Source organism: Helianthus annuus, chromosome 2, assembly GCF_002127325.2.
Source record: "Helianthus annuus cultivar XRQ/B chromosome 2, HanXRQr2.0-SUNRISE, whole genome shotgun sequence".
Lineage (NCBI taxonomy): Eukaryota > Viridiplantae > Streptophyta > Magnoliopsida > Asterales > Asteraceae > Helianthus > Helianthus annuus.
In genome coordinates, this window is record NC_035434.2 from 1,929,780 (window position 1) to 2,073,958 (window position 144,179).

The window sequence follows — 144,179 nt, forward strand, 5'->3', positions numbered from 1 at the left end:
GCCGTGCCCGGTCCCCACGGGGCCGTCTCCAGACTGTGAGTAACATAAATTTTTGCTTTTAACACCATGATACACATTCAATCGACCTAAAAATTTATTTTTGGGATACATTGAGGACAATGTGTAATTTAAGTGTGGGGGGATGCTAAAACCTTGAATTTTGCATGTCCTAATAACAAGCCTTACACAAAACTCTATTGGAACCACTAATCACCCCAAAATTTTTCTAAAATTTTCATTTTTTTTTACTTGTCTAAAGTTTAAGTTGGGAATTTTAAGATTAATAAGGTCATATTTTTATAAGTTTACAACCGATAGCGTCGTGATAAAAAGAACCAACATAAGAAAATTATGAAACGGCATGACAAGCTTAGTTAAAATTCGATTTTATAAACTTGATCACATAAAAAACCCATTCCCACAAAAGTGAGTTTTGTGCCATTATTGAGCATACAAATATACATCTATACGCTAAATGCTCATTTTTCGTTTCTTGTGTGAATAGCCGCTTGATACTTACGACTCTAGAACTTGCCACGACAATTCATTCCCGATCCTTACAAACTTAAACCCAAGTAAGTAAATGATGGAGGCATTAGGACTAACCCTTTTTCTTTCAACACCATTATTTTTGTTTTCTTTTCACCTACCCTAAAAACTCCCCCTAGTTAGCCCATTTGAGCCTAAACCTTTTCATTTCCTAACCCAAAACCCTTTTCACCCACCAATTTCATTTTTACCTTTTATTTTAGTAAACAAGCTCGGTTTTCGTGTGACTAAAAAAAATATTTTTACAATGAAGTTGGAAATAAACAAACAAAGCCCCTCAAACAAAGGCTTGTTTGAATAAATACTTCATTAAAAATAAAAAGTCACAAAAACAAAATGTTTTACGAAAACCGACGCTTTTTACGCTTTTCACCCTTTTCTACTAACCACTAACCCAACTACCCACCTTTAGCCCAAGCCTAACCCTTCACCCAAAAAGTCCTCTTGATATTTACAAAGGTCTAAAGTTAAAAAGGAGGAGGATTGATTGCTTGGCAAGCATATGGTAGGAATAAGTTCCATGCCGCTCTCGAGTGATTCACTAAAAATACACCTTCGGCTGAGTGTTGAGTGATTTCCCCCGTGAGGTATGTGAACTTGTATATAAATAAAATTTTAAGAAAAGCATGTTATGCCTTAATAAATAATTTACCTTATGAAAAGTTTTTAATAAATCATGACGAATAGGATTGTAAATAAATAAAAATAAAACCCAATAAAGATCTTGGATTCCCGACACTCTATGACAAGCCAAAACCTTCTTTTCTACCCATTCCATTTGGGAGTGTAAGCCACATATTAAAGAGTTTTGCTTGAGGACAAACAAAAATTCAAGTGTGGGGATATTTGATGTGTGCAAAATGCAACATATAAATTACATCAAATAAGGCATAAAACTAACCCTTTTTAAGTACTAATGTTGGAAAAAGAGTGTTTTTGTCTTCCTTTTTATTTTCAGGATTAAATGAGCTCAATTGACAAAAGAAGTAAAAAGACAGCTAAATCTAACATAAATACAAGAAAAGGAACAAAGGTGGATTGCCCGACCCCTCAACACCATCCTGCCAAGCAAAATAGAGAAGGCAGAGCACAGGGTCGTGCCCAAGAAGCAGCAGAAAAGACAAACCTGTAGAAGCTTCTATTGCCCACCACGGGGTCGTGCCCAGTGAACACGGGGGCATGGTGAAAGTACTGCAGGCGCATTAATTGTAATTGAGAATTACAATTAATGAAGAAAGAGATTGTCAGACGGGCACGTGGCCGTGTCCAGCGGACACGGGGCCATGCCCAGGCTCCTGTTCAGCCTATAAATAGGAGTGCTTGGCTTCATTACAACTCATCCCTTGGCACACCACCTCTCTCACACTTCATCCACCACCCACCACCATCACAACACCATCATCCACCACCATCATCCATTGTCCATCATAGAGTGTGTGAGTCGTCTCGGGATCCAAGATTGATCGTAAGAGTTCTTGACAATCAAGGCCATGTTTGCCTAAGTCTCTTACATCACTTGGTGAAGACAAGTGTTTAGTATAATACTTTTTATTTTTAATATTTTGCACTTTTTATTTGGTTCTGTATTAATGACTTTAATAACTAGTTGCTTATGTTGAAGGTGACTTTTCCTTATCGTTTGTCCATGGTGTCCTGGCATTATTTTACTGTCTATATAAAATAAAAGATTTTCACCATTCATATCTCCACGATCTATATGGAGGTATGTTGGCTACCTGGTCGGGGGTTAAGAGAACAGTTTGGTAAGGGTCTTGCCCTTGTTCAACGTTTAGAGGTCCTGCAAGGGACCTGGGTCAAATTTAGTAGGATCTCCTTCAATACCCAAAGGTATTGGATGGCGGGGATCCAAACTCTTTGACCCTCTCATAAGTTAACCACTATTAACACTATAACCCGGCTATTTAGGACTGTATCCCTGCTGACTCAGACTACTTAGTCGAGGGTACCGTCACCTCCAAAAGAGGGGCCTACCATAATTTGCATTAATAACTTAATTCATTATCTTTCAATAATACGACCCTTTAGGATTGTATCCTTGCTGACTCAAACTACTGGGTTGAGGGTAACGTCGCCTTCAAAAGAGGGGCCTACTACAATAACTAAGATAATCTCTTAAAAAAGTGCAAAAGTGCGAAAATAATCAAAGGTTATACTAATACACGAGTCGGATCCAAGTGATTCATCTTGTCTATCTGTTTTTTATTTTTATTTTATTTTTTAGCATTTAGTTAGTTTTATTTTCTTAGTTTAAAAATCTTTTTCTAACATTTTGATTTGATTAGACGTTGAGGATAAACCGGTACTAAAAGCTCTTGTGTCCTTGGACGACCTCGGTATCTTACCAACACTATATTACGTCCACGATGGGTGCACTAGCCCATATGTGTGTTTAGTGTTAGTAAATATTGTGTTTTATAAATTTAAAACTTGGCTAAAGTGTAAAAATGGCTTAAAATATATATCAAAAATATATACACACTCGCACACATCAACACAATTATGAGGAAAGACCTTGAAAACTCGAGTTGTCACATCATCCCCAACTTGAAAGAAATTTCGTCCCGAAATTTAGCACGTAGTCACTGAGGAAGCTAGTTAGGTTGCGTGTTTTCCTGGTTTCCTAGGGTGTTACAACGCTCACCTTGCAAAGTTCGAACGAACTTTGTGTTGACCAAAACGTGGTCAAAGCAGAAAGTCAAAGTCGGTTTGACTTTCATGCTGAAAAAGCATAAATGAGCATGAAAGAAACTTACAAAAGGTCCAAGTAATGAAGATTTGATCTAAAATACTCAGGTATAAAGCTAAGGCTTCAACTTAGAGCAATATTCAGATCAAATGTGAGGAATGAAGTGAAGAACAAATGGGCATTTATAGGAAGTTAGGATGAATGAGATCATTCCATGTGTTTAAAAGAATCAATCTTGGCCCTACATTTTTGCACATGGTTTAGAATACCAGGGGAATTCAAATACCAGTCCATAGAGTTCAAATACAAGGATTAAAACTGGTTGCAACAGCTGGAATGGAAGCTTCTGATTTCTGTGGAGCTGGTACAAGCTTACGGATCGTAAGTTAAGGTCCATACGGTCCGTAAGGACCCTGCAGATCAGCCAGTTTAACAGTTTGGCAGTTTTAGTCCCTCAGCTAGTTTCTTCGCGTTTTGGCACTTCTAACACTCGTCAAGCCCATTTTCAAGCTCTATAATGAAGCTAATGCATAGAGAACATAAAATGTGCTTGAAAATATCTTGGATGTTGGTTCGTTTGGCCGTACGGTTGCGTTATTCGGTTAATTACGACGAAAATCGTAACAAACGCGTGTACGCTCCAAATTGTAAAACGAATGAAGTTTCTGCATTCCAATCACTAAAATAAAAGATTTTAATGATTAACAAAAATTTTGGGTGTCTGGATATGTTCAGAACGTAAGATATGCGCGAAAATGCAAACTTATGCATTTTTGACGCTTTTAGTCCCTATTTGATCAAAAAGTTTATTTTCGCATACCGAACCCTTCAAAGCCAATTTCTAAGCTATGTAAAGGATATTTAGGGTATGTTTAACTTATGATCAAGTTCAAGAATGTTCGTTATAATACGAATCCGCATAGTTTCGTAGCATGACGCAAATAGTCTCTACTATTGAATAAACTTGTTTTCGACACACCAAACCATCCAAAACATATTTCTAAGTTATCTAAAGGTTATTTAAGGTATGTTAAGCCTATGTCACTATTCTGGAGTGTTTGTCGCGTTAAACTGATTATGTTTACGCACCAGTTTACGTATAATCTTCCAGAAAGCGATTTAAAGCTTGAAACCGAACTCAAATCCAATCGTAAAATTATCAAACACAAATACACATATATTAACACCAAAACACATTTTTTATTGATAATTGATATTTTTTTACATTTTACATCGTTTACAGAGCACAGTTGTCAAATCAATAGCTTTATCATAGAATTATTTATCATTATGTTGGAATAGAAAATTAAGATGCACCATTACCAGTTTTTCTACGTAATCGTCTACTCTCATGAATATCAATTTGAGAAATAACATTTTGTAGGTCTTATAAAAAAGTGAATACCCACAAATCCACAATATCTTTGAACACGAAGGCACAAACTCGTTTCCTTGCCGAATTAATCAAAATTGATAATTGAATTTTTATATTTTAACTTAAAAAAAGAATTAATATTGTGTATTAAAAAACCAATTTTGATTAAAAATCACACTTTCGCGTCCCAACAAAATTAATCCAAATTTCTTAAAACTCACACTTTTGTCTTTTGATCTTTGTATAGTGCGTTCTCCCTTTTCTTGGTCCCACAGTAGATTATTACAACCGCAATAGTCTTGTCGGTGCATACATCTGTCGACTTCGTCTTGTATCAAGTCTTGCATTACACATGGCACGAAGATCGAGAAATCAAGACATGAAGCTAATTCCGCATAAAAGGTCTAATTCGGTATGAAGATGTAATGTGTAATTCCGTACGGAATTAACCTAATTCCGTTTGAAGTGTAATATCGCATGTATTGTAATTTCGTGTGAAGCTTGTTTCATGCGGAATTAGGTCAACTATAAATAGGTTTGTTTTCGTGTCAGTTTGATACGAAATTAGTTGAGTGTTTTCCGATGGCGAAGCTCTGTCGAAGTGTCTACAGACCTGTAATCGTATCAGATTCAATAGAAAGACAGTTTAAAGTGAAGAACAAGCTGAATCTACCTCATTATGTCTGTTTCCGCCTTTCATTTTGAGTATAACACCTCTGATTGACTCATCTCGGGTCTGACAACGATCCTACATGTGGTATCAGAGCACAGGAGGAGGAGTTCTAGCAATTTCAGCTTGATTTCATCTCATTCTTTTACTTCTACACCTTCTTTTATCATTTGAACAAGTTTGAACGGTTAAAATGATCTGAATTCCACATATAACATGCAAAACAGTGTTTTAACAAAGCCTTGAGAGAATTGGATCATAATTCAATATAAAATTTACAAAATCTGTAATTTCGCATGAAATTCTGTTCGAAAATGATGACATCATCCTAATCTCGTTTGGAAGGGTACTTTAATTCCACACGGAATTAATCAATTTGGATAATTTCGTTTGAAAAGATTACTAATTCTGCACGGAATTAGTAATTTCGCTCCAAAGGTCTTAATTCCGTTTGAACTGACATCTAATTTCGCACGAAATTAGGTATTTTCGTTTGAAGAGTATAATTTCGCTTGAACCTTTAATTCCGTTTGAAAGTTGTGTGCAGGTAATTTCGCTTGAACGCAATAATTTCGTTTAAAAGTGCTGATTTTGGAAAAAGTGTTACCAAATCACGGAAGAAGAATTTTATAATGCATTTGCTTCATCCCCAACTACTCCGGCTGCTATTGCTCAAAGCATGAACATGGAAAACGAAACCGGAACTTTGCAAAAACCCCCAAAGCTTATGGGAATCGAAGAGTATTATGGATGGAAAGATCGATTTGAAAACTGGGTGCAAGCTAATCATTTGAGATCTTGGGAATGCATTGAGAAGAAGTATGTTCGACCTCGTACAGATTTGGGTGTTACAAAAGCAATTTCTGAACTGAATGACAAAGTGAGAGATATGTATAAAGCATAAAAGATGATGATCAGTCTTCTACAGCAAGCTGTGAAGGAAGACATTTTTATCTTGCTTCAACATGATAACACTGCACGTTCAATCTGGGATGCATTGAAGGTTAAATTCGAGGGTAGTGAAAAAATGATCAAGAGCAAGAAAGCACTACTAAAGAAAGAATTCGATTTGTTTTCAAGCTTGACAGGAGAAACATCAAAGAAGTTGATTGAAAGATATTGCCACTTAGTGCGATCTATGTTTTTGTTGGGAATTAAGAAAAGCCAAGATGAGTGGGTACACAAATTGGCTGATGCTTTACCTCAGAAAGAGTGGGGTACATTTTTGATGATCTTGAAAAATACCGGGGAATATGATGGATTGACTATTTCACAGTTCATTGAAAAGATTGAGAGTCAAGATCTTGAACAGCAAAATATTGCAAGGATGAACAATCCTAGTAATCAACAAGATGTGAAAATGTATTATAAAGGCGGTGTTCAAGAGATTGAAATGAGTCCGAAAATTCAAACTGCTTTTAGTGCTGGGAACTCATCTGGAAATGTTGATCAAAGTTCAAATAGCAGCAGTGGAATCTCTTCATATCCAAGTGTGAATCCAAAGAGTTCAACATCAAGCTTTCACTTTCAAAGCTCAAAAAGTGGAAATGGTTGTGTGATACAGTGCAACATTGCATTGAATCTCCCAAATGGTCAGAGTCTGTCTAAAGAAGTTGCAAGAGATCACATGACATTACTTGCTATAGTTTTGGAAACATATGAAGGATTGGTTTCTAGAATGATCGGAAATCCTATGTTGACGAAACAGGATTACGATCAGATAGATGCTGAAGAGATGGAGCTCATGGACATCAAATGGTGCTTAGCTAGTGTCTTGAGAAGAGCAGAAAAATTTAAAATGGTTATAGGAAGAAATGATTTCTTGGATGCACATGTTTCTACTTTGGGTTTTGATAAATCTAAAGTCACTTGTTTTCGATGCAGGGAGAAAGGTCATTTCAAGAGAGAATGCAAAAATTAGGAAGCTAGTGGAGCAAAGAATCCTTTTGGAAAAGATAATTACTATCGAAAAGCCATATATCAACAGGTTGCTCATCAACCTCATCAACAAAAGGAACCACAAACTGCTCATGCTAAAATGATCGAAGATGCAAACAAGAAAGCTTATTATGGTATCATTGATCAAGATGATGAAAAGGTGGCAGAAGGCTTCAGCTGGGACAAATATATTCCACCTGATTCAAAAGTTGTTGCTCTCATTGAAAAAGCCATTCAAGAACCTGATTTATATACAGAATGGATGAAAGTGTTTGCTAGTGATGATAAAAGTCAAGAAGGAGAGTCTGTTTCATCAGATGAAAGTTCAGAAAGAACAACAGTTTTTGATCAAACACCATCTGATTCTAGTTCTTCAGATGATAATACAGATAAGACAATAGAGTTTGATCAATCACCAATAAAATCTAATGATTTCAGTGATTATGAGGAAGAAATGCAAATTGATGTTGCAAAAACTCATTTATCTCTTGAAAGTTTTCAATTTTATTTTGCAGATCGTGTGGAAAAGTTAAAGGAGGGACGAGCAGCAAAAGAACGAAAGAAGATGAAATGTGAGAATGTTGCTCAAAAGGAAGAGATTGTTCAAAAGAATGAAGTTACAATTGCTGAGAAGAATGATGAAGCTGAGAAGGTGATTGAGGATGAGAAAGTTTTTGAAGTCGAAAAAATAGTCGAAAAGATTGTTGAGGTAATCAAGCCGTGTAAAAAATGCTTGGAATTTGTTGGTGCATCCGTCTGTCAACTTCATCTTGTATCGAGTCTTGTATAGAATTAGTTAGATCAGGGTACGGAAAGTGAGAATTAGGGGTAATTCCGCTTGAACATTAGGTCAGTTTCAAGTGAAATCACAAAGTTCTGATTCCGCTCGAGTTTAATTGTATGATTTCGCTTGAAACAATGAACTCCTATAACCAAATCATTGTGCACCAAGTGATTCATTTTTCTAAGATGTATATGACCCATCTTGTGGTGCCACAATCTCGATTCTTTTTCAGTTGCTCTAGACATAAAACAATGAGCCTGACCCGTGGTTGTAGTAGTTACGCTCATGTCGAACACGTACAGATCATTGACGCTTGGTGCCCTCATGATAATCCATTCTTCAGGAACAACAAATCCTGGCTTCAAGATCAAACATTCTTTGTCAGTGAAGTGAGTTGTATACATCCTGTCACAAATCTGCGAGATACTCAGCAGGTTATTTTCCAGCTCAGCAATGTAATTAACTCTTTCAAACGTCACAATCCCATTGGATAACGTTCCTTCACCAATAATCCTACCACCTTGATTTCCTGCGAAACCTACAAATCCTCCATTGAAATTTCTCACGTCGTACAGCAACGCTGTCTTCCCTGTCATATGCCGAGAAGCTCCACTGTCCATAATCCATCTTGAAATGGATCTTGGAAGCTCCTGTACAAACCACAAAATGACTTAAGTAAAATAAAATTCTCAATAATAACTTAACCATTTTCAAAAACATTTCAATAAAGATGCCGATTCATGTTTCGCGATTACAAACTAGGAAGCTCCGGCAAGTCAGGTTTTCAAATGAAGAAAATATCCACCCAAGCCTGACCAGCCTTGGGTGTTACCGTGTTGCCTTCAACTTTCCCATTTTGTTTCTTAAAATTTTTAGTCTGAAGTGGTGGAAAATTTGCATCATCCACAATTGGAACTGAATTCATCTTCTTTTTCGCTTGTGGAGTTGAAGTTTGTTTTTCTATTTTAGGCTTCCACATTTGTTGAGGTGGTGCAACCTGTTTGTAAAATTTGTCATTTTTAGTTACCACATTCTTTACGGGTTCAGTTTTGACTTTAGTGATTTGATTTTTCAAAACCTTTTTCTCAACAAACATTGGAGCTTTTCCCTTCACATCATTTTTCTTCTTTTGAGACTCAACAACTTCAGTCTTAGGCTTCAAATTGGTACACTTTCATGCAATATATCCAACTTGATTACATTTGAAGCATGTTCAAGTGTCAACCATCCGACTTGTGCCTTCACACTAAGGTTGTGAGGCTTTCTTCTCAAAGAACTCTTCATTTGATTTCGAAAAAATCTTTGATTCTTCATCAGAAAGCGAACTCGAACTTGTAAAAAACACTTTCCTCTCAACAAACCTTCTGTTTTGAACATTCTTTTTCTGATAAGTCTTACCACCCTGATAACCACCCGACCATTTGTTTTGATTGTTGTTACAAAAACGTGGTGGAACAACAGGCTTCTTGTAGTAAGCTTTATCTTTTTCAAAATTCATTTGCCTTTTTGTTTGATTTAAACTGTTCATTTCTGACAACTAAACTTCAATCAATTTCAAAACATTTGTCAATTTGTTCACATTAACATTCTCCAAAGGAAACTCAGAATCCGAAAATAACTTATCCGATCCAGACATCTTGTACATGACAACAGTAGGTCCTTAATATAAGTTGTTCTTGGGCCTTGGTTTCGGAATGTAATTGTCCAAGAAACATTCATCTTCCTCAGTAGTGTCACTTTCAGATATTAGAACATTCTCAACCACACTTTTAACCACGTCAGTGTGGAGATTATCCTCATCGGAAGATGAAGTGAACGTGACATCCATTGTGTCCGGAAGTTTTACTTCATTTTCATCATTATCATTAACCAACCCTGATTTTTTATTAGAAAAATTGTTGAGCACTGGTGGTGGAACTTGATGATACCCCACCCCTGTTCCATCAGAGAATACATCTTCACCTGCTTTGTTTTTCCCGATCGGTTTGGGAATAATATGTTGCAAAACAAACCCTGCAGAGTTGTAACTAGTCAATTTCAGATTGATGCGCTCATTTTCAATCTTAGCTTCTTCAAACTGAAGCTTCAACTTAGCAATCTCATCCAGTTGCTTGTTGATTTGTTCTTCTTTGTGTCTAAGAATCACACTTAAATGCTCATTTTCTTTTCTTGTTTTACTGTTTCGTTCATCAGAATCTTGAATTGTTTGTTTTAACTTGTTAAACTTCTCTGAGAGTTGACGATTTTCATGAATTAATTTCTCATATTCTTTCCTAATTCTTTCTACTTCAATTTTATCATTGTCAATTTTCTCAGTCAACTTTTTAACTTGATCATTTGAAAATTTGAGCATTCGGTCACGATCAAGAATCTGATCTTCAACCTTTCTGACTCTTTTTGTCAGATCATTCACCTTCGTATCATTGAGGTAAGCTTGTGTACTACAAACTTTGCAGTTTTTCATGCAATGTTTGTAGTCACTGTCACCTTTGACTTTCTTACCTGAATCACTCGACGACGCATTTGAACTAACCTGGCTTTTTTACTCAGATACAGACTTAGAGTCTACCTCAAGTGCCGTAGCAGCCAGCACCTTGTCAGCCATTTTTCCCAAATTTTCAGCTGTCATATTCTGTGTAGTATCAATGACCCCTTCATCTATCTTCTTTGACTTCTTATCTGGCTCTTTTTCTTTCTCTTTCTCTTTTTCTTCACCACCTCCCCACCATTCTCTTTGTTCAGCCTCTTCTTGTTCAGCAAATTCTTCAACTAAAGCTTCAAGACTAAGAGTCTTTGCATCTATAGCAATGTTTCCTTCTGGATCAAGGTAACACTCTCTATTCGCATCCCATCTTTTTGCTTTTCTAGCTTCACTAAATACATGAGATAATCTCAACATTTTCCATTCAGATTTTAGTTTTCTATCATGTGCTTTTTCTTCTGGGGTTCTGGTGTCTTTGTAAGGTTTAACTTCTGTTTTTGCTGCAAACGCATAACCAGTCAAATCCTTCATCGTCATGAATGACGGCAAGAGCTCTAGATTTTTCTTTGTCTTCAATCTGCTTCATCCTGGGGGGTTCAATCTTGTTCTGATGATAAATTGCTTTCTTGTAATAATCGTCTTGAAACAGATTTGCAGTATCATCAGTGTAAGCATTTCTGCACTTGCGCTTAAAGTGACCTTTCTGTTTACATTTGAAACATGTCACGTTTGATTTGTCAAAGCCTAACTTGGTAGAAGGTCCACCAATAGAATGTCTTCCTGTAATATCCATGAAACGCTGTGCTCTTGTCATTGCACTGGCCATACACCACCTTATGTCGATCAATTCCATCTCCTCAGGATCTATTTGATCGTAGTCTTCCTTTGTTAGGTTGGTGTTACCTATCTTGCCTGCCACAAGGCTTTCATATGATTCAAGAACTGAAGCTAGGAAAACCATCTGCTGCTTTGGCAGATTCTTCGTTGAAATTTTGACTATTCTTCAAATCTACAGCGATGTTGCATTGAAATAAGTTCTTTGATGGAAATTGGCTTGAATTTGTTGAAGAAGATCCACTGTGAAAACCATTATGAGGTGTTCATGATTCACAGTATTTGAGCTTTCTGCAGAAAACGTTGTTCTTGGAGATCCTGTCTTTGGTAGATATCCTTTGTAATACAGCTCCACGTTTTGCTGATGAACTGAATTGTTGACTTTAGATTTCTTTATCTCCAGCTCATGGCTTTCTAGTCTTTCAATCAGCAAATCCACAGTCAACACTTCTGGCGGCATGATTGTGTTTTTCAACGTTAAGGCAAAGTATTGCCAATCTTGATCAGTCGGCAATGAATCAAACAACTTATCGACCAACTCCTCTTGAGTATAAGTGATTCCATGCCTAGCCAGCTCCATCTTCAAGTGCCCAAATCTCTCGATCATTTTACAAACAGATTCATTCTTCATATAACCAAATAAATTAAACTCTTTACGCAACAATTTCTTTTTGTTTTTCACAATCTCAGCACTACCAACGCACTTAACTCTCAACTTTTCCCAAAGATCTTTTGAATTCTCATATTCGATCAATGAAATTATATCATCTCTGACTGACTGATGAATCAATGCTATGCATTTCTGTTCAGCAACGTATCTTTCAACATCATCTGTATCTGTCAAACTTTCACCAACACATTCTTTCAAACTGAAACCATTCTTTAAACTTTTCCAGCTCTGATATGTGAATGCTTTAAGCCACTCCTCAAATCTCGTAGCCCACCGAATATAATCTTCGATCGCCATCAACTTTGGTGGTTTGTTATATGTACCATATGAACTTTCTACGCTCATTGCATCGAAAAGAGTCTTCTTTGCATTCGATGTCGATGTAGTATCATTCGTACTCTTCGATGTATCATCTCCCAAACCTCCAGTATAAGCAAACACGTCACAAAATGGATTCATGAACTTATCATCCATTTCCAAGTACCTGAAAAAATCAGTAAACACTTAGAAAATTTTGAAATTTTGAAAAACAGCAACTTCAAGCGAAATCAATTTGAAGCGGAATAAGCTTTTAAAGCGAAATCTCTTATTTCGCTTGGAATTTCAAGCGAAATCTAAACCTCAAGCAAAATCACACAAGTTTTCAAGCGAAATCTGATTCAAGCAGAATCAGACAGTTAGTTTTAAGCGAAATATGAATGTTTCAAACGTAATCTGTTATTTCGCTTGAACTGGCCTCTGATTTTCAAGCGGAATATGTTGTTTCGAGCGGAATACCTTGGTTACTCATTCAAGCGGAATATGGTTTTTGGGCCATTTTTACTAGTTTTAATTCGAACTTTGATCTGATTCTTTGTAGGGTTTGTTAAAACTATGTTTTACGTGATATATGTGAAGATCAGGCCATTTCAACCGTTAAAACTTGTTCAAATCAGAAAAGAAGGTGTGGAAGTAAGAGAATCCGGTGAAATCAAGCTGAATTGGTATGAACTCCTCGTCCTGAGCTCCGATACCACTTGTAGGACCAGTTTCGGTGACCCTAAATAGTCAAGTTGAGTAGTTCATCATCATTTACAAAGGCAGAATCAATGCAAACAATATCAAACAGCTTGTTTCCTTTCAATCCTTTACTTTACTTATTAATCCTGAGCTTTTACACATTCGAATGACAAACGGACATCACCTCGGCTTAGAAACACTCACCATTTTCCGCTCCAAATGAACACACCACTCACATATATATAGGCAAGCTGATTCCGCTTGAAACTGTCTCAAGCGAAATACCTGATTCCGCTCCAAACTGTCCAAGCGGAAACACCAAGTATGTGTTCAAGCGGAATATCTAATTAACTGATTTCGCTTGGAAATAACCTATTGTCATTTCAAGCGGAATCACCCACTCAATACATTTTCTTGATTTATGTGCACTGTTCTTTCCTATCTAGACATAAGACTCGATTAAGACGTAGTTAACAGACACTAGATGCATCAACACCATACTTAACAAGGCTTACTTTGATTCTCATTCGTCGAAACTCATAATTAAGTGTGCACCCATAATTACTCATTTCGTCACATGGTCCACATAGCTCCTCTTGTTAAGCAAGGGTAAACAAATAATAAGGTCGAACTATCGTCTAGATAAACATCGTCACAACATAATATCTGACAAATCGAATCGGATTTCATACTAGCAATGATAACACTACTTATTTTTCATATAACAAATTTAGTAGTCGGTATTTTATTCTAGTACGCATACTTATATATGTTTCATACTTAACCAAACAGGTAGAACGCAACATATATAAATCATACATTATCATCATAATGTAAGCATATAAAAAAATGTTTTCAAATCATGTGCTAGGTACGCTAAGTTAATGTGCTAAGTACGTTAAACCAACATACGAAGCAAATTATATTTATAATCATGTACTATACACATTAGATAAACAAATCATGCATGTAATGTTATGATCATAAAATAGTATTAACTTGTTCATAGTATCCGTGTCGATCGTGTTACCAAGTTTGTACGAATGCACAAGAGTGCAATCATATTATGCTACATTACAAGATTTAGTTCCTTAAGAACGGAATCCTCAAAACCAGCATGTAATTGTAATCACACATAGTGTAATCACATTAGAGTTTGAAATTTGGAAAATGAATAACAAGGTAAAAGATAAACTTCTTGAAATTTACATTGTTTTCAAATTTAACATAAAATATTGAAGTTCAAATGATTATAAGGGCTTGATCATTAGCTTGAGCCTCATTGACGTTGAAGACTCTTCCATTAGCGTTGGCATGCTCGGGGCAGTTTCGCTTGAAATGATTTAGATCACCATAATTGAAACATGCTCTAGGGCGAGTCTGAGTAGGGGTTGCTCGACTCTGGATGCGGCAGGTTGCAGCTAGATGTCCAAATAGACCACAGATTGTACACTGGCGACAAGGAGAATTTGTTGCATGATGATAGTCGCAATGGTTGCACCGAGGTTGCTTTCCATGATAAAATCCTTTAAAGGGTACCGAATTTAGTGGAACAGGTGCAGGAATTTGCAAAACCCTTTGAAGTCTTGCGCTTCCTAGAATTTTTAGAAGATTCGGCCTTTGTTCTTTTCGAATTCTCATTAGTAGTTTTGGCGTTTCATTTCTTGTACTTATAAAATTTAGCGTTAACTTTGATTTAGTCAAATCTTGTTTATAAGTCTCCTTTTTGTATTTAGGTAATACAGTGTTGTGGATTTTGTTTTGAAATAAGAGTTGTTTGAAAATAGATTTTTATTACATTTTGGATGAGAGAATACAAAGCAAGTTAATGGTTTGTATTATAAATTCTTTACCTGTTAAAAATTTATTGCTTTTAAGATAAAATGTTTTTAAATTAAAATTTTAAAATAAAGAAACTTTGTGTTTAAAATTTTGAAAATTCTCATCCAAGTGGTAAAAATTTGAAATTTTGAAAGACAAGGGTAGTGTTTTGAAAATGAAATAGGCACTTATAGTGTCGTGAAATGAAATGAGATTCATTTCAACTGTGTCGAATCAAACATATCACCGAAGGTAATATAATGAAATAGTACTGGGAAAGGAAAGTTGCTTCGATTTTCGTGAAGAGCAAACATATTACCAAGGGTAATATGAATGAGTAGTGTTACAAAGGTCTTATAGAAATCGATCTATAGGGTCAAGATGGATAGGTTTTTATGAAGCTTCACGAATACATGCTTTAACCTATAAGTGGACACTCACCCTAAGAGTTCCCAGGTAAGAGTGACTGGTCCGAATATGCGAATTAATACGAACACTCTAGCCTTAAACAGAAAGATCGGGTACAGGCATCCACCCTTCCAGATTGCATGTATTCACAATATTAAAACCCAAGATTTCGATGAAAAACGTTTGAGGAAAAAATTTAAGAAATCTTTTGATACAAATCATTTGAGATAAACATGTTGTGAAATATTTTGACAAAAACATTTAAGAAAACATTTTGAAAAATATTTCAATGAAAATGTTTTGAGAAAACATTTTGAAAAAAAAAACCCTAAGGCATGAAGCCTAAGGTTCAGGATAAATCATCTATGGTTAGATGGTTCGTAAATCATAGAGTAGTTATGGCACGAATAAGAATGAGGATTAGGAAAGAAGTCCTAAGTCTACTCATGTTTGGGTCTTAGGAAGGTTATAGACTAGGTTTAAGGCATGCTAATAACCTAATTCCCTATAACCAGTGCTCTGATACCAATCTGTAACACCCCAATCGCGTAATATAACAACATGCGGCGGAAATATCGGGGAGTCACGTTACAAATTGCTCACAACTACTGGTACTCAATTGTTTCAATATCATTAACATCGTTTTACAACAAAGAATACATGTAAATGTTCTTTTGTTTTAGAAGTCTAAGGCCGAATGCAGTCCTATGCGTTGCATGCTTGAAACAGTCGAAAAACCTGAAACATATGCGAGAAACAGTTAGCATAAAAATGCCGGCGAATACATACGTTTTATTAGCCAAGTAAATGGCAAAACATTTGGAATTGCAATACTTTAACAGCTACGAGAGCTGTTAAACGAAAATAAATCTTGAAGCCAAAAAATGGCAAAAATTTAGCATTTTCAATACATAATCTTAATTATGATTATTACATTGTAATCTTGTTTAAACCATCGTAAAAACTTGTTAATATGTTATTAGAAATCCAATCGAGGATTAATAATAACGGTTTTGAAATAATTCAAAACATCTGGAAGTATTATATAAATCAAATTACTGAGAATCTAACATAAAGAGACATGGAAGATTCTACAAAAATTTGGATAATTGAACAGTGAAACAACCACAGATAAAATCCTAAAGTGATTCAGATAACGCTACAAGAATGATAAAATAAGAACACTTATATATAGGAAGTACCAGCGGCGTATCCACCATGTTCTTATTTTATTACACCCGTTTCGTTATCTAAATCACAACTACCACATAAACACATAATCGTCAACTTGTTCCACCTCGTGAACACGCATTAAAGTACACAGTGAATCCAAACAAAGACTCCAATATCAGTACTCTAAACATCCCATATACGTGTAACTATGAATATAGGTAGATACTACAGGGATTAGGTTCTTGTCACATTGCCTAGTCAAACACACATTAAAGTACACAATGAATTCCAACAAGGACTTCAATATTAGTACTCTAAATATCCTACAAGAATCAACCTATAAAAATAGATAGATGCTATAAGGATTCTGGGTTCTGTCACATTGAATCAAAAAAATCCTAAATCCTATTGGTGATTCGGGATAACGCCACGAAGGGTAATACAATAAGCACACTTTGTAGTAAGCTTGTGTACTACAAACTTTGCAGTTTTTCATGCAATGTTTGTAGTCACTGTCACCTTTGACTTTCTTACCTGAATCACTCGACGACGCATTTGAACTGACCTGGCATTTTGACTCAGATACAGACTTAGAGTCTACCTTAAGTGCCGTAGCAGCCAGCACCTTGTCAGCCATTTTTCCCAAATTTTCAGCTGTCATCTTCTGTGTAGCATCAATGACCCCTTCATCTATCTTCTTTGACTTCTTATCTGGCTCTTTTTCTTTCTCTTTCTCTTTTTCTTCACCACCTCCCCACCATTCTCTTTGTTGAGCCTCTTCTTGTTCAGCAAATTCTTCAACTAAAGCTTCAAGACTAAGAGTCTTTGCATCTATAGCAATGTTTCCTTCTGGATCAAGGTAACACTCTCTATTCGCATCCCATCTTTTTGCTTTTCTAGCTTCACTGAATACATGAGATAATCTCAACATTTTCCATTCAGATTTTAGTTTTCTATCATGTGCTTTTTCTTCTGGGGTTCTGGTGTCTTTGTAAGGTTTAACTTCTGTTTTTGCTGCAAACGCATAACCAGTCAAATCCTTCATCGTCATGAATGACGGCAAGAGCTCTAGATTTTTCTTTGTCTTCAATCTGCTTCATCCTGGGGGGTTCAATCTTGTTCTGATGATAAATTGCTTTCTTGTAATAATCGTCTTGAAACAGATTTGTAGTATCATCAGTGTAAGCAATTCTGCACTTGCTCTTAAAGTGACCTTTCTGTTTACATTTGAAACATGTCACGTTTGATTTGTCAAAGCCTAACTTGGTAGAAGGTCCACCAATAGAATGTCTTTCTGTAATCTCCATGAAACGTTGTGCTCTTGTCATTGCACTGGCCATACACCACCTTATGTCGATCAATTCCATCTCCTCAGGATCTATTTGATCGTAGTCTTCCTTTGTTAGGTTGGTGTTACCTATCTTGCCTGCCACAAGGCTTTCATATGATTCAAGAACTGAAGCTAGGAAAACCATCTGCTGCTTTGGCAGATTCTTCGTTGAAATTTTGACTATTCTTCAAATCTACAGCGATGTTGCATTGAAATAAGTTCTTTGATGCAAATTGGCTTGAATTTGTTGAAGAAGATCCACTGTGAAAACCATTATGAGGTGTTTCATGATTCAAAGTATTTGAGCTTTCTGCAGAAAATGTTGTTCTTGGAGATCCTATCTTTGGTAGATATCCTCTGTAATACAGCTCCACGTTTTGCTGATGAACTGAATTGTTGACTTTAGATTTCTTTATCTCCAGCTCATGGCTTTCTAGTCTTTCAATCAGCAAATCCACAGTCAACACTTCTGGCGGCATGATTGTGTTCTTCAACGTTAAGGCAAAGTATTGCCAATCTTGATCATTCGGCAAGGAATCAAACAACTTATCGACCAACTCCTCTTGAGTATAAGTGATTCCATGCCTAGCCAGCTCCATCTTCAAGTGCCCAAATCTCTCGATCATTTTACAAACAGATTCATTCTTCATATAACCAAATAAATTAAACTCTTTACGCAACAATTTATTTTTGTTTTTCACAATCTCGGCACTACCTACGCACTTAACTCTCAACTTTTCCCAAAGATCTTTTGAATTCTCATATTCGATCAATGAAATTATATCATCTCTGACTGACTGATGAATCAATGCTATGCATTTCTGTTCTGCAACGTATCTTTCAACATCATCTGTATCTGTCAATCTTTCACCAACACATTCTTTCAAACTCAAACCATTCTTTAAACTTTTCCAGCTCTGATATGCGAATGCTTTAAGCCACTCCTCAAATCTCGTAGCCCACCAAATATAATCTTCGATCGCCATCAACTTTGGTGGTTTGTTATATGTACCATATGCACTTTCTACGCTCATTGCATTGAAAAGAGTCTTCTTTGCATTCAATGTCGATGTAGTATCATTCGTACTCTTCGATGTATCATCTCTCAAACCTCCAGTATAAGCAAACATGTCACAAAATGGATTCATGAACATATCATCCATTTCCAAGTACCTGAAAAAATCAGTAAACACTTAGAAAATTTCAAAATTTTGAAAAACAACAACTTCAAGCGAAATCAGTTTGAAGCGGAATAAGCTTTTAAAGCGAAATCTCTTATTTCGCTTGGAATTTTAAGCGAAATCTAAACCTCAAGCAAAATCACACAAGTTTTCAAGCGAAATCTGATTTAAGCGGAATCAGACAGTTAGTTTCAAGCGAAATATGAATGTTTCAAACGTAATCTGTTATTTCGCTTGAACTGGCCTCTGATTTTCAAGCGGAATATGTTGTTTCGAGCGGAATACCTTGGTTACTCATTCAAGCGGAATATGGTTTTTGGGCCATTTTTACTAGTTTTAATTCGAACTTTGATCTGATTCTTTGTAGGGTTTGTTAAAACTATGTTTTACGTGATATATGTGAAGATCAGGCCATTTCAACCGTTAAAACTTGTTCAAATCAGAAAAGAAGGTGTGGACGTAAGAGAATCCGGTGAAATCAAGCTGAATTGGTATGAACTCCTCGTCCTGAGCTCCAATACCACTTGTAGGACCAGTTTCGGTGACCCTAAATAGTCAAGTTGAGTAGTTCATCATCATTTACAAAGGCGGAATTAATGCAAACAATATCAAACAGCTTGTTTCCTTTCAATCCTTTACTTTACTTATTAATCCTGAGCTTTTACACATTCGAATGACAAACGGACAGTACCTCGGCTCAGAAACACTTAACATATTCCGCTCCAAATGAACACACCACTCACATATATATAGGCAAGCTGATTCCGCTTGAAACTGTCTCAAGCGAAATACCTGATTCCGCTCCAAACTGTCCAAGCGGAAACACCAAGTATGTGTTCAAGCGGAATATCTAATTAACTGATTTCGCTTGGAAATAACCTATTGTCATTTCAAGCGGAATCACCCACTCAATATATTTTCTTGATTTCTGTGCACTGTTCTTTCCTATCTAGACATAAGACTCGATTAAGACGTAGTTAACAGACACTAGATGCATCAACACCATACTTAACAAGGCTTACTATGATTCTCATTCTTCGAAACTCATAATTAAGTGTGCACCCATAATTACTCATTTCGTCACATGGTCCACATAGCTCCTCTTGTTAAGCAAGGGTAAACAAATAATAAGGTCGAACTATCGTCTAGATAAACATCGTCACAACATAATATCTGACAAATCGAATCGGATTTCATACTAGCAATGATAACACTACTTATTTTTCATATAACAAATTTAGTAGTCGGTATTTTATTCTAGTACGCATACTTATATATGTTTCATACTTAACCAAACAGGTAGAACGCAACATATATAAATCATACATTATCATCATAATGTAAGCATATAAAAAAATGTTTTCAAATCATGTGCTAGGTACGCTAAGTTAATGTGCTAAGTACGTTAAACCAACATACGAAGCAAATTATATTTATAATCATGTACTATACACATTAGATAAACAAATCATGCATGTAATGTTATGATCATAAAATAGTATTAACTTGTTCATAGTATCCGTGTCGATCGTGTTACCAAGTTTGTACGAATGCACAAGAGTGCAATCATATTATGCTACATTACAAGATTTAGTTCCTTAAGAACGGAATCCTCAAAACCAGCATGTAATTGTAATCACACATAGTGTAATCACATTAGAGTTTGAAATTTGGAAAATGAATAACAAGGATAAAGATAAACTTCTTGAAATTTACATTGTTTTCGAAATTTAACATAAAATATTGAAGTTCAAATGATTATAAGGGCTTGATCATTAGCTTGAGCCTCATTGACGTTGAAGACTCTTCCATTAGCGTTGGCAAGCTCGGGGCAGTTTCGCTTGAAATGATTTAGATCACCATAATTGAAACATGCTCTAGGGCGAGTCTGAGTAGGGGTTGCTCGACTCTGGATGCGGCAGGTTGCAGCTAGATGTCCAAATAGACCACAGATTGTACACTGGCGACAAGGAGAATTTGTTGCATGATGATAGTCGCAATGGTTGCACCGAGGTTGCTTTCCATGATAAAATCCTTTAAAGGGTACCGAATTTAGTGGAACCGGTGCAGGAATTTGCAAAACCCTTTGAAGTCTTGCGCTTCCTAGAATTTTTAGAAGATTCGGCCTTTGTTCTTTTCGAATTCTCATTAGTAGTTTTGGCGTTTCATTTCTTGTACTTAGAAAATTTAGCGTTAACTTTGATTTAGTCAAATCTTGTTTATAAGTCTCCTTTTTGTATTTAGGTAATACAGTGTTGTGGATTTTGTTTTGAAATAAGAGTTGTTTGAAAATAGATTTTTATTACATTTTGGATGAGAGAATACAAAGCAAGTTAATGGTTTGTATTATAAATTCTTTACCTGTTAAAAAATTATTGCTTTTAAGATAAAATGTTTTTACATTAAAATTTTAAAATAAAGAAACTTTGTGTTTAAAATTTTGAAAATTCTCATCCAAGTGGTAAAAATTTGAAATTTTGAAAGACAAGGGTAGTGTTTTGAAAATGAATTAGGCACTTATAGTGTCGTGAAATGAAATGAGATTCATTTCAACTGTGTCGAATCAAACATATCACCGAAGGTAATATGATGAAATAGTACTGGGAAAGGAAAGTTGTTTTGATTTTCGTGAAGAGGAAACATATTACCAAGGGTAATATGAATGAGTAGTGTTACAAAGGTCGTTTAGAAATCGATCTGTAGGGTCAAGATGGATAGGTTTTTATGAAGCTTCACGAATACATGCTTTAACCTATAAGTGGACACTCACCCTAAGAGTTCCCAGGTAAGAGTGACTGGTCCGAATCTGCGAATTAATACGAACACTCTAGCCTTAAACAGAAAGATCGGGTACAGGCATCCACCCTTCCAGATTGCATGTATTCACAATATTAAAACCCAAGATTTCGATGAAAAACGTTTGAGGAAAAAATTTAAGAAATCTTTTGATACAAATCATTTGAGATAAACATGTTGTGAAATATTTTGACAAAAACATTTAAGAAAACATTTTGAAAAATATTTCAATGAAAATGTTTTGAGAAAACATTTTGAAAAAAAAAACCCTAAGGCATGAAGCCTTAGGTTCAGGATAAATCATCTATGGTTGGATGGTTCATAAATCATAGAGTAGTTATGGCACGAATAAGAATGAGGATAGGAAAGAAGTCCTAAGTCTACTCATGTTTGGGTCCTAGGAAGGTTATAGACTAGGTTTAAGGCATGCTAATAACCTAATTCCCTATAACCAGTGCTCTGATACCAATCTGTAATACCCCAATCGCGTAATATAACAACATGCGGCGAAAATATCGGGGAGTCACGTTACAAATTGCCTAGTCAAACACGCATTGCCTAGTCAAACACGCGTTAAAGTACACAATGAATTCCAACAAGGACTTCAATATTAGTACTCTAAATATCCTACAAGAATCAACCTATAAAAATAGATAGATGCTATAAGGATTCTGGGTTCTGTCACATTTAATCAAAAAAATCCTAAATCCTAATGGTGATTCGGGATAACGCCACGAAGGGTAATACAATAAGCACACGTATATATAGGAAGTACCGGCTGCGTATCCACCATGTGCTTATTGTATTATCTAGTTTCGTTATCTAAATCCACAACCATCTACACAAAACCAACCATTGAGATGTAAAGTACTTCTTAAAAACCTTACTATGAAGTTAGGAAGATCTAAGATTGTACCTCAAATATCCTATAAGAATCTGACTATGAAGATAGCTAGATCATTTCAGGATTCAGATAAACATCGCATTTTCATAATTGGAATAATACACATAAAAGCACTTAGTGAACACATATATGCCATACATTTTGAAAACAAATCGATTACACATATGAATCACCCCAAAACATTTGAAAATGGAAAAAGAGGGGAACTATGTACTCTCCTGGGATTGCGTATAGTTCCGGTTCAAAGGGTATAACAAAGCTCAAAGGACCAAGAGTTCAAGTGTTGAACCGGTTCCTACTGTAACGGATACTATGTTAGTGAATCGACACCTAAATTGGAAGATCGGGTAGAATGAGGTCTTGTAAACCGAATGAGTATTGGAACTTATGTGATATGGTTTAACAAAGCCTACATTCTAAGTCAGAACCTATCCTAAGTGCTTACGACCCATTAAGGTAGCTTACGCCACTTTAACGCGTCGTTCGCGTGAATGCGCGTTCGAGACGCCTAACTAGTCCTATGAAGAGTATTATATGCCTTAACGTATCTAATTATGTTATATAATCAGTTTAGATGTCAAAACATGTGTTACATATGCTTAAAATGAAATTATGTGCAAAAAGTGTATTTTGGTCATTTTCCTAAGGAATATAAACTACCTATCATATAACTAACTAAACGAAGTGACCATAAGGTATAACCTCGGAAGGTTATTCCCTATACAACTATGGTCACAATACATGTTTGGTCGGATCCTAAAGATCAACAAAACGGGTCGGGTTCGAAAGTCTAAGCGGTTGTCAAGACCGCTTGACTTACTACTCCATACGAGCATTAGACTAAAAGTTTTGTTAGAACATGTTTAACTAAGTTAGAAAACAGGTTTTGATATCAAAACAAACGGTTTTGATACCCAAGAATAGTTTTGTTGCAAAATACGTACAAACGCGTATTTTGACCGAAACTATGACTCGTCACTACACCTAAACAACGTGGTAATCAGTAGGTATAGTCACAAGGGACTATAACCATCGTGATTACGCTCACGTTGCGAAGTTCAAACAAACTTCGTGTTGACCATAGACTGGTCAAAGCAGAGAGTCAAACACTGTTTAACTTTCACGCTTGAAAAACGATAAAATCATGAAAGAAACTTACAAAGGGTCTAAGCTAGGAAGATTTGATTCAAGTTGCTCAGGTATGAGTTGTGGAAACCCCAACTTAGAGCAGAAATGAATCAAGTATGAGGATGCAAGTGAAATCAAAGTGGGTATTTATAGGAATTCAAGAACCGTTAAGATCGTTTCTCGTAATTTGTGCTTCGATCTAGACCTTACAAGTGTGGCCCATGGTTTATGATACAATGGGCATATCAAAACCAGTCCATAGCATTCAAAACAAGGGATCAAAACCATCAAATTCAGCTGAAATGGCCAAATTCAATGTTTCTGTCTGACAGTCTCTCGTGGGCCGCATAGACCCAGACAAATTCTTACGCGGGCCGCCTAAGAAAGTATGGCAGATTGTCAGTTTTAGTCCCTGTAAGCCCAAAACTTGGTTTTTGATGCATTTTTTACATGTTTAAGCCCTGTTAACCCCATTTCAAGGCTCTAAAATGAAGTTAAAGTATAGGGAACTTAAAATATGCTCAAAAACATCTCGGATGTTGGCTCGTTTGGTCGTACGATCGCGTTGTTGGGTTAACTACGACTGAAGTTGTAACGGACGCGAAATCGATCCAAATTACGCAACGAGTGATATTTTTGCATTCCAGTCGCTAAAATAAGATATTTTAACGATCACAAAATTTTTGGATGTCCGGATATTGTGACAACCCTCACCAAATCAGGTATCCGTACGACTTAATTAATATTTAATTACTGCTTAATTACTGTGCTTGCTTGCCATTATGGATAAACTACTATTTGAATACTGATACATGCACATACTTGCATCATACTTTATTTGCTGTCACTCCATTATTTACATACAGAACTCTAGTGACAACCTTGATCCACACACTCAACAAATCCCTTTCCCCTTTAAACAAGCTCGGCCGAACCCCTTGCCACCACTATCAATTTTTGATTTTCTTGTTCAAGTGTTCTAATCCCACCACAAGGTGCACCAAGGTGAATCACGGAGTGTGGAGCTTGCGGAATCACAAGGACCTCACCACAACGCTATTAACCACCCATTTTTCGTCTAGTTTCTTCCCTAGCCTCGAGCTAGTAGTAAGTGACTCAAAATGCCTTTTTGATCTATTCTAAAGTGGTTAATAAAAGATTTAACGGGCAAAAATCATAAACACTAGAGATCAAGTTTAAAGTCTACAAAAAAAAAATAAACAAAGTGGTTAATAAGTAAATAATAGTGTAAAACTTATAAATCTAGTTTTAATATGATTATTTATTCTTGTTGATTGCTAGTATGGGAATGGATCGTCATCAAACCACGCTAGATTATGTTCACATAAACATGAACTAGCCGTATGTTTAGTTGTAAAGTTTCTAGATGACGAACCCTTTCCAACATAAACATGAACTTGTGTAAAAATAAATTTTCTTATGAAATGGAGTTCTAAACTACTAGATCTACGGATCAACAAGTGGTATTTTCAAAGGACCAAGTGTCAAAAGAAATCACATTTTTAAAGCCGGATCTTTCCTAAACAAAGGTGATTTTTGTAAACACACAAGTGTGTAGACACTTGTGTGACAAAGAGTTTTATCAAAGAATTGTTTTTGTAATATTTGACAAAAGATGTACAAATGCATTTTCTGAAAGAACAAGATTCATGAGAAATCGAGTTTATTTATAGAAAGATCTACTAAATATAATGAAGGTTACTACATATTTTACACAAGCCACAAGTTCATGTGTTTTACGATTTATATCTATGTTGACTAGTTTGTGTTGATGGAATATTGTTTGTTGTTGATTAAGAAAATTGTTGTTTGAATTTATAAAAGAAAATGATACGCTTGAAAGCCTGGCCACCTCCAGTTACAGGGGAAACTCTGGCGAAATTTTTTCCAAAAATCTAACACTTGGAAATATTTTTATCACAAGTGTTGAATATTTTTTTAACTTATGTTTCCCAAATAAATTTCGCCATGATTTTATTACAAAATTTCAAAGTGTCGGAGGTGGGATTTTCACAAAATAAAACTTACTGAAATATATATATTTAGAATATATATTTTCATAACAACACTTGTGTAAATTTTTGTGATTATTTTGTGAACTACGTAAATATTATTTTTAGGGTAAAAATAGTATTACCAAATATTAACGATTCCAAAACAATACGAACGCCTTCACAATAAATATTAAGTTACAACGGTATTATTAATACCACCCGATCTTTAAACATAACTTACGCATTTTCGGAAAAATACTAGTGAACACGTATTTTGACAAAGGTATTATTTTGGGAAAATTATATGTAATAAAATATATTATTTTTGGGAAAAATATTATTATTTTGGAGAAAGAATTAGAATATATTATAAGTGAGACTTAATAATATATTTTGAAGTTATACGAACGCACATGTATTAAAACCCCCATCCTTGGGAAGGAAATATAATTACTACTTAGATACGAAGTGTAATTACGAAATAGTTGCCTAACTATTTCCCAAAGACATTAAACCTTAAACTAAGGCACGGCTGTCCGTCTAATAGAAGTTAGTACGTGTAGGTCATCGCACAACAGATTTTCTGGGAGATACCTTTTTAGAGACGCACTTCGGTGAGTTCATGTCCCCCTTTTCTCTTAACTGTTTTCAGTTTTCTAAACTGCGGGGGTGAAGTACATGTTACTATGATTACGAGTACTTTTTACATGGTATGATTAGCGTAAGGAGGGTTACTACTTAGATCATGTGAGTGGGTAGGCGCAACTTGAGGCCATTAATCCTCATTGTAGGACCAAGGGACAGTAGCGGTAGATCTATCTGGGTGTAGCGAGCCCAACCCCTGAGCCCGCCTAATGGACCAGGTGGTGACTTTGTACCCAACGCAAAATCTGCTAGGTTTGAGTCTTCCTACTGCACATCACACATATCAATGGCCTTGCAAACCATTGGTGATCTCTTTTTCCTTATTTGCTACATACCAGGATTTCATACTTATAAAGGTTTTACATACTCACTTACACATGAACTCGCTCAACAATTTTTGTTGATTTTTTCAACTTACATGTATTTCAGGGAACTAAAGATCTGGCACGGTATGCTACGCTACGTTAGAGTATGGGATCATCCACGTTTAGGGATTGCGACTTTTACCTGGACGAGTCGCAAGTCTTAAACGGCGTTTATTTTAAGTTTATGGTTGTGTCTTTCAAACAACGTTTCTATGTTATTAGGTTGTAATTTCCGCTGCATGTGTCAACGCTTCAAGACAATGTTGTGTTACTTTTGTTTTAAAACCTAAATCAAGGGATAGTCTGCATGGTTTTACTTTCATATAGCTTTGTTATAATTAAGCTATGGTATTAAGAAGTCACACCAAACTAACCACGCTTCCGCAAAGCCAGGGTGTGACAGCTTGGTATAAGAGCTCTGATCATAGCGAACTAGGATTCCTTCTCGAGTCTAGACTATGATCACTAGGGCTCTCACGAAAACATTTTTACACTGCATACGACTTATGTCCAGAACCAAAACGTTTTTACAAACAAATGTTGAGCACATTTTATTCAATAGTTATAGGCTCAGTCTGGGAGGCTGAGGCTTGGTCTGGGAGGCCGAGGCTCGGTCTGGAAGGCCGAGGTAGTTGTCTAGTGGGACTAGGAAGAGCAGTCTGGGAGGCTGGGAGGCTAGTGGGACTAGGAAGAGCAGTCTGGGAGGCTGGGAGGCTAGTGGGACTAGGAAGATCAGTCTGAGAGGCTGGGAGGCTAGTGGGACTAGGAGAACTATTTGATTGCTTATTGTTGACTAATATGTTTATATGATTATATGATTAATTGTTATACGTATGTGTGTTTGTGTTACAAACGTCATGCTTTCATCATGTACTAGAAAGATGGACACTACGAATTCCATGGCCATAGTATTAGACGACATAGTTTCATCGGAGCACGAGGTGTACATTTCCGATACTACCGACACAAACGATGATGACTTTCAGCCCTTTTGTGCTGCCTGATGTCGTAGCAGAGCCTACTGATGGCCATCTTGTTGGGAATTTTCCACTCGCGGTGATCCCTGCTCCTGTGCCCCTTGCCGCTTACCCCGTTGTTGATATGCCCCCTGACGTGGTCTCTGACGATGATAACGATCTATTAGAGGAGGACCCATTTGAGGGCGAGGCCCTATTGCTGCTGGTGATAGCCTGCTGCTTGCTGACGCTCCTGCAAGAAGAGGCTCATGCCCATTCACCTGTCCCAGACCCATTTGAGTGTGTGGCGTCTGTAGGATCAGTTTTGACCTCTCGAGTGAGTCAATCAGAGCTAGTGCTTACTGAAAATGTGGCGGAAACACATTTTCAGCATGATACAAAGAAAAACGTAATAGAAAGGAGTAGAAACAGAAGATTCACACTTAAAATACTTTTTCTTCACTTTATAACGCTTGTCGTACGGACAACAGTTCGACGTTGAGTTCCCGAAGACGTTACAAATGAAGAACACATTGGGGGTATATATAGGCAACCTGGTCCGCTCTTGTGACATGTCCACAAAAGCGGTCCAGACAACTAAGCTGGTTCGCTTTTGTGGACACATGCCAGAAAAGCGGGCCTACAACATTAAAGTCATAAAATTACACTTTTACCCCCTGTACTAATACAAAATGACCTATCTGGACCCTATACATTAAACTAGTATTACAAAGACGCAGGCTTTAGACATTGTGCATCAACAAACTCCCCCTTGGATAAAGCCGCAGTCTTTGTCTTGAATGTAGGTCTTCAGATAGCTTTGAATTTCTCTTCCTTTGGTTTTGGCTTTCTGCTCAGAGCAACCCTGATCTTCTCATTCTCTTTCTTCCTTGCTTTCTCTTCCTTTTCTTGTTGCTTCATAAACTTTCCTCTATTTTCTTCCATCGTTTGATTCTCACGTTCACGTTCACGCTTTGATTTCTTCCTCATCTTCTCTTCTAAAGACCACCACGAGGATTTCCACTTGTTTTCAGAGTTGATTCCTTTCTAAATACACAGTGATACAACACGTTGGAACTGAAGAGTTTGCTCTTTATCTGCTGGAGAGTAGCGAATCTTGTGAATGAATAGACATTCAATGTCTTTCGCTGAACAATTAACTAACCACATCGGGTCGTAAACATGAATATCCCTCAGCTCTCCACCAGCTCTGTATGTGATTATTGCTTCAGTCGTTCTGCAACTGTAAACCCAATCAATAAAGCCTTTAGAAAAATCCTGTTCCATTTCTGGCATCGGAATTGTCTTCATTGTACGTGGAGGTTTCACATTTAGAATAACTTCTACAGCCCCAGTTTCAGGATCAATTCTCTGAACACGCTTTGGACGATGAGGCTTCCACTTTCGAAATGACTTCAATTGTTCATACTTGATGTAGCCCCACATCGCGGTATCATTCTGTCTCACCTTGTACTCCAAGACTGTCACACCCCCAAAATCCACATGCGGAACACCACCGCTTGGAGGCGTGACCGACTAGGATCCAGCCACCAATTATACTGAGCATTGATTAATAGTAGAAATATTTGCTATCCAAAATAGTTAGCAACATCGTAGTTTAAGTTCGATAATTGTTTTAAACAAAACAGCGGAAGCATAAGCCAAATAGTTTTAAGACAGTTCATAGTTCAAGATAATTAAAACCCAACACACGGGTTTTGACGACCACTACACATTCCCAAGCTGCGAGCTCCTGAGTCACTGGTTACCTGCAAAGCATGCAGTAAAGTGTCAACAATAATGTTGAGCGAGTTCACTAGTTGTCCGGTTTTAGTTTTCCAAAAACTTAAGTTGTTTAGATAAAGCATTTATAATCACGTTGTGGGGAGCTACCCCATCTGTAAGCTCACTAAACTGTAGATACCGAAACTGTTGACGGAAAGTTGTTGTGCCCCGAGTCAATGTCTATCGTCATTGACCAAGATGCAAGGTCTACTAGTTCACGCCCGATCTCCCCCGGTCACGGTGTGAGGTTGTCAAACCTAATAGCGCTATCAACTAATAACCCGTTCGCTCCCGGCGATTAATCGGTACTGTAAGCAGGGACTTAAGGTGATAGAGTTTCGTTTAGCATGGCTAGTTGTGATTTATAAATAATATCCAAACGTATCTCCCCCGGAGATAGTAATTACCCATTCTGTTTTCCCCCGGAATTAATGGTTCAAAAGTATTTTTCCCAAAGTTGGCAGTTGGTCTGTGTCCCTCCACAGGACGCATGCTTTTAGTGTGTGAACTCACCTTGGGTTGCTCGGCAGATTAGGTTACTTTGTCAAACACGCTGGTCACCACGTCCTAGCATGGTCACCAGTAGGTCAGGTTTGGTGTACAAGCAATCACGTATAATCTACACATAACTAACACGTAGCATGCATACAAACAGACATGGGGTTATTGGGCCGGCCCTAATATTTACACAATCAAACAGCAACACATAGTCCAGTCAACAGGTAGCCAATATTAAACACATTATGGCCCAATAACCAAAGTGGACAGCCCAGTCGAAACTAGGTGGTCTCGACTCGAGAACATGCGGTCTCGAGTCGCAACCAGGAGGTCTCGGCTTGTACTGGCTGGTTTCGAGTGGTGCAGGCTTGACTCGCAACCTCAGAGGTTCCGAGTCTGGTCTCGAGTTGTCACGAGGAGGTCTCGAGTCGCAACCGTTGCGGTCTCGAGTTGTCACGCTGTGGTCTCGAGTCGCAACCGTTGTGGTCTCGAGTCGCAATGCTGTCCTTGTCTTGTTCACGTGCAGATACTGATTATAACAGTCAAATAATGTAATGCACAGACCCATATCAGGAAACAACCAATAGGATTTAACTAACAACTTACCCAAACTATCTATTAATCAATTATGGATCAAATCATAAGGGTTTTCACATATTCAACTATCATTCAACATGTTCATAACAAGTTCATCATTTTAGGGTTTTCACTTTAACATGATCATACATTTTTATGAACCAAAATCACATATTTTAACAAGAGCATCATGCAAGAACAAAGAAACATACATTTTGTAACTTTAAACATGACTTGATTGGTTTAAACATCCTTAAAATATCATTTTTTATTTATTTTGATCATTTTGCAAGACATCAACATGGAAAGGTTCATACACCCACAACCATTCACAATTCATACAAATCATGCAAAAGATTTATAACTATTATTCTTTTAGTTCATCAAACACATATGATCTTCACATATTACATTACTAACCGGTTGTGAAGAAGGCGCCGAAACAAAGGAAAGGAACCGAGAAAATGAAGTGTCCGAGTGATGATGATCTTGACCGTGTTTCTTGTGAGATCCGAGCTTGAACCGAGAGTTGGAAGAGAATGGGGTGTTGTTTGGGGTTTCTAGTGAGAGAGAAAGGTGTGTGTGTGTTGGTAACTAATGAATGAAGAATGAGGGGAAGTTGGGATTTATATATAAGGGATCTCGAGTTGGGCTTGGGGGTTTCGGCCCAAACGGTTTCGGCTCAAGAGGCCCACTCGAGACCGAGTGGCCCACTCGAGACCGAGTGGCCCACTCGAGACCGAGTGGTCTCGAGTCAGGGTCTCGACTCACTAGCATATACGCATAAACTTATATATATATAATACATACATCCAACACAAATCATGCAAAAAGTCACGTTTCCATTTAGTAATAAATATAAACACAATGATATTACAAGATGTTTGTTCGGAAAAACCTAGAGTGTCACATTATCCCCAAGTTTTAAGAACTTTCGTCCCGAAAGTTAAGGCAGCAACTGTCAAGCTAGAGTGTTTCAACGGGGTGTCACATCATCCCCCCGTTAGTTTGGAATTTCGTCCCGAAATTCGGTTGTAGCTTCAGTGCTGGGGGTTTCGTTTGGGAACAACTGGGGATACTTGCACTTCATCTGGTCTTCCCGCTCCCAGGTAAACTCTGGGCCACGTCGTGAGTTCCAACGAACTCGCACGAGAGGTATTTGGCTACGTTTGAGGGTTTTGATCTCTCGATCCGTGATCTCAATCGGTTCCTCAGTAAAGTGTAGCTGTTCATCAATAGTGAGTTCCTTGAAGGGAATTACGAGCGTTTCATCTGACAGACACTTCTTCAGATTAGACACGTGAAAAACATTGTGCACTGCACTCAGCTCTGCAGGCAGGTTCAATCTATAAGCAACCTTACCGATTCTCTCGGTAATTTCGAATGGTCCGATATAACGCGGATTAAGCTTGCCCCGTTTACCAAAGCGTACCACACCCTTCCAGGGTGAGACTTTGAGTAGAACCCGGTCACCGACCTGGAATTCTAGTGGTTTCCTACGCTGATTTGCGTAGTCTTTCTAACGGTCACGAGCTGCCGCCATGCGTTGTCTGATCTGGGCAATCTTTTCCGTTGTATCTACTACCATCTCTGGGCGCGTGATTTGACTATCACCGACTTCCGCCCAGCAAAGAGGCGACCGGCATTTACGATCGTACAATGCCTCAAAAGGTGCTGCCTGAATGCTAGTGTGGTAGCTGTTATTATAGGAGAATTCCACTAGCGGTAGGTGTTTCTCCCAATTCTTGCCAAAATCGATCACACATGCCCTGAGCATGTCTTCTAGGGTTTGGATGGTGCGTTCAGACTATCCATCCGTTTGTGCGTGATAAGCGGTGCTCATATCTAGACGTGAGCCAAAGGATTTGTGCATAGCTCGCCACAAATCCGAAGTAAAACGAGCATCTCGATCGGAAATAATTGAGGTTGGCACTCCGTTCCTCGAAACTACTTCCTTTAAGTATACGTCTGCCAAGGTAGAAAACTTGTCCGTTTCCTTAATAGCCAGGAAGTGTGCGGATTTGGTCAATCGATCCACTACTACCCAAATAGTATCATTTCCTCGTTGAGACCTAGGTAGCCCTGTAACAAAATCCATGGAAATTTGCTCCCATTTCCATTTCGGGATTTCTGGTTGTTGGAGTAGGCCTGCTGGCTTCTAGTATTCTGTCTTAACCCTTGCGCAAGTTAAACATTTGCTGACGTACGTTGCTATGTGGGCCTTCATGCCAGGCCACCAGTATGTAGTCCTCAAATCGTGGTACATCTTATCCGAGCCAGGATGTTCTGAGTAACGGGACTTGTGGGCTTCGTCCATCACGAGTTCACGTAATTCTCCATAGAGTGGGACCCAAATGCGCCCTGCCACATAGTAAGCCCCATCTTCTTTTTGTTCTAATCGCTGCGTCGATCCTCGTAGGGACTCAGCCCTGATGTTTTCCGGTTTCAGTGCTTCAGCCTGAGCATTTCGAATCTGAGTGGGGAGGTTAGACTGGATGGTAAGTTGTAGCGCTCGCACGCGCTTGGGCGTAGTGTCTTTTCGGCTGAGGGCGTCTGCCACGACATTGGCCTTGCCCGGATGATACTTGATGGCGCATTCATAATCATTCAGAAGTTCGACCCATCGACGTTGTCGCATGTTTAATTCCTTTTGCTTGAAGATATGCTCGAGACTCCTGTGATCGGTGTAAATGGTGCACTTGGTACCGTACAGGTAATGTCTCCATATCTTAAGCGCAAAGATCACTGCTCCTAGCTCCAAGTCGTGCGTACTGTAGTTCCTTTTGTGCGTCTTAAGTTGTCGAGAAGCGTAGGCAATAACTTTCTCGCGTTGCATTAACACGCAACCGAGCCCATGAATGGATGCATCGCAGTAAACCACAAAATCGTCGGTACCCTCCGGTAACGATAGGATAGGAGCACTACAGAGGTTATCCTTTAGCTTCTGAAATGCGTTTTCCTGAGCTTCACTCCATTTATAAACCATACCCTTCTGAGTAAGAGCCGTGAGAGGCTGAGCGATCTTCGAGAATCCCATGATAAATCTTCGATAGTATCCCGCTAATCCCAAGAATTGGCGGACTTCGGTCGGAGTCTTAGGGGTAGGCCAATTCTTTATAGAGTCGATCTTTGCAGGGTCGACGTGAATTCCATCCTTATTGACCACGTGCCCAAGGAAATGGACTTCTCGAAGCCAGAAGTCGCATTTCGAGAACTTGGCGTATAGTTGCTCATTGTGAAGGAGTTCAAGGATAAGGCGTAGGTGTCGTTCATGCTCTTCTTGACTTTTCGAGTAGATCAGGATGTCGTCGATAAACACAATCACGAATTTGTCGAGGTAAGGCTTGCACACTCGGTTCATGAGATCCATGAAGACCGCAGGCGCGTTAGTCATTCCAAAGGGCATGACAAGGAATTCATAATGACCATATCGAGTTCTGAATGCAGTTTTGGAGATGTCTTCATTACAGACTCTTAGCTGATGATAGCCCGATCGTAAATCGATCTTAGAATAGTAGCTCGATCCTTGCAACTGATCGAATAAGTCGTCGATTCGCGGGAGAGGGTAGCGGTTCTTGATGGTCACTTTGTTCAGCTCACGATAGTCGATGCACATTCGGAACGTGCCATCCTTCTTCTTAACAAAGAGTACCGGTGCTCCCCAGGGTGATGAGCTAGGGTGGATAAACCATTTATCCAATAGTTCCTGTAGTTGTGTAGAGAGTTCTTTCAATTCTGCGGGGGCTAGTCGATAAGGCGCACGAGCTATGGGCGCTGCTCCGGGAGCTAGCTCGATTTGGAATTCGACCTGACGGTGGGGAGGGAGTCCGGGTAGTTCTTCAGGAAATACCTCGGGGTAGTCACGCACTACTGGATAATCTTCAATCCTCTTTTCCTTTTCCTGCGTGTTGGTGACAAGTGCTAAGATAGCGGTGTGCCCCTTTCGTAAACATTTCTGGGCCTTCAAGAATGAGATAACGCCTGAGATTTCTCCGCCTTTGCCACCTTGTACAATGAGGGGTTTGCCTGAACGGCGGGGAATACGAACTGCTTTCTGTTGACAGAGGATTTCCGCGCGATGTTTGGATAACCAATCCATACCGATGACGACGTCGAAGCTTCCAAGAGTAACAGGGAAGAGATCGATACTAAACGCCTGACCAGACAATACTAGTTTGCAGCCTTTGATAACATGTGAGGCCTCGATGTTTCTACCATTAGCTAGTTCGACGATATGATGAGAACTTAGTAACGAACGCGGGCGCTTAAGCTTCTTACTAATACGTAGGGACACATAACTAGCATCGGCTCCAGAATCAAATAATACAGAAACATAACGATCATCGAGTAGGAACTTACCCGCCACGACATTGGGGTCATTCCTCGCTTCTCCAGCTCCAATCACAAAAGCCCTTCCCCTTGCACCATTCCCAGCATTGTTGTTCTGATCGTTGTTTCCAGCTCCCTGATTGTTGTTGCGGTTCTGGTTCAGTTCAGGGCAATTCTTCTTAAAGTGCCCCTCAGCTCCGCACTGGAAACAACCCTTGACGTTCCCATGATGTTGTTGTTGCTGGTTCTGTCCCACGGGACGTGGACTCCTACAGTCCTTGGCCTCATGCCCCATCTTGTTACATCGCTGGCACTGACTTTTCCCACAAGGCCCACTGTGATGTCGATTGCACTTGTTACACTTGGGGTGGTTACCGCGATAGCCACCCTGTTGTTGAGTGCCCTTGTTATTTTCGGTTTTCCTTTGCTGTGCTGAGGCCTGAGTGGGGTTAGCATCCTTGCTTTGATTTCCTTCCCACTTACGCTTGTTGTCACTAGAAGTTCCGACAGTAGCACTGATCCTTTTGGGCAACCTGCCCTCTTCTACGGCCTGATCAGTGAGTTTGTGAGCAAGACGAACGATCGGCTGAATGGTAGTGAGGTTGGCTGCAGTCACATGGCTTTGAATTTCTGGAGCCAAACCCTTGATGTACAATTCGATTCTTCGATACATAGGTCGAGACATGTTTGGGCAAAGAGCAGCATAGTCATTGGACAGCTTGGTGTAGGTCTCAATCTCTGACCCAACCATCTTAAGTGCAAAGTACTCGTTCTCAAGTTTGTGGATGTCATCACGGTAACAGTACTCCTCCTTAATCATATCCTTGAAATCCTCCCACGCAATAGCATTAGCAGTTTCTAATCCAAACATCTGAATTTGCGCCTTCCACCAGGAAAGCGTGTTTCCTTCAAGCGTAGCAGTAGCAAACTTCACCCAATTCGCAGGGGGACACTCGCAGACAGCAAAGACAGCTTCAACTTTCTCAATCCAGTGCAGAAGACCTATGGCACCCTCAGTGCCATTGAAAGGGAGAGGCTTGCAATCCATGAAAGTTTTGAAGGTACACACGGGTGGTTGCGCAGGTGCATGCTGACCTGTTTGTGAGAAACGAAGCGTGTAGATTTAGGGATAAAAGGCGATGCGGCGGTAGGGTCTAAACATCCTAGGATAACGAGTTTACCTCCAGGGTGAGCTGCAAAAGCTGCAGCCACCGTGTTAAGCAGGTTAGTGAATTGAGCCTGAGTCATGTAAATGTTTCCTCTTCCACGTCCACTCATTGTCTTCATAATCAGAAAACATAGTATGAGTGTAATGTCGTAATGTAGCTAGAATGAGATAGAAGAGAGATGTGTATCTATCTAATTAGGCACACTAGTACGTATAGCAAAACAGGAACATAAGGTACGCAAACAAGTAAACACTAGTCCGAGCTATGAGGTCTAATGTGTTGAGCCTTGCACTTGGAGTGTAGTGTCGTCGCGAGTCACAGGTTATAGTCTGGTTTTTCTCAAAAAGATTTTTCCCCTCTTTTTTTTTTTTTTTTTTTAAAAAAAAAAAAACCAAGTTCACTATAACCAATGGCTCTGATACCAATCTGTCACACCCCCAAAATCCACATGCGGAACACCACCGCTTGGAGGCGTGACCGACCAGGATCCAGCCACCAATTATACTGAGCATTGATTAATAGTAGAAACATTTGCTATCCAAAATAGTTAGCAACATCGTAGTTTAAGTTCGATAATTGGTTTAAACAAAACAGCGGAAGCATAAGCCAAATAGTTTTAAGACAGTTCATAGTTCAAGATAATTAAAACCCAACACATGGGTTTTGACGACCACTACACATTCCCAAGCTGCGAGCTCCTGAGTCACTGGTTACCTGCAAAGCATGCAGTAAGGTGTCAACAATAAAGTTGAGCGAGTTCACTAGTTGTCCGGTTTTAGTTTTCCAAAAACTTAAGTTGTTTAGATAAAGCATTTATAATCACGTTGTGGGGAGCTACCCCATCTGTAAGCTCACTAAGCTGTAGATAGCGAAACTGTTGACGGAAAGTTGTTGTGCCCCGAGTCAATGTCTATCGTCATTGACCAAGATGCAAGGTCTACTAGTTCACGCCCGATCTCCCCCGGTCACGGTGTGAGGTTGTCAAACCTAATAGCGCTATCAACTAATAACTCGTTCGCCCCCGGCGATTAATCGGTACTGTAAGCAGGGACTTAAGGTGATAGAGTTTCGTTTATCATGGCTAGTTGTGATTTATAAATAATATCCAAACGTATCTCCCCCGGAGATAGTAATTACCCATTCTGTTTTCCCCCGGAATTAATGGTTCAAAAGTATTTTTCCCAAAGTTGGCAGTTGGTCTGTGTCCCTCCACGGGACGCATGCTTTTAGTGTGTGAACTCACCTTGGGTTGCTCGGCAGATTAGGTTACTTTGTCAAACACGCTGGTCACCACGTCCTAGCATGGTCACTAGTAGGTCAGGTTTGGTGTACAAGCAATCACCTATAATCTACACATAACTAACACGTAGCATGCATACAAACAGACATGGGGTTATTGGGCCGGCCCTAATATTTACACAATCAAACAGCAACACATAGTCCAGTCAACAGGTAGCCCATATTAAACACATTATGGCCCAATAACCAAAGTGGACAGCCCAGTCGAAACTAGGTGGTCTCGACTCGAGAACATGCGGTCTCGAGTCGCAACCAGGAGGTCTCGGCTTGTACTGGCTGGTTTCGAGTGGTGCAGGCTTGACTCGCAACCTCAGAGGTTCCGAGTCAGGTCTCGAGTTGTCACGAGGAGGTCTCGAGTCGCAACCGTTGCGGTCTCGAGTTGTCACGCTGTGGTCTCGAGTCGCAACCGTTGTGGTCTCGAGTCGCAATGCTGTCCTTGTCTTGTTCACGTGCAGATACTGATTATAACAGTCAAATAATGTAATGCACAGACCCATATCAGGAAACAACCAATAGGATTTAACTAACAACTTACCCAAACTATATATTAATCAATTATGGATCAAATCATAAGGGTTTTCACATATTCAACTATCATTCAACATGTTCATAACAAGTTCATCATTTTAGGGTTTTCACTTTAACATGATCATACATTTTTATGAACCAAAATCACATATTTTAACAAGATCATCATGCAAGAACAAAGAAACATACATTTTGTAACTTTAAACATGACTTGATTGGTTTAAACATCCTTAAAATATCATTCTTTTATTTATTTTGATCATTTTGCAAGACATCAACATGGAAAGGTTCATACACCCACAACCATTCACAATTCATACAAATCATGCAAAAGATTTCTAACTATTATTCTTTTATTTCATCAAACACATATGATCTTCACATATTACATTACTAACCGGTTGTGAAGAAGGCGCCGAAACAAAGGAAAGGAACCGAGAAAATGAAGTGTCCGAGTGATGATGATCTTGACCGTGTTGCTTGTGAGATCCGAGCTTGAACCGAGAGTTGGAAGAGAATGGGGTGTTGTTTGGGGTTTCTAGTGAGAGAGAAAGGTGTGTGTGTGTTGGTAACTAATGAATGAAGAATGAGGGGAAGTTGGGATTTATATATAAGGGATCTCGAGTTGGGCTTGGGGGTTTCGGCCCAAACGGTTTCGGCTCAAGAGGCCCACTCGAGACCGAGTGGCCCACTCGAGACTGAGTGGTCTCGAGTCAGGGTCTCGACTCACTAGCATATACGCATAAACTTATATATATAATACATACATCCAACACATATCATGCAAAAAGTCACGTTTCCATTTAGTAATAAATATAAACACAATGATATTACAAGATGTTTGTTCGGAAAAACCTAGAGTGTCACAAAGACCCTCACTTTTGCTAATTCATCAACGTCCCACCACGGTAATGACATTATATCATATAAACGTGCAAAATACTGGACACCATATTCTCTTCTAATAGCATAAGCGTTGACCTGTGGAAGAAAACCCCAACTAATAATATCGCCAAGCGAAACATTTCTATCACGTTGGAAGAACTTCAGCAGCCTCTTGAATTTTCTTTCATGAGAATCTTTAAACCATTTAGAACGATCCATTTCTTCAGCTTTCGATTGATCTTCTTTATCAGCATTAGATTGGCCTTTCTGCTCAGCTTCTTTCCTCAAACATTCAAACACATTATCATTCACTGCTTCAGTAACTTTCTGACGTAATTCATCTCTATTTTCAGCAGCAAAGAACTCCATTAATGTTGGAAGTTTAGAAGTATCTTCAGAAACCTCTTCATTATCCGAACACTCTTCAACCTCAACTCTATCGTATATATCAGCATCTTCAACATAATCATACTTATAATCTTGCTGTTTATTGATATCAAACGATTCCAAATCTACTTCAAGATCAATTTGAATCTCGGGATTTACATCTTGTAACATCTCCCTATACACATCTAACCGTAAGAACAAAGGTTCATGATGTTCTACAATCTGAGTCTTACCCGACTCCCCCTTTCTCTCAGCTTCACTACTTTCTTCATTGACTGTGTCGTTTAGCAGATCTTCAACGACTTTTTCATTTGAAGCTTCAATTACTCTAACACATGAACCTCCTGCAGCGTCATCATCATCATCACCTTTAGAACTGTGACTGCTCGCAGAATAAACAAACTCATCCTCATCATCATCTTCATCATCCTCTTCATCTTCGCCACCAATTAACTTAGGCGTTGGAGTTTCTTCTTTAAATACGCCAGGAACTGAAGATATAGGCTCAGGATTCTCTCTTACCATCGAAGGTACAATAGACATTACAGAACTTCCTTCCACCCCTTTACCCTTATCTTTCATCTACCTTTCTAATTCTGCTTTACGTTCAGCACGAAGGTCTTCTAACTTCAACTCTTCATATTTCTGTTCCACTGATGTCTCTAACATACTTTCCACAACTTCATTCAGCATGTAGAACTTATGTTCATGTAGTGCTTTAGCAGCCATAAGTTCTTTATTCTTCAACTTATAATACTCATTTTCACTTTCTCGACGATTCTTCTCTTCTTCTAATTCAGACACTCGAACCTTCAGAACGTCGATTTTCGTCTAGTGTCAACACTTTGTTTTCACCTTCCAACCTCTGCATCCTACCAGCAAGAGTCTTTTCTCTATCAGCAATCTTTTTGCATTCAACCGCCAACCTTTTATTTTCTGCTATCACATCATCAATTCTCTTTTCCAATTTCAATACTTGAGAATTGTTTGCAAAGTCGAAATCAACGTCTAGCAGATTATCTTGCGGTATCGGAAGACCTCTACTTGAAGAACCAGGTTGTGCTTGGGTGAGTGGAGGTGTGCCAAAGAGATCTTGCGAAGAATAATATGGTTGATGTGGAGGTGGTGTTGATTGAAACAGAGGAGATGGTTGTCGTTGTGGAGTAGGTTGTCTGGGTGGTGTTGAGTGTGATGGAGGAGTAGGTTGTCTTGGTGATTGTTGTGGTGTTGGTTGTCTGGGAGGAGATTGATGTATTGGAGATTGTGGAGGTGTTGGTTGACGTGGAGGTGTGGAGTGTGTTTGCCTGATCTTCTGAGGGCGCTTCGACACTTTGATCTTTGGTGTAGTTCTCTTTCGACTAGCAGCTTTCTTTTTACCCTTCGGAGAAGATTGTGACACTGAAACATGCTCCGGAGAGGGTTCATAAGGTGCATCTTCTTTCTCTTCCCTCTTCCTCTTTCTAATCAACCTCTCTTGTTCTACTTCTTCTCTCATTCGTCTTTCACGTTCTTTTGCATCAATTACTTCATAATCAGACGAACTAGAAGAACTAGTAGTGTCTTTATCAACGTCGTCACCTTCAACATCATCTAACTCCTTCTCTTTTTCTTTTTGAACATCAGAAGTACCCGTTTCCACAACATTATCAACAAAATACGCTTCTGTTGTAAAAAAATCTGTCTCAATTACAATATTTTCAGCACCAGTTGTCTCTTATTCATTTTCAACATTTATCTCAGGAATTTCTTCATCAGATTCATCAATTAACATTGTTTGCTTTTTCTTCTTTTGTATCTTCTTCGGTTTTGACGAAGAACCTTCACCTTCAGCTACAGGAGTTGCAAATCTACGTCTACGTCCCGACTCCTTTACATACCACTCGTTCTTGGTTGGTTTGAAACTCTGAAGTATTTTCAACTCTACAGCATACAACGCCTCTTTCATTTCCTCTTGATTTCTCCAATTCTGATGATTTTCCGGATCAGGATCCACATAGTTCGCATCTCTAAGCAATCCAAAGTTTTCAATTACTAGATCAGGCTCTGGATGATTAGGATGATACTTGACCAGATTCTTCAAAGTGTTGTTAGACATGTGAGCTTGAACAAGAAGATCACCTTTAATGTTTCTATCAATTCCAGGGTATGCACGATCAATCATCATTTGTACAAAACGCGGATATCTCCAGGTTCTAACCTCCGACGTGAGATTCTCTACCATATAATGAAAAACTATGTGCGAAAAGTTGTATTTCTTATTCAACACCAACGCTGTTAACATGTTCATTTGATAATCTCTCATCTGATCGAAACTGCCCTTTGTATGGCTCAATGAAATCAGAATACAATGGATCAAGAACTTGAAAGATTTTTGAAATTTCGACTTCAAATAGTTTCCGGTGTTCAAAGTATTTCTGTATCCCAAACGTAGCATACAACCCTTCACCATACGTTCCAGAAATCTTGTGGGGTAATTGGCCTCATCAGGAAAGTTCATCACTTCGCGAACTAACGCTTCAGTCACCAGAATAGTCTCCAACTTTCCATCCACTTCCACCACTGATTTTATCACCTTGCTTTCCTCATCATACTTTGCGTTTATCCAAAATCGACTAATATGTGATCTATACAACGGTCTTTGATCAATCATTGCTTTCTTCACCGGAATACGGTTCATATAATCCAAAATGCTGCTGAATTCTGACAATAAAGGACACTTCTCCACAACAACAACAATAAAGGAAACTATTGTGTACTGGATCAAATAACACGTTTGGCGATGCCTGCACAACAACAACAGAAATCAAGACTTAGAAAAATTTCACATGTTTATCACTGACTAAAAAGCGAACCTGCATAGTACATTAAAAGCGAACCAAACACTTCACAACCCTATAGGCGAACCACTGTAGTGACTAAAAAGCGAACCTACTTGGAAAATGCACAAAAAGCGAACCATCCCTAGCCACATAAGCGAATCAACATAATACTGCCTTAAAAGCGGTCCTGATATTGTACATATGAGCGGTCCTGATATTGTACATATGAGCGGTCCTGAAAGATGTCATAAGAGCGGACCTAAAATGGTTCTTATAAGCAGTCCTACATATGTCAGATAAGCGATCCTGAACTTCATGACCGTAAAAGCGGTCCTCATATCAAAACATGTAAAAACAGTTTAAAACCTAAAATTGATTACAGAAACGCAATCTACACAGAATTCCGAGACTAAGGGTGTCTTTGATTCCAACAGAACATGTCTAATTCACCCTAGATCTGAACTTGAAGCCACTCATTGCCGACTACACTCATCAATCGCTCAAATTTCAGCAATTAAAGCATAACACTATACTCGGAATCATTAGACGACACAACTACACTAATCTATTCAACCAAATATGATAGTTAAAAGTATAAAACATGATTCGTTCATTTAAACATACTAACAGACATGATTTTAACACAAAAGAACTAAAATTGAGAGAGGACTTACCTTGCCCATGATGTAATCAGTAGAAACTATCAAGAATCAAAGAAAAACAAGCTCGATCAGCAAGAAATCACGAAGAACACAGAGGATCGCTCGAAATCGCCTCAGAGAGAATGACGGATAAGCGGTCTGGAAATGACAGAAAAAGCGGACCCCTGTTCTATTTATATGAGGTCTGGACCGCTTATTCGACATGTCCTCATGAGCGGACCACAACGTTATATTGACAGAAGAGCGAACCGATGGTGACAAAAGAGCGAACGTGTTTCTTATTTTTCAAAAATTCATTTTTTAATCATTTTTCCAATTTATTCGATTTCTCATGCTGACACCCAGTTGACCAAGTCCAAGTTAATGACCTTGGACAGCTGTTTGACCTACCAAGTCCAAGTTAATGGCCCTGGTTGATCAGTTTTATGAAGTACTCTGTCGTTTTGTTTTAAAACCAGTTCAAATTAATGAACTTTTCAACGTTTCAAACATTTGCACATTTTATCTTTCAAACATCATACTATATCTTTGTTTGCAATCACAGCTTACCCAACCCTCACAAAACACTAACATGATCTTCACACGGGCTTTGAACTTCCAATCCCCAGTATCAGTTGTCGAAACTAAAATGAGAAAAGAAAATCTTTTTGGGTTTAAAGCTGTACAAACTGAAATATATACACACAATATTTTTTTTTTCGAGCGTGTTAGGGGATCATATCAGCTGCCGACAGAACACAAGCACCGTTAAGCTTATTTCATTTTAAACATTTAAGCAATTCGCGTTAATTGTCGGTATATTGATCCACTTTAAATTCTCGCAAAACTTTCAAACTGTTCGGGATACGTGATTAATGTTTTAGAGACTTAAACGTTAACGTGTGTTCCCACCTCAGTATATACTCTCGTATCCGGATCCCAGTATTCAGTCTTACAGGTGAATATACCACGGCTGATATCTGTTGGGGGTAAATGCGAAACCGTGAGAGCTCAGGTCAGAACTTCCGTTCAGCAGAGAGATGACGGCTCGACTTTTCGGTGGGTCCCCTTTAGAGGATCTTTTGCATTTCAACAGCAGCGACTATCAATTTTATTGTTTCATCAGCATGCTGAGGGTGAAGCTTATGTTTCAAAGCTTTTTGCGTAAAGTATTATCCGGGGACTAGGTCAGTATTTCCATACAGCAGAAGTCCCGGGATAATACCCCAGATATCACCGAGCATAAAGACCTAGTATCTCAGAATACGGGACCTTTCAAACAGGATTTCAGGGGTTACCTATATATCATGGAGGTGTTCCCCACGAAAACGCAAGTTAAATTTAGTTTATATCCCAAACTGATCTACTAATTCTGTAAGAACCTACCGGCACATCTTTAGCGAGACTACTTAATTGCATTTAATACTTTACATATCTCTAGCGTACTGTGCCTGTCTAGCTGATGTACTATCATTTCCCCTATATTACACAGCTCTTTTTGCATTTTTTAATGTTTTTGGATTTTTAAGGTTTTATCATGTTTTTGTATTTTTCTGCGAATATCTCCCCCTAAAACTAAAACATATTTTTGTGTTTTTGTTTTTAACGAAAAGCAGGAAAAAAAATACAACTATACAAACAAAAGTTGACAACACGATACGGTTCAAGTCAGATCGCCGCCCAATTCGGCTTCACACTCGATAACCCTCCCAGATTGCAGATTTTTCATCCCATTTAACCTTAAAAGATAATAAAATCTCTTTTTATCAAACGGTTTGGTGTAAAAATCAGATTTCTGATCATCAGTGCCCAAATGTTCAATCCGTATTAATTTCTTTTCGTGACAATCTCGAATAAAATGGTGACGGATTTCAATGTGTTTTGTTTTCGAATGATGAACCGGGTTTTTAGTAACATTTATGGCCGCTTCATTGTCCACAAATATCGGAGTATCCAAGAATTGCAGACCGAAGTCGCGCATCTGCTGTTGGATCCAGAGGATCTGCGAGCAATAGCTAGAGGCTGAGACGTACTCAGCCTCACACGTAGAGAGCGTGACTGTAGTTTGCTTCTTGCACTGCCAGGTAACGAGCCGAGTTTCGAAGAACTGGCACCCAGCAGTGGTGGACTTTGCGTTCTGCTTACAGCTACCAAAATCTGAATCAGCGAAACCGGATAAGGTAAAATCACCAGAACGAGGGTACCACAAGCCGATGCTTGGGCAACCCTTCAAATACCGTAAAATGCATTTGACGATCGTCAGGTGTGATTGCTTCGGATTCGACTGATATCGTGCACACAGACATGTCGGGTACATGATGTCGGGACGGGAAGCTGTGAGATACATTAAAGACCCAATAATCGATCGGTATAACGTTTCATCCATTTTCACTCCCTGTTCATCCGGACAAATACCATGGTTCTGTGCGAGGGGGGTTGATGCAGGACTGCAATCTGCCATATCAAACTTATCGAGCACGTCTTTTACATATTTTGACTGGTGAATGAAGATTTCGTCGGGCATTTGTTCTACCTGCAGCCCGACGAAGAACTTCATCTCCCCCATTGAACTCATTTCGAATTTCTTCTTCATTACTCTCTCAAACTCTTTACACAAATCGTCGTTGGTGGAACCAAAAATGATGTCATCAACGTAGATCTGCACGATCAGCAAGTGGCCTGCTTCTTCTTTTGTGAACAAGGTGCTGTCTACTGTTCCTCTTGTGAACCCGTTGTCCAGCAAGTAGGTCGAGAGAGTCTCGTACCAGGCTCTCGGGGCCTGGTGTAGACCGTATAATGCTTTATCCAGTAAGTACACCTTGTCTTTGTTTAGTGGATCTGCAAACCTTGGTGGTTGCCCCACGTAAACTTCTTCTCGAATCTTCCCATACAGGAACGCAGATTTAACATCGAGTTGATAGACTTTGAAATCTTTCCAGGATGCAAAGGCAAGAAAGATATGAATAGCATCAAGCCTTGCAACCGGCGTGTAAACCTCTTCATAGTCTATACCCTCCTGTTGGCTGAAGCCTTGAACCACTAAACGTGCTTTGTTCCTCACCACGACTCCTCTATCGTCACGTTTACATTTAAACACCCATTTTGTCTTTATCAACTTCTGATTCTTCGGCAGATCGACCAGTCTCCAGATGCCCAGTTTCTCAAATTGTTGCAGCTCTTCCTGCATGCATTAACCCAGTTGTCTTCGGTCAACGCTTCTTTGTAAGTCCTGGGCTCTATCTGCGAAATAAAACATGTGAGTGAGACTTCTTTCTGCATATCAGCAATATCTGAATAAAAACATGTAAAAGCTTGGTCTATCTGATGTCTGGTCTTGACACCACTCTGTAGATCGCCGATAATTTGTTCTGAAGGATGGTAGGACAGTGTCCGTGGCATCACAGTATCAGGCAGTACAACTTCCGATTCCAGATTTGAAATGTCGAGATCAACGATTTGATCAACAGCCTCCTCTGATGTCTCATTTGGTTCCTCGTCAACGGTAGGAGCGGGTTCCTCCTCTGAGTCGTCAGAAAAGTCAAATGACCGAGCTGGTTCCTCTGGCGGTATATGAACTGTTCCACTTGGTCCAGCTTCATCATCGTGAGTGCCCATGGTGGGCGTAGGAACATCTAGCGGTCTAGATTCCGGCTCCTGCAATTGACTTTGCTGATACAAGTACATGAGAGCAAGTTCCTCCTCACTCGGCTCGGACGGCAGATGAAACAATTCCCAGAGTTTGTCGTAGTCAAATAGGAATCTTTGTCCGGGAAGTTGTTGCGACGGCGTGTGCTTCTGACAATCCACATGATGGACCTGAATCACTTTCCCCAGACACGGTACAAATACCCTTTTTAATGGGCTGGCGTAACCTACGAAAAATCCTTCATTCGCTTTCGCTCCGAATTTACCATCAGCATCTATGAAAGTACACGGAGAGTCAAAAGGTTCCAAGAACTCAAGATTTGGCTTATAGCGATGCATCAGCTCAAAACAAGTCTTTTTATATTTCTTCACTGTCAGAACTCTATTCAGTGTATAGCTAGCTGCTTACACTGCTTCACTCCAGAAGAAAATCGGAAGCTTTGAATCGGCCAACATAGTACGTGCGGTCTCGATCAGGGTTCTATTCTTTCGTTCAGCCACACCTTTTTGTTGTGGTGTGTACGGTGCACTGAATTCATGTAGTATCCCCTTCTCGTTACAGAACTCGTACATTTTGTTATTCTTGAACTCCGTTCCGTTATCACTCCGAATTCTTCTGATCGGCAGCTTGTACACCGTTTCCATCTTTTTGAATAAAACCATCAAAGCATCGAATGTTTCGTCCTTCTTCTCCAAACAAACAACCCATGAAAACCTTGTATAATCATCCGTTACCACCAAACAGTAAGAATCTCCACTGATGCTTTTGATGTTGACCGGCCCGAAGAGATCCATATGCAATCTCTTAAGAGGTAACCGGATGGTGTTGAGCATCTTTAGCGGATGAGACTTCCATACCTGTTTACCTTTCTTACAAGCAACACAATCGTCAGGTAAATGAAAATTCTTAACATTCACACCTTCTACCAAATCGTTGTGCACAAGAAAATTCATTTTACGAACGTGTATATGACCCATTTTTCTGTGCCACATAATTGACACTTTCTCAGTTGCTTTAGATTTTGTCACAAAACATTGTTTTTGAGGAGTTGTTGGTGTTGTAGTGCTCATGTCTAAAATGTAAAGATCATTAACCCTAGGAGCACGCAACAGCACTAACTCATCAGGGACTTTAAACCCTGGCTTTAAAACCAAACATTCTGTTTTTGTAAAATGTACGCTAAAATCTTTGTCGCAAATTTGTGAAATACTTAACAAATTGTTCGTCAACTCAACAATATAATTCACTTTGTCAAAAGAAATGATGCCGTTTGTGAGCTTTCCCTGACCAACAATCCTGCCACCTTGGTTACCAGCAAATCCAACGTAGCTTCCATTAATTGATTTGACATCATATAATAGAGCTAAGGATCCCGTCATATGTCTCGACGCTCCGCTGTCCATTATCCACCTGGATAGCACAGACTTGGGCAACTCCTGCAATCAGCACACAAACACATCAGTTAAACAATGATGCCCACGACTTTTTAACTTCCGACACAGACCCAAAAACTACATTGCATTTCTCACTTGTTTTTGGAAAGTTAAATGTGACATTTGACTCAATTTCCTTTTTATCTTGTTTCACTTTGTTATGGAGTTTGGGAAATTCCCTGATCAATTTCAGATTCAAACACAGCAACATCATCTTTCACTAACTGTGACTTATTTTTCAACACACTTTCCATCCTTTTGATCTCATCAGATGGTTTAGATTTTGCGACCCATGATTGATTGTCAAAAGTTTTTGCTTTAGGATAAAATTTCGAAGTCTTGGGAGACTTAGAAGACTCGCCAATCTCGAAAGTCGATTTTGGCTTATCTTCCGACTTCAACTTTTCACCCCGTTTAAGAATTCGGATCGGCGAAACCAACACTTGTTTATCTTTTGCAACGACCGGTGATTTTGGTCGAGGTTTTTGAATGATTTGTTTTGAACCATTTTTGTTTTCAACCTTCAGTTACCATTTGTTTATTACCAGCTTCTACCACAACCTGTTTTTCAATCACTTTCTTACACTGCTTCGCCATGTGGCCAACTTCATTGCAGCGATAACACACACGCTTATCATATTCTACAAAAGTGGTTGTGACAGTTTCCACTTTTAGCTTTTGCGCTGCATTGAAGTCGTCCACGGCCTTTTGACTAAAGATATAATCTTTTTCAATTTCAGTGCTAGGACCAGCGACAAACACATCATCCATCCTATCTTTTGGCTTGACCACCTTCTTAGTCATTTTCTTCTCAAAACCAAGACCTTTATTCTTTAACTGATTTTTCTTGTTTTGGTTTTTACCCACCCCCTCTACCTTTTCTGGACTAGTAGGACGTGACGAACCAACTGACTTATTCAGTTTTGAAAAGAAATCATTTTTCTTTAACTCATTTACGCTCAGCTCAATCAGCTTAAACACTTTCTGAACATTCTCAAATTTAACATTCTGAAGCGGAAACTCGGTGTTGGAGTAAAGTTTGTCAGATCCAACCATAGTGTAAGCCACCATAATTGAATCATCATCCGCACTTTTATCCATTTTTGTCAAATAACGATCTAAAAAGTTTCCGTCCTCCTCAGAATCACTACCGGCCTCCACTGATTTTGCCTTCTCAGATTTCTCACTATCATCGTCCAACACCTGATCAATAACGTTTTTTATTACCTGGGATTCGTTGTCAGTGTCAGACGCAGTGAAAGTGATATCAATGTTATCAGGTAAATCATTCTCAAGTGTTTTTAGTTTGATGTTTAATGCAGCTTCCACCCCATCTGGATATTTCTGTGTATAAGGATTCCACATTGGGGGTGGAACACTGTTGTAGACAGGTGAAGCATGTGGCTGTTGTGGCACTATTTGTTCTAACACATATGATGATGCCACATAACTCATCAATTTCTGATCAATTCTATCATTTTCAATTTTAGTCAACTCAAGCTCTTTTCTCAAAGAAGCGATTGTATCTAAATGAAAATTAACTTCTCTCTGTTTATCAAATAAAGTTGATTGTGCCAGCTTGGTTGCTTTATCGTTTTCAAAACTCTCTTTTTGGATCATTTTTATTGACCTAGACAATGTGTCGTAAGCCTCTTTTACTTGCTCTAAGTCAAACTTCACCAAATCTGCATGTTGTTTTAATTCCTGATACTTGGTGTCTTTTTCAAGACACCCCATGCATGGTTGTGAACAACTTAGACACGGTGTATCGGGGATTGAAACTTTTTCAACTATAATCTCATCCTCACAAACATACCAACAAGATCTGACTCCGACTCAGACGACTTGACCACGTTGACCTCTATGACTCCAGTTTCCTTTCCTAGACCTGACACTTTATCAACTGACTCCTGAACGTCTGAATCTACCTCTTTTAACTTGCTCATCAGCGCTTTATCTGCAATCTCCTTTAGAGTTTCTTCAGTCATCTCTTTGGAAACGTCGATCACCTCCTCGACTGCTTCTTTCTCTGCTTCAAATCTCAGACACGTTCCAGTTCTTGGCTCTTCAAAATAATCTGCAAAAGAATCAAAGACGTTAGGAGGCAAAATAGATTTCATTGTATAAACAAATTCCTCCTGTCTTGATTGAAAGTTGAGAAATTCAGTCACTGATTCTCCAGCTTTTGCAGAACTATCTGTAGAAACCTTTTCAACAACCTCCGGAACCACCTGATCAGCAACTTCCATAACCTTTTCAATCACAATTTCAGTAACAGAATCAACCATTTTAGTAACTACTTCCTCAACTACCTCAGAATTAGACTCAACAACACTCTCAGAAACTATTTCACCAACATTCTCAGTAACCACCTCATCGACAACCTTCGGCTCTGCAACTGTCTCGGTAATTTCAACTACCTCAGCCATCATTGCTCGATCATCCTTTCCTGGAACATACTTGTCCCAACTAAATCCAGACGCAACCTTTTCATCATCTTGGTTTACGATAAGTGCCTTCTCTGGTTTGTTCTCAATCTGAGGTCTCTGAATGGCAGATTGTTGATTTGGGCGGTGATATATAGCCTGTCTGTAATAATCATTGGTGAACGGGTTCTGATGATTCTGCACTTCACGATTCGGACACTCACGCTTGAAATGACCTCGTTCTTTGCACTTGAAACAAGTCACCTTTGACTTATCGAACCCTAATTTCTGATCAGGACCTGACAGACTACTTCTACCCGTGATCTCCATAAAGCGTTGTGCTCTTCTAACTAGACTCGCCATGCACCACTTTATATCTATCAGTTCCAGTTCTTCCGGATCGATCTGATCGTAATCCTCTTTAGTCATATCGGGATTACCGATCCTACCAGCGACCAAACCTTCATAAGCTTCCAGTACTGATGCCAGTAACGCAATGTGCTGCTTGGCTGCATTCTCGGTGATTTCATTCCCATTCTGGATATTAACCGCAATGTTACACTGCACACCGGACACAAATGTCTGTTGATTTGACCCTGTAGAACTTTGAGGAGAATTCTGCTCTGAGACTTTAACATTTGGCTCATAGTTGGCAAATGGAGTCGACTGACTCGACTGATAGGCATTTGGAGCAGCAGATGAAGTGTTGGCAAATGGAGTCGACTGCACTAAACCCGGTTTGAATCTTCGGACTCTGAACATTAGTAGCTGCCGGACTATTTTTGTAATACAAAGACACATCCTGTGGCATATTTGCTGAGTTCATCTTCTTGATTTTTACCAACTCCAACTCATGAGCTTCAATTTTCTCTATAAACACGCTCAAACTATAGTTCACGAAATCTGAACTATTTTTCAACATCATCAAGTACGTTCCCCATTCCTCATAGGGAAGCGCATCACATAACTTGTCTATCCACTCCTCATTCGTCTTTTCGATATTCAACCTTCTCATCTCTACCACCAAGTGACAATACCTCTCGATAAGCTGCTTTGTCGATTCACCTTTAATTCCCGTGAATATATTAAATTCTTTCTTTATCAATGCTTTCTTACTCTTGATCATCGAAGCACTGCCTTTGAATTTCTGTTCCAAAGCTTGCCATATCGACTGTGCACTATCATCATGTTGTAGCAGAACTAAAATATCCTCTTTTATCGCTTGCTGCAGAATGCTAACCATCTTCTTTTCTGCTTTGAACTCGACCTGTTCCGCCTCTGTAAGACTTGCAATGGTCTTCAACATATTCAACCCGTCTACCGGAGGAACATACTTTCTTTTGATTTTTATCCAGCACTCTAGATGGTTGGCCTGCACCCAGTTTTTGAATCTCCCGGACCATCCTGAATATTCATCCAAACTCATCAACTTAGGAGGTTTCTGCATCGTTCCAAGCTCGTTTTCCATATTGACATTCTGAATGATGCTAGCAGGACTCTGAGTAACTCCTCCACTACCCGCAAACATGTTGTAAAAATCTTGGCTTTCCATTTTCAGTCGTAACAAAAAAAAATTTCAAACAGTCTGAATGAGCGAACCACAGTGGCTGAATAAGCGAACCACAATGACTTTCGAGCGAATCACAACTGTAACCAAGAGCGAACCAGAAGTTACCCTAAGAGCGAACCAGAAATGAGTACTTCGAGCGAACCAGGATGTTGCACTAAGAGCGAACCAGACAGTTGACTATCGAGCGAACCACAGATGACACTGGAGCGGACCAGAGAGTTGACTATCGAGCGAACCATAGATGACACATGAGCGGACCAGAAACAGCTTAAAATGTACGTTGGAGCGGTCCAGAAAAGCGAACCAGAAGCATGACGTAAGCGCGATCCAACTTCACGAGGGTTTTTGGGTCACTTTTAGGCCGTATTTTGATCCGAATCTTTCAAGGGTTTGTTATTAGTATGTTTTACACCTGTTGTCCAAGTTTCAGTCCATTTCCACCGTTCAAACAGTCCAAATCTACAAAAGTCCGTGTAAAACGCTTCGTATCTAGCAAACTAACTCACAACTGGCTCTGATACCAATTGTAGGACCGGTTTTTCGGCCGTTCGATTGCGTAACGTACGTTTCACGTGCGGAATCCGTGAACGTACGTGACCGAACACACAATAATGTACTATTTAACGTGATTTTATTGAGAAATATGACAATTTCGGTACAAAAATCACGTTTACACAACTTTCTCTCTCTAGACTTTCTCTCTCTAGAATCTTCCAAGTCTTCTCCTAATTCTCCCAAAAATCTTCACTAAAAAGTCTAACTAAAATCATGACATAACCTCCTATTTATATGGTCAAGGCAACTTAATGAATGTTCTCATTAATTACAAGTTTGCCACCTTGCCATTTCTAACTAAATATGACATTATGCGCTTGATTTCTTTCGGCTTCTCACTACGACTCGGATTGACGAAGGCGATAGACAATAAATGCATCAACAACGTCCGCATCTTTGCATACAAAGGGGGTGCAACATCACTCACACGACGCCGACCCCGATATGGCGTCATCAGCTGCATCAGTTCCCACACACAGCTTTGAGATTGATCACGATATTGAGAATGATCCCGTTTTTCCACCTGGTTTTGATCCAGACCATGACATGGAGTTCATACACTTAGACCAGCCCTTGGAGGATTCTGTAGTCCCTATCGACCCTATGTTTGTTGATCCAGCTGATTTTGAGATGGAGTTTGTTGATCCGGAGCCGGCTGTGGCCCCTGAGCCAGGCGTTGCTCCCGACCCCGCATTGGAGCATGACCCTGTTCATGCCGATGCACCTGCTGTTGCTCCTTGATTGATCATCTGCTTGGACGAGAGAAAATTGGGGTAACTGTGCAGGCCAATTTATTATTACGGGGGCCCACGTAATAACGACTTGTAGTGCACAGAAATCCTGGTGGACTCTGCGGGTCAAGCTAATGAAAACCAATGTAGCAGGAAATAACTAAAACATGAATGACCAAGGCAATGTAGCCTCGAGTTCATCCTATTACAAGCAACAAGCCAAATTGGCAAGCCTATGTGAAGGCTCAGAAATTTATCTCCCCACTCATGCATTGAGTATATTTACGTGTAAAATTGGGTGATTACATGATGGCTTATGATGCTATGTATCTCATAGACAATTGAAATGTTGTCTAGCCCGCTTCATACCACTTCGACAGAAGAGAATGCCACCCAGACGTGTCACAGACACCAGTACACTGCCAAGGACAGAAGCCGAGCTGCAAGAACACATCTCACAGGCAAATGCACGACATGAAGCCCTCCGCTCTAAGCACAACAATGGCATTACTGGAAATAACCCTCCAACTGGCTGCACCTATAAGCAGTTCCTGAACTACAAGCCTTTGAACTTTGACGGAACAGGAGGTGCAGTTGCATTTGTTCGTTGGTCCGACAAGGTTGACTCCATTCTAAGATTGAGTAACGGTTCACCCCAACAGAGTGTTCCCTATACCTCGGGGGGGTTATTTGTAGATGACACACTCTCATGATGGAACCTTCAGGTTTAGACCCTTGGCACAGATGTTGCTTATGCACTGAGCTGGGACGAGCTTAAAGGAATGATGGAGAAGAAATACAATTCTAGGGCTGGAATCCAGAAGCTTGAGGTGGAGTTCTGGAATTGAAAAGGATTGAACGATTCATTTGGGGACCTGCACCCCATATCAGGGCATGGTTACTACCTCGAAGCCCTCAACTATTACAGAGGCTATCGATATGGGTGATTTATTTATAACATGAGATGTTATGTGTTGATATTGTTGTATACTTACGTACACTCTACTTACTATGACCTGACCAACGTGAACCATCTTTTAGAAGATGCCACCAAGACGCGAGACGCGTATGCCTACCAACGAGGCAGAACTTCAAGGAATCATTGCTGCCGCCATAGCGCAGTATGCAGCCTCAAACGGAGGAACGAGCGGGAGCCATTCAAGTAACAACGACAACAACAACCCGACTCATAGTAATGTCAAGTGACTTAAGACATATTACCATACATTTGGATATTTATAGCACGTCCGTTAATACCATTTGTATATTCTAATGTATGTGCAGGGTGCACGTAAAAGCAGTTCCTAGACTGCAAGCCCGTGGACTTCGACGTCACCGGAGGTGCTATTGCTTTTGTAAGATGGGCCGAAAAGACGAAGTTTGTTCTCCCACTGAGCAAGTGCGCTCCAGACCAGCAAGTTACCTACATTTCTGGGCTATTCTTGGACGGAGCCCTGTCTTGGTGGAACTTACAAATGCAAACTCTTGGTAAAGCCGCTGCTTACGCATTGACCTGGGCTGAGTTAAAGGAGTTGATGAGAAAGAAGTATTGTTCTCGTGCTGAGATACAAAGGTTGGAGACTGAGTTTTGGCATTTGAGGATGGACGGTCCCAAAATCGCGGAGTACCTTATATGGTGACACCGGAATTCAAGCGAATTGAGCGCTTCATTTGGGGTTTAGCTCCTCAAATCATAAGTATGGTGACCTCTTCAAAGGACGAAGGAGACTCACGTAGAGTCGTCCGGGAGTAATAAAAGAAAGTTCTCGAACTTTAAACAAGGCACAAGCAGTGATGGCAGGAAAGGAGAACCAAGCACACCGGTTCAAGCTACAACCGGTGGCGGAAAGAAAGGAAAAGGGTATATGGGTACCCATCCCAAGTGTAACACCTGCCAGCGTCACCATTCTGGCCGGTGTGGTCTAAAAGTATGTGAAGCTTGTGGAAAGACTGGTCGCTCGAAGGATTCTTGTTGGGCTATGGCTGGCCGGGGAGGCCAAGGAGGATTTGGGAATAGAAACAATAACCGGGGTGGAAATGGAAATCGCCCACAATGAAACAATGGAGGAAATGGGAATCGAGGCAACAATGCAAATCAGGCTGGTAATGCGAACCGAAACAACAACAATCAAGCTGGAAATGGAGGTGGAAACGGGCAAAGGCCAGGTTGCTTTAACTGTGGTGATATTGGGCATTATAAGCGGAGCTGCCCAGAATTGAATCAAGCCCGTGGAAGAGTTTTCAATATGGAAGCGAGGGAAGCGCGCCAGGATCCAAATGTCGTTACTGGTACGTTCCCTGTAAACCAACGCTTTGCATCCATTTTATTTGATACTGATGCCGATTATAGCTTCGAATCGTTAGAGTTTAAGAATCTGCTTGGGTTAGCCGCTAATAAGTTAGATATTCCCTACTCAATCGAATTGGCTAATGGAAAGTTGGTAGAAGCCAATGAAGTTGTCAGAGGTTGTGTAATTGAATTGGGAGAGCGTGAGTTTGCTTTGGATCTATTACCAGTCCAGCTGGGAAGCTTCGACGTGGTAGTAGGGATGTATTGGTTATCAAGTAACAAGGCAGAAATTGTTTGTCATGAAAAGGTCGTTCGTATTCCAACCAAAGATGGCGAAACAATTGTGGTTCATGGAGAGAAGCGTGATACGCCTTTGAGAATTATTAGTTGCCTGAAAGCGCGAAAGTGTTTACAAAAGGGATGTGCTGCCTTCCTAGCACACATCGTGAATAAGAAAGTTGTTGAGCCAAAAATCAAAGACATCCCTGTCGTGAGGGAATATCCGGAAGTCTTCCCAGAGGACTTGCCAGGATTGCCACCCCAGAGGCAAGTGGAGTTCCGTATTGACTTCGTTTCAGGCGCCGCACCTGTAGCTAGGGCACCTTATAGACTTGCACCGTCAGAGATGCAGGAATTGTTGACACAACTTCAAGAGTTGTTAGACAAGGGATTCATCAGACCAAGCTTCTCACCTTGGGGAGCTCCGGTCCTGTTTGTCAAGAAGAAGGACGGTAGTTTCCGTATGTGCATTGACTACCAGGAGTTGAATAAGCTGACGATTAAGAATAGATATCCTCTGCCAAGGATCGATGATTTATTCGACCAACTGCAAGGTTCAAGATTTTATTCAAAGATCGATTTGCGATCTCGACACTACGAGTTCCTAGTTATGTCGTTTGGGTTGACAAACGCACCTGCAGTTTTCATGGGCCTGATGAATAGAGTTTGCAAGCCGTATCTCGACAAGTTCGTGATTGTGTTTATCAATGGTATTTTGATTTATTCAAAGACAAAGGCTGAGCACGAACAACATCTAAGAGCAATTCTGGAACTGCTGAAAAAGGAACAGTTGTATGCCAAGTTCTCTAAGTGCGAGTTTTGGCTACGTGAAGTCCAATTCCTTGGACATGTGGTAAATGGAGATGAAATTCTTGTGGACCCCACCTGTGACACTCGAGGTTTTTCCATACGAACACTTTGTAATATTTTGTGTATATAGATATTATTAAATGAAAACGTGACCTTTGTGCATGATATGTGATGTATGTATGTATTGTATATATATATATATAAGAGACGAAACCACGACCCGAGACCATGACTCGCAACCGGGCGGTTGCGAGTGGGCCACTCGGTCTCGAGTGGGCCGTTGAGCCGAAACCGGCTTGGGCCGAAACCTCAAGCCCAACCCGAAACCCCCTAGTCTTGTTGACACTTGGTATAAATCCCCACTTTCCTTCATTTCCTTCATTTGGCACTACACACAAACACATACACTTCTACTTTTTCTCTCAACTAAGAAAACCCCACACAACAACACCACTCTTCTCCCCTTTTCGGTTCAAGCAAGAATCTCGGACAAGGACTCGGTCAAGCTCGGATCACTCGGACACTTCATCTTCTCTCATTCTCTTCTCTTTGTTTTCGGCTCCCCCTTTTCATAACCGGTTAGTGTTTTCTTTTGTGTTTAAGATGTATGTATATTGTATGAACTAAGAAATGGTTGGTTAGTAGTTTATGCATGATTATTAGGTTGTTTTGAAAAGTTTGTGAATAGGTGTTAACATGACTAAAATGACATGATATTGGTAGTTTACAAGTGTTCATAGCCAACTACACTATGCTTCTTTGTTTCTTGCAAGAATGATGATGTTTAGCATAAGATATAATGTATGTTTTCTTGTTTAGCATCATGATCTTGTTAAATATGTGATTTTCGGTTCATGAATATGTGTTTATGTTGGCATGAAAACCCTAGAAAAATATGAATATAGGATGAACTTGTTTGAATATGGTTTGAAGGTTTTAAAAATGGCAAAGTTTGATCTATCTTTACTAGTATTCAGCTTTGGCAAAGTGTTAGTGAAACCTTATTGGTAGTTTCCTAAAATGGGCCTGAATTCTTGGTACAAAAGGGACTGATGCATCTGCATCATCACGTGTACATGAAAGTGACAGGTTACGACTCGCAACGACAGCCTTCCGACTCGAAACCGCACCGTTGCGACTCGCAACCAAAGCATGACAAGTCGAAACCTCGAGATTGCGACTCGAGACCACGCCGATTGCGACTCGCAACCAAAACGTGATGACTCGAGACCACGGTTACGACTCGCAACCAAAGCATGGCAAGCCGAAACCACCTGGTTGCGACTCGAGACCAGCTGGTTGCGAGTGGGCTGTCCATTTTGGTTTTTGGGCCATTCTGTGTTAACTTGGGCTATCTGTTAAGTGAACTAAGTGTTGCTGTGTTGCTGTTGACTGTTTACCTGTATGTATGTTACGTGCCTTGTACGTGTTTTTCGTAAATGCTTGTACACCGAACCTGACCTATACCGGTAACCATGTTAGGACGTGGTGACCAACGTGATTGACAAGTAACCTAAACCTACCGAGCAACCCAAGGTGAGTTCACAACTTAAAAGCATGCGTCCCGGTGGTTTGGGACACGAGACTAACAACCCTATCCCCTGGTAAAAGGGGATACCATTTACATACCTTCCCTAGTTATTGGGAACAAAACTTACTTTTCCTTCCCGGGTATTGGGAAACCTTTTGGTTAATTACTGTTTATACGGATTGCAACTAACGGCACTAAACGAAACTCTATCACTCAAGTCCCTACTACAAATACCGATTAGTCGCCGGGTTAGGCGAACGGGTTATTAGTTGATAGCGCTATTTAGGTGTTTACCAGCCTCACACCGTGCCCTGGTTTGGGACGGGCGTGAACTAATGTACTCAGAAATTCGTCAATGATGATAGAACATTGACATCGGGGCATCCTGCGGATACGCAACGGTTACCTAGTGTTCGGTATTGGAAAAATCAGTTTAGTCGCTAACTTTTGGGGTAGCTCCCCAGGGCATGTATAAACGGATAAATTAACCGGTGAAACAATGTTTTTGGTAATTAAAACTGGACAACTAGTGGACTCACTCAGCATTATTGTTGACCCCTTACTGCATGCTTTGCAGGTAACCCGTGACGATGGAGCTTGCTGCTTGGGAACGTGTAGTGTTTGTTCACCCTTGTGTTGGGTGTTACCTTAATTTGAAATATGAACTTTGTTTTACTTATGCTTCCGCTACTTATTAACTGTTTGAACTTAAAACCTTAAACTCTGAACTTGATATTTGCTATGCTTATGAATAGTAAGTATTACTTTTAATATCAACTCAAGTATTCGGTATAATTGGTGGCTGGATCCTGGTCAGTCACGCCCCCGAAGCGGGTGTTATCCGCGGGTGGATTTTGGGGGTGTGACAGATTGGTATCAGAGCCATTGGTTATAGTGAACTTGGTTTTAAAAAAAGGAAAATCTTTTTGGAGAAAACCAGACTATAACCCGTGACTCGTAACGACACTACACTCCAAGTGCAAGGCTCGACACATTTGACCTCATAGCTCGGACCAGTGTTTACTTGTTTGCTTACTTTATGTTTCCTGATTTGCTATACGTACTAGTATGCTTAAACTAGATAGATACACCTCTCTCTTCGATCTCATTCTCGCTACACTACGACATCACACTCATACTGTGTTTTCTGGTTATGAAGACAATGAGTGGACGCGGAAGAGGAAACATTAACATGACGCAGGCTCAGTTCACTAACCTGCTCAACACAGTGGCTGCGGCTTTTGCAGCTCACCCTTTAGGTAAGCTCGTTGTTTTAGGATGTTTAGGTCCTACCGCCACATCGACTTTTCGCCTCTAAACCTATACGCTTCGCTTCTCACGAACAGGTCAGCATGCACCTGCGCAACCACCAGTGTGTACTTTCAAAACTTTCATGGATTGCAAGCCTCTCCCTTTCAACGGCACTGAGGGTGCCATAGGTCTTCTGCATTGGATTGAGAAAATTGAAGCTGTCTTTGCTGTTTGCGAGTGTCCCCCTGCAAATTGGGTGAAATTTGCTACTGCTACGCTTGAAGGAAGCGCGCTTTCTTGGTGGAAGGCGCAGATTCAGATGTTTGGGTTGGAAACTGCTAATGCTACCGCATGGGAGGATTTCAAGGATATGATTAAGGATGAATACTGTCACCGGGATGACATCCACAAGCTTGAGAACGAGTACTATGAGCTCAAGATGGTTGGGTCAGAGATTGAAACCTACACCAAGTTGTCCAATGACTATGCTGCTCTCTGCCCGAATATGTCTCGACCCATGTATCGAAGAATCGAACTGTACATCAAAGGTTTGGCTCCAGAGATTCGAAGCCATGTCACTTCAGCCAACCACACTACCATTCAGCCAATTGTTCGACTTGCTCACAAACTTACTGATCAGGCTGTAGAGGAGGGCAGGTTGCCCAAAAGGATCAGTGCTACGGTCGGAACTTCTAGTGACAGCAAGCGCAAGTGGGAAGGAAGTCAAAGCAAGGATGCTAACCCCACTCAGGCCCCAGCGCAGCAAAGGAAAACCGAAAACAACAAAGGCACCCAGCAACAGGGTGGCTATCGTGGAAACCACCCCAAGTGCAACAAGTGCAATCGACACCACAGCGGGCAGTGTGTGAAGGGCCAGTGTCAGCGATGTAACAAAATGGGGCATGAGGCCAAGGATTGTCGAAGCCAGTTCCCAGCAAGACAGAATCAGCAACAACCCCAACAGCAACAGCAGCAGGGAAACAACCGGGCATGTTTTAAGTGTGGAGCTGAGGGACACTTTAAGAAGGATTGCCCTGAACTGAATCAGAACCGCAACAATAATCAGGGAGCTGGGAACAACAATCAGAACAACAATGCTGGGAATGGTGCTAGAGGAAGAGCTTTTGTGATTGGAGCTGGTGAAGCAAGGAATGACCCCAATGTCGTGGCGGGTAAGTTCCTACTCGATGATCGTTATGTTTCTGTGTTATTTGATTCCGGTGCCGATGCTAGTTATGTATCTCTACGTATTAGTAAGAAGCTTAAGCGTCCGCTTTCGTTACTAAGTTCTCCTCATATCGTCGAGTTAGCTAATGGTAGAAACATCGAGGCCTCACACGTTGTCAAGGGCTGCAAACTAGAGTTGTCTGGTCAGACATTTAGTATCGACCTTTTCCCTGTTACTCTCGGAAGCTTCGACGTCGTTATTGGTATGGATTGGTTATCCAAGCATCGCGCTGAGATCCTCTGTCAAGAGAAAGCAGTTCGTATACCTCGCCGTTCTGGCAGACCCCTCATTGTACAAGGTGGCAAAAGTGGAGAAATCTCCGGCGTTATCTCGTTCTTGAAAGCCCAGAAGTGTTTACGAAAAGGGCACACCGCTATCTTAGCACTTGTTACCAACACGCAGGAAAAGGAAAAGAGGATTGAGGACTTTCCAGTAGTGCGTGACTACCCCGAGGTATTCCCTGAGGAATTACCTGGACTCCCTCCCCATCGTCAGGTCGAATTCCAAATCGAGCTAGCTCCCGGAGCAGCGCCTATAGCTCGTGCACCTTACCGTTTAGCCCCCGCAGAATTGAAGGAACTCTCTACTCAACTACAAGAACTATTGGATAAAGGATTTATCCGTCCTAGTTCATCACCCTGGGGAGCACCGGTACTCTTTGTTAAGAAGAAGGATGGCACGTTCCGAATGTGCATAGACTATCGTGAGTTGAACAAGGTTACCATCAAGAATCGTTACCCTCTCCCGCGAATCGACGATTTGTTTGATCAACTGCAAGGATCGAGCTACTACTCTAAGATTGACCTGCGATCAGGCTACCATCAGTTAAGGGTCCGTAATGAAGACATCTCCAAAACTGCATTCAGAACTCGTTATGGTCATTATGAATTCCTCGTTATGCCCTTTGGAATGACCAACGCCCCTGCAGTGTTCATGGATCTTATGAACCGAGTATGCAAACCCTACCTCGACAAATTTGTGATCGTGTTTATAGACGACATCTTGATCTACTCGAAAAGTCAGGAAGAGCATGAACAGCACCTACGCCTTATCCTCGAACTCCTTCGCAATGAGCAACTGTATGCCAAGTTCTCGAAATGCGACTTCTGGCTTCGAGAAGTTCATTTCCTTGGGCACGTGGTTAACAAGGACGGAATCCACGTAGACCCAGCTAAGATCGACTCTATAAAGAATTGGCCTACCCCTAAGACTCCGACTGAAGTTCGCCAATTCTTGGGATTGGCAGGTTACTACCGCAGATTCATTCAGGGATTCTCAAAGATCGCTCAACCCCTCACTACGCTCACTCAGAAGGGCGTTACCTACAAGTGGAATGAAGCACAGGAATCTGCTTTTCAGAGGCTTAAGGATAACCTCTGCAGCGCTCCTATTCTCTCGTTACCTGAAGGAACGGACGACTTTGCGGTGTACTGCGATGCGTCTATTCATGGACTCGGTTGCGTGTTGATGCAACGCGAGAAAGTTATTGCCTATGCATCTCGACAACTCAAGACACATGAAAGGAACTACACAACACACGACTTGGAATTGGGAGCAGTGATATTTGCGCTTAAGATATGGAGACATTACCTGTACGGTACCAAGTGCACCATTTACACCGATCACAGGAGTCTCGAGCATATCTTTAAGCAAAAGGAGTTAAACATGCGACAACGCCGATGGGTCGAACTTCTGAATGACTACGAATGCGCCATCAAGTATCATCCGGGCAAGGCCAATGTCGTGGCAGACGCCCTCAGCCGAAAGGACACTATACCACGGCGCGTGAGAGCATTACAACTTACCATCCAGTCTAGTCTCCCTACCCAGATCCGAAATGCTCAGATTGAAGCTTTGAAACCGGTAAACATCAGGGCTGAGTCCCTGCGAGGATCGAGACAGCAACTAGAACAGAAAGAAGACGGCGCCTACTATGTGGCAGGACGCATTTGGGTCCCACTTTACGGGGATTTACGAGAGCTTGTGATGGACGAAGCCCATAAGTCCCGTTATTCAGTACATCCTGGTTCAGATAAGATGTACCACGACTTAAAAACCACTTACTGGTGGCCTGGCATGAAAGCCCACATAGCAGCCTATGTTAGCAAATGTTTGACCTGCGCAAGAGTCAAAATCGAGTATCAGAAACCAGCAGGCTTACTCCAGCAACCAGAAATCCCGAAATGGAAATGGGAACAGATTTCCATGGATTTTGTTACAGGGCTACCTAGATCCCAACGCGGGAATGATACTATTTGGGTGATAGTAGATCGATTGACTAAGTCTGCACACTTTCTGGCCATTAAGGAAACAGACAAGTTCTCAACCTTGGCAGAAATCTATTTAAAGGAAGTAGTCTCCAGGCACGGGGTGCCAATTTCTATTATTTCCGACCGAGACGCTCGTTTTACTTCCGAGTTGTGGCAAGCTATGCACAAATGTTTTGGCTCCCGTTTGGACATGAGCACCGCTTATCACCCGCAAACGGATGGGCAGTCTGAACGCACCATCCAAACCCTGGAAGACATGCTTAGAGCATGCGTGATCGATTTTGGCAAGAACTGGGAGAAGCATTTGCCGCTGGTAGAATTCTCCTACAACAACAGCTACCACACTAGTATTCAGGCGGCACCTTTTGAGGCATTGTACGGTCGTAAATGCCGATCACCTCTCTGCTGGGCGGAAGTAGGTGACAGTCAACTCACAGGCCCAGAACTAGTGGTAGATACAACGGAAAAGATTTCCCAGATCAGGCAACGCATGGCGGCAGCTCGTGACCGTCAGAAAAGCTACGCTGACAAGCGTAAGAGACCATTAGAATTCCAGGTCGGGGACCGGGTTCTACTTAAAGTCTCACCCTGGAAGGGTGTGGTTCGTTTTGGTAAACGAGGCAAGCTGAATCCACGGTATGTTGGACCGTTCGAAATTACCGAGAAAATCGGTAAGGTTGCTTATAGATTGAACCTGCCTGCAGAGCTGAGTGCAGTGCACAACGTTTTTCACGTGTCTAACCTGAAGAAGTGTTTGTCGGATGAAACACTTGTGATTCCTTTTAAGGAACTGACGATTGATGAACAGCTACACTTTACTGAGGAACCGATTGAGATCACGGATCGAGAAATCAAAACCCTCAAACGTAGCCAGATACCCCTCGTGCGAGTTCGTTGGAACTCACGGCGCGGCCCAGAGTTTACCTGGGAGCGGGAGGACCAGATGAAGTCCAAGTATCCCCAGTTGTTCCCAAACGAAAACCCCAGCACTGAAGCTACAACCGAATTTCGGGACGAAATTCCAAACCAACGGGGGGATGATGTGACACCCCGTTGAAACACGCTAGCTTGGCAGTGGCTGCTTCAACTTTCGGGACGAAAGTTCTTAAAACTTGGGGATAATGTGACACTCGAGGTTTTTCCATACGAACACTTTGTAATATTTTGTGTATATAGATATTATTAAATGAAAACGTGACCTTTGTGCATGATATGTGATGTATGTATGTATTGTATATATATATATATATAAGAGACGAAACCACGACCCGAGACCATGACTCGCAACCGGGCGGTTGCGAGTGGGCCACTCGGTCTCGAGTGGGCCGTTGAGCCGAAACCGGCTTGGGCCGAAACCTCAAGCCCAACCCGAAACCCCCTAGTCTTGTTGACACTTGGTATAAATCCCCACTTTCCTTCATTTCCTTCATTTGGCACTACACACAAACACATACACTTCTACTTTTTCTCTCAACTAAGAAAACCCCACACAACAACACCACTCTTCTCCCCTTTTCGGTTCAAGCAAGAATCTCGGACAAGGACTCGGTCAAGCTCGGATCACTCGGACACTTCATCTTCTCTCATTCTCTTCTCTTTGTTTTCGGCTCCCCCTTTTCATAACCGGTTAGTGTTTTCTTTTGTGTTTAAGATGTATGTATATTGTATGAACTAAGAAATGGTTGGTTAGTAGTTTATGCATGATTATTAGGTTGTTTTGAAAAGTTTGTGAATAGGTGTTAACATGACTAAAATGACATGATATTGGTAGTTTACAAGTGTTCATAGCCAACTACACTATGCTTCTTTGTTTCTTGCAAGAATGATGATGTTTAGCATAAGATATAATGTATGTTTTCTTGTTTAGCATCATGATCTTGTTAAATATGTGATTTTCGGTTCATGAATATGTGTTTATGTTGGCATGAAAACCCTAGAAAAATATGAATATAGGATGAACTTGTTTGAATATGGTTTGAAGGTTTTAAAAATGGCAAAGTTTGATCTATCTTTACTAGTATTCAGCTTTCGCAAAGTGTTAGTGAAACCTTATTGGTAGTTTCCTAAAATGGGCCTGAATTCTTGGTACAAAAGGGACTGATGCATCTGCATCATCACGTGTACATGAAAGTGACAGGTTACGACTCGCAACGACAGCCTTCCGACTCGAAACCGCACCGTTGCGACTCGCAACCAAAGCATGACAAGTCGAAACCTCGAGATTGCGACTCGAGACCACGCCGATTGCGACTCGCAACCAAAACGTGATGACTCGAGACCACGGTTACGACTCGCAACCAAAGCATGGCAAGCCGAAACCACCTGGTTGCGACTCGAGACCAGCTGGTTGCGAGTGGGCTGTCCATTTTGGTTTTTGGGCCATTCTGTGTTAACTTGGGCTATCTGTTAAGTGAACTAAGTGTTGCTGTGTTGCTGTTGACTGTTTACCTGTATGTATGTTACGTGCCTTGTACGTGTTTTTCGTAAATGCTTGTACACCGAACCTGACCTATACCGGTAACCATGTTAGGACGTGGTGACCAACGTGATTGACAAGTAACCTAAACCTACCGAGCAACCCAAGGTGAGTTCACAACTTAAAAGCATGCGTCCCGGTGGTTTGGGACACGAGACTAACAACCCTATCCCCTGGTAAAAGGGGATACCATTTACATACCTTCCCTAGTTATTGGGAACAAAACTTACTTTTCCTTCCCGGGTATTGGGAAACCTTTTGGTTAATTACTGTTTATACGGATTGCAACTAACGGCACTAAACGAAACTCTATCACTCAAGTCCCTACTACAAATACCGATTAGTCGCCGGGTTAGGCGAACGGGTTATTAGTTGATAGCGCTATTTAGGTGTTTACCAGCCTCACACCGTGCCCTGGTTTGGGACGGGCGTGAACTAATGTACTCAGAAATTCGTCAATGATGATAGAACATTGACATCGGGGCATCCTGCGGATACGCAACGGTTACCTAGTGTTCGGTATTGGAAAAATCAGTTTAGTCGCTAACTTTTGGGGTAGCTCCCCAGGGCATGTATAAACGGATAAATTAACCGGTGAAACAATGTTTTTGGTAATTAAAACTGGACAACTAGTGGACTCACTCAGCATTATTGTTGACCCCTTACTGCATGCTTTGCAGGTAACCCGTGACGATGGAGCTTGCTGCTTGGGAACGTGTAGTGTTTGTTCACCCTTGTGTTGGGTGTTACCTTAATTTGAAATATGAACTTTGTTTTACTTATGCTTCCGCTACTTATTAACTGTTTGAACTTAAAACCTTAAACTCTGAACTTGATATTTGCTATGCTTATGAATAGTAAGTATTACTTTTAATATCAACTCAAGTATTCGGTATAATTGGTGGCTGGATCCTGGTCAGTCACGCCCCCGAAGCGGGTGTTATCCGCGGGTGGATTTTGGGGGTGTGACACCACCAAGATCGAAGCGATCAAGAATTGGGAAACCCCAAAGACGCCAACTGAGATTCGACAATTCTTGGGTTGGCTGGCTACTATCGAAGGTTCATCGAGGATTTTTCAAAGATCGCTCAACCATTGACGCTCCTCACGCAAAAGGATAAAAAGTTTGATTGGGGAATCAAATAGGAAGAAGCGTTCCAGCTATTGAAAGATAAGCTTTGTAATGCGCCAATTTTAGCACTACCGGAAGGTACAGACGATTTTGTGGTATATTGCGACGCCTCACGCCAAGGTTTGGGTTGCGTGTTGATGCAACGCTAGAAATTTATTGCTTACGCATCACGCCAATTGAAGGTACATGAAAAGAACTATACCACGCATGATTTAGAGCTAGGCGCAGTGGTATTTGCTTTAAAGATCTGGAGACGCTACCTATATGGTACAAAATGTACAATTTTTATAGATCATAAGAGCCTACAACACATATTCGACCAGAAGGAGTTGAATATGAGACAAAGACGATGGGTCGAATTGTTGAATGACTACGACTGCGAAATTAAGTATCACCCAGGGAAGGCGAATGTGGTCGCCGACGCCCTAAGTCAAAAAGAAAGGATCAAGCCCATAAGGGTTAGGGCTTTGGAAATGATTATCCAAACCGCTCTTTCCTTGCGCATTCGTACCGCGCAGAAAGAAGCTCTTAAGGAAAGAAACCTTGAAGAAGAGTATCTCCGTGGGATGGAGAAGCAATTAATACCAAACGAGGAAGGGACGTTATGTTTTATGAAAAGGATTTGGGTTCCTCTGTTTGGTGGTTTGAGGAAAGTTATTTTTGATGAGGCACACAAATCGCGGTACTCTATCCATCCGGGAGCGGATAAGATGTACCAGGACCTTAAGGATTATTATTGGTGGCCTAGGATGAAAGGCGATGTTGCTGTTTATGTCGGCAAGTGTTTAACGTGCGCTTAAGTGAAAGTTGAATACCAGAAGCCTTCAGGACTTCTGCAACAACCTGAAATTCCCAAGTGGAAATGGGAACAAATTTCAATGGATTTTATAACGAAGTTGCCAAGAACGCCAAGAGGTCACGACACTATTTGGGTAATAGTGGATCGATTAACGAAATCAGCACACTTCTTACCTATCAGAGAGAAAGATAACACGAGCAAATTAGCTGAAATTTATATGAGAGAAATTGTTACACGCCATGGAGTGCCTCTCTCAATCATCTCTGATAGAGACGGAAGGTTTGTATCAAGGATTTGGCAATCCTTCCAAGAAGCTTTTGGCTCACAATTGAACCTGAGCACTGCGTTTCACCCACAGACCGACGGACAAAACGAGCGAACGATACAAACATTGGAGGATATGCTGAGAGCATGTGTTATGGATTTGGGCGGTAGCTGGGACAAACATTTACCATTGGTCGAATTTTCATACAACAACAGCTACCACACCGGTATTGGTGCCGCGCCATTTGAAGCTCTATATGGCTGCAAGTGCAGGTCACCGCTTTGTTGGTCTGATGCAGGTGATAGACAATTGGTTGGTCCTGATGTGGTACAGGAAACCACAGACAAAATTGCACAGATTCGGGATCGCATCAAGGCGGCTCGTGATCGTCAGAAATGTTATGCGGACCGAAGAAGGAAACCTCTAGAGTTTGAGGTAGGTGATATGGTTTTGTTAAAGGTATCACCCTGGAAGGGTGTGGCACGCTTCGGGAAGCGTGTAAAGTTGAATCCGCGGTATATTGGTCCATTCAAGATTCTAAAAAGAATTGGGTTAGTAGCGTACAAGTTGAACTACCTGCCGAATTGAATGGTGTTCACGATACATTTCATGTATCAAATTTGAAGAAAAGTCCAACACAAGATACTGTTGTAATTCCCACAGACGAGATCCATATTAACGACATGCTCCATTTTGTTGAAGAACCCATTGAGGTTACAAATTGGAAGGTAAACAAAACCCGCCGGAGCAGTGTCAAACTCGTCAAGGTACGATGGAATGCAAGACATGGTCCTGAATACACCTGGGAGCGTGAGGACCGAATGAAAGAAAAGTACCCCACTTATTTCCCAAGAACCCTCCATCAAGAAGCAGAACTTAAAATTTCGGGACCAAATTTTTCTAACGGGGGAGAATGTGACAACCCTCACCAAATCAGGTATCTGTATGACTTAATTAATATTTAATTACTGCTTAATTACTGTGCTTGCTTGCCATTATGGATAAACTACTACTTGAATACTGATACATGCACATACTTGCATCATACTTTATTTGCTGTCACTCCATTATTTACATACAGAACTCTAGTGACAACCTTGATGCACAAATGCACAGTAGCACAAAGAACGGATAACCCAGTAAACATGCTGATATAGCCAGCACCAGGCAGGCACTGGCTCTAAGGCCTGTATGAGCCAGAGATAGTTTACTAGACTAGTAGAGAGTGTAGGGATAAGAGGGTTGTAAAACTGCGTCACTAGGTGATAGTTATAGTGACCGGATGTGCCTAAAACGTACTTTATGTACAAAATTCTGCACTTTAAATAAAAATTCAGCATTAAGCTAACTAGTAAAGTGCCAAAACATGAGAAAATAATACTAGACACTTTCCAAAGTGTCGGGAATTTATTGTGTCACTAAAAATAATAATAAAGACACTTTAAAGATTTGTTTGACACTTTAACAGATCAATATCCAACCGAACAACCAAACTTTACCCGGAACATAAAAATTTTGTCAATGACACTATTTTTCTTTTCTGAGCCAGTTTGGGTTCCCGAACACCCTAACACCCGTTAGAAAACACTACACACTAATAACTAATTTTAACCCCTAACTAAGTGCCTTATTACAAACAACTTCCATTTAATCCCTCATATAAATGGCGCACACATGGCCCCCTTCTCTCAATTTACGGCTCCCCATATGGCCACTTTAAAACTTCACAAAGTCTCCATGCAATCTTGATATAAGATATGAAATGATTGTGCTTGTACTCCCCCCAACATTACAACCAATGGACAAAAGAAATGGGGATTATAAATGACCATCTTTTCCCACTAATCTCCACACACTCAACAAATCCCTTTCCCCTTTAAACAAGCTCGGCCGAACCCCTTGCCACCACTATCAATTTTTGATTTACTTGTTCAAGTGTTCTAATCCCACCACAAGGTGCACCAAGGTGAATCACGGAGTGTGGAGCTTGCGGAATCACAAGGACCTCACCACAACGCTATTAACCACCCATTTTTCATCTAGTTTCTTCCCTAGCCTCGATCTCGTATTAAGTGACTCTAAACGCCTTTTTGATCTATTCTAAAGTGGTTAATAAAAGATTTAACAGGCAAAAATCATAAACACTAGAGATCAAGTTTAAAGTCTACAAAAAAAATAAACAAAGTGGTTAATAAGTAAATAATAGTGTAAAACTTATAAATCTAGTTTTAATATGATTATTTATTGTTGTTGATTGCTAGTATGGGAATGGATCGTCATCAAACCACGCTAGATTATGTTCACATAAACATGAACTAGCCGTATGTTTAGTTGTAAAGTTTCTAGATGACGAACCCTTTCCAACATAAACATGAACTTGTGTAAAAATAAATTTTCTTTTGAAATGGAGTTCTAAACTACTAGATCTACGGATCTACAAGTGGTATTTTCAAAGGACCAAGTGTCAAAAGAAATCATATTTTTAAAGCCGGATCTTTCCTAAACAAAGGTGATTTTTGTAAACACACAAGTGTGTAGACACTTGTGTGACAAAGAGTTTTATCAAAGAATTGTTTTTGTAATATTTGACAAAAGATGTACAAATGCATTTTCTGAAAGAACAAGATTCGTGAGAAATCGAGTTTATTTATAGAAAGATCTACTAAAAATAATGAAGGTTACTACATATTTTACACAAGCCACAAGTTCATGTGTTTTACGATTTATATCTATGTAGGGATATGTGTGATGATTCTTTAAAAGTTAGTGTGATGATTTTTTTAATTGAAATGCATATATGCAAGTGTCCATATGGTTTTGGGGCATACACGTAAAAAGCTAGACGTCATTAACCTTATACATGTCTAGTTGCTCTTTATGTTATTGTATCAATGGTTGATCCAGTAGGTCAATTTAGTCTGTTCATTTTTTGTTACAACAGTTATCATCTATAAGTTTACTTTATAGTGAAATATTTAACAAAAAGAAATGAACTTGTTGTGATTGTACATTGATGATTTACCTGAGGGATATAAATGCTCTCTGTTGTTTCAGGAATTCATATCAACAAGGGGTTATTGGCTCTTGGTAATGTGATAAGTGCATTGGGTGATGACAAGAACGGGGTGATGTTCCTTATAGAGAAAGGAAGTTAACCCGCCTTTTACAAGTATGGAAGACTGGAAACATTTTTTGTATTTATGATATTGCCTTTTAATTGACTCATAAGTTTATTTTAAATGAATTTTCTTTTCAGGACTCTCTCTTGGGGGAAACAGCAAGACTGTTATGATAGGTACCATGCTATGAAACTTTATCGTGTTTTATGATCTATAGCATTGCATATTGTAATTAATTAACTTTTATTACTTTTTTTTTGTTTGAGGTAGCTTGCGTAAGTCCAGCTTATACCAACGCAGAAGAAACACTAATTAGAGGTGGCATATTGGGTTACAGGTCAATCGGGTAATTTTTTGGTGTGCAAATTGTTGAGTTAAAACTTTTTGTTTTATATCTGTTTTTGGTAATATTTGAATGTTTGTGAATAACATGATTTTGGAGGCTTTATGCATTGAAAGTTGACTTTGGGACCCACGTTTTTCAAGCTTCGTTTTTGATCGTATGCTTTTGACTAGTTATTGGTTAAAACATAAACTGGATTAATCCATTCAAGTAAATGTAAATGAATTATAATTATTACTTCTAATGCTATAAATTTATAGGTGTCATGACAGACATCGTAGTAAACTTTTGGAGGAAGGTGCGAGTGGGTTTCTTGGGAAACGTCTTGCTTCTGATAAAGATAAAGAAACCAATTGTGAGGTCTTTCAACGAATTGTGCTCTTCGTCAACCAATAAGACTTCATTTGGAAGCAAAGACTGGGCTTCTGTATACTTGGCCAGTACGCCTCAACAGCTAGCTGGGACTCAACTTTCCTGGTGCAGATGAGGTACACTTTGGGCAACTTTGACCCATTTGAACCTGTTGTTTGAGCTACCATGGCCATCCATCGTTAATGCATTTGGTTTGATCATTCGTGTTATTTTTTGTTACTTTGAATAGGTTGAAGGCGATACAAATGATCCATTTGTTGCTGATGCTATTGTGACAGAGAGAGAACTATATTCAAATCTTCTTGCTTTAAAGCGTTATCACCTATCACTCTTAATCTTATGTCTGTTCAACACACAACCATAAGAATTGTATTCATTTATATTTTAATCGAATTTTTAGCTTACCTTTATTCAACACCTAAGAGATTAGTTCATCGATTCACAACAATTCATTTCTACCAGGAAGGAAAGGAGTTGAAAGGAAAAAATGGTGAAACTGTAGTAGATCACATATAACCTCTTATTTGCCTCCGTTGGAGTCTACAACCCAAGGAAGGCCGGTGGGCTCACTTGCCTCCGGAACTACTCTTATTTGCCTCTGTTTTGTTTCTTGATAGTCAATTATGGAGGTTTGTTGATTTGCTTACATGTTATGTGTGAATTTTCGCGTAATCGTTTGATATGTTAGTAATCGCGTAGAAGAAGGATATAATAATAATAATAATAATAATAATAATAATAATAATAATAATAATAATAATAATAATAATAATAATAATAATAATAATAATAATAATAATAATAATAATAATAATAATAATAATAATAATGCTCAATTTGCATCAAAATGATAGTAATTTAGGTTATTTGATTTTCAATGCATATTTGTTTTGTTTCTTGATAGTCAATTATGGAGGTTTGTTGATTCTTTCTCACATGTTATATGTGAATTTCGCGTAATCGTTTGATAGGTTAGAAATCACGTAGAAGAAGGATATAATAATAATAATAATAATAATAATAATAATAATAATAATAATAATAATAATAATAATAATAATAATAATAATAATAATAATAATAATAATAATAATAATAATAATTCTCAATTTGCATCCAAGTGACAGTAAATGTATGATGTATCTGTAATATATGTGCAGGGTTGTCGATCTTCTGTTTATGTACTCTCAAGTGTTGAATTTTGTATGGATGCTTGGATATATGCATGTTTGACTTTGTCATTGCTTTTGTTTGTGTATAAAACCGGAGGTCAAAAACGTATTTACCTAAAAAAATTTATAGGAAACTACATACTTTCTTTCCACTACTACTGAGCGAAAAGTTCGGGGGGTCGGCCACCCCCTTAAAAGCTTTGGCCATGATTATGAATAGTTTACTTGATAAAATTTAAAAAGGCTTAGAAATCTATTAACCTTTTCCAACAAACAAACAGGAGTAGTTACTATACTAACAAAGGCTTTTTATTTTATTTTTGTATGTATAGAGTGCATGCAGGACTTGTACCTTGCGGAAAGCCGGTGCTACGGTCAATTGTACCCTCACTCTGCAGCATACACTATATGAAAGCGCAACAACATGTGGTTCGGAGTTTAAACATAAGCTCTATAAGTAAATCGGGTCCAAAGTTTCATATGATCGTGACGGAGTATGTTCGGGAAATCCAGGAGAAAAGGAAGAAGAATGGTTCGATGGCAAATAAGTAAAAGATTATGCCTAAGCTTGAGATTGAGAATTAAGTGCCTATTAGTTGGGGTATTATGGTATCTTTAGCAGTGTTTTGGCAATGTACAAAGTTTAAAGCATAGTTTGCTATTTTAAATCATATTATATTTATTGGTGGGTTATTTTTTTCTTTTCAGGAGGACTGATACACATGTACATGAAAATTAAACTATGGTGCTCAATAGAGAGAGATGTGGGTACATGGGGCTGGTTGGTCAACAAATCAAAATGGTCAAAATGGTAGTTTCTATTTTGAACATGGGTGAAGGAAACTATATTATTAAAATGCTATATATTATATTTGAAATAATACGAGAAAAGATTATAAACTTTTGATAACATTTATTACTCCGTTCACTCAATGTGTTTTCAAAATAAAGAGCTGGTATTGGTGATTGCCTCTTTTGAATGTCATGTAAGTTCAAATATCTGTAATTGGAGGTTGATTAAATGTATTTAGAAGTAACAAAGTTTGATGTTTTAAAAATCTACCACTTTTGGGACACTTGTTATCATATTAGGACACCTCTTATAGATAATTATTATTTTAATTTAATCTTTTCTAATTAATTATAGATAACCCTCCTATTAAATATTATTTAGTTTAATATCTTATGTATAATTATTATTTAGTTTAATCTTCTTCTCATTTATAATATTATTTAGAGAAAATTATGATTTTGTCCTCTTTAGTTATATCACTTTTACCCTTTTAGCCTAAAAAAAATTTTTTAACATCTGAGCCCGGCCCTTAACGTCTTCTTTTCTAACCTTTCACTAACCCATCCATTAAATGTTAGGGACCAAAAGGGTTAAAAAAAAGACGTTAGGGGCAAAAAAGGTTAGAAAAAAAGACGTTGGGGGCTTAAATGTTCAAAAATTCTCTTAAGAAAATTATGATTTTGGCCCCTGTAGTTATATCACTTTTACCCTTTTAGCCTAATTTTTTTTAACATCTGAGCCCCTAACGTCTTCTTTTCTAATCCTTTTGGCCCGTAATACTAACTCCATCCATTAAATGTTAGGGCCAAAAGGGTTAAAAAAAAAGACGTTAGGGGCAAAAAAGGTTAGAAAAAAAGACATTAGGGGCTTAGATGTTAAAAAAAATTCTTTTTTGGGCTAAAAGGGTAAAAGTGATATAACCAAGGGGGCAAAATCGTAATTTTATTATTTGATGTATAAAATTAGATTTATTCAATTTAGTACAGAAAATTACATTTATTCAAACCGTGTAATACGCATATTTTTAAAGATATAATTTTTTTATTATTTGATATATAAAATTACATTTATTCAACCCGTGTAATAAACGGGGTTCATTAAAGATGTATTTTTTTATTATTTGGTAAACAATATTACATTTATTCAACTCGTGTAATACACCCGTCATTTTAAAGATATAACTTTTTTATTTTGTATATAAAATTACATTTATTCAACCTGTACAATATTGTTCTTATATATATAACTTTTTATTATTTAACATATAAAATTATATTTATTCAACTTGTGTAATAAATAAGGTTTTTAAAGATATATTGTTTTATTATTTAGTATATAAAATTATTTATTTAACCCTAAATAAATAAATAAATATATAAAGGGTTGTTGAGTCCGTATCTTGATAGGTCCGTATCTTATTCATAATTTATTTTTAAAGTTTTTAAGTGAAAGATAATGAAAATTAAGAGGGTGGGGGAGGGTCAGGAAATTAATATAGGGCAACTGTAGAATGTTGTTACTACTCTGTAGGGGCAAGTTTGTCTAAATTTTAACCTTTTAATATGTTTTTAAGTTGTACACAAAATGTTAAGAAACACAAGTTTGGTTGAACGTTTTAGCTTGTTAGGAAAAACAATCCAAGGCGGATTAGTTTGATTAGTTTTGAGCTTATGGTTGTGCCTTTGTTGGCTTCGCGCAGTTCGGTTTGTTTACATCCTTTTAAAACTCTTTAAATCCCCATGACCTTTTTAAAGCACGTTAACCGAAAATTTAGATTTTAATTATGACCCATCTGAACTAAAAAAAAAACTTGTGATTTTTATAAAAAAATTGATGTGTTTTTTAGGCTTGTTTTAGTTAGTTTTCGAGTTTTCACAATAAAAGTGGTTTTCATTTGAACCATCCCAAATCTATATATATATATATATATATATATATATATATATATATATATATATATATATATATATATATATATATACACATATATATATATATATATATGTATATATATACACATATATATATATATATATATGTATATATATATATATGTATATATATATGTATATATATATGTATATATATATGTATATATATAGATATATATGTATATATATGTATATATATATATATGTATATATATATATGTATATATATATATATATGTATATATATATATATATAGGGTAAGAATAGTGTAAAAAGAGCCTAAAGTGTGAGAAGTGTATTATAACACTATATATAATATTATATAACACCATATAAACAACGTATAACAATATGTCACACCATATAATACCATATAACACTATGTAACACTATATATCATTATATAACAAATATTACACTATACATCTATCATAGACATGCTATCAGACAACCTATAGTGTTATATTCGTTATATAATGATATATAGTGTTACATAGTGTTATATGGTATTATATGGTATTACATATTGTTATACGGTGTTTATATGGTGTTATATAATATTATATATAGTGTTATAATACACTTCTCACACTTTGAGCACTTTTTACAGGATCCTCTACCTATATATATATATATATATATATATATATATATATAGGTAAATTAACGTACAATACGGCTTAACGTACATCACGTACGACAGATAATTACGCACGTTCATTTGAAAATCACGCACGTTATAAACTAAAAAAAAACCCAAATCACGTATATTGGAAAACAGTAATCACGCATGATGAAAACATTAATCACGCACGTTATACACATAATCACGCACGTTGTCGTACGTGATGTACGTTAAGCCGTATTGTATTTTACACTTTTTCTATATATATAGGGTAAGGTTATTGTAAAAAAGATAGATTTTGTGAGAAAGGTAGGAAAGAATATAAACCATTAGATCTTTGATCTAATGCTTAATATTAAAATGGCAATAATGTAATTAAAATAGTGTTTTTTAAATACTGAGTTGATTTCATAGGGGTAAAATAGGGCATTCATATACTTTAACCTGTGATTTTTATAAAAAAAAAAAAAATTGGTGTGTTTTTTAGGCTTGTTTTAGTTAGTTTTCAAGTTTTCACAATAAAAGTGGTTTTCATTTGAACCATCCCAAGTCTATATATATATATATATATATATATATATATATATATATATATATAGGGTAATAATAGTGTAAAAAGGGCCTAAAGTGTGAGAAGTGTATTATAACACTATATATAATACTATATAACACCATATAAACACCGTATAACAATATGTAACACCATACTACCATATAACACTATGTAATACTATATATCATTATATAACAAATATTACATTATACATCTATCATAGACATGCTATCAGACAACTTATAGTGTAATATTTGTTATATAATGATATATAATGTTACATAGTGTTATATGGTATTATATGGTATTACATGTTGTTATACGGTGTTTATATGGTGTTATATAATATTATATATAGTGTTATAATACACTTCTCACACACTTTGAGCACTTTTTACAGGATCCTCTACCTATATATATATATATATATATAGGTCAGTTAACGTACAATACGGCTTAACATACATCATGTATGACAGATAATTACGCACGTTCATTTGAAAATCACGCACGTTATAAACTAAAAAAAACCCAAATCACGCATATTGGAAAACAGTAGTCACGCATGATGAAAACATTAATCACGTACGTTATACACATAATCACGCACGTTGTCGTACGTGATGTACGTTAAGCCGTATTGTATTTTACACTTTTTCTATATATATATATATATATATATATATATATATATATATATATATACGGTAAGGTTATTGTAAAAAAGATAGATTTTGTGAGAAAGGTAGGAAAGAATATAAACCATTAGATCTTTGATCTAATGCTTAATATTAAAATGGCAATATTGTAATTAAAATAGTGTTTTTTAAATACTGAGTTGATTTCATAGGGGTAAAATAGGGCATTCATATACTTTCAAATCAATAACCGTACGTATTATACCTGATTTCTCTCTCATTGCGATTCTTACGCTCGAAAAAACAGGGTGTTCTTTCCCACCAAAGATTATAATCTTAATCAGATTACAATGAGCCCTAAAATTCAAATCGTATATAAGTGTAAGAGGCAAAGGTCGTCATCTGAGACAATGGAACGAAGGACGAAGAAGAAGATGGATCATTCAAGCGAAAAAGACACTACAATCCAGCGGCTTCAACTACAAAAAGTCAAGAAAACAACTTCTGATTTTAAAAAAGGTTCGTCCGTCTTCTTTGATACTTTTGAAGTTTAATGGTGTGTTTTTATAGTGTAAGGAAGTTTATGTTAACCAAGACCAAAAAGGGACTGATCGATTGTCGAATGGTGTTAAAACTAGGGTTTCGTTGAATAAGAGTGTTATAATGGTGTTATATAGTTCATGTTTAGTTTGATTTGGTGTTATATCAGTTTAAGGTGTTATGTAGCTTGGGTTTGTTGTATCCCCTTACTACAGGGCGCTTACCTAGCCAACGCTTAGATCCGGCCCTACCCAAATTTTTCTGGTTCACCCCAACATTCCCCACTTGTCCGACTGTTGCTGAGCAGTTTTTGGATATCAAACGGACCTCCCCAGAAGGTAATTTTAATGTGGCCGATTTCCCTTCTGGCAACTTTACGTAAGGCAGAGTTTGGTTTTTTGGGGGTGATAGTGGAAAAGTTGACAGATAAGTCACCCTTACTGCCACTCTACAGAACCGTACATGAGATTTTCACCTCATATGTTCAGGGTGCTTTTTTAAATGGTGTTATAAACCTCATGTTTAGTTCGATTTGGTGTTTTATGGTTTTTTATACAGAATATGGTAGTTTATGGTGTTTTTAAACGTGATGAGTATTTTAATATGTATGGTGTTATTTATCATGGACTTATATGAAGGGTGTTATTTATCCTGTACTTATATGTAGGGTGTTATTTATCATGCTGATTTATATGAAGGGTGTTATTTATTCTGGTTATTGCAACAGTAGTGTGATGTAGGGTGTTATTTATCCTGGACTTATATGAAGGGTGTTATTTATCATGTTGATCTAGAAGAAGGGTGTTATTTATTATGGTCATTGCAGCAATGGTGTTATGTATATTCATCTCAAGCTGATTTAGGATAAGATGTATTAGATGAAGTATTTTAAATATAGTTTTTAATGTCTTCTATAGTCAGGTCAAGCCATCGGCTTAGGGAAAAAATGTACAAATCACGTTTCAAAAACACAATTGACAGACCATTGGTATGTAGTGACTCAGAAACTTCAAATAACAAGGACAAAGGTATTCCAAATGTAGTTTAAAGTATAAAGAAACAAAAAACAATACATTATGATTAGTAGCCATATGTGATTGTGTATGTTTGTTGATGAGTGTTGTTTTTGACCATGTTCGCTTTGTATTAAACAGATGGCGATGATGGGATGAATGATGCGGGTAATATAGAAACAAGAGAACATGTTCCGCATTCGATAAAAACACACAAGGTACGTTTTTAAAAAATGATGTTGGTATTATAATTTGTTAGCATATAAGAAATGATAAAAATTGATTTTTGAAACACAACAGATATGACTGAATTAGTAGACCAGGACGTTAATGATAGTCAACTAGTTGTACACCCATCCGTTCATATAACATCAAAAAAAGGTATTATGTTGAAGTGTTTATATTTTGAAGTACTTGTTTACTAAACCAAATATTAAAAATTATTGTAGATCAGCTGCGAGACCCGGATGACGATTTTGTCGACTCCCCACCTGTTAAGCGACGGAAATCGGCTGCCAAAAGAGAACCGTCTCGTGGAATCGTGGAATGCATCAACCAGTGACGCAACCATATAAGCCATTCACGGGTGCACGGATCCGGCCCAAAGTAGGTATCGACAATCTGATAACACTAGAAGCCGGCCTAAATGAGGAACAACGTCAGACAGTGGATGAAAGCGGGTTTGGTTTGATATTTGGTTATAAAGTGACACGTGTGCCTACTACTTTGGCAAATTGGTTGGTTACAAATTACGACCTAGACAATGTTGTTTTAAACGTGGGCGGCGGGCGCATTGTAAACATAACATCGGAGCTGGTTAAGGATGTTTTCGGGCTGCCTGTGACAACCCGAAATCTAGAACCTTTCGTTGTGTCGTGATGTAACTTGCTTGTACATTATGCGATTAGTTGAATGATTAAACTTAATGATAATGTGAACCTTTTTGTGTGATATGTGCTTGTTATGTGCATTGTATATATTTATACGTGTTATATGCGAACCGAGAACCCAACCCGAGAACAAAGAACCCGACTCGAGACCATGAGGTCTCGAGTGACTAGTAATCGGTTTTGGGCCTTGGGCCGAGAACCTTTGGCCGGTTGGGCCTTTGGGCCGTGAACCCCCACTCGAAACCCACTAAGGGTGTACACTCTTGGAACTTGACTATATATACCATACCTTAGTTAGTTTTTGCCATTTGTTGAACATTAGAACACACACACACTTCTATCTTCTCTCCCACTAGAACTCTAGCACACAAACACATTTCCAAGACTCTCGGATCCACTCGGTTGACACAAGAAACTCTCGGATTTGGAACTTTGCTCGACACACACACACACACCTCACCAACCGGTTAGTATCTCTCATGTTTATGGTTGATTTTTGTTGTGTTTTGTGATGAATAAATAAGATGATGTTTATGGTTAGAGATTACATGATGTTCTTGATGCTTATGATGATTCTAATATGCACAATGTTGATAACCGGTTAACATATGTTAAAAGATGAGTTGTGATATTTTGTGTCTAAATGCTTGATGTTGAAAAATAGATTCATTGTATGTTAAAAATGAATGATGAAATCGGTTTACATATGTCATGAAATCGGCTAAGGAGTATGTTTGTCATGTTAGGATGCATGCTAGTAAATTGTATCTTGATGATTGTTCATAGTTTTGTTTGAATAAGGGTTGAATACTTGATGAATATGCTTTGAATATGTGAAGAACACTTTGAACAATAGTTAAGAATATGAAAACCCTTGTGATTTTGATCCATCTTTGACTAGTAACCTGATTAGGAAAACTGTTAGTGGAATGCTATTGGTAGTTTCCTGATTTGGGCCTGATTATATTGTACTAATGGGACTGATACACCTGCATCAACACGTGAACTTGAAAACGACAGGTTACCGACTCGCAATCACCCGTTGCGACTCGCAACCACAGCGTGATGACTCGAGACCACGCGGTTGCGACTCGCAACCATACCAGGACAAGCCGAGACCACAGGTTACGAGTCCCGTTGCGACTCGAGACCTCAGCATGATGAACCGAGACTACGGTTGCGACACCGGTTGCGACTCGCAACCATCCATGATCAACACACAGCATGACTCGAGACCATGCTTGCGAGTCCGGTTGCGACTCGAGACCACACTTTTTGGGCCTTAGTTAATGGGCCAGACTGATGGGCTTCTGTGTTAGCTGCTTTTACGTGTTTGGGCCTAAGTAGTTGGGCTGAACTTGTGAACCGTATGTGCTACTGTTGACTGTTAACTGTTACTGCTAAACGTGCTTGCCAAACGTGTTGAACTTTTGTACATTACTTGGTTCGAATCTGATTATACGTGATATCCGTGTTAGGACGTTATTGACTACTTGCGACTTGATTGACTTTCTGTGTTTGACTGCCGAGCAAACCAAGGTGAGTTCACACCCTTACAAAGCATGGGATTCCCTGGGTTGGGAACGGGGTTAAGGAACGTGGGTTCCTCGTCTACCTTGGGTAGGACGTCAGTGGTTCAGGAATGTGATTCCTCGTCCGGATGGACGGATAAACGTACTAGACTAAAACTCTATCACGAAGTCCCTCCTTTTTGTATCGACTAATCGCCGGGCCAATGGCGAGCGGGTCATTAGTTAGATAGCGCTATTTAGGTCTGACAAGCCTCACACCGTGCCGCAGAGGACGGGCGTGAACTAATGGATCTGGGGCACGTCAATGATGATAGACATTGATGTTTTTCAGGGCACATAAACATGACTACAGTCAGCAATCGATACGGTAACGAGTCTAGTATACACATGGGGTAGTCCCCACGGCTGGAGAGCCAGATGAAGTACATGGGGTAGCCCCCACGGCCGAAATGCCTGATAACTACATGGGGTAGCCCCCACGGCCGGAGTGCCGGAGTAACTGGGAACGAACATGTCACGTTTTTAAACTATGGGGTAACCCCCACGGCAGGATGCCAGATAAAGTAAACTGTTTTCGAAACAACTAAAACGAACGCCCACCCGTGAACTCACTCAACTAGTTGTTGACTCGTTACTACATGCTTTGCAGGACCATAGGTACTCAGTGGGAGCTTGCATGGAGGAGGATCGTTGTGGGACACGGGTTGCCATATGCTATGTTAAACTTGAAACTTTTGGACTTATGTTATAACTTTAAACTTATGCTTCCGCTTGCAACTTAAACTTTATTGTTTTGAAACACCAATCGTGATGGTTAAACTTTTATAACTACTTATATGCCTGTTCAGTATGATTGGTGGCTGGATCCTGGTCAGTCACGCCTCCAAGCGGTAGTACTCCGCAGGTGGGATTTTGGGGGTGTGACAGATTGGTATCAGAGCCATTGGTTATAGTGAACTTGGTTTTAATAAAGGAGAAACGTTTTTGTTAAAACCAGACTATAACCGGTTTAGTGCTCAACGGTCCACAACGACACTTCGCTCCTCATGCAAGGCTCGACGTTCTAGGTAATATGATGTATGTATATTGCCTACTTGTTAGTTGCGTAGTACATTGCTCATGGTATGCTTGATTAGTATAACTACTGTTGTTGAACATGTGCGTGCTTACTCTGTCCTACTATCGTGCTTTCGCGAACCTCTCTCACACGTATTACTTTTATTATGAAGAAACATGTCTGGACGCGTTAACATGACACAAGCCCAGTTGACGGCTTTGATCAACGAACGAGTTGCCGCAGCGCTCGCAGCTGCACACGCAGGAGGTATATCCTGCAGTCCGAAATTGTTCTAGGATCATTTGGATCCTACTCTCGTGAACCAATCTTTGTGTTAAACTCTGTCTTTTCTTTCACCTACCTTAGGTCAGGCACCGGTGTGCACTTTTAAGACCTTTATGGACTGTCGACCCACAACTTTTAGCGGCACTGAAGGAGCAGTAGGTCTCCTACACTGGTTTGAGAAACTAGAGTCTGTGTTCGAAATGTGTGAATGCCCTGAAGCGCGCAGGGTGAAGTATGCTACTGGTACTCTCGAGGGTTTGGCTCTCACGTGGTGGAATGCTCAGGTGCAGATGTTAGGGTTGGTTGCTGCCAACGCCACCCCATGGGAAACTTTCAAGGAGATGATCAGGGAGGAATACTGCAGTCGTGACGACATCCACAAACTGGAAGATGAGTTTTACAATCTTAAGATGTCGGGATCAGAAATTGAGGCATACACTAAGAGATCGCATGAGCTTGCCTTGTTGTGTCCTACTATGGTGGATCCTCCCTACAAGCGAATTGAACTCTATCTCAAGGGCTTGGTGCCAGAGATCCAAAGTCATGTGACTTCAGCAAGGTTGACTACTATCCAGCAGGTTGTGCAGTTGGCTCACCGTCTCACTGACCAAGCGGTGGAGCAGAACAAGTTACCGAAGCGTATAGGTGCTGCAACTACTTCTGGTGCCTCTAGTGGGGATAAACGGAAATGGGATGGAACTTCAAGCAGGGGTTCCACTTCAGTGCAAACTCAGTCTCAGCAGAGAAAGACGGATGATCACAAGAGCCCCGGTCAGCAGTCATCTAGTGGTCAAAGTCATGGTGGATACAAGGGGAATCACCCCTAGTGCAATCGTTGTAGCCTACACCACAGTGGGCCATGCACCAGGGGCAACTGTCATCGATGCAACAAGCCTGGTCATGTTGCAAAGGATTGCAGGAGCGCATATCCCGTCAACCAGAATCGTCAGCAACCTCAGCAGAACCAGCGACAGCAGCAGGGTAACAACAAAGGGTGCTTTCAGTGTGGAGCTGAAGGCCACTTCAAGAAGGATTGTCCCCAACTGAACCAGAACAACAACAACAATCAGGGGAATGGTAACAATGGGAACAACAACAATGGTGCTAGGGGACGAGTGTTCGTGATTGGTCAAGGTGAAGCAAGGAATGATCCCAACGTGGTGACGGGTAAGTTCCTTCTCGACGACTTTTATGTTACAGTCTTATTTGATTCGGGTGCCGATACTAGCTATGTGTCACTAGAAGTTAGTAAGATGCTTAAGCGTATTCCTACACCCCTGAGCGGCAAGCACACTGTAGAGCTAGCTAATGGTAAGAGTTTGGAAGCCTCACACGTAGTCAAGGGTTGCCAGCTTATTCTCGCTAACCAGACCTTCTCTATCGATCTTATTCCTATTGTCTTGGGTAGTTTCGACGTTGTCATTGGGATGGATTGGTTATCCCAACACCGAGCAGAGATTCTTTGCAACGAGAAGATCGTTCGTATTCCTGGTTTAGGTAGTGAACCTCTCATGATTCGTGGCGACAAGAGAAGTGCTGTTGAGAACATCATCTCTCTTCTTAAGGCTCAGAAATGCTTACGAAAGGGCCACACTGCGATTTTGGCTCTAGTTACTGATACCACAGAGGAAGAGAAGAAGTTAGAAGATTTTCCGGTTGTACGCGACTATCCTGAGGTATTCCCTGAGGAATTACCTGGTCTTCCGCCCCATCGCCAAGTCGAGTTTCAGATTGATCTAGCTCCTGGAGCCGCGCCTGTAGCCCGTGCACCTTATCGTTTAGCGCCATCAGAGTTGGAAGAACTCTCCACGCAGCTACAAGAACTCCTGGATAAGGGTTTTATTCGTCCTAGCTCATCGCCTTGGGGAGCTCCAGTGTTATTTGTGAAGAAAAAGGACGGTACCTTTAGGATGTGTATCGACTATCGTGAACTCAACAAGGTGACTGTGAAGAATCGTTATCCTCTACCACGTATTGACGACTTGTTCGACCAGTTGCAGGGGTCGAGTTACTACTCAAAGATCGACCTGAGATCGGGATATCACCAGCTGAGAGTTCGAGAAGAGGATGTCTCTAAGACGGCTTTTAGGACTCGTTATGGGCACTATGAGTTTCTGGTCATGCCGTTTGGGCTGACGAACGCACCGGCAGTTTTTATGGATTTGATGAATCGAGTGTGCAAACCGTACCTGGACAAGTTTGTTATAGTCTTTATCGACGACATCCTGATCTATTCTAAGAGCAAAGAAGAGCACGAACAGCATCTACGACTTATTTTGGAACTCCTCCGGAAGGAACAGCTTTACGCAAAGTTCTCGAAGTGCGACTTCTGGCTTCGTGAAGTCCATTTCCTAGGGCATGTGGTGAACAAGGATGGGATTCACGTTGATCCATCCAAAGTGGACTCTATTAGGAACTGGCCTGCACCTCGTACACCAAAGGAAATTCGCCAATTTTTGGGATTGGCAGGTTACTACAGGAGATTCATTAAGGATTTTTCTAAGATCGCGCAGCCTCTCACCTTACTAACGCAAAAAGGCGTTGTTTATCATTGGGGAAATGCACAAGAGTTGGCTTTTCAGCATCTGAAGGATAGACTTTGTAGTGCACCTATCCTTTCACTGCCAGAGGGCACATATAATTTTGTGGTTTACTGTGATGCATCAATTCAAGGTCTTGGTTGTGTATTGATGCAACGAGATAAAGTCATAGCCTACGCCTCACGACAACTTAAAGTTCACGAGAAGAACTACACGACACATGATTTAGAGCTGGGAGCTGTTGTTTTCGCACTTAAACTATGGCGGCATTACCTGTACGGAACCAAGTGCGCCATCTACACCGACCACAGAAGTTTAGAACACATATTCAAGCAGAAGGAACTGAATATGCGGCAGCGACGATGGGTCGAACTGCTGAATGACTACGAATGCTCTATCAGGTATCACCCGGGCAAGGCCAATGTTGTGGCAGACGCCCTCAGTCGGAAGGACACTACGCCTAAGCGCGTAAGAGCTTTACAACTCACGATACATTCTAGTCTACCTTCGCAAATACGAGCTGCTCAGATAGAAGCACTGAAACCAGAAAACGTTAGAGCAGAAGCTCTACGCGGGTCAAGACAACGCTTAGAACAGAAGGAAGACGGTGCCTATTATGTAACAGGACGCATTTGGGTCCCACTCTATGGCGAATTACGGGAACTTGTGATGGATGAAGCGCACAAATCTCGCTACTCGGTACACCCTGGTTCGGACAAGATGTACCACGATATTAAAACCACGTATTGGTGGCCTAGCATGAAGGCCCACATAGCAACTTACGTCAGCAAGTGTTTGACTTGTGCGCGAGTCAAGACAGAATATCAGAAACCCTCAGGCCTACTTCAGCAACCAGAGATACCACAATGGAAATGGGAGCAGATTTCCATGGATTTTGTTACTGGCCTACCTAGATCACAGCGCGGGAACGATACTATTTGGGTGATCGTGGATCGACTCACAAAATCCGCACACTTTTTGGCAATCAAGGAAACGGATAAGTTCTCCACTCTAGCGGAGATATACCTCAAGGAAGTTGTTTCGAGGCACGGGGTGCCCACCTCTATTATCTCTGATCGAGATGCACGTTTTACTTCAGAACTGTGGCAGGCAATGCACAAGTCTTTTGGCTCACGTTTAGATATGAGCACAGCGTATCACCCACAGACGGACGGGCAGTCCGAGCGCACTATCCAGACCTTAGAAGACATGCTTCGTGCATGTGTAATCGATTTTGGCAACAGCTGGGAAAGGCATCTGCCACTCGTGGAATTTTCGTATAATAACAGCTACCACACCAGCATTAAAGCTGCTCCGTTTGAGGCATTGTACGGACGTAAATGCCGGTCACCCCTCTGTTGGGCAGAGGTGGGGGATAGTCAAATCACTGGTCCAGAACATGTGGTAGACACTACTGAGCGGATTGCTCAAATACGACAACGCATGGCGGCCGCTCGTGACCGTCAGAAGGCTTACGCCGATAAGGGCAGGAAACCACTTGAGCTCCAGGTTGGGGAGCGGGTATTACTCAAAGTTTCACCCTGGAAGGGTGTGGTTCGTTTTGGTAAACGCGGCAAACTCAACCCACGGTACGTTGGACCTTTTGAAATTCTTGAGAAAATAGGCAAGGTGGCCTACAGACTGAAATTACCAGCAGAACTCGGTGCAGTTCACAACGTTTTCCATGTGTCGAATCTGAAGAAGTGTCTGTCAGATGAGACGCACGTAGTTCCTCTGAAGGAACTCACGATCGACGAACAGTTGAAATTCGTCGAAGAACCTGTCGAGATCACGGACCGGGATGTTAAGGTCCTCAAGAGCACTAGAATACCTCTTGTTTGAGTTCGTTGGAACTCACGTCGCGGCCCAGAGTTCACCTGGGAGCGCGAAGATCGGATGAAACAAAAGTATCCCCAACTGTTTGAGAACAGTACAAACGCTACTGAGGCTGAAGCTACGGAATTTCGGGACGAAATTCCAGATCAACGGGGGGTGGATGTGACACCCCAGGATAACCAGGAAAACCTTGTGCAACCTAACTAGCTTCCTCAGTGAGTGCCGTCAAATTTCGGGACGAAATTTCTTTCAACTTGGGGATGATGTGACAACCCGAAATCTAGAACCTTTCGTTGTGTCGTGATGTAACTTGCTTGTACATTATGCGATTAGTTGAATGATTAAACTTAATGATAATGTGAACCTTTTTGTGTGATATGTGCTTGTTATGTGCATTGTATATATTTATACGTGTTATATGCGAACCGAGAACCCAACCCGAGAACAAAGAACCCGACTCGAGACCATGAGGTCTCGAGTGACTAGTAATCGGTTTTGGGCCTTGGGCCGAGAACCTTTGGCCGGTTGGGCCTTTGGGCCGTGAACCCCCACTCGAAACCCACTAAGGGTGCACACTCTTGGAACTTGACTATATATACCATACCTTAGTTAGTTTTTGCCATTTGTTGAACATTAGAACACACACACACTTCTATCTTCTCTCCCACTAGAACTCTAGCACACAAACACATTTCCAAGACTCTCGGATCCACTCGGTTGACACAAGAAACTCTCGGATTTGGAACTTTGCTCGACACACACACACACCTCACCAACCGGTTAGTATCTCTCATGTTTATGGTTGATTTTTGTTGTGTTTTGTGATGAATAAATAAGATGATGTTTATGGTTAGAGATTACATGATGTTCTTGATGCTTATGATGATTCTAATATGCACAATGTTGATAACCGGTTAACATATGTTAAAAGATGAGTTGTGATATTTTGTGTCTAAATGCTTGATGTTGAAAAATAGATTCATTGTATGTTAAAAATGAATGATGAAATCGGTTTACATATGTCATGAAATCGGCTAAGGAGTATGTTTGTCATGTTAGGATGCATGCTAGTAAATTGTATCTTGATGATTGTTCATAGTTTTGTTTGAATAAGGGTTGAATACTTGATGAATATGCTTTGAATATGTGAAGAACACTTTGAATGATAGTTAAGAATATGAAAACCCTTGTGATTTTGATCCATCTTTGACTAGTAACCTGATTAGGAAAACTGTTAGTGGAATGCTATTGGTAGTTTCCTGATTTGGGCCTGATTATATTGTACTAATGGGACTGATACACCTGCATCAACACGTGAACTTGAAAACGACAGGTTACCGACTCGCAATCACCCGTTGCGACTCGCAACCACAGCGTGATGACTCGAGACCACGCGGTTGCGACTCGCAACCATACCAGGACAAGCCGAGACCACAGGTTACGAGTCCCGTTGCGACTCGAGACCTCAGCATGATGAACCGAGACTACGGTTGCGACACCGGTTGCGACTCGCAACCATCCATGATCAACACACAGCATGACTCGAGACCATGCTTGCGAGTCCGGTTGCGACTCGAGACCACACTTTTTGGGCCTTAGTTAATGGGCCAGACTGATGGGCTTCTGTGTTAGCTGCTTTTACGTGTTTGGGCCTAAGTAGTTGGGCTGAACTTGTGAACCGTATGTGCTACTGTTGACTGTTAACTGTTACTGCTAAACGTGCTTGCCAAACGTGTTGAACTTTTGTACACTACTTGGTTCGAATCTGATTATACGTGATATCCGTGTTAGGACGTTATTGACTACTTGCGACTTGATTGACTTTCTGTGTTTGACTGCCGAGCAAACCAAGGTGAGTTCACACCCTTACAAAGCATGGGATTCCCTGGGTTGGGAACAGGGTTAAGGAATGTGGGTTCCTCGTCTACCTTGGGTAGGACGTCAGTGGTTCAGGAATGTGATTCCTCGTCCGGATGGACGGATAAACGTACTAGACTAAAACTCTATCACGAAGTCCCTCCTTTTTGTATCGACTAATCGCCGGGCCAATGGCGAGCGGGTCATTAGTTAGATAGCGCTATTTAGGTCTGACAAGCCTCACACCGTGCCGCAGAGGACGGGCGTGAACTAATGGATCTGGGGCACGTCAATGATGATAGACATTGATGTTTTTCAGGGCACATAAACATGACTACAGTCAGCAATCGATACGGTAACGAGTCTAGTATACACATGGGGTAGTCCCCACGGCTGGAGAGCCAGATGAAGTACATGGGGTAGCCCCCACGGCCGAAATGCCTGATAACTACATGGGGTAGCCCCCACGGCCGGAGTGCCGGAGTAACTGGGAACGAACATGTCACGTTTTTAAACTATGGGGTAACCCCCACGGCAGGATGCCAGATAAAGTAAACTGTTTTCGAAACAACTAAAACGAACGCCCACCCGTGAACTCACTCAACTAGTTGTTGACTCGTTACTACATGCTTTGCAGGACCATAGGTACTCAGTGGGAGCTTGCATGGAGGAGGATCGTTGTGGGACACGGGTTGCCATATGCTATGTTAAACTTGAAACTTTTGGACTTATGTTATAACTTTAAACTTATGCTTCCGCTTGCAACTTAAACTTTATTGTTTTGAAACACCAATCGTGATGGTTAAACTTTTATAACTACTTATATGCCTGTTCAGTATGATTGGTGGCTGGATCCTGGTCAGTCACGCCTCCAAGCGGTAGTACTCCGCAGGTGGGATTTTGGGGGTGTGACACTGCCTATGGGTCTAACAGATCTTGCTGAGAAGAAGAAAGCGAGCAAAAGGAAGGATGTTGTTGTCCAGGCGTTCAGAGATCAGTTTAAGCATATGGACAGAAACCGCTTGTCACCGGTTCAGCTGTTGAATTACATATTACATTGGCAGGATGATCACGGAAGACTGTTTGTACTTAACTTCTTAATTCTTTACTTCTCACTCCTAGGTGAGACCACGACGAACAATTCCGTCAATGTGCGATTCATTTCAAATATTCAGCCGGATGTGGATATCAAAAGCTTCAACTGGTGTCCGTACATGGTCTCGTGTCTCTAAAGAACGAAAACGGCGTGGCATGGTGGCGATGATGCTTTTCGAGGGCCTATGTTGTTACTAGCGGTAAGTTGATAGTATTTAACTTCTAGTATTACAAAATTATTGTGTGACATCGTTAGTTAAATAACTGATATGCATCCATGTATTAGTAAATTAGACCATGTGTAACTTAAGTAACACCATAACTAACTGAGTAACACCATAAGTGACAAAATGAATCTTTGTATATCTAAATGATACCACATATGGTTTAATAACACTATATTTCAATGTATAACAACCAGGATAAATGAATAACACCTTATGTAAATAAAATAACATCATATATAACTGCATAACACCCTATTTTACTTAGTAGCACTATGAATAACTGAGTAACAGAAAAGGAAATCTGAATAACACGACTATTGTTAATAAGTTTACAATTATTTTTAGACTTATTGCAAAATGAAACTTATTGCAAAATATTGTCGCAGATTGCTTAAGGAATTGTGATAAAGAAGATACCTTCATCACATAGTTCAAATATTGTTGAACTTGTAGATGATGTGTAACACCACGTAAAAACGTGTCTAATTAAGTAAAGACACGTGTCCTAAACTCTAAATATGTGAAAGATTGAGTTTGAAGGACTAAAGTTGATAAACAGTTAAGATATGTATGCGAAGGGACTAAAAGTGTTAACATGCCAAACTTAAGCCTCTGAATGACCATACGTGAAGAATATATTCTTAGACGGGTGATTAATTGGATATAAGAAGCCGTTTGTGAAAATAATCGAAAGATTATAAAACTACAGGGGTTAAACATGTCAACATGTTAATTCTTACCTCTGAGTAACCTTTTAACGAACCCAAGGCCTCAAAATATTCAAATATACTCTCAAGAATGAATGATATAAATTTCATGTGGTTTCAAGATCATTAAGCAAGTTTTCAAGACTTTGGATGAAAAGTGTCAAGTTGATGAAACTTGTATTTATAGTGATATTTAATGAAACCAAGCCTAACGAAGTTTGATTATACATCCTTGAGCCTCTGCAAACTAACTACAAGGGCCTTACATGTCAAAAATCAAGTTATATAAGGTTTATAATGGCCAGGGACCGAATCTGCCATATTTGAAAGTGTTTTAACCTGTAAAACAGGTCTACGCGGGGCGCGTAAGATCCCTTATGATCTTACGCGGGCCGCCTAAAAGTCCCCAATGCAGAAAAATGAGGACAGGTGCAGGTTATCAGCTTTAAACCGACTTAAACTCATTTTTATCGAATCTAGGGGCTGTTTGTTGGTCTTATTAAACCACTAGGACACCTGGGCTGATCCTAGGAACCTCCTTAACAGCTGCAATCATCTAGTGACTTGGCAAATTAGTATATAAGGAGCACTAGTTCATAAGCTCTTATGCACACTTCATTTGCAACTTTCAAAGAACTCTCATCTGGAGCTTGCAAACATTAGGAGAAGAATTTCAAGTATAGAAAAGATAGCAAGGAGCATTAGTAAGAGTCTTAATCCCTGCTTAGTCCTTTTAATTAGCTAAATAACCGAAAAGTCAAACATATCGTAATTTAGCTTTGACTTTCGGTTTAATCACATATGGTCCATCCACTGATCGAAACGAAAATGGTTATGGAACCATATTAAGGTAGGTGATTAATCCTTAAAAGGGCACCTCCTAATTATTTCGTTTGACTAGTTAATTGTCGGGACAAACTAGTTTGACAAAAAGTCAAACTGTACAGAAAGGTTCTAAATTATATTTTAACATTCTAATGACTTGGTAATTAATATTTGAACATGTCTAATCAGTCCTAACCCGACAATTATCAATCTAAGGTCAGTTCATAACCGAAAGTCGCAAAAGCTTGACTTTTGCTTTGACTTTCAGTTCTGACTTGTTTAAGCTTAATTCTCCCATGTTTTAAGCTTCCATTAGGACCACGTTATTCAGTAGTATAACCCTCTGGAGTTATATTGCATGGTTCTTAGTGGTTTGAATTATATGCTCTTGATTGTTAATATGCTTACAAATACCCTTTTGACATACAAATGAGATTTTTAGAAATGTGAGTGGACAAAAATCTTTGCTACTGGTATATAAACCTGTCCCAAAAATTTGATATCAGTTCTTGGTCCCAAATAGAAGTTATGCTCGATATCGTAATTAGAAGCTTTTTATTAATTAATTTGCGATATCTTGCATAATGCATCTTTAAACATGGATTTTGAACCAAAACTCATTACCTACTGTTAAGATATTATTTTTAAGGAATTTAAGATTTTTGATCAGATTATAATCTGTTTAAAACATAGAGTTCTTGTGTAACTCGATTAATGATGATAATACCCTTTTTAGGCATAAACTGAGATTAACAAATGATTTGAATGCCAAAACTTTTCCTACTGATTTCATACATTAGATAAATTATTTTGAGCATATAAAACTGATTAAAATCTCATATTTACATAAACATCTTGATTATCGTCAATTAGCGAGTTTTACACTAAATAGGTGCATAGTATGGTTTAAAACCATATTTAACATCTAAGACTTGTTACTTACTGAATTTTCAAAAAAAATTAAATATTATTACAATAGGTATAAGTAATGAACTCAGGTTTCCAAAAATGTCCTTAAAAGCCGATGTGAAATGACCAAAATGCCCTTTCAGGGCATAGTTTGGCCAAAAATGATAAACTTCTGTAGGATCGTTTTCAAGCCTTAACAAGTCGATCAGAAGAATTCCTATCCAAAACAAGAGGCGGAAACTAATGTTTAGGTGCGATTTCAGCCATATTCACTTTTATCTGTTGTTTTATTGCTCAAATGATCAATTACAAGCTCTGACAACACTTCGGCTGCACTTCGTGACTACCGGAATGACAATGACCTAGACAACTATTCCTGATTTCGCCCCTGATACCATATATATTGTGACAACTCGTAATTCGAACCTACTTTGTGTAACGTTACGTGCTTACGTGAACTATGTTAATTGAATGAATGTATGAATGTTATGTTTTATTATATGTGAATGTGTGTATATACAAGTGATCCGACCGCACAAGACTCACGAACGCACAACACCTACTTGAACGCACAAGTCCATTCGGGCCTTATCTCTTGTAACCGGATCAAGGGCAGCCCGAGTAAGGGCCGGCCCACTTCTCTTCTACGAACAAACACCCATTTTGGGGTAGGCCTCTCATTTGTTACAAAACACCCACACACACAAAACCCTAGTGCTGTCCTTTCTTTCTCTCAAACCCGACGGCAACCACCCCATCTCCCCCGAAGATCGTCGTGCTCGGATCACCCCCTTGTTGGATCATTCTCGTATCATTCCTCTAACCGGTTAGTGTTTAATGAATCTTGTTGGTTAGATAATATTAGTTGCCATAATGTTATAACTAGGATTCTTGTATGAATATTGAATGGTTTTCGATTCGGGTTGCATGCTATGGATTTAGAACCGTGTAGTTGTTAATCGGATTTGCATATTATTGCTCTAGAAACGAATGCTTGTTAATCGGTTTGTATGTGTGTATTGGAATAGGTTCGTATTAATCAGATGTTATGCCATAGATCTAGATTCGTGTATTAAAAACTGATCGGCTGTGAAGTTGTTAAGTTATAGGGTTGATCCGATTGATTGTTGATGAGTATGTTGTTGTTCATGAATGGTTTGATTAGGGTTCATGAGAAACCGGTTGACATATGCTTGTTTGATCGAGAATAGGCAAACTGTTAGTTGTTAATTGATGGTGTGCAAGTATGGAAACCTGGTAAGTGATTGGCAAGATTAATGATTGTAACCGATGTGTAAGAAATCCGGAATGTTTAAACAGCCGCACAAAGCCTCTTGATCGCACAAGGGGTCCATTCGCACAAGATAATCTGAACGCACAAGGTGTTAGTTATGCATGATCGCACAACATGTTGTGGATCGCACAAGCTGGTGCTGATCGCACAAGATGTTGGGCCACACACACACCTGCTTAATGTTGCTATAGTGTTGGGCCTTAAAGCCCAAGTTACAAGCACACACAACCCAGTCCAATCGTACAAGAGGTCTGGATCGCACAATATGAATTCCAGTCGCACAAGATGCATGAACTGTACAAGGTGGCTTATCTGTTTAGTATTTGGGCCGTATACAATTGGACTGTCATGTTGGGCCGGGTACTAGTTAGGCTGTGTTAGTTGAACCGCACAACCCATTGTGGAATGCACAAGTAGGCGGATCGCACAACGGGTTGGGCCAATATTATTTGGGCTTCTTGATGCATTACCTGATTGTTAACTGTTGCCATGATCTATACGTGTTTGTAACGTGTTAACTCTATGTAACCGTACGTGATTTACTTGAACCAAACCTGACTTGTACGGTAAACCTGTTAGGACGTGGTTGACTACCCTTAATTCAAGAACCTCTTGTGTATCTTACCGAGCAAACCAAGGTGAGTTCATTGCATTTCTCAAGCATGCGTCCCGGTGGTTTGGGACAGTTAAATCGGGTTTTTGGTTATTGCACATGGAATCTATCATTATTGGATTGCCTGTAAGGCAATGGGGTAATTAGTTGATAGCGCTATTAGGTGGGACACCTCACACCGGGCCGTAAGGACGGGCGTGAACTAATTATCTGGGCATCATTTCCAATGCTTGGTTAGGAGCATTGGGGTTGTTAAGGGGCACACTCCCCGGATACATATGGGCACACTCCCTAGGGTATCTAGCATGTTATGAGCAGCATCGTATCGCAACGTTGAATCGCATTAACATACATCTGGTAACAAAACACGTTAACAAAACTTTGAACTCACCAGCGTCGTCTGACACACTTGTCTGCATGCTTGCAGGTCGTTAGAATTCGTGACATGAACTTGCTATCTGGGAGTGCTGGAGTGGTCATGGATCGAGACTCTTGGATTAACTTATATTTGATGCATTGGTTTTGAGTATTATTACGAAACAATTGCCAAACAATTTATTACATGCTTCCGCTACACAACATTTTGAGAATTGATATCATGTTTGACATTTTATATGGGTAATCAATGTCATGACTTATTTAAATATTTATCATTGGTTCAATGTGATTGGTGGCTCAGACTCTGATGCGTAACACGCCTCGCGGGGTTTCCGCAGGTGGTATTTTGGGGGTGTTACAGTTTGGTATCAGAGCCACAGGTAATAGTGAACTAGGTTTTAAAACGTTTTTGTAAAACCGGACTATAACCGAACACCTTCAAAAATCGATCATGACACTCAGCTCCAGATTGCAAGGTTCGTCTCTCTCACTTTATACTTTACTTGCTTAGCAGTCACACACTCACAACATATATGAAATGAAACATTAAACACCATAGTGACTTGATAGTGTGACACTACTCTTCGACTCATGTGAATCATAGACCTGTAATACCATCCGTTGTGTTGTTTGAACGGGGGAAACATCGAGCGCAAGCTAAGAGGCACTGAGATAAACGTGCAAACCACCTTATTATTACACTTAATAATAACGCGGAGTGCATGCAAGTCCCAGTGAGGCTTATCGAGCGTGAGAAGGGTTCTGCCTTACTATGTGTGAACTTGGTAGTACGTAGATATCAGTATGATACTTGACTCCCATCTCGTTTTGATTCCTAAATCGGTTCATCTCCATATATAGAATCATGAGTGGACGAGGACACGGACGTGGCAACATCAACATGACTCAGGCTGAATTGACTGACCTAATCAACACCCGTGTGGCTGAGGCTTTAGCAGCCTATCAAGCTGGTACGGAATGTACCAAGTACTCCTTACTCTTATATCGCGTACACGTCTTTTCACTTCAATAATGTGCTTCCTTTCATCCTTTAGGTCAGCAAGTGCAACCCCAACCCATCCAGCCTGCGTGTACGTTCAAAATGTTTATGGACTGTAAGCCACAGACCTTCACCGGGACTAAAGGGGCTGTGGGGCTTCTGAGATGGTTTGAGAAAGCAGAGTCCGTGTTTGCTATCTGTAACTGTCCCGCTGGGGACAGGGTGAAATACGCTGCGGGTACCTTGGCGGATGGTGCCCTAACGTGGTGGAACGCCCAGGTGCAGTTGTTGGCCATCGAGGCAGCGAATGCCACAACCTGGGATGACTTCAAAGAACTGATCAGAGAGGAGTATTGTCCTCGGGATGAAGTCCAGAAGTTGGAAAACGAGTACTATGACTTGAAGATGGTAGGATCTGGAGTCGAAGCGTATGTGAAGCGATCGTATAAATTGGCCGACATGTGCCCAAACCTGTCCCGACCTATGTCTCGGAGGATTGAGTTATTCATCAAGGGGCTACCCCCGCGTGCGAAGAGTTTGGTCACTGCAGCCCATCTCAACGATTTGACACAGATTGTTCGACTGACCCACAAAATTGTGGATCAAGAGGTAGAGAGTAACTCGTTACCGCCGCGCATTTCAGCCACTACTGCTGCTGCACCCACTGCCACTGCGTCTGCTAATGATAACAAACGGAAGTGGAACGACTACGACAAAGCATCCAGTGCTGGTCAGACTCAGAAAAGGCCAGACAACAACAACAACCGTAGCATCAGCCAGTCGTCTTCCGTCAATCCAGGCCAAGGGAGTAGCCAAAGCCAGGGTTCGTATGCAGGGAGGAAGCCACGGTGTAACAAGTGTGGCTATCATCATTTTGGGCCGTGTGGTCGGATGTGTAACAGGTGTGGTAAGTCGGGCCATGAGTCCAGGGATTGTAGGGCCTCACAGCCCAAACACCAGCAACAACTGAACCAGCAGAACCAGAGACAACAGGGACAACCACCTCAGCAGAACCAGGGTTTCAGGAAGGGGTGCTATCAGTGTGGTGACGAGGGTCACTTTAAGCGGGATTGCCCTCAGCTAAACCAGAACGCTAACGACAACAACCGCCCGAATAATAACAATGCTGGGAACAACAACAACAATGGCAACAATGGGGGTAATGGTGCTCGAGGCAGAGTGTTCCAGCTTGGAGCAGGGGATGCCAGGAATGACGGCAACGTTGTAACTGGTACGTTTCCTGTTAACAATCATATTGCTTCTGTATTATTTGATTCTGGTGCCGATTGGAGTTATGTGTCCCTAGAGTTTAGTCAACGATTAGGGATAACCCCAACACCCTTAGAAGTTAAGCAAGTAGTAGAACTAGCAGATGGTAAAACGATAGAAGCTTCGAATGTCCTTTTCGGGTGCAAACTGGATCTCGTGGGTCAAGTTGTTTGATATTGACCTCCTTCCCGTTACGCTCGGTAGTTTTGACATAGTAGTAGGCATGGATTGGTTGTCCAAGCACCAAGCGGAGATTTTGTGTAAGAAGAAGATTGTGCGTATTCCTCTCCCCGAGGGAGAGTCATTATCAGTTCAAGGACATCGTAGTGGGACGGTGGTCGGTATTATCTCGGCCATGCGTGCACAGCAGTATCTACAAAAGGGGTATCCTGCAATGTTAGCGTTAGTTACCAACGCTCAGTCTGAAGAGAGTAAGATCGAGGATCTAACAGTGGTGCGAGAATTCGCTGATGTGTTCCCAGAGGAGCTACCAGGGTTACCTCCTCACCGTCAAGTAGAATTTCAGGTTGATCTGGCGCCAGGAGCGGCCCCAATTGCTCGAGCTCCATACCGGTTGGCCCCTGGGGAGTTACAGGAATTGTCTAATCAGCTACAGGAATTGTTGGATAGAGGCTTCATTCGACCCAGTTCTTCGCCTTGGGGAGCCCCAGTTCTGTTTGTTAAGAAGAAAGACGGGTCATTCCGTATGTGTATCGATTATCGAGAGCTCAACAAGGTAACCATTAAGAACCGTTATCCGTTACCCCGGATCGACGACCTGTTTGACCAGTTACAAGGGTCAAGTTTCTATTCCAAGATCGATTTAAGATCGGGGTATCACCAGGTAAGGGTTAGGGAAGAGGATGTTCCCAAGACGGCTTTTCGAATGCGCTACGGACACTATGAGTTTTTGGTCATGCCGTTTGGATTGACTAATGCACCAGCGGTTTTCATGGACCTCATGAACCGCGTATGTAAGCCATATCTCGACGAGTTTGTTATAGTGTTTATTGACGACATCTTAGTCTATTCCAAGAACAAGGAAGATCACGAGCGCCACCTACGTCTCATCTTGGAACTTTTGAGAAGGGAACAGCTGTATGCGACATTTTCTAAGTGCGACTTTTGGATTCGAGAAGTACATTTCCTTGGCCACGTTGTTAATGAAAAAGGGATACATGTGGACCCTGCAAAAGTAGATGCGGTTAAGAATTGGGCGGCACCAAAGACTTCCTCTGAGGTGCGACAATTTCTTGGTCTCGCAGGATATTATCGAAGGTTTATTAAAGATTTCTCGAAAATCGCGCAACCTCTCACCTCGTTGACACAGAAGAACACGGTATACTCTTGGGGAACGAAGTAGGAAGCGGCCTTCCAGTTGTTAAAACAGAAACTTTGCAGTGCACCGATCTTGTCGTTACCAGAGGGTACCGAAGATTTTGTGGTTTATTGTGACGCTTCGATTCAGGGTCTCGGTTGTGTGTTAATGCAACGCGAGAAGGTGATAGCCTATGCCTCGCGGCAGTTGAAGATTCATGAGAAAAACTACACGACACATGACTTGGAGTTAGGAGTGGTGGTATTTGCGTTGAAGATCTGGAGGCACTATATGTACGGTACCAAATGCACCATCTACACCGACCATAGGAGTCTTCAGCATATCTTCGACCAGAAAGAATTGAATATGCGACAACGACGATGGGTGGAATTATTGAACGATTATGAATGTGCCATCAAGTATCATCCGGGCAAGGCGAACGTTGTAGCTGACGCCCTCAGCAGAAAGGATAATGCACCTAGGCGTGTACGGGCATTGCAACTCACGATCCAGTCCAATCTCCCTTCCCAGATACGAGACGCTCAGTTAGAAGCGTTGAAACCAGAGAATGTCCAAGCTGAAGCTTTACGCGGCTCAAGGCAACGATTAGAACGAAAGGGAGACGGTGCTTACTACGTAACCGGACACATTTGGGTCCCATTCTATGGCAACTTACGAGAACTTGTAATGGAAGAGGCACATAAGTCACGTTACTCCGTACATCCTGGATCAGATAAGATGTACCACGACTTGAAAACTACATACTGGTGGCCTAGCATGAAAGCTCACATAGCAACCTACGTCAGCAAATGTTTGACTTGTGCTAAAGTCAAAGCGGAACTTCAAAAGCCCTCAGGTCTCCTGCAGCAACCAGAGATACCCACATGGAAGTGGGAACAGATCGCCATGGATTTTGTAACAGGACTACCCAGAACTCAGGCTGGAAATGATACCATTTGGGTGATTGTTGATCGCCTCACGAAATCAGCACATTTTGTGGCAATCAAGGAAACAGACAAGTTTTCGCATTTGGCAGCAATCTACCTTAAGGAAGTAGTTTCTAGGCACGGGGTGCCAACTTCTATCATCTCAGATCGAGATCCGCGTTTCACTTCTGATCTTTGGCAATCAATGCATAAGTCGTTCGGTTCACGACTCGACATGAGTACCGCTTACCACCCGCAGACAGATGGTCAAAGCGAGCGCACCATCCAGACACTTGAAGATATGCTTCGGGCATGCGTACTTGATTTTGGGAAAGGGTGGGAGAAACACTTGCCGTTGATAGAATTCTCCTACAACAACAGCTACCACACTAGTATACAGGCAGCTCCGTTCGAAGCACTGTACGGACGGAAATGTCGTTCACCCCTATGTTGGCTTGAGGTGGGTGATAGTCAGATCACAGGTCCTGAACTTGTGCTTGAGACATCAGAAAATATTGTCCAGATACGGAACCGTATGGCCGCAGCTCGCGACCGTCAGAAAAGCTACACTGACAAGCGTAGTAAACCATTGAAATTCGAAGTTGATGACCGCGTCATGTTAAAGGTCTCACCCTGGAAGGGTGTGGTGCGTTTTGGGAAACGTGGCAAACTAAACCCTCGTTATGTAGGACCATTTAAAATTCTGGAACGAATTAGAAAGGTGGCCTACAGGTTGGAATTACCAACTGAGTTGGGTAATGTCCATGATGTGTTTCACGTATCGCAGTTAAAGAAGTGTTTGGCTGATGAAACACTGGTTGTACCATTCCAAGAGCTGAAAATAGACGACAAGTTGCAGTTTGTCGAAGAACCAATTGAGATTATGGATCGGGAAGTTAAAGTTCGTAAACACAGCCGTATACCGATTGTGAGAGTTTGTTGGAACTCAAGACGTGGCCCAGAGTTCACGTGGGAACGCGAGGATCAGATGGAACTTAAGTATCCACATTTGTTCCCCAAAGACAAGACAAAACCCAGCAAACCTAATGTTGATGCAACTAGTGAATTTCGGGACGAAATTCCCATTCAAGTTGGGGAGGATGTGACACCCCAGGAAAACCAGTGAACGATATAACTTACCTAGTTTTAACTTACCTAGCTTCCTCAGTGAGTGCGTACCAAATTTCGGGACGAAATTTCTTTTTAGTTGGGGATACTGTGACAACTCGTAATTCGAACCTACTTTGTGTAACGTTACGTGCTTACGTGAACTATGTTAATTGAATTAATGTATGAATGTTATGTTTTATTATATGTGAATGTGTGTATATACAAGTGATCCGACCGCACAAGACTCACGAACGCACAACACCTACTTGAACGCACAAGTCCATTCGGGCCTTATCTCTTGTAACCGGATCAAGGGCAGCCCAAGTAAGGGCCGGCCCACTTCTCTTCTACGAACAAACACCCATCTTTGGGGTGGCCTCTCATTTGTTACAAAACACCCACACACACAAAACCCTAGTGCTCTCCTTTCTTTCTCTCAAACCCGACGGCAACCACCCCATCTCCCCCGAAGATCGTCGTGCTCGGATCACCCCCTTGTTGGATCATTCTCGTATCATTCCTCTAACCGGTTAGTGTTTAACGAATCTTGTTGGTTAGATAATATTGGTTGCCATAATGTTATAACTTGGATTCTTGTATGAATATTGAATGGTTCTCGATTCGGGTTGCATGCTATGGATTTAGAATCGTGTAATTGTTAATCGGATTTGCATATTATTGCTCTAGAAATGAATGCTTGTTAATCGGTTTGTATGTGTGTATTGGAATAGGTTCGTATTAATCAGATGTTATGCCATAGATCTAGATTCGTGTATTAAAAACTGATCGGCTGTGAAGTTGTTAAGTTATAGGGTTGATCCGATTGATTGTTGATGAGTATGTTGTTGTTCATGAATGGTTTGATTAGGGTTCATGAGAAACCGGTTGACATATGCTTGTTTGATCGAGAATAGGCAAACTGTTAGTTGTTAATTGATGGTGTGCAAGTATGGAAACCTGGTAAGTGATTGGCAAGATTAATGATTGTAACTGATGTGCAAGAAATCCGGAATGTTTAAACAGCCGCACAAGGCCTCTTGATCGCACAAGGGGTCCATTCGCACAAGATAATCTGAACGCACAAGGTGTTAGTTATGCATGATCGCACAACATCTTGTGGATCGCACAAGCTGGTGCTGATCGCACAAGATGTTGGGCCACACACACACCTGCTTAATGTTGCTATAGTGTTGGGCCTTAAAGCCCAAGTTACAAGCACACACAACCCAGTCCAATCGTACAAGAGGTCTGGATCGCACAATATGAATTCCAGTCGCACAAGATGCATGAACCGTACAAGTTGGCTTATCTGTTTAGTATTTGGGCCGTATACAATTGGACTGTCATGTTGGGCCGGGTACTAGTTGGGCTGTGTTAGTTGAACCGCACAACCCATTGTGGAACGCACAAGTAGGCGGATCGCACAACGGGTTGGGCCAATATTATTTGGGCTTCTTGATGCATTACCTGATTGTTAAGTGTTGCCATGATCTATACGTGTTTGTAACGTGTTAACTCTGTGTAACCGTACGTGATTTACTTGAACCAAACCTGACTTGTACGGTAACCCTGTTAGGACGTGGTTGACTACCCTTAATTCAAGAACCTTTTGTGTATCTTACCGAGCAAACCAAGGTGAGTTCATTGCATTTCTCAAGCATGCGTCCCGGTGGTTTGGGACAGTTAAATCTGGTTTTTGGTTATTGCACATGGAATCTATCATTATTGGATTGCCTGTAAGGCAATGGGGTAATTAGTTGATAGCGCTATTAGGTGGGACACCTCACACCGGGCCGTAAGGACGGGCGTGAACTAATTATCTGGGCATCATTACCAATGCTAGGTTAGGAGCATTGGGGTTGTTAAGGGGCACACTCCCCGGATACATATGGGCACACTCCCTAGGGTATCTAGCATGTTATGAGCAACATCGTATCGCAACGTTGAATCGCATTAACATACATCTGGTAACAAAACACGTTAACAAAACTTTGAACTCACCAGCGTCGTCTGACACACTTGTCTGCATGCTTGCAGGTCGTTAGAATTCGTGACATGAACTTGCTATCTGGGAGTGCTGGAGTGGTCATGGATCGAGACTCTTGGATTAACTTATATTTGATGCATTGGTTTTGAGTATTATTACGAAACAATTGCCAAACAATTTATTACATGCTTCCGCTACACAACATTTTGAGAATTGATATCATGTTTGACATTTTATATGGGTAATCAATGTCATGACTTATTTAAATATTTATCATTGGTTCAATGTGATTGGTGGCTCAGACTCTGATGCGTAACACGCCTCGCGGGGTTTCCGCAGGTGGTATTTTGGGGGTGTTACATATATAGTGTATCAGATTTCGCTCCAAAGACATATCACTAGGAGCGAAATTATGACCTTACAACTTCGGGCGAAATCAACATCATAGGCACTTGGGGCGAAATCAGGATGTTTGGGATTTCGCTCCAAATGACCATATGTCATTTGGGGCGAAATCACCTCTAAAGTTTCTTGGACTTCGAGCCCTGTTCTATCCTATACAACGAAAGACTCGATACAAGACGTAGTCGACAGATGTAGTGCACTAACAAACTCCCCCTCAGATGTTGACGGAGTCTTCAGTGTCGAGTCTTCAGATGTCAACATACAGTGTTTATCAGTCTTTGAGCTTTTCTCGATCAAACTTTTCAGGATCAGTACAAACTTTAACTGCTTCCTCATCTTTGTCTTCAGACTCCCCCTCTCAATCTGCTTGGATCGTAGTCTGGAATTCTCTCATTCATTCTAAGATCATGATCAGGCTCTCATCTGGTTCAGGATGGTCACCTGGCTCAAATTTACCTGCACAATCTCTACCCAACACATAAGTTTCTTCAAAGATTAAATCTTTACAATTTTGAACTTTATGGTAAACATTTGAAATGATTTGTTTTCTGAAAACTCTTAACAAATAAACAATCATTTTCTCTCACACTCTTTATCTAAACTAGTTCTTCAAGCTTAGCACTTAGAAATCTGAACTTCAGCTATTCAACATCAGATGTCAAAAATCTTTTTGGATTTTTTTGAATATAACAGAAATGCAGTAAGGAAATATTTACAGACAATATTTTTGTGAGTTTGTGCAAGAGGATCATATCAGATTTGAAACAAATCACTAACACCATTAAGCTTTAAACATTTTAAGTTCTAAACAATTTACTTAGATTGTCAGAATATTGGTCCACTTAAATTTTCACATAACGTTCAATTGATTCGAGATACGATATTAATGTTTTAGAAACTTGAACTTAATTGAGTATCACTCCACTTGAATATACTCCCGTATCCAGATCCCAATGTTCAGTCTTACAGGTGAGTATACCACAGATGATATCTGTAAAAGATATAACTTAAAGGGGTTAATGCGAGGGCCGTGAGAGCTCAGGTCGATACTTCCGTATGCGCAGAGAGAAGACGGCTTCGACTTTTTGGTGTGTCCTCTTTAGAGGATCTTTTGCTTTCAACATCAATGATTATCAATTTTATTGTCTAATCAGCTAAGGGCTTTTGCTATGTTTCAAGCAATTTGCAGAAATTATTATTCGGGGACTAGGTCAGAACTTCCATTTAGCAGAAGTCCCGGGATAATACCCCAGATATCACTGAGTATAAAGACCTAGTATCTCAGAAAGAGGGACCTTTCAAACAAGATTTCGGGGGTTACCCATATATCCAAGAATAGTTACCCACGAATTAAGTAAGTTTAAATTTAGGTTTATATCTCGAAAGCAATTTACTGAATGTATAAAAATCTACTGACACATCTGCAGTAAGATTGTTTATCACTTTTAAACATTTCATATCTTTAGCGTGTTGTGATAGCCCACTGATGTACTATCATTTTCTCTTTTATGCAACAAAAACTCGTTTTTGGCTTTTTCAAATTATCTGATGTTTTTGGATTTTCTGAAATTCTTAGTCCCCCTAAAATTCAAATACATCTAAATAAAATTGAATACAAACTGTACAAGAAATATAACAACTGATGTATCAAGCTTCAGATCATCATCCCTTTGGCATAAACAATCAGAACTCCCCCTCATAACAAACTATTTTCCCATTATGATTTCAAAACACTTAAGTTTGTTTTAATCAAAATGGTTTTTCCAGAAAATAAGTTTTGTTGATTTTACCATTTGTAAGTTGGGGATCTTATCATCACATTGTTTACCAAATTTTGAATAATAGTTAAATCAAGTTCAACTTAATGACCTTGATTAACCACTTGTAGAATCAAAAACTAAACCAATTGTAAAAACAACATATCAAACATTTTCAACCTTTTACCATCTGATGGTTGAATTCTCAAAGTGCCGATTCATACACCACGCTTACCAACCTGGGAATTCCGGCAATTCACACTTTTCAACACAAATTTTCAAGAATGATGCCAATTCATGCTCCGCGATTACCAACTTGGGAGCTCCGGCAAGTCAGGTGTTTATTCAACGAAGAATATGTCCAACCAAGCCTGACCAGCCTTGGGTGTAACCTTTTCAGTCTCTTTTGGGGTTACATTTTTTCTTTTAGCTTGGTAAAATTCTTTCACCCCTTTAGCCTTCCCTTATATCATTTTTCCAAAAATACTTTTCACCGTAGGGTTAAAGGCTTTTTCAACATCTAATTCTTTCTTTGTCAACATCTAATTCTTTCTTTGTAGGAAAGAATTGATTTGAAATTTCAAATTTTCCGATTTTAGATTTGAAATTTTTAGCATTCAGTGGCGGAAAATTCACATCGTCCACTATCGGAACTTTCTTCTCATCATTTACAACAACCGGTGGCTCCTCTGTCTTTGTGGAGATAGATTCATCACCAAAATTGTTACCTGAGCCCTTAACAACCCATTTTTGATTTTTCAAATTTTCTTTCCCTTTTATCACATTCTTTGAACATTAACCTATCTCGAAGGTTGAATTTTCAAAGCCTGTAAATGTTTTGGTTGCTAGTTCAGTTTTCTCAACAACTTTCTGTTTCAGTTTACCAGACACTTCCTGTTTTGGTTTGAACGTTTTAGGACAGTTTCTTGCAATGTGTCCAGCAATTTTGCACTGAAAACAGGTTCTCGATTCAATCTTCGTTTGAACAGCATTCTTTTTCAAATCTTCTTGCTTCTTGGAAAGGAATTCCTGATTTGTTTGCTTCCTGAATGATTGTTCTTTCTCAGCTTCTGAAGTTTTTCCTGAAACAAACACAGTTTTTGGTTTATAAACTTTTTCATTTTTATAATTTTTCGGTTGATTAAATCCAAGACCTTTCTTTTTGAAATTACGATTATGATTTGGTTTCTTTTGGAAACTATAACCACAATTGTAACCCATTTTCTTGTTAATTCTTTGTTGATCTCTTGAAGTGTATTGTTTAGGTTTTCCAGTAAGATTTAAATCTTTTATTTCAGAAATATTAATTTCTGTGATTTTGAAAACCTTGTTAATCATTTCGATTTTAACACTTCTTATTGGAAAAATCTCATCAGAATATAATTTGTCAGAATCTTTCAAAGTATATGCTACTTTGAATGATTCATCATTCAAATTAGATTTTGATAGCAAAAATTGTTTGTCATAAACCCGTTTGTCCTTTTTGATTGTTGGCTTTGACGCATCGGACTCAGACTTTGACTCGGGTTTGGACTCCGTGTTTGACTCCTCACTGTCATCTTTATCTAACACCTGATCGACCACACTTTTTATCAACTTTGACTCATGATCAATGTCGGATGACGTATATGTAACATCAATATTTTCTGGCAAGTTATCCGATGGCCCAGATTCCCATCGTAAGTTAATTGCCTTTTTGACTCTTTCGGAATTTGGATTACGAGGCGAATATCCATTTTTGATCGGGGGCGGACATCTATGATAGACCACACTTGGTTTCTTACCAGAACTTTTCACTTCATCTTCATCTTTTGTCTCGGATTTCTTTTCTTCTGAATTCCTTACTTCTCCAAAAGTTTTCAAATTCTCCAAAATCGGATAGATCCTGTCAACAACAAAAGTAGAACATGAGTAACTTTCTAATAACTTTTTAACTCTCTCAGTTTCTATCTTTTGTGTTGCCAGCTTCAACTCCAAATCAGCACATTTCTTTATATGAAAGTTGACATCATCAAGCTGTCTCAGGTACGCTCCTTTGAGTGTATTCATTGCTACGGCTTGTTCATAGTTCGACTCGGTGTACTTGTTCAACTCTCTGTTCATCATATCATATAATTCTTTCAATCTATTAATGTTGTGCAATAGCTCATTGTTCTGTTTGATTAAAGAATCACAGTTCATGCACTTTTCTGGAACTTTGACAGGTTCTGCATCAACTTTGATTTGAAATTCAGGTCTTTGACTGTTCTGTTTGATCATAAAAATTCAGCTCTTCTCTTTCTCTCGGCTTCAGCCTCAGCTCTTAATCTCTCTTCCTCTTCTTCCTCTTCTTCAAGCTTTCTCTGTCTTTCTTCAGCAACTTCTCTAACTTTTCTGTATTTTTCTGCCCATTTTAGATCGTAGGCATTTGCAATGAAAGCTTTAACATTTGAAGTGTCTTTGGACATCTCTTTGGCCATGAATTCTTGGTCTTGACAAAAATTGTCCCAACTAAACCTTCAGCCAACTTTTCATCTTCTTGGTCTGCCAAACACACTTTGCTGTTTGTTGGAAGATATTTATCCCAGCTGAAACTATCATATTTTCCTAGACACGCTCTTTTTGAATCTTCAATCTCTCCTCTCCCATGTGCAGTTTGTGCCTGATGCTATGCTTGTTGTTGTGGTGCAATTTGATGATATATCGCCTTTTTGTAATAATCATTGTTTCCGAAGGGATTTTGAGCTCCACGCGCTTCTCGATTTGTGCACTCTCTCTTGAAATGCCCCTTCTCTCTTCAACGAAAACACGTAACTTTAGATTTATCAAAATCTAAAGCTAAAACATGAGCTTCACGAAAATAAACTCGGCCTGTAATTTGTTTAAACTTTTCGGCTCGTCTCAACACACTGGCCATGCACCATTTAATATCCATCAACTCCATTTCCTCTGCATCTATTTGATCGTAATCCTCTTTCGTGAGCATTGGATTACCGATCTTTCCGGCCACAAAACTACTATAGGATTCCAATACCATTCCCAACAAAGACATTTGATTTTTAGCAATCTTTTCAGTATAATCTTGATCATTCTCAAGACTAAGAACAATATTGCATTGAAGTTTTCTTCCATTCTTTGTTGTAGAAATGTTTGGATCGAATGATGAAAATCTTGTGCTGCTTGATCCCTGGGATTTCTTTTCAGAAGAATCTTTCGCACTAAAATCAGTTTCAACTTTTGGAGAAAGATTTGTCGTTCCTGTAACACCACTCTTGTAATACAAGCTGATGTCCTATTCTCCATCATAATTCTTCATCATGACGATCTTTCTCTTCTCCATCTCTTGAGCTTCCAGGTGTTTGATGAAATCTCCCAGTGTCATACTTTTATAATCTTTTCTGTGGATCTCAACATCATCAGAAACGTTCCCTATATTTCATGAGGTAGCGCATCTGCAAGTTTTTCAATTAATTCATCAGTATCCTTTTTAATACCAAGTTTTGACATATTTCTCACCAAGTTACAATATCTTTCTATAATTTGCTTGGTGTTTTCAGATTTTAGTCCCCGAAACAGATCAAATTCTCTCTTCATGAGAGACATTTTGTTTTTGAGCATATCATCACTTCCAACAAATTTTGCTTCCAATTCTGTCCAAATTGAAAAAGCAGTCCCATCATGTTGAAGTAGTATCAAAATATCTTCTTTTATCGCTTGCTGAAGCAGACTCACCATCAGTTTCTCATCTCTATATTTCTTTTTATATTCCATACTCATTTCTCTGATTGTTAACTGCACACCATTTGTTGTGGGTCTAACATATGGTTCTTCAATGTGTTCCCAAGCATCCAAATGATATGCCTCAACCCAGTTTCCAAACCATTCAGACCACACATTGTAATCATCAATATCCATGAGTTTAGGCGGTTTCTGAGATGTCCCGGTTTCATTTTCAAGTAAAGCATTCTGAGTAATTGTAATTGGACTAGCAAAGGCATTGTAAAATTCGTTGTCCATTGTTCAATATGTCCAAAGGTTCACAAATTTCCAAGTTTAGGCAAAACTGTATTTTGGAGCGAAATCAACTTAGTGCTTTTCGAGCGAAATCCCAAAATCTCACTGGAGCGAAATCAGATGTAGTGTGCAGCTGGAGCGAAATCAGATGTAGTGTGCAGCTGGAGCGAAATTAGATGTAGTGTGCTCCTGGAGCGAAATCACACTTAGCGTTAGAGCGAAATCTGATCTAGGAGCGAAATCTCACTGCAATTTCGAGCGAAATCAAGAATAAACTATGATTTCGAGCGAAATCAACCACAAACATTGCTGATGTCATCTTGTAATCGAGCAGTTTGGAGCGAAATCAAGTAAAAACAGGGTTTTAGATCGATTTTAACTTTTAAACTTTTTAGGATTTATCAATACATATTTGTGTGTGATATGTGTGAATTTGAGCTGGTTTTACCGAGAAAAATTTTTAAAATTTTCAAAGAAGGTGTAGAAAATCAGAAAATGCAGCTGAAATGGCAAGAACTCTTCCTCCTGAGCTCTGATACCACTTGTAGGATCGTTTTCGAGCCTTAACGAGTCGATCAGAAGAATTCCTATCCAAAACAAGAGGCGGAAACTAATGTTTTGGTGCGATTTCTGCCGTACTCACTTTTATCTGTTGTTTTATTGCTCAAATGATCAATTACAAGCTCTGACAACACTTCGGTAGCACTTCGTGACTACCGGAATGACAATGACCTAGACAACTATTCCTGATTTTGCTCCTGATACCGTATATATAGTGTATCAGATTTCGCTCCAAAGACATATCACTAGGAGCGAAATTATGACCTTACAACTTCGGGCGAAATCAACATTATAGGCACTTGGGGCGAAATCAGGATTATTGGGATTTTGCTCCAAATGACCATATGTCATTTGGGGCGAAATCACCTCTAATACAAGTTTCTTGGACTTCGAGCCCTGTTCTATCCTATACAACGAAAGACTCGATACAAGACGTAGTCGACAGATGTGGTGCATTAACAACTTCACATATATGTAATATCTTACTAATATAATGAGATAAATTAAATATTTTTACTCACTACAAAAGACCAGAACTTCAGTTTATTATAAAATCTCTTTTATAAGTATTATAATTTCCAAAATCCCCTTACGGGACTTAAATTGGTTTAAAATACTTTTTGGGCATATATGTTAATATCCTACTGATGTATTAACATATTTTAAGCATAATAACATTAAGACCTGTATATAATTCATTTGGTTACCCGTTACGCGTTTACGCGTTCGGATCGTTTATGTGACTAGTTTACATAAAATAGCCAAAACGGGTTTAACCTTATCATTAAATCCTCAAATTCTAGAATGTGTTTAATTTATCCATATTATACAAGTATCCAAGCTTGTCGGGTCTAAACCACATTCTATTCCGATCTCCGCTTAATCTAGTGTTTAGAACCGTAAAGTTTCTTTCTAGCTAGCCGGTCTAAGTCTTTTACTTAACTAAAGACCCGTTAGCATCCTAATAGGTTATTAAACCTTCTATACAGATTAAGTAGCATCCAGTAGAAGGTATCATCAAAAAGCTTTAGGATTTTGACGGCTGAGTTACCTTTCATACTTAGCTCAGGTAAATACTTTTAACTTATTTTCCCTATACGGGCTTAGGATATGGTCTTATAATAAAACCACTTGGTCGGGTATGAAATCATTTAATCGGATTGTGATTAATAAATTTACATAAGCCATTTTAATCTATCTTGTTTGATAACATAAACATTGGGGGTTAATTCGACCGTGTCCTGGATGTCCTTGGCTCATTTCATTTGAAAATGGCCACGACCTATGCACGGGGTGTAGGCATACACCTGACAGATGCAAATGCTAAAATATAAACCCACATGTTGGGGATAACTCCTTTGTGGGTTCAATAAGTGGTGAGTCGGCTAATCATGACCGGCTTCCAAACCGGCCCCAATTGTAAGACAAACATGTAAATCTATATACAAGATTATCTTTAAATAATTGTCCCAAGTTATAAATGATTTGTGTCATGTGCACTTAAATCAATTTTCATAATGTTTTCAAAAGAGTCAATTAATTGTATTTACCAGTGTAAACTGACGTATTTTCTAAAGGCTGATTGACAGGTACCTGTCGTAACCGGCTGGAGCTATTAGGTGACCTATAAGAGGATCTTGCAAATCCCTAAGATACCTGAAGTCTGTTATTTTTTTTTCTTTGTATTTATTTATGATCTGCCTGTGGATCATTTTACAATCCAGTCTGTATATTCTTTCATTCGGGCACTCAGACATTATGGTTTGTAGTAGTTTATTCACCAAGCCTTCCGCTGTGCTATTATATTGTGTGTACTGACTATGATGATATCAACTACGTCATGATACTCCCCGCCGGGCCCACCGGTATTATGTGGAAACATCGGGGTGTGACATGATGATCTTCTAAACAATCTAGAATGGGATATGGAAAGGATGCATGCTGAACAACATAAGAAGACAAAGACGAGGGAAGAGAAAAAAACCCAAACGAGCCGAAGGGGTTGTGTGACACCTGTGTCACTTCAACCATCAAACAAATGCCAAACCAAGGAAATATTGTATTTCATACTTGGGATTTGTATAAATATGTGTATGCTTTGCACATATCAATTCTTGTTCAATTTCATACTCTACAACGCTTTCTGGAGAATTATACGCAAACTGGTGCATAAACGTACTCAGTTTAATGCGACAAATACTCCGGGAGACCATCATACACTTAACATACCTTAAATAACATTTACATAACTTAGAAATAAGTTTTGAAGGCTTTGGTATGGCAAAAACAAGTTAATTCGCTTACAGGGACTAAACTTGACAAACTGCGAAAGTATGCCAATCTGAACTGTAACGAACATTCCGGAACATGTCCATAAGTTAAACATACCATATATATCCTTTACATAGCTTAGAAATAGGCTTTGAGGGGTTTGGTATGCTAAAACAAACTTTTGGATCATTCAGGGACTAAAAGTGTCAAAAAGTGCATAAGTTTGCACTTTCGCGCATAACTCACGTTCTGAATACATCCGAACATCCAAAAATTTATTTAAGCATCCTAATATTATGCCTTAGTGTTTGGCATGAGAAAAATCCATTCGTCGCGTCATTTGGATCGTCTTTCACGCTTATGCGCATTCCGTCGTAATTAAGCGAACATCGCGATCGTACGGCCAAACGAACCGACATCCGACATATTTTTGGGCATGTTTCATGTCCACAATGTTTAGGCATCATTTTAGGGCCTTAAAGATGATTTTACAGGTCTTAGAAGGGCTGGAAATAGCTTAAACACGCAACAGGGACCAAAAGTGTAAATTCTGCAAGTGGTGCAGATCAGAGGGGCCAGGCGGCCCGCGTAAAGATTGCCCAAAACATGAGGCGGGCCGCGTGAACATGTCTGACAGAAGATTTTGCATTTAATGCAGAATCTGGCCTTTCGTTCGATCAAGGGGCGATGCCTTTTCACCCAACGAAGAGCCAAGGGTCAAGTTCACTGAACTTATCCACTTGGACACATGTACGCACGAGATCAAGGCACGATATTCGATAAAACGATCCTAACGGTTCCACTTTTCCTATAAATACCCCCCCCCCTTTAGTGTAAAATTCACAAAATCAGATCTTAGAGCTCTAAGTTGAAACCATTGTTTCATACCTGAGCTATTTGGTCTTGATTAGCACTCGGGGACCCTCCGTAAGTCTTCTTTCGCTCTTTTATTCGCTTTTCGAGTCCGAAAGTCAACGTTTTGTTGACTTTCTGCATTGACCAGCTTTTGGTCAATGTGAAGTTCATGGAACTTCATAACGTGAGCGTGATCACGATGGTTATGGTCCATAGTGACCATACCTACTGATTACCACGTTATCTAGGCTCAGTGACGAGTCGTAGTTTCGGCCAAAATGCGCATTCTTGCGTATTTTGTAACCAAACTACTCGTGGGCATCAAAGCCGTTTGTTTTGATGCCAAACCTGTTTCTAAACTTAGTTAAGCATGTTCTAACATGCTTAGCTCGTCACTTTTAGTTTAGTGCTTATATAGGGTCGTAAGGTAAGCGATTTAAACCATCGCTTATACTTTCGAACCCGACCCATTTGGTCGGTCATTAGGACCCGACCAAACACATTTGGTGACCATAGCTATAACCTTCCGAGGTTATACCGTGTGGTCGCAATGTTATGCGTTCCGAACGCGTTCTACGCGAACGACGCGTTAGGGTACCATAAGCTACCTAAACGGGTCGTGATGGACCGTAAGCACTTAGATTAGGTTTCATTTTAGTATGTAGGCTTTGCTAAGCCATATCACACGAGTCTCCATACTCGTTTGGTTTACGAACCCGCGTACTGTCTGATCCTTCCGATTTGGTCCGGTATATTAACATAAGCTACCTATTAGGTGCCGTTGATATTCCGTGATCTTTAGCATTATCTGGTTATTATACAAGGAATCCAAAGCAATCTCAGGTGAGTACATAGTTCCCCTCTTTTACTGTTTCTGAACTGTTTTGGGGTGAAGCATGTGTACCTATCTGTTATTTTCATGACTTCAAAGTATAATTGATTATACATGATAGTATTTATCTTTTGACAAACTAAATGACTATCTATGGTTTAAACACTGATTTCTCAAAAAATTACAAAAGTAATTGTTGGAATAGTACCTATTTTGTTCACCAGACCGATTGGTAGTATGATATAGCGCTATAGGACTAGACACCCCATTCCTGTTGTCATGGAATGTCTGAAACCAATTTGTTTCTCCATCCAAATAGGGATTTCCTTTGTGGTATCCTTATAGTCTCAAAGGTGTAGTTTGATGCACCAGGTCTGAACGAATTCTTAAATCGCACCTTTAAAGTATATTTTGATATACTCCCAAAAAGTATAGTTTGATATACTCTCATGTGTGGTATTGTACAGAACCAACATATATTTTGTAATCATCCAAAGCATATTGTGATATGTTACTTACATAACTAAAACATAGTTTAATATGTTATTTATCACATCCAAAGCATATACTGATATGTTAGTTACAAAACTAAAACATGGTTTAATGTGTTATTTATAAATCCAAGGTATACTTGTAATATACTACTGAAAGCTATTATTTTGAACAACTAAAGTATATTTAATATACTATCTATCAAACGATTTAGTTTTGGTTAGTGTTTAGATAACGGAACGAGTGTAATGTGATGAAAACATGGTAGATACGCCGCTGGTACTTCTTATATATAAGTGTTTTCATTGCATTACATACCGTGGCGTTATTTAGTACACTTGGGTTAACAATATTGGAACTGAAATATATTTTAATATATTACTTATTCAACTTTCTTAAAACCAAGGTATATTTTATATATACCATAAACGTTTTATTAAAACATTGTTTTTCAAACAACTTAACTTATACAAACTCTTTTTACATGGTTATTCAGTTAACCATACATTATTCTCTTATTTATGCATATCATCTGATCCTATCGTTTTTCAAATGATTTACAAGACAAAGCAAATTTACAAAGTTCATGACTAAACATTTTCTCAAACATAAGTCATGAACTCCGTTTTCACAAAACCTATGTGTCTCACAGGCATTTTTATGCTGACGTACCTATTTTTACACATGTTTCAGGTGCTGTCTTGAGATGATTGTTGATACATGCTACATTTAGGATGGACTCGTGCCTTAGCAACTTTAAAACTTGGAAGATCGTAGTTGTACTTATGTGATTGTAATAGAACAACGAGTTCATTTAATCAATAAAACAATATTTAAATTTTCATGTGTTATGAAACAATGATTCTGTTACAACACTCCCCGACGTTTCCGCCACGTTTTGTTGTTACACGTGGTCGGGGTGTGACAGAAAAGTTGGTATCAGAGCTCATGGTTATAGGGAATTAGGTTATTAGTAATGCTTTGACCTAGTCTATAACCTTCCTAGGACCCTAACGCGAGTTTACTTGCGTTTAGTCATAAAACAACACCGTCACCTATCCTTAGGCGACGACCGCAACAAGAACATAAACTTCAAAACCGCTTTGAAAACTAATCATCTGTTCTAGGATGATTGATTACTAGGTTTTGAACCCTCTGTTATAAGGTTTTGAACCCCTTTGAATTTTCAAAACTCTCGTCAAAGTTGGTCTAAATATTGTGAACACATGCAAACTGGAAGGGTGGGTGCCTGTACCCTGAGTTTTCTGTCTAAGGCTAGAGTGTTCGTACAAATCCACATAATCGGACCAGTCACTCTTACCTGGGAACTCTTGGGGTGAGTGTCCACTTATAGGCGAGCATGTCTTCGCGATACATTATTTTTGACCTATTTGCTTTGATTAATCACCAGGTCGTGTGTTGCTTTGTAGTAACAGACAGACGGCCACTATCCTTGCTTTCATCAGATTTGTTCCATCTCATTCTTTTCGTCTAATTCTCTCACTCGTTTCCTCTCATGTTTCCTCTTTTAGAATGCCTCCTCGACGCGACAATCAGATGGCGAATGCCGAACTGGCGGAAATCATCGCGCAACAAATGGCTGCTGCCTTCCCAATTCTTTATGCTCAAATAACTCAAGCCATCAACAACAACAATGCTCCATGCAATTTCAAGATTTTTAACTCAGCTAAACCGCTCAAGTTCAATGGTTCTGAGGGAGCAACTGGTCTTCTTCAATGGTTCGAGAGCATTGACAACACTTTCCGTCACGTTCAGTGTCCTGAAAATCGCAAGGTCGAGTTTTCTTCGAGTGTGTTTCAGAAGAGGGCTCTTACATGGTGGAATGGGGTTATGAGAGACCGCGGTGCAGAGGTTGCATTAGCACAGACTTGGGCCGAGCTTAGGGCTCTTATGATGAAGGAGTTCTGTCCTCGTCATGAGCTTAGGGCTCTAGAAAGGGAATTTGATGATTTAAAGCAAGACAGTGGGGAACATCGAGCCTATACTGATCGCTATGAGGAATTGAGCTTGTTATGCCCTACTATGGTTACGCCTCTGGATAAGGCGATTGAGAAATACATTGATGGGCTTCCTGACGTAGTTCAGGACATCGTTACTGGCAGCAACCCTACTACTGTCAGACAAGCCATTGAATTGGCTGCCACTCTGACTGAATCCCAAATCAGGAAGCGCAAGCTGTTTCAGAAGGGCGACTTAAGACCATCTGACAAGACTGCTCATGTGGAACCAAAGGAAGAAAGTGCTGAGGTGTCCAAGAAGGAAAAGCGCAAAGCCTCTCAAAGCTACGCTGTAACTGCTCAAGACAAACAAGTTGCACCAAACCAGCCAACACAACCTCGTAAAAGACAAAACTATGTTGGTACTGCACCGTTGTGCAACAAATGCAACCGTCATCATCTAGAGCAAGAGCAGTGTCACAAATGTACCCACTGTGGGCGGTTGGGACATTTGATCAATGTTTGTCGTTATGCAAATCAAGCTGCTGCAAACCCTGCTGCTGTTCAAGCACGGTTCCCTCCAGGGTCATGTTATAACTGTGGTGACCTTACCCACTACAGAAACAATTGCCCAAGGCTTGTTAACATACCTCCAGCGCGTGGACGAGTGTTCAACATCAATGAGGCAAACATGAACAATGAGGCAGCAGTGAACAATTAGTGTTTTGTATTTCCTTAGTTGCTATCTTTTGACACTTCAAGACAAATCCGTTGCTACATAAATAAAGATTTGTTGTTTTTATTTATGCAAAATTTATGCGTTTGTGTGAATGCTTGATGCAACTTTATGATGTCAACCCAAAAACAAACTACTCGTATGGTTCTGTCATATTATGATCACTTGTGATCTCCCCAAGAACCGTAAACTCTCGTTTCTTTTAAGAAACAAAGTCAAACACTTATTGAGAATCCCTCTATCTTTATAGATAGATCCTCATAAATCGTTAAAGTGCCAAATGAAATCCATAGGTTGGATTCCTAGTGTGCCTTAATATCCATACCTAAGGATAACAAAATAAAGAATCAAGTTAACTAAATTTGTGCTTATGTATTTTCTTACATGTTTTGTGGTTGTATGTGATCCATCCAAATCCTCATAGAATCTTTCATATCTTCATACGAGAGATTCATAATGGGATATCCAAAGATACTATCTTAAACCCTCAATGGATTTCAACAGTGTAGTTAAGTCACTCGGGTTACAAAGTATTGTTCTATAATTGGACCTCTTGAAAGGTCTGCTTAAACAGATTGATTTTGAAAATCTGATTAGAAATATCATGTGATGATATAAAAATGATCCCTTAAGCGGTCTATTTAAAGAGATCGTACGACGGTCTAGTTAAGAAGATCATGTGTTGATCTAGTTAAAAAGATCGTTCGTTGATCGAATTAAAAGGATCCTTTGGTGGTCTAGTCAAATCACTTCATATTTATTCAAGTAATTTTTCCTACGGATTATGAAATGGACTGTGCGGACTGTGCAAGGAATTACGTAATTATGGAGGCCTACATAATTATGGAATTCAGTGCACAGGAACCACAGGAAGTTTCATCATGTGTTAAGACCTAGTGACAAGAATAATGATACGGGAGAAGTCTCGGACCTCGACCAATGTCATTTATTCTCACACTCCCCCAATTCTGATCTCAATCACACACCAAGTTTTCCTATGATAAGCCTTCATAAGAAACGTTCGTCAATCAGTAGTTCAAAATTTCATGTTTTACTATTTCAAGGAATTCACTCTGAGGGTTAACAAATTCGCTAAGAATCCTAACATGGCCCAGGGTTTTACCTAAGGGTTCAATGGATCTATTATAAGGCGAAACCTTCACAGCTGTCCTCACGAGTTTCCTCTAGAATTAAATTTCGGGACGAAATTTCCTAAAGTAGGGGAGACTGTGACACCTGTGTCACTTCAACCATCAAACAAATGCCAAACCAAGGAAATATTGTATTTCATACTTGGGATTTGTATAAATATGTGTATGCTTTGCACATATCAATTCTTGTTCAATTTCATACTCTACAACGCTTTCTGGAGAATTATACGCAAACTGGTGCATAAACGTACTCAGTTTAATGCGACAAATACTCTGGGAGACCATCATACACTTAACATACCTTAAATAACATTTACATAACTTAGAAATAAGTTTTGAAGGCTTTGGTATGGCAAAAACAAGTTAATTCGCTTACAGGGACTAAACTTGACAAACTGCGAAAGTATGCCAATCTGAACTGTAACGAACATTCCGGAACATGTCCATAAGTTAAACATACCATATATATCCTTTACATAGCTTAGAAATAGGCTTTGAGGGGTTTGGTATGCTAAAACAAACTTTTGGATCATTCAGGGACTAAAAGTGTCAAAAAGTGCATAAGTTTGCACTTTCGCGCATAACTCACGTTCTGAATACATCCGGACATCCAAAAATTTATTTAAGCATCCTAATATTATGCCTTAGTGTTTGGCATGAGAAAAATCCATTCGTCGCGTCATTTGGATCGTCTTTCACGCTTATGCGCATTCCGTCGTAATTAAGCGAACATCGCGATCGTACGGCCAAACGAACCGACATCCGACATATTTTTGGGCATGTTTCATGTCCACAATGTTTAGGCATCATTTTAGGGCCTTAAAGATGATTTTACAGGTCTTAGAAGGGCTGGAAATAGCTTAAACACGCAACAGGGACCAAAAGTGTAAATTCTGCAAGTGGTGCAGATCAGAGGGGCCAGGCGGCCCGCGTAAAGATTGCCCAAAACATGAGGCGGGCCGCGTGAACATGTCTGACAGAAGATTTTGCATTTAATGCAGAATCTGGCCTTTCGTTCGATCAAGGGGCGATGCCTTTTCACCCAACGAAGAGCCAAGGGTCAAGTTCACTGAACTTATCCACTTGGACACATGTACGCACGAGATCAAGGCACGATATTCGATAAAACGATCCTAACGGTTCCACTTTTCCTATAAATACCCCCCCCCTTTAGTGTAAAATTCACAAAATCAGATCTTAGAGCTCTAAGTTGAAACCATTGTTTCATACCTGAGCTATTTGGTCTTGATTAGCACTCGGGGACCCTCCGTAAGTCTTCTTTCGCTCTTTTATTCGCTTTTCGAGTCCGAAAGTCAACGTTTTGTTGACTTTCTGCATTGACCAGCTTTTGGTCAATGTGAAGTTCATGGAACTTCATAACGTGAGCGTGATCACGATGGTTATGGTCCATAGTGACCATACCTACTGATTACCACGTTATCTAGGCTCAGTGACGAGTCGTAGTTTCGGCCAAAATGCGCATTCTTGCGTATTTTGTAACCAAACTACTCGTGGGCATCAAAGCCGTTTGTTTTGATGCCAAACCTGTTTCTAAACTTAGTTAAGCATGTTCTAACATGCTTAGCTCGTCACTTTTAGTTTAGTGCTTATATAGGGTCGTAAGGTAAGCGATTTAAACCATCGCTTATACTTTCGAACCCGACCCATTTGGTCGGTCATTAGGACCCGACCAAACACATTTGGTGACCATAGCTATAACCTTCCGAGGTTATACCGTGTGGTCGCAATGTTAGGCGTTCCGAACGCGTTCTACGCGAACGACGCGTTAGGGTACCATAAGCTACCTAAACGGGTCGTGATGGACCGTAAGCACTTAGATTAGGTTTCATTTTAGTATGTAGGCTTTGCTAAGCCATATCACACGAGTCTCCATACTCGTTTGGTTTACGAACCCGCGTACTGTCCGATCCTTCCGATTTGGTCCGGTATATTAACATAAGCTACCTATTAGGTGCCGTTGATATTCCGTGATCTTTAGCATTATCTGGTTATTATACAAGGAATCCAAAGCAATCTCAGGTGAGTACATAGTTCCCCTCTTTTACTGTTTCTGAACTGTTTTGGGGTGAAGCATGTGTACCTATCTGTTATTTTCATGATTTCAAAGTATAATTGATTATACATGATAGTATTTATCTTTTGACAAACTAAATGACTATCTATGGTTTAAACACTGATTTCTCAAAAAATTACAAAAGTAATTGTTGGAATAGTACCTATTTTGTTCACCAGACCGATTGGTAGTATGATATAGCGCTATAGGACTAGACACCCCATTCCTGTTGTCATGGAATGTCTGAAACCAATTTGTTTCTCCATCCAAATAGGGATTTCCTTTGTGGTATCCTTATAGTCTCAAAGGTGTAGTTTGATGCACCAGGTCTGAACGAATACTTAAATCGCACCTTTAAAGTATATTTTGATATACTCCCAAAAAGTATAGTTTGATATACTCTCATGTGTGGTATTGTACAGAACCAACATATATTTTGTAATCATCCAAAGCATATTGTGATATGTTACTTACATAACTAAAACATAGTTTAATATGTTATTTATCACATCCAAAGCATATACTGATATGTTAGTTACAAAACTAAAACATGGTTTAATGTGTTATTTATAAATCCAAGGTATACTTGTAATATACTACTGAAAGCTATTATTTTGAACAACTAAAGTATATTTAATATACTATCTATCAAACGATTTAGTTTTGGTTAGTGTTTAGATAACGGAACGAGTGTAATGTGATGAAAACATGGTAGATACGCCGCTGGTACTTCTTATATATAAGTGTTTTCATTGCATTACATACCGTGGCGTTATTTAGTACACTTGGGTTAACAATATTGGAACTGAAATATATTTTAATATATTACTTATTCAACTTTCTTAAAACCAAGGTATATTTTATATATACCATAAACGTTTTATTAAAACATTGTTTTTCAAACAACTTAACTTATACAAACTCTTTTTACATGGTTATTCAGTTAACCATACATTATTCTCTTATTTATGCATATCATCTGATCCTATCGTTTTTCAAATGATTTACAAGACAAAGCAAATTTACAAAGTTCATGACTAAACATTTTCTCAAACATAAGTCATGAACTCCGTTTTCACAAAACCTATGTGTCTCACAGGCATTTTTATGCTGACGTACCTATTTTTACACATGTTTCAGGTGCTGTCTTGAGATGATTGTTGATACATGCTACATTTAGGATGGACTCGTGCCTTAGCAACTTTAAAACTTGGAAGATCGTAGTTGTACTTATGTGATTGTAATAGAACAACGAGTTCATTTAATCAATAAAACAATATTTAAATTTTCATGTGTTATGAAACAATGATTCTGTTACAACACTCCCCGACGTTTCCGCCACGTTTTGTTGTTACACGTGGTCGGGGTGTGACAGGTTGAGTGTGGCGAAAAACAAATCAAGAAGCAAAAAAACATGGAAAAAGGAAATGGAAAAGGAGAATCTGATTGATGAAGGTACTGAAGAGATCTAGATCGAAGATGATGATGTGCACTTAGGTATATACAGACACTTTGCAGATTACTTTCTGTCACAAACTGACACCCAAACATGTGCATTATTTGTAGGTCCAGATGGTGAATGCCACATTCCGATGGTCTCATAGTATGGGGACACACCAACACCATTAGGAACATCTGACGACGATTTTGAGCTGGTAAACATCTTTATATTCGTAATAGACTTGAAAGTATATGTTATTTCTGATGATATGTTATTAAATCGGGGTTTCGTACTGGTTCGGTCGAATTTGTTAGATAACCTGTTTAGTGAATTTGAGATATGCGTGAACAAGATAAAAAACACCTTTGGAATCATGTCTGATGTTGCCCGAGAGTGATCTGTTGAAACGGAAAGAATTGGAGTGGAAGGAGATACAAAAAAAAACACCTTGCTGTTGATGATGAAGTGGAAACATCTAATAAAAACGTTGAAGCTGAAGAGAATGATGTGGCTGTAGCAGCTGAATAAGTTGTTCGAGGTGAAGTCGAAACGACTAATAAAAACATTGAAGCTGAAAAGGATGATGTGGCTGAAGCAGCTGAACAAGTTGATCTGTAAAAAGGTAGTGTATCATTAGTCGGAAATAACACTCCTACGAACGAGCAAAATAAAGATCGTATAACACAGTACCCTTCTCCCTTTTCACCAATGACATCGTCGTTTGTCGCAGAAGTGGATAGATTTGTTGAAGAGGTTCAAAGTGAACAGACACCAGCAACAAGATTCAATGTTTCGGGAATTGAAGCGCTGAACTTGTCAACAAGACTGGCCGACGTATTAACGAATGAAAACGTAAGGACGTAACGCAGCGTTTTCAGCGATGTGGATCGCCAAGGCCGAAACGAACAGTCAAGCTTTTGGAAGCATTGCGGTCACCGACATCGAGTGCACTGTCATGTTGAGAATGGTTCGTGATAAGGCTGAAGACACACTGGCTCCATATATATTTTGTGCAGTAGGAAACATATGGTATGAATTTGAATTGGACCTTAAAAATGTGTTTATGTAATGTATTATACGTTACAAATTTTTTTGAACATATATTGAATTATACATTCGTGTCAATCGTGTTTCGGTTTGCAGGGATATTTTGTTCAGCAACAGTGATAACGTGTCGGTGATGAGGGGGGCTTTTGAGTCGATGATGCCTGGTGTAACTGTACACGTGAATGTCATCAGTGCCTGGTCCGTGGTATTGAACTATGAAGAAAAAAAGAGGAGGATTGGGACAACCCCAAGATTATTCTGCAGTGCAGGAATGTTGGTAAGTTATTCTTGTATTTAACATATCAGTTTAATCCAATTTCTAGAGATTAGTAAGTGAAAACAGACCGTATCATGTGAGCATAGTGAATAACACCATGTATTATTTGTGTCTGCTTAAATAACACCATAGGTCTGGAAATGATAACACCATTGTTTAATTGTGTCTGCTTAAATAACACCATAGTTTGCTTGTTAATTCTTAAATAACACCATAGTTTGTTATAAGTTTACAAATTTTTGATTACTGAAAAACATCACAACTTGTTTTTTGTTTACTTGAAAAACACCACAGCTCGAAAGCAGACTGTATAATGTGAGCATAGTGAATAACACCATGTATTATTTATGTCTGCTTAAATAACACCATAGGCCTGGAATTGATAACACCATTGTTTAATTGTGTCTGCTTAAATAACACCGTAGTTTGCTTGTTAATTCTTAAATAACACCATAGTTTGTTATAAGTTTACAAATTTTTGATTACTGAAAAACATCACAACTTGTTTTTTGTTTACTTGAAAAACACCACAGCTCGAAAGCAGACCGTATAATGTGAGCATAGTGAATAACACCATGTATTATTTATGTCTGCTTAAATAACACCATAGGCCTGGAATTGATAACACCATTGTTTATTTGTTTCTGCTTAAATAACACCATGGTTTTCTTGTAAATTCTTAAATAACACCATAGTTTGTTATATGTTTACAAATTTTTGATTGCTGAAAAACATCATACCTTGTTTTATGTTTACTTGAAAAACACCACAGCTCGAAAAATATTTCGTGTTATCTGATGATGACTGATTAGCAGAGTTTACGGCATATATGAATGTTGTGTTGGCTTCTACAAAATCAAAAGTATTTAAAGGTTTCAAGATGGTGTTTATACCTATGTTGACCGGGCAACATTACTATCTGTTGTTTTTCAACTTGAAAATAAGAGATATCTTTATTATTGACAACGTAGAAGGTGCTGCGGGCTTAGAAAGATACCGCAGAAATGTGGAGAAGATGGTAAGTTTGTGTATGTTTATATTTATGCGGATCCCATAACAAAAAAAAAAATTTCTTAACATCAATAATGTGTAACTGCAGATAAGTACATTTTGTCGGTATCTAAGACAGATGTATCCAAAAATCGCCTCACAACTAAGGAATACACAACCAGTTCGACTGGAGTTGCCATGGCAAACACTTTACAATGTCATTGACTGTGGTATTTTCCTGATGCAGCATATGGAAACTTACACTGTTAATTTTGTATAATTTTTTGTTTATTAAAAAAATAATTTAAATACATGTACACGAAATATGAACAATTCTGATGGTTCGGTATTGAATAGGAACACACATGGGACATTGGATGTATGGTTTCTTGAATGAGAGGGACATCAAAGGAGAGGTGCTGCCTGATCAAGCAAAAGAAATCGACGATCTACGTAAGAAGTACCTCTCAAAAATGCTCCTAAGCGACGTGAACACGGAACGGGGCCAAGTGGAACGAGAAGTACAAGAATACGCACTTTTGGACGAGGATGAAAGGGTGAGTATGGAAGACAATGCAATCAGTCGGATTGGTGAAAGGTTGGGAGCTGCCGTGTAGGTGGACAGCAAAACAAGTTAAACTTTTTGTTAAAAGGAAAAAACATTTTGGGAAATTTAGATTATATGATGTGTTAGCATTTTGGCAAAGTTGTGATTATGGTATAATTTGACTATGTAAATCCTGATTACAATCGTAAGCTGTTTCTATTTTACACCTTTTTATTCTAGTGTTTTAATGAATTTATATTGCCATTTTTGTGACAAAAAGAATGTGTATTGACCAGATGGCAAGTAAATAACACCATAAAGCTTCACATACATAAATAAACAACATGAACATATCAAACACATATTAATAAACCAGTGCAACTACTAAAACACCCAGAACAAAAAATAACACCACAGGTTAACAAAATATTTTTTTTTGTGTATAGACAAATAACACCATTAACCTTGCAACATACATAATAAAACACCCTTGCCGCGTACATACTCAGAAGGCCAACAACACCTCACACACCCATGCGTTTTTAGAACACATAGATATGTGTTTTGATATCTACTAACAATTCACGTCTACGCAAATGGTTTTACATAGACGTGCATCATCTTTTTTTTTTCCTTAAATGCAAAAAATGATTTTATATCTGAAAAAGAAAAAGAAAAAAAAAAAGAAGCTACAAAATATTGTAGAATATTTTTATTATACTTTCTTGTTACAAGATATGTTAAAATATTACAACCACATTTTAATTTTTTAAAAAAAAAATTTGCAACAATCATATTTACCTCCATCCATTATTAAGTACCAACTTAACTGATATGATTTACAATGATTAAAGATTATTCACCTATTGTACTTTATAACACTTGTAGCATGTACAACGTTTGTTCATTCTAAATAAGCGTGATATACATGTGGTATAAATAAATACGTAAAAGATATAGAACACCCATATGCGTGCACAACTCATAGAAAGCATATACACATCATAGAACATGTATATATTTGTAATTATATGGTACATGCTTGACACACGTAATAAACAACTAATAGTTTGTTAAGAGTTTGGCAAAGTATCATATACAATGTTCAAATGAATAAATAAAGATTGCCCTACTACTAAAATGTGCATATAAATACCAATTGTTTCTCCATTATAACCATCCTCAACTTTATAATTGGAAGAACAAATACAATCTCAAAGTCACGAGGCACAATGATGAGAATTATGACATTAAAGTTTCTGGTAGTTCTTGTGTTGATGATCTGGTACCAGGGTAAGTTCTCTTTACGAAAATATTTTCGCATGTCACAATTTTTAAACTAACTTCCTAATCTATAACCTTGATGTCAAATTTTAAGGTGGTAAACATGAATCCATTAACATCAAACCATTTGGGGTCCCGTCACCAAAACAATGCATTTCGCGTTGTGTTAAAACCAATTATGGACTCAAGTATTGTTGTGCTGGGGTAGAAGAAATACACTGCTGCATCCAGAATGAAGCATTATGTAATAGAGACTGTCCGAGTTTACAAACTTGTTGTCCCCACAAATAAATATTATTGCTATTATGATCATAGACTCATCTTGCAATAAAGAAAATAATACATATTTAATCAATATATAGTTATTTGACAATACACAAATGATATTCTCTTATAATATACTCTAAATCATAATCATCCATTTGTTTTGAATTTACACCGAGATAGATGGTAAACAGGGAACAAGCTGCGTCGCTACCTCTTTTTGAATAGCAAAACTAATTCTTTTAAAAACTACGTCAATAGATCTCAGGGTCATAACATTACTATGCATGACCCTTTGAACTCAACTAAGTAGGTCCACAGCCTCTGGCGCAAGGAAACCAAAAGTATGAAAAGCAAATGGGATAAACACGTGATGGTTGTCAAGGCATGCTTTCTCGTGTTTGATCACTTTGCCCGAAGCAGCCTTTATAGCAGCCTGACCTACCGTGAATGCACTACTCCTAAGCCCACAAGAGGGGAAACCCCTGTTAGATCCACACATGTGACAACTGCCAAATTTGCATGCATCCGTACATTTAATTAAACAATAATTAATGATTGATGACTGTGCTGATTTACAAATTATGACTTGAATTACTTCCTGATTATTGCCATATACATACATGTGCATCACATACTGTTTGATGTTATATCATTGACTGCATGCAAACATATTGACATAAATGATGCACAAAGCACAGTTAGAACAGTTAACTGACAAACTAGGAAAATGCTGACGGAATTCAGTACATAGACAGACGTTGTTTTGAGACCCAGTATGGGCCAGAGACTGTGTACTACACTAGTATGAAGTGTAGGGAAGTAAGGACCACAAAACTGTTGTTCTAGGTGATAGTTTAAGTGCCGGAAAGTGCCTAAAACTCACATAAAGTGCATAATTTAGCACAATTCAGTAAAAATGAGCGTTTTAACAAGCTAGTAACATGCACAAATATGACTAAATGGTCCTGAAAGCTTTCTTAAGTGTCGGGAATTAAAAGTGTCACAAAAGGGTACATAAAGAACACTAAACGGTATAGTTTTGCACTTCAACGAGCCAATATCTAACCGAACAACCAGACACTACCCGAAGCTTCAAAATTATACTAGAAGCACTGTTTTAATGTTTTTAAGCTAGTTATGATCCCCGAACACCCTAACACACTATATAACACATAACACACTTAAGCACTAAACGTTATACTTGAAAACTAACTAGATTATCTAACTTACCATTAAACCACAACCTATACCCCCCCCTCATGTGGACGGTCACAAAGAGTGGCCCCACCAAAATCTTCCCTTGATTTACTAAGATTGGATTAGAGATCATGTCTGGTACTATTGGAACACATTAACTAGTGGATAATCCCTTAAAATGGTTATAAGTATAACCTTGAAGATCATTAGCTCATTACACCATCTTTCTCCTCTCCTCCCTTCCCTCTTTCGGCCGAGAACAAGCAACCACAACACCACCATCATCATCTCACTTACATACAATCCATATACTCACAAAGGTGCTAGGAGGTATCTAATAAAGCTTGGTGGTCTTGGATCTTGAAGGACCTTTTCCATTTGCTTTTATCCAACACATTTATCATCTTCAACATCTTGTGTTTATCCCTAGCTATAGAGCTAGTAGTAAGGCCCTTATAATCTCTTGTTACTTCATATTTTGAGGGTTAAAAGATGATGAACATTGTTAATCTTGAAGAACACTAAAGAACATAATCATGAAACTCTAACATAAGCTTAAAACCATATGAATACATGTTGACTAGTATTGATTTGCTTCTAGATTATTGGTGATTTGTGTTAGTGATGTTAGACATCATATGAAACCTACTAGATTGTGATTTAACACATGATCTAGTAAGTTAAGGTGGTGATCTTGTGAAGGACCAAGATCATCATGCTTTATGTTTTCATGAACTTCAAGTATGAAAATGATTTTATGAATAATGAAGCATATAACATGATTACTAGACATAGACTTGGATGATTTCAAAGATAGTTTTCCAAATAAACCAAGTTAAATAACAAGATTTACATAGATTTGGTTTTTACATAAACAAACACTATTTTTGGTGATAAAACAAGTGTAGAAGCACTTGTGAAGCAAGAAGATTTCATAAAGAAATGTTTTTTGTAAAACATGTCTACAAGTTGTATACATCTAAGTCTTTCAAGAATGAAGTTTATAAAGAAGTAAATACATTTTGGAGGGTAACTAAGCCTACTAAACACACTACCAAGTTACTACAAGTTTTTATGAAAGTTCAAGTTAATGATTGTAATGTAAATAACATTATTTTGGCACTTGGTAAGTGTTGGTTAGATTGTTGATTGATTGTGATGATTTTAAAAAGAAAATGATATGCTTTGAAAGCATGGACACCTCCATTTTTAGGGGAAACTATGGCAAAATTTTCTAAAAATATAAACACTTAGAAGAATATTTTAAAAAATATTTACAAGTGGATTTTAACTATGGGTTTCAATATAAACATTGCCATAATTTTTGTAACAAAAATACAAGTATTGGAGGTTGTTTTTTATAAATAAAAATGGATACGTATATATTTAGAATATATATACATAAAAGACATAATACGTGGGATTACTTGTATACTTCATGTGATAGTTATATTATTTTAGGATTTGAAATAATATAACTTAACAAAATATCAAGAAATTACAATCCAAAATGTTACCAAAAATCATAAGGAATAAATACACAAGTTACACACATAATATTGGAAACACCGAACAAGAATGTAACTTATAAAATATTCCGAAAAATACATTTATAAGCATATTTTTGGTAAATATTATTTTGGATACAATAGAAGTGAAAATATAATTTTTATGAATATTGTAAAGTATATCATATTTTCGACAAGGAGAAAATATATTATTCTGGGAAGTAAAAATATATTTTCCTAGAGTTTTAGAAGAAATATAATATTTTTTGGGAAACATATATATATTTTCTTGGATAAACTTGAAATGCATTACTTTTGAGATGAAATGAGTTTATAAATATTTTCCCAGCAAGACTTGAAAATATATTTTTTTGAAACTACAAATATTTTTGCCAAAAGAAAAGTTATGAATAATTTTTCAAAGAAATATTCCTTAAAATATATATTTTAGAAATATATATTGGTAGACTTTTATTAGAAATAATATTCTAGAAATTTAACACAAAATTAAATATAAGAATACTTAACAATTAAAAGAAAATACGTATTCTTGTACGTAATAAATCCACACCGGAATACGACACCGATGCATGGCAAAAATATATACAAATACAAATACACATGTACAAGATACCCCATCCTTGGGAAGGGAATACAAGTATAAATACTTGGGAAGTATTAAGTTGATATATATTGTTCAAACAATTATTCCAAAATCTAATAAATATAAATTAAGTTAAAATATTAATTATTTTAACAAATAATTATATACTTGGAATAATAACGAAGACACTTTAAAACGTAACTCAAAGGCACTAATCAATACTAAGAAAAGACACGACCCCCTCGTCTAAAGGACCGTAGTACGCATGTAGGAAGTCGTGCGTTCTAGATGAAGCTTTGAGTTACATCGGATACAAGGACTGCAAAACTGTGAGTTCATGTCCCCCTTTTCTTTAAACTGTTTTGTTTATTAACTTTGGGTGTGAAATACATGTCACAAAAGGACTACATACAATTACAATTGGTATGCTTAGCCAAGGAAAGTACCATAGATCACGTGAATGGGTAGGCGGGTACTTAAGACCATTAATCCTCGTATAAGGACCGAGGGGCATGCGTGATAGATGTATTTGGGTGTAGCGAGCCCCATCCATGAGTCCACCGAATCGGCCATGTGGTGACTATGTCTTACAGCTGGAAGCCCAGTACAAAGTCTGCTAGGTTTGAGTCTTCCAGCACCATGTCACGCATATTAATGTATTAGCTACACATTAATTGATATGTTTCCTTGTTGCTTTCATACCGGATTTCAATTACATATAAACATACGTATAAATGATTTCAATGGTTTACTTATACACACAAACAAACACATGAACTCGCTCAACTCTTGTTGATGTTTTCAAACTACATGTATTTCAAGAAATTAGTAAGGGGATCTGGCGGGCGTTGGAAGTTTTTATGCTGCGTTAGGAATAAAGATGTCATCCATGGTCTTTGGGTTTGGTCAGTGTGTCTTATTCCTGGACGAGACACGTCTCCCAAACCTTGGTGCTATTTAATATCTTTTGATGAGTCCTTAGTGAACTCATAAACAATTTGTATGATTGTAAAACTTCAATTTGAAGTCTACGTTTTAACCAATGTTGTTATGTTTTAAACTTATTTAATGGATGACAAACCTATGGTTTTATCATATAGCAGTTGTTATGATTGAATGCAATGATATTAAGAAAGTCACACCATAATCACGCTTCCGCAAAAGTCAGGGTGTGACAGCTTCGTATCAGACTTTCGATTGTAGCGAACTAGGATTCCTTCTCGAGTCTAGACTACAATCATTAGGGCTCTCACAAAAACGTTTTTACAAACATGTTTTCATTGCATACACGAAACGCATAGATCCAGGAAACAAACATTTTTACAAACAAAAAGACACATAACACATTTCAAAATTTATGTTTATGATTCAATCTGAGTGACTGGGAAATTCAGTTTGGGAAACTGGGAGTTTAGTCTAAGAGACTGGGTAGTTCAGTCTGAGAGACTAGGAAGTTTAGTCTGAGAGACTAGGGAGTTCAGTCTGAGAGACTGGGTGTGTCAGACTGAGAGACTGGATGTTTCAGTCTGAGAGACTGGGTGTTTTAGTCTGAGAGACTGGGTGTTTCAGTCTGAGAGACTGGGCGTGTCAGTCTGAGAGACTGGGTGTTTCATTCTGAGAGACGGGGTGTTTCAGTCTGAGAGACTGGGTGTTTCAGTCTGAGAGACTGGGTGTTTTAGTCTGGGAGACTAGGTAGTTAGTCTGGGAGACTGGTTGGTTTAGTTTGGGAGACTAGGTAGTTTAGTCTGGGAGACTAGGAAGGATAGGAAGTTTCATGAAGAATAATGTGAATACATGATTACATGATGAATTGTCCTTGTTTGCAATATACTCAGTGATTACTATGAATATATATGCCATGATTATTATGTACCGGCACACATGTCACCTTCTTTAGAAAGCGAGTTATCAGACATTGACATTGACGACCCTACGACCACCGCCACAGATAATGAGATTGCACCTGCACCAGAAATATTTACGTCAGACACTGAGAGTGATCCTGTTATGCTGATCAAGGACGAGGACGACTTCCAACCGTCCGCGCTACTAGACTTTGGTCATCCTTATTTCAGTCCATGACCACCTCATCACTGGTCATCCCGATGGTGAGCACACCATGGCTCCGATCTTCGATGATGCACCTCCTATGGACATTCCTTCCGAAGATTGGCTACTCGATGAATTCTTTATTGATGGTCCTCCTGACGACGCCCATGATGATGGAAAGTTAGACGAGAACGTTGTCATTAATTTCACTTCTTGAGATCCCTGTTATCAAGATATCCTCTGATTTTCGTATACACTCGATTTCAGACTGCTTTGAGTCTGTGACATCTGCAGCCTTACTGACGGCCGGATTGCAGCTTTCTACTACTGACTCAGACGACGACACTGCTATGACTGCTGCACCATCACCTGCTCGAGATCCCACACCTTTTACCCGACCTAGAACCTGCTCCTGAGCTAGCTTCTGCTCCTTTTGGGTCAGGATGATGATTTGCCTAATGATCTTGAGCCAATTCCTGATCCTGAACATGTTTCTTTTGGTTTACCAGACATTGCACCCCTTATACATGACCCAGTACCTGCACTTGAAGATCTTCTCTCTTGTTGAGACATTTGTTCCTGCACCCGCACCCGCACCCACTGATGTTGCTCCTATGAAGACCGACGTCCATTGCACCGATATATCTATCGCTTTCTTTCAGGACATACCCGCACCTCGGGAAGGTACTCCAGGTCCGCACCTGTGTGACTATCCTTTTGCTATAGCGGCATTTTCCCCAATCACACACACAGCACCGTTTGCTACTTTCACTTCTACACTGCTGGACGAGCCATTCTGATGGTTCCTATCATACACGATGCTGACTTTAGAACCCTACCATCCCTCACATTATGGAGGCTACACAGGGTGTGACATCTATGCCTCTTCAACCATCAAACAAATACCAAACCAATGAAATATTGTATTTCATACTTGGGATTTGTATAAATATGTGTATCGTTTGCACATATTGATTCTTGTTCGATTTCGGGCTTTAAATCACTTTCTGGAAGGTTATAGGCTTACCATACCTTAAACAACCCTTGCATAACTTAGAAATAAGTTTTGGATGGTTTGGTATGCCGAAATCAAGTTTATTCGCTTACAGGGACTAAATTCGACAAACTGCGAAAGTATGTCAATTTGAACTGTAATGAACATTTCGGAACATGGCCATAAGTTTAACACACCTTAAATATCCTTTACATAGCTTAGAAATAGGCTTTGAGGTGTTCGGTGTGCTAAAATAAACTTTATGCTCATTCAGGGACTAAAAGTGTCAAAAAGTGCATAAGTTTGCATTTTCGTGCATATTTTACGTTCTGAATACTTCCGGACATCCAAAATTTTATGTAATCATTAAAATATTATGTTTTAGTTTGGCTTGACAAAAATCCATTCGTCGCGCAATTTGGACCGTTTTTGCGTCCGTTACGACTTCTGTCGTAATTAACCGAACAACGCAATCATACGGCCAAACGAACCGACATCCGGCATATTTTTGAGCATATTTCAAGTTCCCTATACTTTAACTTCATTTTAGAGCCTTGAAATGGGGTTAATGAGGCTTAAACGTGCCAAAAATGCATCTAAATGCAAGATTCTCAAGTGCAGGGGCTAAACTGTCAACTTTGAAAGTTGCTGGTCTACAGACCAGGATACGGTCCGTAAGGGGAGGACCATACGCTCTGTAAGGCTTCCCCATATCAGCAGAAATGTGTTCCAGCTATTTCCAGCCTGTTCCAGCTATTTTGGTGGGTTGCAAATGGTTTTCTAACTTACTAGGGGCTGGTTTTGGGTGCCCATTGTATTGCAAATCAGTGGGTACAAGTGTAGGGATGTGATTTAAGCTCGGGAATCGAGGAACGATCCTAACGGCTCTTGTTTTCCTATAAATACCCATTGCCTTCACTTGCAAAAACCCACATTTGATCTGATTCTACACTCTCTAAGTGGAAGTTTATGCTTCCTACCTGAGAGTGAATCGGGTCAAATCTTGCGGGGACCTTCTGTACGTATTATTTCGTGTTTTTCGTTCGTTTTAGCGTTAAAGTCAAACTGCGTTTGACTTTCTGCTTTGACAAGTTTTTGGTCAACGCGAAGTTCGTTTGAACTTCATAACGTGAGCGTAATCACGATGGTTATAGTCCCTAGTGACAATACCTACTGATTACCACGTTATCTAGGCTCAGTGACGAGTTGTAGTTTCGGCCAAAATGCGTTTTCTTGCGTATTTTGTAACCAAACTACTCTAGGGTATCAAAACTGTTTGTTTTGATACCAAACCTGTTTTCTAACTTAACTAAACATGTTCTAGCATGTTTAGCTCGTCATTTTTAGATTTGTGCTTGTTTAGGGTCGTAAAGGTAAGCGATCTAATCAATCGCTTATGCTTACGAACCCGACCCAATTGGTTAATCTTTAGGATCCAACCAAACACTTTAGGCGACCATAGTTGAATAGGGAATAACCATCCGAGGTTATACCTTATGGTCACATCGTTTAAGTAGTTGTATGATAAGCAGTTCTTATGCCTTAGGAAAATTACCAAAATACCTTTTTTGCGCCAAAATTCATTTTAAGCCTATGTAACGTAATTTTGGACATCTAAACTGATTTAATAACAATATTAAACATGTTACCCTCCCGGCCAATAGCATCCGCACATGGGGAGAAATGCAACAAGCGTTTCTAGATGAGTACTATTCTATGGCGAAGACTGATGATGCCCGTGATGAAATTAGGTCTTTTCGCCAATTATTGGGTGAGCCGATGCACGAAGCGTTCACTCGATTCAAAGAAATGATGCGGAGATGCCCACATCATCAAATCGAGAAGTGAGAGTTGGTTAAGTGCTTTGTACGGGGCCTAGATGACAACACATGGAACCGACTTGAATCAACAAGCAATGGGACCCTTCTAAGTAACCATGAAGATGATGATTGGGAGTTCTTGGAACGGATGAGTAAGCGTTCAAAAGAAAAAGAATCGGCCGATCGAGCCAAGAAGCATCCTGTTTCCCGGTTACTTCCCGATCTCGATTCTAAAGATCGGATTTCCACCTTAGAACGGGAAATGGCTCGAATGAAGAAGAAAGAAGTGAACGCGGTTCAATTCGAGGTATGTGAGGATTGTGGTGATATTGGACATAGAGCGGAACAATGTCCAACAGGGCCAAGTGAGTACACGGAAGAAGTCAACCAAGTGTATGGAGATAGGAAGCAATATGACATGAACTCCAACACTTACCATCCGGGTTTGAGAAATCACCCTAACTTTCGATATGGTAATGCGTCAAATCAAATGAACCCGAATTTCCAATCGGGTAATCAAGGAGGTCAAGGCGGATCATCATATGAAACCCGTCAAGATGGTAACCAAGGAGGTTATCAACGAAATTACAACCAAGGATACCAAGGTGGGTACCAAAGGAATTATAACAATCAAGGCGGTAACGGAAGCGGGTCGAACAATCAAACCGGTGGCAATGACTTGAGTGCCAAAATGGATGCCCTGCTAAATATGCAAAAAGAATCTCAAAGCAACATAAAAGAATCTCACAATGATATCAAAGAGATAAAGAAGACAAACGAGATTCGGGATAAAGCACATGAGGCATTGGCAAAGCAAGTGGGCCAACTCGCGGAAGAAATGGCTCAGATAAGGGGAAGCATGGGAAAGCTTCCAAGTGACACCACGGTAAACCCTAAGCATCAAGGGTTAAGCTCGAGAAATACACGTGAGGTACATTTAAATGAAATTTCTTTACGTAGTGGTCGAGTCATAGATAATGGTGTCAAACCACCATCACCCCAGTTTGTTGAAGGGGTGGTGGAAGATGCTAGTGAAGATGAGCATGAGAATGGTCAAACGGGTCAAAATAAAAATGATTCGAAAAAGAAAAACAACCCTCCCGTTGTGACCATTCCCGTCCCCAAGGCTAAGGAAAAGGGTGTGGAGACTAATACCGCCCCTTATCCGGAAGCATTGAAGGGACCCATAAAGAAAATTGTAAACAAAAGAGGTCCACAACAAGAAGAGTTGTTGGAAATTTTTAAACAAGTAAAAATAAATTTACCTCTTTTGGATGCAATTAAACAATTACCGTCTTATGCTAAGTACTTGAAAGACTTGTGCTCTCAGAAACAAACTCACAAATTTCCAAAGAAATTAGATTTAGCTGAAAACGTGAGTTCGATTCTTTCGGGTGCACTTCCACCTAAGCTCCAAGATCCGGGTGCGCCTATCATTTCAATTCAAGTAGGCAATTTTAAAATCAATCAGGCACTTCTAGATATTGGTGCTAGCGTAAGCATTCTACCGGGTAGTTTATATGACCAGTATGAGTTTGGTCCACTTCAGTCGTCAAACACCACGGTGGTGTTAGCCGATTTGACACCCAAACTACCCCGTGGAGTTGTTTCGGATGTGATAGTGAAAATTGAGGACTTTTACTATCCGGTGGACTTTCTAGTACTTGATTACATGGCCAAGGACCCAACCAAACAACCTACGGTGATTTGGGGTCGACCGTTTTTAGCAACTGCAAATGCTCAAATTGACTGCAGAACAGGAACGGTTGACATGACATTTGGAAACCGAAGGTTGCGGTTGCATGTTTTTTCCGGACTTATGAACCCTCCAGTTGATGATGAATGCTATATGGCAGACATTGTTGACACGTGTATACTGTGACAACCCGGACTTTCCAGGTCTTTCGTTGACGCGTTGCTTGTTGCACAACCGTTTGTTGAATGTGATTAATTTGTGTTATTATTTTTGTTGATGTGATTAATGAGTATGATTAACGTGTGATATTTTGGTTAAATAACTTATTGGTGTTTGCTTGGGCCACACATGTGTTGGACAACATATTCACACCTTAAAAACTATACACTATATCGGCCCAGTATTTTGTAAACAAAGAGTAATAAGATCGGCCCACTTGTTGAGTATTTGTAACCTTCCTATACTTCTCATCATTATAATATAACAAACCCAAACCCTACTTCTCTTTTGTTTTTGCGACGGCAGACAACCCCCCCTCGAAGCATTAATTTATCCAGTATTAGGTTAGTATAATTTTCCTATATTCGAATCAAATTCCCTTGTCACGCATGCTTAGTTGTATCGGTACATGATTGTAATTATTGATTATGTTTGTATTTGGTTATTAAGTGTGTTAACTGTTTGCATGATACTAGATGATTATGCCATGATATTAGGCCTTTGATAAATACGAGATTCAGATAGCCTTAATCGATTCCCTAGGGTGATGGTCCAATAAGTGTTGAGATTTAGTTAGATATTATCCATTATCGGCTTTCACGTGATCTTGTCGGCCCAAGATATTATCAGATTGCATGTGACCTTATATTGCGACCCAATAGGATTAAAGAGATTGATTGATGATATCGGCCCATGTGAAACAGTATTGGAGATCCAATGAAATTCAAATGCAATTAATTAAAAGCTGAATATTGGTTTGGGTTGTGGTTTGTGTCAGTAGACATCATGTGAAGTATTCACTTTCCTTTGCAATTCTGAATTGTGATTCTATAGGTCCAATAGAATTGGGGTTAAATGGTTGTAAAGGGTAGATAACTTTGAATATAGAAATTGGCGGCCATGTGGGTGTTTGTATATTTGAGATAGTCAAACCATGTGCACGTTTAATGTGTATTGTCAGATTAGGTAAAGATCAATTTCATGTGGAATAAATCAAAGTGATGATGTCTTTTTGTGAGGTTGGAATATGTGTTATACACTTGGGCCGAACACATGGGCCGGAACGCACAAATCCATAGGATTGCACAACAGTGGGCCTAGGTCTCTTGGGCCACACACTCCATGCTTGGGCCAGTTTCAGTTGGTCACGCATCTCTCGGGTTGGACAGGGAAATCGAGTGGACTGTTACGATGGGCCTGAATAGTGTAGTCGCACAATGAACCTGGGCCGAGCACTTAAAAGGATCACACAAGTAGAATCAACTGCATAATAGGGGTTCACTCGCACAAGGACACTATGGTCGCACGAGGCATTGGGCCGTAATGAGGATTGGGCCTAAAAGACTGGGCCGCACACACACAAACCTGATGTTGGACTATCATGTGATATGTTTATATTTACTTGCATGTTAGCTCGTATATTATTGAATATGAACTTGTGACTTAAACCTGTGAACATTCTATACATCTTATATGAATTACTGAATGAGGTGTGACATGTTAACTGTTATAACTCTTATAGTATGTGTGCTACTCGTACCTTACCTGTGTAGTATGTAATTTCTATGTGTACAATAAACGTTATGGATCAATGGGGTCGTGAATAACAGTTATGATTTATATAAGGTTATGTGTTTTATTTGTGTGTTACTTGTGTAGTGTGTATGAAAAATACGTGAGATATGTGCATGCGATACTGACTATCTTTTGTAACCACGGAAGGGTTTGCTTGACCAACTGGGAATGGGTAAAGTATCAAAACATACCGAGAAAACCAGGGTGAGTTCACACTCTTTCCAAGGCATGGGATTCCCAAGGGTTGGGAATGGGTAAATGACCTAAACAGTAATTACAACCATCCTCCGTGGGTAGGATGCCAAGTATACACACTGGACCAAACCTCTATCATGAAGTCCCTCATTTATATCGACTTAATCGCCGAGGCCTATGGCGAGCGGGTCATTAGTTAATAGCGCTATTAGGTTTAACAAACCTCATACCGTGTCGTTCGAACGGGCATGTACTAATGGACTATGGGCAAAGGGTCAATGCTGATAGACATTGACTTAGGGCACCTCTTACATTTTCGTAGCAGTCGATACACTCGGTCTAGTAACAGATGGGAAGCCCCCACTAATCTTCGCACACATGTCTGGGAGACCGCGGTACGAATTAATATGATACATGGTTTACAAAACGAACATTTGATTTACGAAGCGAATACTATAACTAAATAACCAACTGTGAACTCGCTCAACTTTGTTGTTGACTCGTTGTTACATGCCTTGCAGGCCTTTAGGTGCATATCATTGGAACTTGCTGTCTGGGAAGCTGGAGTGGTCATGGGTCGAGTTACATGAAAACGCAACACAAGACTAAGAGCTTTTATATGTGGTTTATAAACACTTATCGAATTAAATATGCTTCCGCTGTAAACTGTGAAATATTGTAACGTTGTAACACTTATTGTTAATAAATGAAAGTTTTATTTAATTATACCCATGAGTTCAATGTGATTGGTGGCTAAGATCATGGTCAGTCATGCCTCAAAGCGGTGGTACTCCGCATGTGGATTTTGGGGGTGTGACAGATTGGTATCAGAGCCATTGGTTATAGTGAACTTGGTTTTAAAAAGGGGAAAAATGTTTTTTGTAAAACCAGATTATAACCGAACAGTTTTGAAAACGTGAATACGACCATGACACTCAGCTCCAGATTGCAAGGTTTGTCTTTCTTACTTATTTCATACATTACGTGACTAGTACACATTTGTTTATGACGAAACATACAGACACACTAGTCACTATAGCATGATGGCATGGATTGCTTGCTCACCTTATGATGCTTTGATAGTATACCATAGTCCTTGGATTGTTATGATCTTATTACTTTGACAACCTCCGTCTGACATCTGAATTTGAGGAACCATTTGACATGAGATAAGAGGAGCTGAGATGAGCATGCAAATCACAATATTATTGTGGGTGCACACATAATAATAATGTGGGGTGCATGCGAGTCCCAGTGAGGTTTAACAAGTGAAAAAAGGGTTCCGTTCCGTCATTTGATCAATGTGAAACATAACAAACCTATAGGGGTCAATGCAGTGATTGTCCCCTACTCGAACATGAACTTTTCATCCCTCTCTGGATCCCTTCAAATCTCTATGCTATCGAGTATTACCTGAACACCCATCTGAACGCCTAGCGAACTTTATAGAATGTTAGGTGCTTGTACGAACATCCCCGAGTTGGAAGTTGCAACGACAATGACTGGTCTATATTTTCTCACCTTTCTTCGTTTGCTGGAACTTAACGTATTGACGCCTTAGATCCCGAAGTGCGATCACTTCTACAACACTCCCGCAACATACTATGTATTGCTCGAACCACTTGCAACATCGATGGACAGGAGGATGAGCATAGCACTTTACCGACCTCAGTACTTTGACGACCCTGATTACCAGCAATGGGCACCAACAAATTGGCTTCAAACAAATCCTTAACCCTTGTCAGCGACCCATGGGAGTTAACTCTTACGAAACAATCGAGGCATAAGTAATGGAAATTGACCTTGGAATGGTATGCGTAACTACCAACACAGAGAGTAACGCGTGAGGACGTGGCGGAATGTGAAAAGATGGACTCTGATAGTGAAGAATCATAGGGCTTGTTTCGAGCAACGACGTTGGAGTCAGCAGTCACAACGACAACAAGGTGCTTGTAACCCTAGCTTTCAGTAAGGAAATAAAGGAGCCTACAACGGCAGTACTTGGAAATTTTGTAATGAAAACTGCAACACCAGAAGTGATGCTTTTGGAAAGGCATTTAGTGTTGGCACGGGCGACGCCAAGATTGTAACAACATGGTGGCCTACACATTCTTAGAAACAAATCGCTTCGTCACTGTTTTGCTCAACCCTGATAATTCTTGAAACCGAATCTGCTGTGGAATCGACAGGTGTCAAGCTCACAAAAACCTCATATGATTGTTGGAATGCAAACTCGACCTTGTGGGACAAGTGTTCGACGTCGACCATCATTCTACTACTCTTGCTAGTCTTGATGCAGTGGTCCGTATGGATTGGTTATCCAAATATCACGCAGATACACCCAGTGACGAGAAAACTTCGTGTGGAGAATTGTTATCTGACCTAACACGCCAGAGTGGCACAACGGTTAGCGCCATTTCATCAAGAAAGGCCAGGAGTGTCTACGGAAGGATTGTCCCACAATGTTAACACTCGATACTGATGTCAAGGCTATGGAAAAGAGGATCGAGGATCCACCAATTGTTCATGATTCCACCCAGCATGCTACGGGAGAAACTATCAGGTTTACTTCCACAACTATTAGACAGACTCTCAGTTTGACCTCACGTCAGAAGCAGCCCTGATTCTTCGTATCTCTTACCGTCTTGCACTAGGAGGGTTGCGAGAGTTGTCAAATCAGCAACAGGGACTGTTGGACAGGAGCCTTGTCGGACCTAGTTTTTGCTTTGGGAACCCCAGTTATATCCAGTATGATAGGTTGTATCGTTGGATATGTGTACTGATTATCGAGAACTCAACATGGTGACAGTAAAGAACCGTTCGCTTCGAACATGTAGTAACACCCTGTTAACCAGTTGCGAGGAACAAGCTTTCATTCGAGGATTGGCTAGTGAATGAACAATCAACAGATGGAACTCCAAGTGGAGAATGCTCTTAGAACAACATGTCGAACGCAATGCAGCCATTTCAACCTTGTACATCATGCTCTCACTTGATACTATCGCAGATAAATCACAGGATTTTCGAAGGTCGCGCATCTTAAATCTCTCTAGCACAACAGGGTGCTGTGTTCGTGAAAGACAGAACAGGAGGACGTCTTTTCAACTTCTGAATCCCAACACTGCAATACACTAAGCATCGTTTTTACCCGAGTGTGCGGGTGATTCAGTGGTATACCATGATGGTTTGAATCAAAGTCCCAGTCACATGTCGATGCAACATAAGAAGGTGATGACTTACGTAATGAAATTTCGAAGAGGAACTGCACGACACATACCCTGCGGTAGGAACCGTGGTTCTTGGATGTAAATTGGAGGCATTTCTTGGACGGTACCAAGTGCATTACCAAGACCGATCGCAAGGGCCTCCCGTGTATCTTGTCCTCGTCAGAGCTAGTTCAGTTAATGGCCTCACTGGAGGAAACTTTAGGATGATTACAGCTAAGAAACTTGAACATGCACGAGCTTTGCAGCTCACTAACGACTCTAACTTACCTGATCAGACTCACTCTGTTCAAACTGGAGAACTGAAGGAAGAGGATTTTCAAGTTGAACCCCTGCGGGGCATGGAGAAGCAACCTTTGACAGGTCGGACGATACTCGTTACCTCACGGAACGAATGTGGGTCTCATTATATGGCAACTGTAGGGAACTCACCATCGACGATCAGTTGCGATTTGTCGAAGAACCAGTGGAAATCTTGGACCGGAAGGTCAAGATTCTCAAACGCACCAGGATACCTATTGTTCGAGTTCGTTGGAACTCCCGTCGTGGCCCAGAGGTTACCTGGGAACGAGAAAACCAAATGAAACACAAATATCCAAGTTGTTCGAGAACACTGAAACCACTACTGAGGTTGAAGCTACTGCGGAATTTCGGGACGAAATTCCAAACCAACGGGGGGATGATGTGACACCCCGGGAAAACCAGGAAACCATGCAACCTAACTAGCTTCCTCAGTAGCTACGTGCAAAATTTCGGGACGAAATTTCTTTCAAGTTGGGGATGATGTGACAACCCGGACTTTCCAGGTCTTTCGTTGACGCGTTGCTTGTTGCACAATCGTTTGTTGAATGTGATTAATTTGTGTTATTATTGTTGTTGATGTGATTAATGAGTATGATTAACGTGTGATATTTTGGTTAAATAACTTATTGGTGTTTGCTTGGGCCACACATGTGTTGGACAACATATTCACACCTTAAAGACTATACACTATATCGCCCAGTATTTTGTAAACAAAGAGTAATAGGATCAGCCCACTTGTTGAGTATTTGTAACCTTCCTATACTTCTTATCATTATAATATAACAAACCCAAACCCTACTTCTCTTTTGTTTTTGCGACGGCAGACGACCCCCCCTCGAAGCATTAATTTATCCAGTATTCGGTTAGTATAATTTTCTTATATTCGAATCAAATTCCCTTGTCACGCATGCTTAGTTGTATCGGTACATGATTGTAATTATTGATTATGTTTGTATTTGGTTATTAAGTGTGTTAACTGTTTGCATGATACTAGATGATTATGCCATGATATTAGGCCTTTGATAAATACGAGATTCAGATAGCCTTAATCGATTGCCTAGGGTGATGGTCCAATAAGTGTTGAGATTTAGTTAGATATTATCCATTATCGGCTTTCACGTGATCTTGTCGGCCCAAGGTATTATCAGATTGCATGTGACCTTATATTGCGGCCCAATAGGATTAAAGAGATTGATTGATGATATCGGCCCATGTGAAACAGTATTGGAGGTCCAATGAAATTCAAATGCAATTAATTAAAAGCTGAATATTGGTTTGGGTTGTGGTTTGTGTCAGTAGACATCATGTGAAGTATTCACTTTCCTTTGCAATTCTGAATTGTGATTCTATAGGTCCAATAGAATTGGGGTTAAATGGTTGTAAAGGGTAGATAACTTTGAATATAGAAATTGGCGGCCATGTGGGTGTTTGTATTTTTGAGATAGTCAAACCATGTGCACGTTTAATGTGTATTGTCAGATTAGGTAAAGAACAATTTCATGTGGAATAAATCAAAGTGATGATGTCTTTTTGTGAGGTTGGAATATGTGTTATACACTTGGGCCAAACACCTGGGCCGGAACGCACAAATCCATAGGATTGCACAACAGTGGGCCTAGGTCTCTTGGGCCACACACTCCATGCTTGGGCCAGTTTCAGTGGGTCACGCATCTCTCGGGTTGGACAGATAAATCGAGTGGACTGTTACGATGGGCCTGAATAGTGTAGTCGCACAATGAACCTGGGCCGAGCACTTAAAAGGATCACACAAGTAGAATCAACTGCATAATAGGGGTTCACTCGCACAAGGACACTATGGTCGCACGAGGCATTGGGCCGTAATGAGGATTGGGCCTGAAAGACTGGGCCGCACACACACAAACCTGATGTTGGACTATCATGTGATATGTTTATATTTACTTGCATGTTAGCTCATATATTATTGAATATGAACTTGTGACTTAAACCTGTGAACATTCTATACATCTTATATGAATTACTGAATGAGGTGTGACATGTTAACTGTTATAACTCTTATAGTATGTGTGCTACTCGTACCTTACCTGTGTAGTATGTAATTTCTATGTGTACAATAAACGTTATGGATCAATGGGGTCGTGAATAATAGTTATGATTTGTATAAGGTTATGTGTTTTATTTGTGTGTTACTTGTGTAGCGTGTATGAAAAATACGTGAGATATGTGCATGCGATACTGACTATCTTTTGTAACCACGGTAGGGTTTGGTTGACCAACTGGGAATGGGTAAAGTATCAAAACATACCGAGAAAACCAGGGTGAGTTCACACTCTTTCCAAGGCATGGGATTCCCAAGGGTTGGGAATGGGTAAATGACCTAAACAGTAATTACAACCATCCTCCGTGGGTAGGATGCCAAGTATACACACTGGACCAAACCTCTATCATTAAGTCCCTCATTTATATCGACTTAATCGCCGAGGCCTATGGCGAGCGGGTCATTAGTTAATAGCGCTATTTGGTTTAACAAACCTCACACCGTGTCGTTCGAACGGGCGTGTACTAATGGACTATGGGCAAAGGGTCAATGCTGATAGACATTGACTTAGGGCACCTCTTACATTTTCGTAGCAGTCGATACACACGGTCTATTAACACATGGGAAGCCCCCACTAATCTTCGCACACATGTCTGGGAGACCGCGATACGAATTAATACGATACATGGTTTACAAAACGAACATTTGATTTACGAAGCGAATACTATAACTAAATAACCAACTGTGAACTCGCTCAACTTTGTTGTTGACTCGTTGTTACATGCCTTGCAGGCCTTTAGGTGCATATCATTAGAACTTGCTGTCTGGGAAGCTGGAGTGGTCATGGGTCGGGTTACATGAAAAAGCAACATAAGACTAAGAGCTTTTATATGTGGTTTATAAACACTTATCAAATTACATATGCTTCCGCTGTAAACTGTGAAATATTGTAACGTTGTAACACTTATTGTTAATAAATGAAAGTTTTATTTAATTATACCCATGAGTTCAATGTGATTGGTGGCTAAGATCCTGGTCAGTCACGCCTCCAAGTGGTGGTACTCCGCATGTGGATTTTGGGGGTGTGACATATACCTCTTTGCGACACAGTCGTGTATGGGGAAAACACAATGGAGGATTGTTATATGTTTGACAGGTTACAGGTGGAGGTGGAGAGAAGCATAGACGAGGAAGTGAAGAGTTTGGAGGTGCTTGCGGTTCGAGAAGGAAAACCGACATGGACGCACCAAGTTGAAAGTTTACCGGAGAGCATTGACACTAAATTGAAGTCGTCTGTAGTAGAGCCTCCAGAAGTTGAGTTGAAGGCATTGCCGAAGCATCTCAAGTATGCTTATGTTGGTGAAGGCAATACACTCCCGGTTATTATTGCATCTAATCTAACCGTGGAGCAAGAGGAAACGTTAATGGAGGTGTTGGTCACCAATCGGGCGGCGATTGGATGGACCATTGCGGATTTGAAGGATATTAGTCCCTCGGTGGTGATGCACAAAATCATCACGGAAGAGAATGTGACTCCCGTTCGAGATGCACAACGGAGGTTAAATCCGAATATGCGGGAGGTGGTAAAGAAAGAAGTGCTGAAATGGCTTGATGCGGGTATCATTTACCCGATCTTGGATAGCCAATGGGTGAGCCCAACACAGACCGTTCCCAAGAAAGCGGGTATACAAGTGGTCAAAAATGACACAGGTGAAGAGGTAGCCACCCGGCCGGTAACCGGGTGGCG

General features: G+C 39.6%; 1 protein-coding gene across 1 annotated transcript; it reads right to left on the reverse strand.

Moving 5' to 3' along the window:
* Positions 1–49,515: 49,515 nt before the first annotated feature.
* Positions 49,516–51,679, reverse strand: LOC110908231. Its single transcript, XM_022153145.1, has 3 exons — positions 51,084–51,679; positions 50,613–50,905; positions 49,516–50,501 (listed from the first exon to the last, which is right to left on the reverse strand). Exons 1-3 carry the CDS (start codon positions 51,677–51,679, stop codon positions 49,516–49,518), a joined length of 1,875 nt encoding a protein of 624 aa, XP_022008837.1.
* Positions 51,680–144,179: the final 92,500 nt, after the last annotated feature.

Bases quoted from the DNA above. Each gene is read 5' to 3' on its own strand.
- LOC110908231 (XM_022153145.1), bottom strand. From the start codon at position 51,679: ATGTTTGCGGGTAGTGGAGGAGTTACTCAGAGTCCTGCTAGCATCATT. The intron at 50,906-51,083 runs GTACTTGATGAT...ACTAATGTTCAG, and splicing joins CCCTATGAGGAATGGGGAAC to AGTCCGAAGATTCAAACCGG. The intron at 50,502-50,612 runs GTTTGGTCGCTG...TGGCGAGTCTAG, and splicing joins AGTACTGGAAGCTTATGAAG to TTAGAAGAGCACAACGCTTT.